At 46.7% G+C, this 144179-nt stretch overlaps 1 long non-coding RNA gene across 1 annotated transcript; it reads right to left on the bottom strand.

The window, feature by feature from the left end:
- Positions 1-66105: 66105 nt before the first annotated feature.
- Positions 66106-127697, bottom strand: LOC113915614. The gene is made up of 3 exons (XR_003517790.2): positions 127536-127697; positions 79288-79472; positions 66106-66706 (listed from the first exon to the last, which is right to left on the bottom strand). It is a non-coding gene; the product is annotated as an uncharacterized LOC113915614 (long non-coding RNA).
- Positions 127698-144179: the final 16482 nt, after the last annotated feature.

Genomic DNA, 144179 nt, shown 5'->3' with positions numbered 1-144179 from the left:
AGGGTTTTTTTTGGGGGGGTTGCTTTTGTTTTCGTTTTGGGGGCGTTTTTTGCCCTCCTTGATCTGCATTGCAGTCATCAGATGGAGGGGACTATTCTAGTTCCTCCTGGGTTAGTTCAACAAATACTGAGTCCCTGCTTTACACATGCCCACCTTGGACCTGCTTCTAGAGAGAAACATGACCATGCCTATCTCCTCTATAAAGTCCTTCTGTGGCTTCACGTTCCCCACAAGATAAGGTCCACATTCCTTCACCCAATATTTAGGGCCCTCCATTATCTGTCCCAGCAAGACTTCCTGGCTCCTCTGTGGCACATCTGCACAGTGAGTCTGTGCTCCAGCCTCTGAACCATATTCCCACCTGACCATCTACTACCTCCTTGCCTTTGCACACCTGCTCCCTGGGCCTGGGACAACTTGCTCCCTCCCTTGCCTAGATCAGTGGCTCTCAAACTTGAGCATACCTCAAAAGACTGGTTAAAACACAGATTGCTGGGCCCCAGACCCAGAGTTTGGGATTCAGGGGTGGGCTCCAAGAACTTGCGTTTCTCACAATATCCCAGACAGTGGTGTTGCTATGAGACAGGGGACCACACTTTAATAACTACAGCTCTAGATAATTCTGGCCTGTCTTTCAAGCTCAATGCAGGTTTCCCTTTTTCCAGGAAGCCCACCTGCACTGGCCCCTCCCATGCTGTGTTAGGTGCCTCCTCCAGCCCGCCACATCCCCTTACTATTTCCTCTGTCCTAGTACCTAAAGGGTCACGTAGAAATCACCTATCGATTTGGCTATATCGTCTTCCAATGTTAAGCTCCTTGAGACTCCAGCTCAACCATGTCTTTTTCATCTCCATGTTCCTAATGCCGACTATACAGTACAGGCTCACTGATGGTTTTCTAATGAATACAAACCCTCCCGTAAGCAGAGGGCAGATGGAACCAAATTTCAAGGAAACACACGATGTAAGAAGGAGAAATATTATCGCCATGGCTCCCTCCTCTCTCACCTGGAGCACTGCCTCAACCTCCTCCCTCTGAACACCTCCCTTCCCTCCCCCAACACCGACTCTGCCACACCCTTGCTGTAACATTTCAGGAGCCCACATGGTCGTCAGGGCAAAGGCCGGATTCCCCATCTGTACTTTGAAAGTCTCCAGAGCAGGGCCCCAACATTATCTTCCATCCTCATTCTCTTACACACTAGGTTCTGAATATCCCAAACTGCTTTATCCTTCCATGCTATTTCCTCCACAGAGAATGTCCTTCACCCTTGTCTTCCTGGAAAACTTTTATATGTATTTCAAGGCCCAGATCAAATATCACCATCTCCATGAAGCCCTCCTTGATTACTCCAGGCTTAAAGACTTCTTCTCGTAGCTTGTTGTACTTCCCTTATTATAACACTCAGACAAGTAAACAACACTCCCTATTACCCAGGAAACTTTCCCTACTAGCCTGTGTGTTCCTGAAAGACTGTAGTTTACATCTATTTTTCTGGCCTCTTGTATACAGGAGGTGCTCAATAACTGTTTTATCAATCTGGCTTCCACCATGAGAAATATAAAGCATACTCGAGTTTTATAGGTTCCAACCTCCTTCAGAATTTCTTTAGAATATCTACCTCAAAGAGACCATTTCACTTGTATTTAAAACTCGGGCAGGTCTCCTTACAACCTGGGGAAAAAACACAGATGTGTGTGTGTAGCCTCTGTCCAATGCACAAGTCTAGTGAGATCGCCTTTCCAGTGGGACTAAAATGCATTTACATAAACAATCAGAAGAGGAAAATCTTGTAAAATCTACTTAACAAATGAGATGGCCTCAGTGTCCTCCCACAGACTTGGGTGAAGAACAGAAATTCAAGAAGCCTTGGCAGCTCCCACTTTGTGCACAAATGCACATTCTATAAAGAGAGAGGACAGAGAAGGAGACAGACATGACAACACAGAGAAGCAGGAAGAGACAGAAGGACAATCAGAGAGATACTAAAAAATAAAGAGAAAGCAAATCCAGTGAGATCTAAGGGAAGACAAAAACAGAGAAAGAGATGGAGAGGAAGAAACAAAAAGAGGAAGGAAGGAAGGAAGGAAGGAAGGAAGGAAGGAAGGAAGGGAAGGAGGGAGGGAGGGAGGGAAAGCAGAAAAGCAAGAGAAGAGACATTGACCCCCCAGAAAAAGATAAACCTGAGTACACACAGGACAAACAGGGAAACAAAGGCACAGATTAAAGACACAAAGACCAGCCATGTCCCTGAGCTGCTCTGCTGGGACAACTGATCCCCAGTAGGTACAATCAATGTTTTGTATGAATGTGGAATGCAGAATGAGAGGAAGAGACCCACAGATGGTTGGAGAGAGGATAGCACTGAGCTCCAACTTGATGCCTGCTGTTTTCTCATCACATACTCTGTAAGCAATGGAAAAATTATAAGTCGGCCAAGAGGACATATGAGCGTGAGACCTCCAGTTTCAGCAATGGTCTCCAAAACTTTAAGGGCTCATCAGGGACGTGATGTCTTCTAGACCACTAAGGGTATGCCAACCCTGGGAAGAGTCTGGATGGATCATAAAAATCTAGTCTGAGAAAATAGTTTATTCCACCCTGATTGACTCTGTGGAACAGGAGAAAGCACACTGCACAGGGAGTCTGGGCACCTGGCTTCTGGTCTAGGCCTTGTAGCTCCCCCAGAGCATCGGTGTGAACAGGCACTTGTCAATGTACATTTGGTACCTGGCTTCATTCACTCTGCATCTCTTCCATCACTCAGCTTTTGAGATTTATCCATTTTGCTGCTTGTATCAGTAATTTGTTTCTTTTTATAGCTTACTGGTATTCCAACACATGGATATACCACAATTTGCTTATCCATTCACCTGCTGATGAACATCTGGATTGTTTCTAGTCGGAGAGTATTGTAAATAACAATGCTGTGAACATTTTGTTTGTATGTATGTATGTGTTCATTCCTCTCGGGTAAATGTCTAAGAGTAGAATAGCTGGATTGCATGGTTAGTGTATGATTAACTTTTAGGAAACTGCCAAACTGTACCAGTTTACATTCCCACAAGCAGTCTATGAGACTTCCAATTACACCTTATTTCCCTAATTCCTAATATGGTCAGTCTTTTTCACTGTAGCCTTTCCAGTGAGTGAATAATGGAATCATATTATAATCTTAATTTCTAATTTCCTACTGATTAATGATGTTGAACATATTTCCATATGGTTATTGGCCATTCATTTATTTTCATTTGTGCAGTGTCTGTTCAAATCTTTTGCCTGATTTTTGTTGGATTATTTGTCTTATTATTGATTGCACAAGTTCTCTATATATTCTTGATACTAGTCTCTATAAAATATAACTCTTATAAAGAGTTTCTTCTAGCCTGTGACTTCAGTTTTCATTTTCCTAATATTTTACTTTGAAGAACAGAAGTATTTACTTTTGATGAAGCAAAATGTATCAATTATCTTCTTTTATGATTTATGATTTTGTGTCCTAAGAAATTGGTCCTGTTCTCAAGATCACCTCGTTTTTTGTTTTTTGGTTTTTTTACAATTTCAGTTTTCACATTTAGATCTATGGTCAGTTGCTAGTGAGTTTTTGTATTTGGTGTGAGTTAAGAGTCATGGTTCTTATTTTTCCAAATGGATGTCCGGTTCTAGCACCATCTCTTGTATACACTATTTTTCTCCATTGGATTATCTTGGCACCCTGGTCAAAAAGCAATCAACCTTGTACCTCTAGGTCTCTTTCTGGTCTCTACTATGTGTCATTAATCCATATGTCTATCTTTACACCAATACCACCGGTCTGGATTATTGTAGTTTTACAATGAATCGTGTTACAAGGTTATGTAACTCCTTCTGTTTGTTCTTTTTCAAAACTGTTTTGGCTATTTTATGTACTTTGCATTTCCTAAATTTTAGAATCATCTTGTCAATTTCTACAAAAAGCCTAATAGAATTTTTTCTGGAATTTTGTTGCATCTATAGGTCAATTTAGAAGAAAATCAACACCTTAAAAATATTGAATTTCTGATTCTTGAGGATGGTATATAACACTATTAATTTAGATCTTAATTTCTCTCACCAATTTTTTATAGTTTTCACATATCTTAATAAACTTACCCTATTCCATGTTTTTTATACTATTTTAAATTACATTGTGTTCTGGAATTTCATTTTCTAATTGCTTTTTACTCTATATGGAAGTATAACTGATTTGGGTATATTGAACTTGTATCAAACGACCTTGCTAAATTCATTTAGTTCTGGTAGCTTTTTGGTAGTTTTCTTGGAGTTTTCTACATATATGATTATGTCATCTGCAAGTAAAGACAGTTTTCCTTCTTCCTTTCCCACATAAATAGCTTTTTCCACCTTCCTTTATTGACTGTCCAGGACCTCTACTATAATACTGAATAGAATTGATGAGAATGGACATTGTTGACTGTGGGGGGAGGGGGGAAGTATTCATTCTCAACATCAAGCATGAGGTCAGTTGTAGGTTTTATTTAAATGACCTCTTTCAGGCTAGGAAAGTTCCCTTATATTCCTAGTTTTCAGAGGAATTGTATCATGAATTGGTGTTCAATATTGTCAAATGCTTTCTCTGTGTCTACTGAGATGATCGTTTTGTTTTCTCCTTTATTTCATTAATGTCATGTATTCCAATAACTGAATTTCAGATGTTAAACTAAACTTGTCTTCCTGGAATAAATACAGGATATTGCCTGACATGATTTGTCAATTTTTTTGCATCTATATTTTAGAGAAAAACTAATCTTCAATTTTCCTTTCTTGTAATAACTACGTCTGGTTTTAGTATCAGGATAATGTTACGCTCATAAAATGGGTTGGAAAGTATTCCCTCTTCCTCTAAAAAGAATTTATGTAAATTTTGTATTATTTCCTTCTTAAATGTTTGTAGAATTCACCAGTGAAGCCATCTGGGCATTAAGATGTTTTGTTCGGTGGGGACAATTATTTTTAACTTTTTATTTTGAGATAATTTTAGACTTACTGAGCGATCACAAAAAACAGTTCAGAAAGTTCCCAGAGATCCTTCACCCAGCATCCCCTAAGGTTAATATCTCACATAACCATGTACAATTATCAAAAACTTTTTAAAAATAATACTGGTATAAAAGTATTAGTTCACATTTAGCTGCCATGCCTCCTTAGTCTCTTCTAATCTGTGACAGATCCTCAGCCCCTCCTTGCCTTTCATTAATCATGATGTTATGATTTTGATGTTTGTCTACCCCGAGAATGCCTGTGTTGAAACCCTAACTCCCAGTGGGATGAATTATGAAGTGGGGCTTCTGGCAGGTAATTAGGTCGTGAAGGTGGGGTCCTCGTGATGGGATTAGTGTCCTTATAGAAAGACACCAGAGAGCTTGCTTCCTCTCTCTCCGCCATGCAAGGATACATAGAAAAGACAGCCTTCGGCAAACCAGGAAGCAGGTTTTCACCAGACATCAGATCTGTGGGGCAATGATCTTGGACTCCCCAGCCTCCAGTTGAATGTTTGTTGTTTCAGCCACCTGGTCTATGGTAGTTTGTTATAGCAGTCTGAGCTGGTTAAGACAGATGACCTTGAGACCTTAAAAAGTACTAGCCAGTTATTTTATAGGAATGCCCTCAGCTTGGGTTTGTGTAAGTTGTTTCATGATTAAATTGAAACTAGGCACTATTGGGAAGAATACCTTGAAGTGAGGTGCCCTTCTTGTGAGGTACATCATTTCAGGGAGTACATGATGTCAATATGCCTTATAGGAGATGTTAACCTTTATTTCTTGGCTAAGGTGGGGTCATCCATGCTTCTCTACCCTAAAGTTTCTATTGTTTCCTTTAAATTAATGTTTATTTAGAGAGAGATACTTTGAGACTCTACCCCCTTAAACTTCTTAAGTTTAATAAAATTAATTTAAAGCCGTTCATGTAGCCCACAAGAATTACTACTCTATAAAATGTCTTTTTTTTTTTCCTTTTTCTGTTTTTAAGATTTTCTCTTTATCTCTGGATCACTGGATTTTAGCGAACTGATTTTAACGTCTTAGTGGAGTGTGTGTGTCCTGCTTGGAGTTCATTGAGTTTCTTGAATCTGTGAGCTTATATTTTTTATCCTATCTGGAACAATTTTCAGGCATTATCTCTTCAAATATCCTTTGTGTTCTTTCCGTATCCCTTTTCTGGGACTTGAATTACACTAGTAATAATAGCCTGTTTGTTTTATCTCGGGGGTCACTGAGGTTCTGTGCTCCCCTTTAAATATTTTTTTCTCTCTTTTGTTTGGATAGTAGTATAGACTGAATTTGTTCCTTCAAAATTCATATGGTGAAGCCTAACCCCCAATGTGACTGTATTTGGAGTTGGGGCCTTCAGGGAGGTAAGGAAGGTTAAATGAGGTCATAAGGTGGAGCCCTAGTCCAATGAGATTGGTGTTCTTTAAGAAGAGGAAGAGACATCAGAGATCTCTGTGGGAACACAGAGAAGAAGGCATGTGAGGACACAATGAGGAGGCAGTCAGCTATAAGCCAGGAGAGGAGATCTCACCTGAAACCAAGCCTGAAGGGACCTTGTACTTTAGCCTCCAGAACTGTGACAAAATAAACTTCCATCATTAAAGCTGCCCAGTCTGTGGTATTTTGTTATGGCAACCCAAGTAAACCAATGCAAACAGTTTACTACTTCAAGAATGTTCTCTTCTATAATGTCTACTCTGTATTAATCCCATTAGATGTGATATTTTTTATGTAAAATTATATTTTTTATCTATAAAAGTTCTATTTCAGTGTTTTTTTCCATATCTTTCACTTTAGTATTTATTGTATCCATGTTTCCCTTTAAAGATTTGAACAGATTTATAGCTATTATAGTGTTCTCATCTGCCAGTTCCATTATCTGTCATTTCTGGGTATGTTTCTATTGGCTTTCTCTCTTTTTTTTTCAACTCAATTTCCCGTTTCTTAACATGTCTAATTGGATCCTGGGCATTGTTGTGTGCTGGGTTTTGTTGTCTTCCTCTAAAGAGTGTTAGACTTTGTCCTGGCAAGCACCTAAGTTACTTGTGAATCTTTCAAGAATGCTTTCAAGCTTAATAGAGTCACCTTTAATTTAGGGCTAGTTAAGAACTTCTAATAAGGGATGACCCTTCTGGTATTTACTGAATGCCTTGGGTTTTCAGTGAGATCTGTCTACCCTGGTTACAGATACCTGAGTGCTATGAGCTTGGGAAATAGTCCTACTTAGCATTTCTCTAGTCCTCCTTTTCTTGGCTTCATAGAGTATCCCCCTCTGCATGTGCAGCTTCATATTCAGCAGCAGACTCAAGACGAACTCTATGCAGATATCTGAAGCTTTTCTCTGTGTAGTTTCCTCCTCTTTGGTGCTCTGCTCTGCAAATTACAGCAAAGTCCAACTCCCTGAACTCTGATCTCTGACCCCTCTATTCAGTGAGACTGCCATGGTCTGCCTGGCATGTTCATCCCTCTTCCACAGCCCAAAAAAGTGCCTTCAGGCAGAAAGCAAAATGATCATTGGTCTCATCTCATTTGTTCCCCTTCTCCAACATCTTTTCCATATATTTTGTCCATATTTATGCCATGCCCCCAAAAGAAAGCACGAGTAGCTATGTTAATTTCAGACAGAGCAGACTTCAAGGAAAGTTAACACAGATAAAGATGGGCATTATATAACGACAGAGGAGCCAATTCTCCAAAAAGACATAATAATCTAACTGCTAATCTTACAGAAATGGAGACAAGAAAGATTAATTTAATGGAATAATGACATAAAAAATTATGAATTATGTATGACTTAGTTTTCTCACTCATCCAAGCATTGGCTCACTAAGAGAACACGCAGATGTATTCAATAATAATTAAAATCAGTCATCTTTTATACTGTGTCAACTTTCATTCATTTAAAAACTACATTTTAAGTGTAGTTTTCAGACTACATTTAAAAACTACGTTTTAACATTTTTTTAAATGGCATCAAAACATGTTAATAGGTGATTGGGTTGACTGATAAGTTTTAAATATTCAGACATTTGGCATACAGGTTCCATTTCAGCTCCAGCTCCAGGCCCTGAAAGTGTTAGGGATGGGCCTACACTTGCCATTAGACATTCTTCTGCCTCCAGGCTGAACAGCCCCACAAAGTCTCAGCCCTGCCAGGTTTCGCTGTCTCTACCTGCAGCCGACACGCCCTGCCCTGCCTCTGCAGGAGCCAGCTCCCCTCATGGTCCCAGAGGAATCCAAGTTCCTTTATCCCTTGCTAGTGGTACTGGGATTCAGTTTCACCCCCTTGATCCCGCCATGGATATTAGCTGCTCCAGAACCGGCTCACCTCTAGGGACTGCCCGCGTCATTGTTGCAACTACCATTATTGTCACCAGTGAAGCTGGAGGTTCATGCTGCTGCAGATGCGTGCCCTGTCTCTGCATGACAAGGGCTACTGACTATTCTCTAAGCCCCTGTATTAGTTCCCTGCAGCTGCTGTAACAAATTACCACAAACTGGATGGCTTTAAAACAAAGAAATGGATTTCCTACAGTTCTGGAGGCCAGAAATCTGCAATGATTGTCACTGGACCAAGATCAAGGTGTAGGAAGGACCATGTTCCCTCCACAGGCTCTAGGGGAAAATGTGTTCCTTGCCTCTCCCAGCTTCTCACAGCTGTCAGTATTCCTTGGCGTGGGGCTGTATCATGTCAATCTCTGCCTCCTGCACATGTGGCCTCCTCCTTTTTCATGTGTCCTCAGATCTCCCTCTGCCTGCCTCTTAAAAGAATACGTGTTATTGAATTTAGGGCCCACGCCGATAACCAAGGACAATCTCCCCATCTCAACAGCCTTAACTTAATCACCGCAGCAAAAATTCTTTCCAAATAAGATAACATCCTCAGGTTCCAGGAATTAGGACCTGCTATCTTTGGGGGCCAGGCTATTCTTCAGCCTACTGTACCCTCCATCCTTGTTCCCACCACCAGTTCAAAGTCTGGATCCAAAACCTTCCTGACCCAGTTCAAAACTTCACTCATGTTCTGTCCCAGAATTAACAATTCCCAGAAAGACTGACGATGAAATCAATTATTCTCTTCAAAAGAAAAATCTACCCTGCCCACCAGACTATGGCCTTGTCTTCAGTTCCAAAAACAAAATAACAAAATAACCTAATTTTGTATAACCAAACCTTGGGACATAAATGAGTCTTATCCATGTTTATCCTGTTATAATTCTACATTATAAAAACCATTTGGGGAACACCTGGGTGGCTTAGTCGGTTAAGCATCTGCCTTCGGCTCAGGTCATGATCCCAGGGTCCTGGGATCGAGCCCTGCTTCAGGCTCCTGGCTCAGCGGGAAGCCTGCTTCTCCCTCTCCTGCGTGCTGCTCCCCGTTTGTGCGCTCTCTCTGTCAAATAAATAAACAAAATATTAAAAAATAAAAGCCATTTGGATTTTTAAAAAATTTTCTTTCTCCTGTGATGCCCTCACGTGCCACTAGATACCAGTACTTTGCAGACTGGGCATGAGGCTGACGCTACTGTCACTCTTCCACACTCCTCACCCTGCCTACTCATGGGGCCTGATACATTTGGCACTGAAGAGATGCTTGTTAACAAAATGTATCACCCAAATGGAAGAGTCTCAGGGCACGGAAGATGGAAATCCCCTCTTTAAAGCCATATTCTACCATATTTGATGGCTGTAATATGACACTTAAGAGCAACAGGGTAGAGGGAATAGAATGGAGCTCGGCTGTAATCCCAGCTGTCTCAGTGACTAATGGGGTAGCCAGAGAGGCATCACTTTGCCTCCCAGGACTGCTCTTGCATACTGGGCAAGTTGGGATACAAACACAGATCACTTAGTGTTCTTAGGGGATTGACAGTCACCAGGTAGATGAAGGGACTATGTGCAAAACAAACACTAGCCATTTTCCCCACTGATAACTTTACAGAATGGATATTATTATCACCTTAAGATTGGTGATATTATTTTAATATAAATCATCTAATTTTTTATTTTTTTTATTTTTTTAAAGATTTTATTTATTTAAGAGAGAGAGAACGGGGGAGGAGCAGAGGGAGAAGGAGAGAGAGAGAGAACTTCAAGCAGACTCCACACTGAGCACAGAGCCCAACTCAGGGCTCGATCCCATGACACTTAGATCATGACCTGAGCCAAAATCAAGAGTTGGATGTTTAACCAACTGAGCCACCCAGGCACCCCATTTTATTTTATTTTTTAAAATAAAAGAGGCTAGTGACATGCTGTGCCAAATCACACGCTGCTAGTAAAATCACATTTCAGTATCTGGCAGGTAGAAACAGGCACACTTTTCCCATTCATTAGAGGAAGTTTCTGCTATTTCTAATCGTCTGTATATAACCTAAATGCTAAGCATATTAGAACTCTCTGTCACATGGAAAAACACAGGCTGTGAATGAGGGCCTAAAAAGGACACACATTTTTTAAATTTGTTTTCCATTCACAGATCTTTTTTGGCCTACATCCCAATTGCCACATATTCACTCCAAAAATATGTACGTGATGATATAATAATAGCAGTAAAAATAACAATAGTAATTATTACTATGTTAACAATAGCTATCATTTATTGAATAGTTACTCTGAACCAGGCACTATGATCTACAGACCCCAGGCAGCAGGGGAAGAAGATACAGTTTAACTGAATTTTTTTGAAGATAGTGACTACATTGTAGGCTATTGGATAAGGACCCCAAACAACTCAGAAAATAAAGTGTAACAACTCTAGAAAATAAAGGTTCTAGGTGCTCTCTCTCTGTCGCTAAGTACACAGGAGAGATTTTTCACGATGGAGCTGTGGTCTGGGGGCAAAGGTTTATAAGCAACAACTCGCTCCCCTAAAAGAAAAGGAAAGAAATTCTCTAGGGAGAATTTAAAATACCAAGTTCCCTGCTTTCAGTCTAGTAGAAGAGATGCCTCATGTTTGCTCTCTTTTCCCTTACTTGGTAAATGAAGCACTATTGTAATTAACACATTGTAAGGAAATGCTCAATAGCTAAATGAGGTTTGAAATACTAGAAAACTAAATTACATTTTATATAGACAGCAAAGCCTTACTTTGATTTCTTCCAGTCTGATTTGGTTATTAATTTGCTTACAGCCTCTGTTGTATATTTTTTACAAAGAAAATCCTCACCCTGGCTCTTACATACTATTTAGAATAATTCCCAGTTATTCATTGAGAAGTTTAGGCAGATGATTGTTTTTTAATAATCTCCAGCATTTGGAGAACTTCTTAATGTTTACGAAGCACATTCCTGCTCAGGCTCTAAGCTGAGCCTCATTATCAACTTCCTATTACAGATGAGGATAATGAAATTTCGGGGGGTCATGGGACTTGCCCAAAGTCACATAGTTAGTAAGAATTGGAGCTAGGACTCCTCCAACCCTTCATCCTCCCAAAGTCTCCTATGACCAAAAAAAAAAAAAAGAAAAGAAAAGAAAAGAAAATTATCTTGCTAAGACCTGCTGGATTCAACGGGAATTTTTCCATGACAATAGCCTAAGGAGGTACCAGAATAATGAGCATTATGAAACAGGAACATCACCAAAGGAAAGAGAAGAGGCACAGAAAAATTCTGGGATTTGAAGCCTTCCACGTGGGTTCGAGTCCCAGCTCTGCCATTAGTAACAGTATCACACTGCTTGGATGTGTGTGATTTTCATCTGTTTCAGCCTTTCTGCCTCATTCAGGTGTCAGCATCACAAGGATTCCCGTTATTCTCGTTCTCCAATAGAGTCCTCTGCACTCAGCCCAGCGCCTGGCAAATAGTAGATGTTCACAAATATCTCTTGAATATGTTTCTTGATCAAAGCAAGCTACTGCTCCCCTCTGAGCTCTGCTTACTCATTTGCAAAATGGCCTAAGCCTGTCTAAGGGCTAGTAAGCCTGAAGGTAAGAAAGAATTATTAACTTCCCTGTAAAGGGCTGTTCCCCCGCCTGCCTTTCTCAGTGGCTCGCTGTCACACAGGTCCACCCCTGGGATGGAGTTTTCTGGAAGACAGAGTGTAATACACATGGGAGTGGATGTTTGGGTGGTGCTGCTCTAGCTGGGCTACAGAGACACAGTATGACACAGAGATGAAAAATGGCATTGCTCTTAAGACCTAAAACCAACATCTCTCATTTTTAATGTTCTGCCAACGAAAATCTCAGCCTCCTGAAAGGACTGAGTGTTCCATTCATATTGCCCCACTTAGCATTTGTGTTTTTTAAAGGAATAAACATTTCTGTTTGCTGAGCAAAAGCAAAATGAGATTCAGTAAATACACAATTTATTTGATCAACATAGTTCACGCAAAGCTCCAAGCAGATTGCTCAAGATAGATTTGTTATGGACAAAAAACAACATTCAGAGGCTCCCTAGCCAGACTCCCCTCTATCTGTCCAGGGTGAAGAAGCAGCAGATTGGAATGGAAGAACCCAGACCGTAGTGTCAGACCTAACGTCAGTCCAGGTTCAACTATATGCAGGCACATAACCTCAGAAAATATCCCCTCTGTCTTACTCAGGTTCCTCAGAGAAACTGAACCAATAGAGTCTACGTGGAGAAAGTACAAGAGATCTATTTGAAGGCATTGGCCCCTATGACTGTGGAGGCTGGCAAGTCTGAAGTCTATAGGGCAGGCCAGCAGACTGGAAATTCAGCTAAGAGTTGATGTTGCAGCTGAGTCTAAAGGCATTCTGGAGGTAGGATTTCTTCTTCCTTAGGGGACCTCAATCTTTTCTCATCTAGCCTTCAACTGATTGCATAAGGCCTACCATATCATGAAGAGCAACCTGCTTTACTCAAAGTTGACTGATATGTTAATCACATCTTAAAATACCTTTATTACATCTAGACTGATGGTAGACCGAACAAGCGGGCATGCAGCCTAGCCGGTGGACACCTCAAATTACCCCTCCCACTCTTCAAGCCTGTTCCCTCATCCACAGACGACATCCATGCAAAGGGCTTAGAAAAGTGCCTGACTTATAGCACGTACTGGACAAATGCCATGCTAAGGAACCATCCAGTTCTATAAACTTCAACTGGCCCCTACCATGTGCCAGGCACTGTTGCAGTCCCTGGAGATGCAGATGTGAACAGGACCTTGCTCTCGAGGAGGTTACCGTCTAGGGAGGGAAACAGAAGTGGCAGCTACCTGCTACGGATGACATGGACATACAAAGGAGATGGATCCAACACAGCCGGGAGATTCAGGGAAGGCCTCCTAGAGAAGGCGATGCCTGAACTGAGTCTGTAAGGGGGAAAAAGACTTAGCCACATCCAGAAAAGTGGAAAAGGCATTCCAGGCGGCAATAAGAACATAGCCAAAGGCTTAGAAATCTGAAATAGCACGGCATAGGCAAGGAGCTGAGCTGCAAGGGTGAGCTTGAGTGGGGGGAGGGAGACGAAGCTGGAAAGGGACGTGAGGCCAGGTCGTGGAGAGCCTTGGTGCCAAGTCAAGGTGTGTTCACGGTCCTAGGGCTGCCACAACAAATTTACACAAACTCGGTGGCTGAAGAAAGCAGAGAGGTATTCTCTCACAGCTCCGGAGCCTAGAAGTCTGGAATCAAGGTGTCAACAGGGTTGGTCCCTTCAGGAGGCTCTGAGGGAGAATGGGTTCCATCATCCTCTCCTGGGAAGAAGTCACCCCTCCCTCTGCCTCCACCTTCACTTGGTGTCCTCTCTATATGTGTGTCTGTGTCCGAACTCCCCACTTCTAAGGACACCAGTCATGGGGCAAGGGACCACCCAACTCCAGGATGACCTCATTTTAACATGATTATATCTGCAAGACCCTCCTTCCAAACAAGGTCACGTTCACAGGTACTAGGGGTTAGGACTTGAACATACCTTTTGGGGGCACACAATTCAACCCATGATACAAGGTAATGAGAGAGATGGTACGAGTTTTAGTTAGGAAGGTTCTCCAGGCTCTGATGGGAAGAAGAGATTGAGACCAGAGATCTCTTCCTGTGGTTCTCTTGCTGTGGTCATCAGGAAGCTCGGGGTCAAAAGTGCAATAGACGCACTGATACATCTTTTTTATTGTTGTTGGTGGGGGAGGGGCATTACAGTTTGCATTTCATTTATAAACAGTATTTCTAAGTGCTTCTCATTTTTTTATCCTTCTCTATCAATCAGAGTTCCTAACAGGAAACAGATGGAACACTCAAATTAGGGTAATTCAAGGAGGCATTATTTACAATGGGATGCTTACAGAGGTATGGGCTACAGATAGGGGAAGCACCCGGTGACTAGAGGCTATTCCCAGCGGAGTTTATCACCCCCGGGTCCCAGCGGATGGAGCAGTCACCTGTCTAAAAAAGAGAGAGAGCGAGTTTTGTCAAGGTCACCTTGGGAAGAGATGATCTCTGTGAAAGGACCCAGCCTGGCTAGAGTGACCTCATCACGAAATCCTCCTCTTCTGACTTCCTGACGGTAACCCCCATGGCCAAACCCAACAGGGATCTAGACGCAGGCCACACAGGTCCGTGCCCCAGGGCAGAGAGCAGGATGGAGAAGGGTGTGGAGTGGGTCTGAGGGTTCAAGCAGGAGAAAACTTGATTTTCCCTTCATCTTGATTCATTTATTTTTCATACTCTGGGTTATGGGTGATACTTGGGTTAGCTGCCTCAAACTCTTGCTTTTCAGGATAAAAGGGCAGTCACCGTTGAAAGAGAACATGCAGCAGAGGCAGCATCTCCTGTCCCCTCCACCAAGGGGCTCTCCATCCCCAGCGGTCTGCACACGGCGTGCGGCAGCCAGGTGACCCTGTGCGGCCACCGAAGGCTGACCCAGCCCAGAACCAGGGGCCTTTGCGTACACTCTTCTGACCGCTCATCGAGTTACATAAACTCCCAGCAGGCTCTCCATCTCCAGGGCTTTCCGAGGACATACTTGAGGCAAGAGTCATCCCGGCATGGAGTGCCTGGGACAGATGTTGCAGCCTGCCACGAGAAAGAGACCCAGATGGAGGACTGAAGGGGGTGGAGGGAGCCCGGGGAGGGGACACAGGCTCTTCGGCTCACATGGAGAACACATCAGATCATTACGTGCCCCTGCTGAGAAGCTCGGCTTTCCCCCCGAGCCCCAGCGTACTTCATGAAGGAGTATGTGGATGCAGGCACAGATGTCAGAACTGGAGGGGTCCCTTGAGACTACCTCGTGCAAGCCCCTTGTAATACAGATGCACAGACTCCGGGCCAGAGAGAGCAGGGTAGCCGTGCGTCGGCTAAGGGTTCGTTGAGTGCCTTCTTCCAGCCAGTGCACCCCGTGTGATGGTCACTCGCTCATCCTGCATCACAGAGATGTGGACAGTCATAGAAGGAGGTAGAAAAGGCTTCTGGACCTGGAAGCCTGGATTGTAATGTACCCACGATACCATTGTTTCTGAAGGAAAAGGTGGTGTCCGTGCACAGGGTTTGAGTAGGGTGTGCAGCAGAGAAAATGGGTAACTGAGGCTGTTTAGGAAAAGGTCAGCAGGCAAGGCCTCAGCACCCTTGCAGGCTTTCGCCGTGTTTTTATTGAATGAAATAGAAAGAAAAGCCTGTTTTCCTCAACCTCAGGGAAAATTGGATTGTCTCTTCAAATCAGTCCTTTGACAACCAATCGACTCTGGCAATCGAACGAGACTGAACTCAGCATTGGGCCGGCCCCAGGCTTTGACCATATTGCTTTATGATGCAGGCTCACTTTAGAGGGGCTGTCCCATGAGGTATCTCATGCTGTCCAGGAGGGAAGTGTATTCACCAGTGGACTTCTAGCATGGAAGGACAGCGCCTGGGTGTCAAACACACCTACTTCAAGCTCTGGCTTCACCAGTGAAAACTGACTTACAGCAAGCCTCTATCTGTTATCAGTTGTCTCATCTGTGTAATGGGAGTGATTAGAATCCCGTAAGTCTATGTGGCTGGTAACACTTGATATTATGATTAAAAATCTTTAAATGCCTTCCATATAGTAAGTACTCAATAATTGCTATTATTAGTATTGTTATAGACAGTAAGTACTCAGTCATTGTGAGTGTTAATAATAAAAATAGCCACCTACACCGCTCATCGGTTCACAATAGTAAAGTTATGAAGAGTTTCACTGGATAACATTATTCTAAGTCAACTTTCTTTTAAGTTTCTTCTCTGGGGCGCCTGGGTGGCTCAGTCGTTAAGCGTCTGCCTTCGGCTCAGGTCATGATCCCAGGGTCCTGGGATCGAGCCCCGCATCAGGCTCCCTGCTCCGTGGGAAGCCTGCTTCTCCCTCTCCCACTCCCCCTGCTTGTGTTCCCTCTCTTGCTGTCTCTCTGTCAAATAAATAAATTAAATCTTTTAAAAAAAGTTTCTTTTCTAATTCTCAAGTGAAAAAAAGGAGAAAATACGGGAAAGAACCAAAAGAATAAAATTTTTATTTTTTATTTTTTGAGACTTTTATTTTTTATTTAAATTCAATTAGCCAAGGTATAGTACATCACTAGTTTTTGATATAATGTTCAATGATTCATTAGTTGAGTATAACACCCAGTGCTCATCATACCACGTTTAAGAATAAAATTTTTAAATCCACAATCCTACAATCCACATATAACTACCCTGTGAACACATTGGTGTATTTCTCTCAATGTTGTTGTTGTTGTTGTTTTCCGTATGGGTGTGTGTGGAGAGAGAGAAAGAGAAGTTGTATATAAACGAAATCATACTTTACATAGATAACCATTTTCCACAGAAAATGGTTCTATAATATTCCATCTGTGTACACACCCTAACTTACACAACTATTCTCTTATTGTTAGGCTTTGGAAATTTCCCCACTATTTTTGCTCTTATAATTCATGCTATAATGAAATTATTTGAGTAGAAATCTGTTCTGTACCTCTCCTAATTTCTTTTGGAGAAGATTCTCTTGCCAGAATTTTTGGATCAAAGGATATAAACTCCTTTCTGTCCCTAATATGTTTTGTCAAGTTCATTTCCAGTAGGGTTCCACTAAATCACCCGGCCTTCAGCAGAATATAAACAAATACCTACATTTATTTTTTTTTCCATTTCATAGGTGAAAACAGCATTTTTCTGATTTCATTGTTTTGATTACTAGTAAGCTTGATGGCTTTTGTTGGATCTTTTTCTAAGAACTATATGTTCACACCCTTGACCCCATTTTCTGCTATATTTGTTAATTTTCTTATCACCATGAATGAGCTTTTTATATAATAAAGATATTTTTTTGAATGTCACTGCAGTGGCAAATAAATTTCAGAGTTTATTGTTTGCCTTTTAATTTTTAATATTTTGACACACAAGTTTTAAATTTTATGTGGCTTGAAAATTTAATATAACATAATTAAATCTGCTCTTATATATACAACCAATTCCAACTCCACACTGTTAAACCTCACAACATTCAAGAAAACTCAGTAAAGATACCTTCTATATACTTAAACTAGTAGTACCAAGCATATTATACTATCCTGTATATTGATGATTTGCTGAAACTGGACTGCTGGGTACACAGAGGTCTGTTAGACTATTTTCACTTTCTGTTCATGTCACATGTTTTAAAATTCCCCATAATAGAAATCTAGGACATTTATTTTGTAGTCTTGACTCCTCAGGCACACAAGCCTTATCTGATTTATGTTCTATTGCCTTTCAAGCTTCATGGATATAAATTCCTAATTTGTGATCTTGGACCCATTTCAAAATTTCTGTAAGCCTTAACTAAGTTCTCTACTAAAAAACAAAACAAAGAAATAAAACTATACCAAACTTGGAGGATTGTTGAAAGGGAGAAATGAAATCATGCATATCTAGCATATAATATGATGCCTGGCACACAGTAGGTGCTCAATAAAGGTTTTATTATTATTACTACTACTATTGCTGCTGCTGCTATTATTCCAATTCCTGTAGGTCAGACTTTCTTTCGGCAAGAATCAGAAGTTGATCCTGGCCGATTAGGTAGCAGAGCAGTTTATTTCAAAGATACTGGGAAGATAGGACAAGTTCCTGGAAAGCTCCAGATCAACGCCTGGAAGCCTGGCATCAGGAGAAACCTGCTGGGGCAGCTGCAGCCCCGCTGAGCACAAGTGGCAACTGCCCCCCTTCAGTCACCTGAACAGTGTCTTTTCTGCACCAGAGCTGGGTGCCCCGCCATCGCACCTGCCAGCCCCATGTTTCTGAGCGGGCTCTGCTTCCTCACACTGCTCCTTTAAGTGGGTCTGACCTGTGAACCGTTGAGGAGCCAGACCCATAAGGCTGAAAGTCTCCAAACTGGAGTTCAAAGAGTGCTGAAAACCGGGCAGAAAACATAACAACGTCCTGTATGGTCAGTCTCCTCCTTAACTGCCAAAAATGATGACAACAACAGAGATCTAAGAAAGAGCTCTCCACTCATGGGAGCGTGCTTGCCCTCTGCATGAAGAGGCCAACCCAAAAATTTCAGTGCTCTGCTGGGCAAGCAGTCCAGGGTCTCTGGGTGATGCTAACTCCTCCTCTGGTTCTATTCTAAGTCTCTTAATGTGCCAGAGCCCTGGGACAACACCATAAAGACTGCCACCACCACCACACACAAATCACACAAGGGAACGAGGGAAGAAAGGGGGAATTTGTTATAAGACAATATGCGAGCACATCATGAAACTGTAGTTAGAGAGACTTAAGTATTATGTTCGTTCTGCTCTCAGCCAGCATCTCAGCTGCTCAGAAACCTTGACTTCATGGAATGACCCAAACCAAACACCCAATCTTCACTCCTGAGGGATCTGAGCCATCAGTGATCTGACCAGTAGGCAGACTTCATATTCTTTTTTTTTTTTTAATTCCTGAACATTAAAAAAAGGAAAAAAAAAAAAGTAGAAGACCCCACAGAGGAACTTCTTAATTCTAGATATACCCCTCCCTGTCCAATTTTGTTAGCAAAAGCCTATTTCCCCCTTGGTCATCAGGATTAATCACCCAAGAAAGCAGCATGACCTCTTTTTTGGCCTATCCATCAAGGGCATGGAGAAGCCTGAGAATAACCAGGTGGCAGTTCAGCTTCCTGCCAGACGAGCAGAACCCAGAGTCGCAGGGATGAAAAATAAAATTCCCTTAGTGGGGTCACTAAGCATATGGCTGCCTTGGGAAGTCCCATCTGGGGAGATGACTACCTTTACAATTCGAACATCACAGAGCCCGATTCCAAGCTGCCGAGCATGAAATTTGGAGTTCTGGGGTGGCTGGAGACTTTCCCTTTCAATCCTGGTTACTTTGCACCCCTGAGTCCCCTGGGGTGCATGTTGCTATTAGAAAACACTCCCGACAGTCCTGCTTGATGGGAGGAATATGGAAGAAACAAATGTGTTGGACCGCAGAGCCCTTACCTACTCACCTCGGGCAGAAAAGTGTTCCAGGTGGAACACAGGTCAGGGAATCCAGACTGGAGAGCAGAATCCCACCTCACCTCGTGACCATATAGCATTGTCCTGAGAATTGGGTTAAGTAACAGATGCAAAGTGTGTGTCATGTAGTAGATACTCAGTGACCATGGAAATGTGTTCCCTCCGCACCTCCCAACCACACTGGGCGGTGAATAGGCAGTATGCTCCTGTCACCATTTTACAGATTAAAAAGGACAGATTACCTGTTAACGAGGACACAGCTAGGAAGTGGGAGTGGCAATGGCAGGAAATGACCTTGGCCTTTTGGCTTCAATTCCCATTAACCAGACTCACCACTTCTCCAGCCACAGAGCCTCAGTCTGCTCTTACTCACCCCATAAGCCACCGTTTCCCAAATACTGAGTCACAGCTCCGCCTCCTCTCAGGCGGCAGGAGAATCACAACACGCTCCATCACAGGATTGGCAGACCCCACCTTTTTCTGGGGGCCCCTGCTGGGAATGCACGAGGCCAGGGCTGCCAGGAACTGAGAGAGTAGGTAAGGCGTCTGCTCCCATGGAGTGACCCGACCTGCATGAGACGGCGGGATCTGTGACGCTGCCAAGGATCACATCAGAAAGATAATATTTGAAGAGTGAAAGGTTCTCCGAAGAATGTTAAAATCCTTCAAGTGAGTAAGAGCCTAAAGTTCTTGAGGCATGACTCATGCTGGATGAGCCAGAACGTAAGCTATAGATAGTGGATAAAATAGGTCACGAGATAGCAGAGTGTTAGAGCTGGAAGGGATTTGGGCACTGATCTATCCCTTTAGCAAAGAAGAAATTGTGGTTCAAGGTAGGAGCCTGACTTTTCTGAGATCACATAGTTAAGGGGCCACACTGGGACCCGAACCCAGGCTTTGTCACTCATGCATTCATGCATGCGTTCATTCATTCAATATTTATTGGGTACATCCTATGCACTGAGTGGGGGAAGATTACTGAGAATACAGCAGCAAAAAAAAAACAAGCAGGTTTTCTATCTTCCCGAAGCTGACACTCTAGAGGGAAGGAGAGACAATTAAGCATACAATTGTGTACAATGATGAGCAGTGCTGGGATGAGGGGGGTAGAGAGCTGTGGAGGCACAGTAGAGGGTGGTCTCATCCCATCTGTGGGCTCGAGAAAGGCCCCCTGGATTAAGTGATGGTCCAGCTGAGCCCTGCAGACTAAGGAGGCGTTAAGTGAAAGGGGATTGGCTGGAAGGAAAGAGAATGCTCGGCGGCGGGGTGAGGGGGGTCTCTACATACCAGGTCCAGTACTAGACCCTTCTTGAAGGAAATACAAGTGATACAGATGCTCTCACACTCAACAAGAGTATGGAAGGACCCCTCCATCTGCCAAGAGGAGGTGACATCCAGTCTGGATCTTAAAGGAGGAATAGGACTTCAAGTCCAAGGCCAAGGAGATCATGTGGGAAAAGGCATAGAACAAGAAGAGCCTACAACAGTCAATTCCTGGCATAGGTCAATTAATGTTTGTCAGATGCTAAACCCTAGGACTAATTTCAATCAGTGGAGCTCAGAGAAGAACAGGGGAGTTTCCTGGTTTCCAGCAGCTGTTAGTGACAGCACCCCAGCTGCGGATTTTAGCAGTCATGCTTCAGCCCACCCCAGCGCCACTGCCCACACCCCCTGCTCTATTCCGTTCCGTGGCCTGCACAGCCACAATGGCCAAGGGGCTCGTGTCTAGGAACTCATGGTGCCCACCCAAACCTGAACACCCTAAGTGGGTGAGGAAATAGAAGTCCCAGTCTCTCAGCTAATTAATTTTACTCCAATAATAGCAGCAACGGAGCAGACACACGGACGCCTACTAGAAGGACGAGAAGTCCTCATGTCCCGTCCAGGTGCACAGATTGAACAGATTAAAGAAAGCAGTGCTCAGGATAACAACCTTCCCAGTGCACATCAGGGTGGAGTGTGCCGAACGAGGACGCCTTGCTTCTCCTTTATCACGGCTCCGCTGGCTTCCCCAAGGACTGAAACGAAGAGGACTGAACTGGTTCCAAAGTCTGTGGTCCTAGCAGGCAGCTCCAGACAAGGGAATGGACAGACGGACTGCGGTCTGAGACACGAGGGGTTGTCCGGGCAGTTGGCATAAGAGGTACCCTCCCTCATCCTAGCACTGCTCAGTCTGTAGAACTCAGAGTCTGCCCAGAGCCCTGTGTGGGAATTACACTTTGCCTCTGAATAGGACTGATCCGTTCATTTGCAGAGTCACTCACCTAGGGTGCCTCAAGCCCTATGTTGACACTGGGGACAAGGCAAGTGACAAGGCAAGTATTGGTCACAGTCCCCATTCTCAAGTTTTTCTCAGCTCCCTCCTTCCCTTGAAGCAGAGTTTGGCGGCTTCCTGCCACATGACCCACCAACCCCGTCCTTCCCCTTGCTCACCTCGGCTGAGGACTTGCCATGTACCAGGCATGGTGTCCTGTGCTGAGAGCCTTCCACTGTTTATCTTAGTTCATCTTTCCCCCCAGCTGTGAGGTAGAAGTTACTGTCAGCCCATTTTACAGGTAGGTAAACTGAGGCACACCTTTTTATTCACCGGGTAAATACTAATAGGAAACCTATCCAAGCAGCAGGATAGTCTTCTGAGGAAATGAGGAAAGGGAATGAAGGAACATTTATTGAGCATCGACATGTCAGGAGCCGTATGTTTTCCCAAAGTGACTTCATGTAATACCCTCCCAAAAAAGCTGGGAAGTGAATTTTGATTTCTCAGTTTTTACAGGTGGGCCAGGGTTTCCACAATGAACTAAACAAATAAGCGCCCTCCCCGTGGAACTGACACCTCTTGTCACAGAGAAAAACAATCCATCCATCAGGCAATTCTTTAACTAGACCAGAGTGAGCACAGAGAAGGAGAAGTATGCAGGAGATGGGGACAGAGAGTGCCAAGGGGGTAGTCAGGGAAGGCTTCTCCGAGGAGGTGACACTTGAGTTCAGACCTGAATGAAGTGAGATGGCAAGTCGTTTAGTGTCTAGATGGAGAACTGTCCTCGCCAGGACACTTGCTGTTACATTTCCAGCTCCCACACCCGGGGCCTTCATAACCCAGCCCCCTCGGGAATCTATTCTAGAGCAGGATTGGCACTTGAGTTATTCTCAGGCCCAATCTCCCTGCCTCGGGCTGCTTAAGACAGATTGTTTTCTAGGGGAAATTTTAGACAATCCGCAGTGTGTGCCGTGGTCAGTCTGGGGATGTGTGGAGGTAGGCTGCAGTATTTGATGGCAGGAGCTCCAAATATCTTTGGCACCTGACTTACTAGGGTCCCTGAGAGCCAAGTGGTTATCCAGCCACCTGCAGAACCCGCTCCAGGACCAGGAAACTATCTCCCCCAGCCGTTTCACTGAGGTCCTCAAACAGAATGAGATACATTCTACAAAGCCCATGAAGTCCCTTCTCATCTTACCAGCCTGCAGCGTGGGGTGGATACTCCTAGAGGTCAGGGTCCACATCTTACCAGCCTGCAGCGTGGGGTGGATACTCCTAGAGGTCAGGGTCCACATCTTATTTATTTCTGCATGCCCCCATGCCCAGCTCTGGCCCTGGCATCTAGCAGGTGTCTAATTCAATCTGTTGAATAGAATTGAAAATGCACCCTGATATGAACCAAAATTTGCCTCTCTGAAACCTGTCCTTTTTAGTATGTTGAGGACCATATAACAAAATTCTTCTTCCACACATCAGCTCTTCAGGGAAAAAGAACAGGGGTAGGATGGAAATGAAATATTTGTTGAGCACTTAACTAAGCATCAGGCCTACATGCTTTCCAAGTGTGGCTTCATTGAATCCTCCCGACAACTCTGTGAAGTGGTTGTTGTTTTCCTTTTCACGGATGCAGAAATAAATGTCGGAAGCCCCTAGTCATAGTTCTGGCCCCACCATTTACGAGCTGTGTGCCTTTGTGGACGCTTCTAATCTCTCTTTTCAGTTCATCCTTCTGCCTGCCTCCCAGGGGTTTGAAGACAGCAACTGTATCCCTCTGAGTCTTTCCTTTCTCATCCCCAGGCTAAACATCACCAGTCACTGTCAGCATCCCTGCTGGTGCTGTGGCCAAGAGCACAGACTCTGGAACGAGAATGACCAGGATTTGTCCCCAACTATGACACCTTGTGCCCAGGGGATGTAGCCTCCCCGAATGTTGATTTCCATCTGTGTGACGCAGGACTCCTCACAGAACTGGCCCAGAGTTGCTGCAGATGAAATAGGATAATAAACGCCAGCCACATTTCAGCTGAACTCGTGCTGGTTTTGCCAGGGTCCTGACTCACATTCTAAGATAGTCGGAACCGGACATGATCTTTGTTTTCCGGGGAACATCCTCATCTGCCCTGCCAGCCCAGATCCTGTCTCTTGCAGGGCGGGGGCATGGGTGGGGGGCGGGCAGTAAGGACCTGGAGCGTGTGAACAGGACCAAAGTCATACCACTTCCAGAAACCCATGCAAGCTGTGCAGCTGGAAAACTTAAGAACCGATGATAAATAAACTGTTTACTCGGAGTGGAGGAAGGACGGTCATCATCTGATCTAAGCACGGCGGGGGGGAGTTTCATTACATTGACTGTTTCAGAGAGACCATCAGGAGCACCTTCTCCATCCTGGGAGGATGAGTGGCTACAAGCCCCAGCAACAGATCACCATCTGGCATACTTTCTTAAAGTCTCAGCGGCACGGTTTTTTCACATAAAATATTTCTAAAATCGGATTTCAACATCCAGTCTGCCCACACGGGAAGAGAGGGAACCCTATGTGAAAGGTTTTCGTGGGCCACGCCTGCAAGTGGCATGTGAAATTTCCACCTGGTCTAGTGGCTATGCCTCCTAGCAAGAAAGGCCGAGAAATCCAGGATAGCTTGTGTCCATGAGTAAAAGGAAGCAGATTTGTCAAAGAAGGAGTAACGGGCACCAAAACATCTTGCTCTGTACCCAGGGAGATAACATGTTGATCATGCAGAACAATTGAGCACCCACTCCCTTTACTTCAGCCTCTCCCTGCGAACGGGCTTCTGGCTACGCCTCCCCATTACCAAAATCCTATTTAAGTGTTTTTCCTAAGCAATAAAGAAATCTCCCTTTAAAAAAAATATCCATTCTACTGTCAACCCTAAAACTCATAAATATTTGCTATTATTTTGTGTATGTTTTGTCCCCTTACATAGAAAAAAAAATATTTAAAGAAATCACCCATAATCCTGTATCAATTTTAATGTGTTTCTTTCTTCTATATTTCCAAATGCTCAAATCTTGTACTGCCTTGAAGGTCCTCTTTAAATGATCTACCTTCCTTGAACCTGAGACTCAGAAAGGTTAAGTAACTTGACTGAGTTCACACAGCTAGGGAATAGTAGAGTCAGATTTCTAACCATGATCTAACCCCAGGGCCCAGGCCTTTGCCAATGCATGATCTTGCCCCTCAAAATTCCTTGTAATTGTCCCTGGCCTTCTATTCACCCCTGTCTGCTGGATGGTAATTATCTGTGTCTAAAGTATACAGTGACCTGTCCATGATATACCTGATCTCTGTTATTAGAGCGTCAGCTCCCACAAAGCAGGAGCTATTTTTGATTCCGCTTTGCAACTACAAGGCCTGGCCCAGAGTAGCTGTTTAATTGTCTACCACGCAAAGAAGCAAATGTTTATCAGATAGTCATATCGGAAGCTACCTAAAAGGTGTCTGTCCAATTCACAGCCCCCGTTCCTATTTCACACAGTTACCAAAGTACAGACTTTGGAGCCTACCAAATGCAAATTCAGTTTTGCCTCCACTGCCGTGTGACTTTGGACAAGTTACTGAACTTCTTTTGAAACCCAAGTGAGGGAATCCCAAGTGAGTGAATGCACCACACATTCGATGTACAGTATTGCTTAGATTATTGTTAATATTATTACCATTATTATTGTTATTTACTGTGCAACTCTTCTAATTTACTATAGAGAGAAAAGAACAAAACATGTCAGGCCTGGCAACAAAAAGGAGGTGGGCTTTTGAGTGGCTTCTTGTGACCCTCAGAGAGCAGATTGGAGTAAGTACTCTTTGGGGGGAATTCTTGACCCTTCTAAAATCCCATTAAACCTAAACACACATCTGTTAGCACACACCAAGCATGCAGTGTCTGCTTTCACCCAGCGTTGAGTAGTACAAGGAGGAATATTATACCCAGTAACTCATATGGAACTATTTATCCCCAATCACTTTGTGCTTTTCCTTAAACTTTTCCATAGTCTTTGGTTTCAAAGGCCATTTTAGAACGACTAAATTTCCTTGCAAAGTAGATCTCCCCCGCCATTCCCGTTCCCCACCCCCACCCCCAAATAAGAGAGATTGTTTTAGGAAAATTTCTTTGGGGCATAGAGGCCTTGAGTTTCCTAACTTGCTTTCTCCTGTTCTCCTTTTTCCTTTTAAATAACAATGGCCCAGGAAAATAAGATTCATTAAATTAAGAATGATGGGGAGGCAACAGGACTGAGTTGAAAGGAGTTTGTGGCTTACTGCTTAGCAGGGAAATCACAAGGCTCTTTCAGGGGAATCTTACAAGACCAGAGGAACTAAGAGATCCTATACTTCTGCTTCCTCATTTGGAGGTGGGAAAACTGAGGCCCGGGAAAGGAGAATCACTTCTCCCAAGTGACATAGCAAGTCAGTCAGAGAACTGAGACTTGAACTCAGGTTTCCTAAATCCAGCCAAGTCAGGCGCCAACGCCTCCAGAAAGCAGAGCCTGAGGCAGGGATTACAGCGTTGATGTTTTACTTGGAAGGTGCAAGCCCAGGCAGTGAGAGTGAAGAGAAGAGGAAGTGAGGCCAGGAAAGGTGGGAGGCCCTTGGGGGGCGGGGGGGCGGCGAATGCCGTGAGAAGCACCCCAGTGCTTGCACCTGTTGCAGAGACAGGCTGGTTTACTCAGCATTCAGGACTTCTCATGAGCTGCAAGCTGAAACTGCATCTCCAGGTTGGGGATCTAGAAACTGCCTCATCTCTGACCAATCAGATGGTGAGTTGGCAGATAAAGAACCCAGTTTCCTCACCCCTAGTTAGGATAACTGTAGGGATACACACTGCACTGACTCCCGAATTGGGTGACCAGTGCATCTGGATTCTCTGGGGACAGACCCCTTGATCCCAGGTAAGCTGGGTCAACTGGTCCCCCTACCCCAGAGGACCCCAGTGTGACTGAGCTCCAGCTGTTCACCATAACTTGTTACTGGTTTCCTTCCCTGGCATGTCTCACTTTCCTACGGGCATTGCATAGGACCATCACTCATTCAGCTACTTGCCTTCCAGGCTCTGTCTCGGGGTCTGCTTCTGGGGAATGCAAGTGCCTGGCACAGAGTGTGCTCTCGATAAATGTGGTGAGTAATCATATTAAAATGACATAACAAAGCCTTCTCCCTCTTCCTTCCAGTTGCTTTGCAGACTTGAACAAAGTCGATATGAAACCCTCAGCCTGCTCCCCAGGCACCCCGTTAAGTCAGCAGTCTAAACTGGTTTTGCCCACTCCAGGCAGCCAAACGGTGACTGCGCTAGTCAGCCAGGGTCCACCTGGCCCAGATGCATGTATATATCAATGTCTGCACAGCTGCTCCAACTGGAGACTTTTGTGACCCAAAAGAATTAGTCAAAAATGACTAGAACGACAGAGAACAGAATAGTATACATGAGTTGTCATCCAGTTAATTTAAGTCCTGTTTGTATGATCTGCAATCCACCTACCTTCAGCCTAAAGATGGGGGGGGGGGGTGTTGCTGTTCAAAATGCTGGCTCCGGGGTCCCATCGCAGACTCCCCTTACTGAGTGCTTCCCACCCCAACCCCTGCATGCATAACACACTCTCTCCAAGAAATTCTCAGGCACATGAAACTTTGAGAGCCATTGCTCTAAACAACCAACAGAGACTTGGCTTCTCTGTGAGGAACCAGTAAGAGTTTCCCTCCACTCTCAGTGTGGTCCAGGTGGATTTCTCCCCTCCTCTGCCCAGCTTCTGCACTTCCCCTTCAGAGAGGCTCCTCCTGCTTTTGTCCCACTGGTTGGGACTGACATGGTCACTTTTGAGGGGGCCTGTGTTCTCAGTCTCTCCATCAGAACTTGTTCTAAAGTACAAGGCACCATCCAGCATGGTGCCCACAGTCAACGCCTCCGGCTAATGATGGATGTGCCCAGCTAGCACTTGGCCAGTCTTCCCTGATCTGGGCCTCTGTGCCTACCTGGCCTCAGGTGCACAGGGGGTCAGGACACGGCGCACTGTGCCTGAGCTGCCATCATCAAAGATTGTTTTGTTCCACTCCCTTTGGTGGTCAAAGAATTTCATCTCTGGGACCCCAGATGGAAGTGGATTTTCCCCATTGGGTAGAACCCAGTCTGGGTACTTGGTTATGGCAGCACTCGCAAACTAGAAAGCAAACGAGAAAGAAATGCATCCGCCTTGATTGCTCCCATAACCCAGCACCTGGAACAGTTCCTGCCACATAGTACGTCCCTCATACATAACTATTTTACCAACACTCTGAAAACGCAAACTACAGTACTCCTAGATCCCCCCAAATGGACCTGCTCTTTCATACATCTGAGGCTTCGCATATGCTGCTCCTCAGCCTAAAACTCCCCTTCCCCATCCAGCCAAAGAAATCCTACTTTTCCTTCAAAACTCAGTTCTGACTCATATTCTCCAAGGACACCCCTGACCCCGCTGGGCCGAATGGATCATCACCACCTTCTCTGTGCTATCCTGAACTTTGTACCCATGCTTCTACATCATTGTAACTGCAGGGCTAGGAGACTGCCTTCAGAAACCAGATTCAACTCTGATCGCTGCCATCTAGCACTGGGCCTGGAGCAGAAGGGTTGATTCATCTTGAAACCACCACTCTGAATCTGGATGATCTAGCTGCAAAGCAGACCTTCCCCCCACCCCCGTCCACAAGGGACTTACTGCCTCATGGGGGACAGATCCATAAACACACATACCTGGCACATACTAGTGTTGAAATAACTTTCTAGGCCCAAGAAGGAGCTGCTCCTGCCAAGGGTGCCATGCCAGCAAACCAAAACTTAGATGCCTTTCCTATCCCTGTAAATGTTCAGCTGGACCAAAAACAGAAACATAGTGTATCCACTCAGCCAGCTCCAAACACCAAGCCAGCTCTGGTCTCTGTACTTACCTCCTTGTTCCTTCTCACCCCAAACCAGGTGGACTATGTGGACCCAGCCAATCAGTATTTCCCACTTTTCTCTTCTTTGTTCTTCTTTACCCTCTGAGAGCTTTCTACCTTCTGCCCCATTTTGCAGTTCTCCAGATGGAGCTGGTCGGCTTCATGAAGCGTTAAATCGAATTTGTATCACCTAAATTGTCATCTTTAATCATTTAGCACTAGCTACTCAACAAATATTTATTAGATTTAAATTAATTTGCCAAATGGTCACCACCACCAAATCCGCATGTTATTTTGCCTGCTTAGAATATTCACCTCTGTCCTCACCTTCCCAACAAACCGCCCCCATTTTTTAAAAGCAAAACTTAAATCTCACTCTTCCACAGTTCCCTACCTGGCTATTCCAGAGCTTCCTAAGCTCCTCGAGTGACTGCAAAATATGACTCACTGTAAGAAGCAAGAACTCAGCCCAGACATGAGGCTGGCCGGGCACACCTCCTTCATCCTGGAAACATTTCTTGACTCTGAAGCCAGCAAGAGCCAGGTCTGTCCCTCCCCTGCACTGACTCCACCTGGGAGGACCTCTCCCCCACCAGGGCTGGACGCAAAGCCAGCTTGTCTATTCCCAGCCTGCATTTTTGCCTTAAGGAACAAAATCTGCATGTAAAGAAAACACTGACAGGAACCATCTGCCCTCCCCAAAAGCTTGAAAGAAGCTGCATGTGGACTCCCTAATCCTTCCTCTCTCCCCTCCCCAGGAATGAATTTCATTTGGAGGAAAAATTAGGGGGACTGTGAGGGAGAGGTAGGCCAGACACATCTGGACAGCTTTTCTTTGTAAATTCAGAAGACTGCAGGGAATCACTTTCTCCCCTTGACAAAGGAAATGGCCCATGGTCAGGAATTGATGACTTGCAAATCTCATGCAGGAGAAGAGGTTATTGTGCCTCAGAGGTCTTTGGGGCTTAGGAAAAAAAAAAAAAAAAAAAAAAGAGCAAATAATTTAAACGGGCAGCTGTTTATGGGACCAGAAACCCCAGCACCAGCACCAGTCAGCAGAGATTGAAATTCTGGATGCTTGGCATTCAACACCGGGCTGTGTCCTGATGATGCATTCCCCAATCCATTCATTCAGTTATTTAGCAAAAATATCTTTCGATGTGCTTAAGATTCTTTGCTGGGCAGTGTGCTTGGTGCTAGGGAAATAGCCATGGGCTTAGATTCATCTTCATCTCTAACAACCTCACGGGAAACAGTCACATAAACAATAATATACAGACCAACAGTCACAAGCAATCATCTGGAAACAAGGATGAATTGGGTGTTAAGTATTATAAATGAGGTATTTGAAAAAAAAAAACTCTTCACTTGACTAGTACCTTGACTTTGGGGGAGGGGGTGGTAGGAGACAAAGCTTTGGAGAACAGGGCACAAAGCTGGATCCTGAATATTATCTGTTCTGCCTATAAGAAAAAAAAAAAAAAAAAACCTCTAAGAGAGTAGGAAAGCTGAGCAGTGTGAAAGTCAGTGGCACATTTGGGGAAAGGGGGCAGATGTGTGACCCAAGCTCAGGAAATGATGGGAAGCATTAGGGGAGAAAGCTGTAGAGGAAAGCAAGGGCCAATTCTTGGAAGACCGGCCGCGCAAGAGTATCATCCTTCAGCACTGTGCGACCTTTTCCATGAAAGTTTTCCAAACGATAGGCAGGCATATAGATGGATGGGCTTATAGGGAAGCCAAGGGAAGAACCAAAGTCCAAAGCAGCCTCTTATAAACATAAAATTTATTTGAAATTTCATCTTTTCTGCCTTAAAAAAAAATCGCGTGCATTTTACATTCTCCTTAATAATATAATTTTGGCTTTACTATTTTTTAAAAAAAAAAGTTATTTTTCCCAACTCTTTAAGTGGAATGAACACCCAGCAAATGGCCTTACATCTTTGAACGTACAGCCACGGGTAGCCCTCCTGGGAGTATAGAAACGCCAGTCTGAGTAGCAGAGCTTGTTGGAGGTGGAGACCCAATCAACGTTTTAATCAGAAGAAGACAAAGGAACAACACGATGAAGGCTTCACTCACACCTCCACCCTCCTCAATCCCAGAGAGCCTCCTTCCCCACAGAGCAAGAAAATGCAGGTAAAGGACACAGTTCCTCTTATGCAAGTGGGCACAAATCCAGAGCTAACACAATGAGGTCACCCATCCACAGCACAACCCACAGTTCCGTTCTTCCGCCGGGACCACAACTAACCAGGGGTCTTCTCCAGTGAGGTGACCCAACGCTTCATATTCAGTGCATCTCAGTCCTTCGTGGTCCTGTTTCTGAAGGGCCTGACAGTGTTTTGTAAACCTTTCCACCAGAACACAGTAATATGACAAGACCAGGGGAATCGGCCTCATAGTCCTCACTGTCCTCACCGCGTAGCCAGAACACTTTCTCCTCGATGGTGGAAATCAAGCACACAAGCCAAACTTTCTTCCTTCGTTTACCTCGTGGTTGCAGGTGTCCAGAGTGGCCGGGGAGCCCCCGTAGCTAACTTTACTCTGGCAAATGAAAAAATTAGGTGGGGATGAGCTAGGAAGCACCTGATTGTACTTTTCAAGTCTTTGATGGTTGTAATAGCGTCTCAGGCTCTCCTCGGAAGTGTAGTATTGCTTCTGATTTTTTTGTTTCTGTTTTTGTGTAAGTGGTGAATATTAATGACTTCTGTGTGATCCTTTCTCCCCATAGTAGGCCTTCTGTGGGTCAGGAAGCCATGCGCAATTTCCGTCAGTTACCAAAGTTATCCATCCCAGCTAGGCATCCAGACCAGAGTAATAATGACAAGGAGTTTTAGTGCCCCATTGTCCTTCTATGAAGGGTACTCGAGTGAGACCTCTATTACCTGACCTACAGAAGTCCTTCCCCCAAGTTCCCACCCACCTTGGTTTAAATGGTGAAACATGGTGCAGTTCAGAATTCCTAGCTCTAGCTTAGAGCAAGTACCAAAGAGAATTCCAAGAGTTTCGCCACTTCTCTTTCCTTGGGGTACAACTGCTAGGTCTAAAAATGGCAGCAGGTTCCTTTGGGGTAGACTGAGAAGATATTCACAGGGACGTTATAGTGTGTATGAAGCAAGGCCTGTTTTCAAGGGGTCCAGGCCTTCTCTCCACCCGAGACTTCAGGGGCTGAGCCAGGGGTAAGATTGGAGAGGAATGATGGGCAATGTCCTGGCTCAAGGCAATCATTGCTTCACCCTTGGCTATGTTACAATCTGTCTGGGGGACCGAAATTATACGTGGAAATGTTTAATGTCTAATTACATCATGATACATCATGATATGAATATAGGGTGCCGTGACAACGTGAAGTAGGGGACTCTGCCCTAGACCAGTTAAGAAAGCTTCCAAGGAAATGACATTGAAGCTAAAAATGTGAAGGATAAACAGCCATACTCTCAGGGTGGGAAAAGCATGACATTACAGTCCCAATTTTGTTCCAATTTTATTTTAAAAGCTAGATGCATATATATATATATATATATATACATATATATATATATATATATACACACACATAATTGGAGTATCCCCCTACTTGGTTTGGGACACATCATTTATATTCCAGGAACTGACCAGGGTACAATGTGATTGTTTCTATGCAATATGTACATATAGGTACATGGAAAAATGTCTGGAAGTGTATATAATAAAGTGTTAATGCTGCAAGGTGGAGTTATAAGTGAGTTTTTTCCCCTTAGAAATAGTTCTCTCTAGGAGAGAGACACACACATACACAAAAGCAGTTACTATTTTTGCAATAAGAAAAAAAGTGACCCATTAGTTTGTGTGAAGAGAGAGAAGCCTGTGCATTTGACCTCTTGACTCTCACCTCCAGCAGGGTCTAGCCGGACAACAGTCTCTGCATTCCACCTGTCGCCATGGACTTCCAGAACTGACACCTAAAGGCCGAGGAGCAGAGAGTGGTGCCAATCTGGCCCAGGGCTGCATCAGTCAGGACCCAGTACTGAGCCAAGGCTGGGGCTCTGACACCAGGCAGACTCTCGGCGTTCTTTCTGGCACATCTGGCTCCGGCTGCTGCCTGGGCAGCATGCATCCTTGGGCCAAGTATCCCTGGGAGGGCCTGGCCATCAGAGCCCCCAGATGCAACTCCAGCCTTCACCTGCTGTTAGTCAAAACTGCACTGGCCTCAAACAGAACAAATGCTTGAGCCAATGGCCTCACCACCTCTGCTCTGAGGGCCATCAAGACATCTTGAATTCTTTCCCTAATGTTTTGGGTTTGTCAAAACTCTCAGTCATGCTTGGCTGATTAATTCTAAATGCATGAGGCTTAAAAAGAAGCGGGGGGAAGCAAATGGGATCCTTATGTTTTTGATTCATTCACACCTAATTCAGCCAGATGTGAGGGAAGGGCAGGGGGAGGGGTACCAGATGCTCTGCACTTGATCATGGAGCATCCCATCCAGACAAGAGGTGACAGGGACTGGGTGTCAATAGGGAGCCAGAAAACCAGGATTCTTGTCCCGTCTTTACTAAGTGCCTTCTCTGTGCCGAGCCCTCTGCTGGGCACTAGAGACACAAAGATGAGCCGAACAGGTTTCTGCCTCCAAAGGATTCAAAGTGCAATATCAGAGATAAATAGATAAGCAATTAGCTCCCCTAAAGAGTGTCAGGGATGTACAGGGTATACTGGGGCATCAAGAAAAAAGAAGTCATTTCTGCCCAGAGTATAAAGAAAGGCTCCACAGATAGTAATAATGCTCATGCTCCCCATGTATTGAGTTCTTGTCGTGCATGTTAGTTTCACGGGGCCACCTTAGCAAATTGCCACAAATCGAGTAGCTCAGTGCAACAGAAATGTGTTCCCTCACAGTTCAGGGTGCCAGAAATCAAGGTGTGGGTTCTGTCTGCAAGCTCTGAGCAAGAATCTGTTCCATGCCCCTTTCCTTGCTTCTGGTGGCACCCAGCAATCCATGACGTTCCTGTCCTGGGAGCTGTATCCCTCCAATCTCTGCCTCCACCTTCACATGGCCCCCTCATCTGTCTCTGTGTGTCTCTCCTTCCCGTAAGGGTACCAGTCATTGGGTTTAGGACACGCCCTACATGTCAAGTTCCTATTCCCAAATCCATGTAAACTCACAGTACTAGGAGGTTAGGACTTAAACCTAATTTTTGGAGGTTTAAGTCCTAAATTAACATAGCACCCCGTTTCAGCCCCTTCCGTACATGATACGTGATACGACGTAATTCTTAAAACAGCCCGAGGAGGTAGGTACTCTCACTAGCCCTATTTTATAGATGAGGAAGCTGAGACTGAAAAAGGCACACAGCTCACCACAGGTCACAGAGCCAGTAAGGTGAAAAGCTTGCTTTGAGCAAGCCTCCTGCCCCTTTGGTGCCCTTCTCCCTGCCCTCACCTCCCCGCTCCCCCTTTCCCTAGCCTACCCTTCTGAGAGCACGGCTTACCACTTCTCAAAGCCCTGTTCTCAGCCAGCAGGTTACTCCCGGGAGCTGACTCTTGAATGGTGGGTAGCTGGTTACCGGGCATAGGACAAAGTACCAGGGAGTTACTCATTTCAAGGAGAAGTTGCTGCTGGGACAAAGGCATGGAGGAGGGAGCCCTTGTCTTAAGTCGGTCACTGATTCACCGTGAGATTTAGGGCAAGCCGCCCTTCCTCTCTGAGACGCTCTTCCTGCCTCCTGTCCTTTGCACACCACTGCTGCAGCCATGTTACTCACCTTGAAAGATTCGGCTGCATCCCAGGCTCTAGAAGCTATCCCGTCCCTCACCTCGGGGACACCCCACACTAAATCAGCCTGCCTCCTAATTCCATGCCAGCTGTGTGCCCCTGCGTGGCTGATTCTTCCTCATAATAATGAAAAGTAAGATGTCATGAGAAGCTTCTATACACCAGGACTATGCTAGGGGCTCGCCACGCATTGTCTTATTTAATGCTCACAAGGAATCTTAAATGCGTATTGTTAAGTGAGAGAAGCCAGTCTGAAAAGGCTTCATACTATGTGATCCCAGCTATAAGACAGTCTGGAAAACGCAAAAGTGTAGAGACAATAAAGAGATCAGTGATTGCCAGGGGTTGCAGGGAGGGAAGGATGAACTGGAGAAGCACAGGGGATTTTTAGGTCAGTGAAGTTATTCTGTCCGATATTATAATGGTGGGCACATGACGTTTGTCAAAACTTACAAAAGCCATAGAAGTATATAACACAAGGTGTGAACTCGGAGGTCAGCCATGGACTTTAGTTACTATTCATGCACCATTATTGGTTTATCAATTGTAACAAATGTACCACACCGGTCAAGCTGTTAATAATACAGAAAAGTGTGTGCGTGGTAAGGGGGTAAACAGGGGAGTGCTGTCTGTCTTCCTGCTCAAGTTCTCTGTAACCTAAAACTGCCATAACAAAGCCTATAATTAATGAATTAGGTAGGAAAGCAATATCTTCGCTCCTACCCACTTGTCCACAGCCGGCCTGGGAGTGTAGTGAGAACGTCTGCTAAGCAATGGAGGGCCTGGAAATCCATCAGGAAAAGACTGTAGGTGGCTGGCTGTTCCCCGTTACTCCTCCCCATGGATCCTAAGGTGTATCCTCGCCAGTTTCGTCTGTTTCCAGGAACTAGTAGATGAGTATTTGTCTGTTCCTCATCTCAGGCACTGGCCCTGTGCTGGAAGCCAGGCACGCACATCTACATAAGCCACAGTCTGTATCCCCAGTGTGCTCACATCACTGCGAGGACCTCAGATGCACAGCGACCTCAGGCTTCCAAACGTGGGGCCAGATGCATGTGGGGTAATAAAGAAGTAAACAGCCTGAGCTCAAAGTCAAAGAGACCCCTCCTCCAGGCACACAAGTCAGGGGAGAGGATTTGAAAAAGAAGGGGGACTCTTGGCTGGGGACAAGTGCCAGATGTGAGCAGGGTTGCGGTTTCTGTAGCCTGGGTGTTGCCTGCAGGGCCCCTTAGAGAGCCAAGGCTGTGAGGCTCTGCTCCGACCCCCCCTTTCAAACTCCCCCCCCAATTCTCCTGGAGCCAAGACAATGGACTGCAGGCACTCAGAGCCTCCTGCCCCTTTGGTGCCCTTCTCCCTGCCCTCACCTCCCCGCTCCCCCTTTCCCTAGCCTACCCTTCTGAGAGCACGGCTTACCACTTCTCACTTGGAGGAAGCAGGGGCAACATCGAGGGGCGACATGGCTCTTGGTTCTCATTCTAATTGGATCACATGCCAGGCCCCCCTAGATAGAACCCCTCTCGCCCCCAATACGCAGCCCTGTGGGCTCCTGCATTGCCCCAGCCCCATGGTTCATACTCACGCCTCTCCAGCTTCTTCCCCTCCCTGGCCACTGGGCGCTCTCGCGCTTGGCTGATGGACTGACCATGGAAGAAGTAGAAAAGCCTGCCTACCCACCCCCCGGCCCCCACAGTGGTCAGTGTCTCCCTGCTGCTTCAGACACTGTGCATGACTCTAGAGGCTATGTCCAGGTGCTGGCTCACCTGTCGCTCTGGCCTCCTTCCTTCTACTCCCACCCCCAGGAATGCCCACGTGTTCTTGCCACACCAACCAACTGGGCCCTGTTCCGTAGATGGGTCTCACCCTCACGTCCCTCTGGGCCTTCCCTCTCGCCCTTTCCTCTGCAGGGCATGCCTTTCTTCACCTTTGGGCCCCTACTTATCCGTGAAGGCTCAGCTTCAATGTTATCTCTTCTACAAATCCCCACTCCACCCCCGTGCTCCCAAAGCGGCTCACCCTCGATTCTGGGTTTCTGAACATCTTCCTTCTCACGTAAAGCACTTTGCCTCTCATCTGTTTCCATTCCTATCTCCCCCAAATAGACTCATTACTTCATTTCTATTTCCCCAGCATAGAGCAGAGTAACTGGCACATAGTAGGTGCTCAGTACGGTTCCTGGCATGGATGCGCGGGCAGGAGGAAGTTAAATGTGATTGCTGTCCCAGAGTATGGACTCTGTCAGAGCAGATGGAAGCCATTTGGGAAATGCAGCCCTTCCTCCCCAGCTCCAACCCTCTCCTGCCTGGGCGCCACCTCCCCAGTGTCTTGTCTGAGGCTAAAAGCCTCCACATGGGCCATAATGCCCGCCTTCAAGCAGGTGTGGTGGTTTCTTTCCTAGAAACCAAGGCACGTTCTCTGAGCTCTTCTGATGTTCCCTACAGCTGATCGGATTTCCAGCATTGACCACCTTTGGGCTCATGCAGCCATTTAGCTTATGAGTTCCTGGAGACTGCCTTCTCTCCAACAGAGATGGAAAATGGAACGTTCATTCATCAGCAGCCAACATCAGGGAGCCCTGGGCCTGGCTGGGACACAGAGAGGAATCAGGCCCGAGCTCTACCCTCAAGGAGCTCGAGCCTGGTTGGCAGACCAGTGAGTACCTGTGCATAACGCAATGTGGTTCAGGGTGAAAAAGAAGAATTCCAAGAGCAGGAAGCAGAGAAGGGTGGGTGCATGTGTGAGGACAAAAGAGAGCACGTGGACTCCGGCTCAGAGTGTTTCAGGAAGGCTTCCTGGCAGAGGCAATACCTAAACTGAGTTTTAAGCATGTACAAACACAGAACCTTAGGCAATTTCAGATCCAGACCCCCAGGGTGTCTGGAGCATCCCCAGGACAGTGTCAGGAAAGGGGATGAGATGCTGTCATCTAGAGCCCCCCAGAACCTGCCATTGCCCTAGGCAGGAGAGGCCCATGGCTGGAAATTCTCCAACAATTGCCTGGGCGTCTGCTGTCCCAGCCGGTACAGCCGAGGGCCCACAGCTCAGGACTCAAAGACCTCTCGTTCCTGGTCACATTTCCCACTCTCAGAGCTTTTTCCAAAGGCCAGACCACAGAGGCCTTGCCAGATAGACCACGTGTCTTAGAATCAACATAGGCAGGGTGGCCAATCCAATGGGTTTCAATCCATTTCTGACCTTGGGCAAGCCACTTAACCAGTCTCCTGATCCATTAAAAGAAGGCAATACTCATATCTTCTTATGGTTGTTGAGGGCATGACACGAGATCAAGGATGGAAACCCCACCTTTCGAGCCTCTTTTGCTCCCTTGATCACACCATGCTCCTTTCTGCCTTCTGTATGTCTTCCCTTAGCTGAAGGTCCTACCCCAACTTGCCTGGATAGCTCCTACTCGTCTCCCAGGCCTTCCCCTGAAGTCACTCTTCAGAAGAGCTTTCCTAACACCTCAGAACCAAATTCCTTGCATCATAAAGGTTTATGGAAGCTGGAATTTCTCCTATATCATATTCAATGAACTTGAACATGGAATAGGGGACAACATCTTTGCCAGCCAACTGTCAGGACTTATCTCTCTTGTTCAAGGCCTTATCCCCAGCTCCCCCACACTGTCTGACACACGACAGTTGCTCTGTATGCATCTATTGCATGGATACATAAATAAGCAAATAAAGAAATGGGAAATCAATGTTTGATGGGTATTACTAATGCTATATTTTCAGTCCACCACTTACCAGCTATGTGACTCAGTTGCCTCATGTGTAAAATGGGAAAAATGAATACCCAAAATGACCCTGCAAAATAGCTATTAACCTAATGTCGATAAAATCCTTGTCTCGGAGTAGTGTTACAAGCAAGACAACAGGCCCAAAATGAAGTCACTTATGCTAAGCGCCACGTCACCAAACTGAGACTTAATTACAGTTTTGGCTCTCCCAGAAATGGAATCTGAAGCCAGTCAATCAGGAATCACCCGATCAGCAACTAATTAGGTAATCCTCCTGATAGATCCCAGCTGGCCCCTAAAGGAAAGCATCCCTTAACGACCAGTCTGCTTTTTGCCTTGTGTAACTTCCCTGTTCCTCTTCCTTTCTGCCTACAAAAGTCTTCCCTTTTGTAAAGCTCCTCAGAGCCTCTTTCCACCTGCTAGATCGGATGCTGCCTGATTCAAATCGATTTTTGCTTAAATAAACTCTTAAAATGTTTAAAATGCCTAAGCTTATCTTTTAACAGGAAGAAATCAACACATGATAGTGACCATTCTTGTCTTAAAGGCAAAGAAGAACGAGGGAGGGCCTCTGTTTCAGAACCCAAAAGAGATCCTTTCCCCACGTTTCCAAAGATCAGGAAAATATTGTGTGATCCTCACCCCGACATCACCTAGGGCCCTCCAGGAGATGCTTGAAGGGAAAGACATGGCCACGGGCTGGCCCAGGCCTGTCGCCCTGAGAACTGAGGCTGCCTCACCTTGGGGGCTGCCGGGGATCCGCTCACTCCTGCTTCCAACCAGAGCAGAGAGGCAGCGAGGGGATCACTGCCAATAGCCTTGTGCAGACTCATCATTTCGAATCCTCGCTCTTAACATATGTTTTCGATTTCACAAAAAACATGGCTTTCTGGTTTCCATTACCTTTGTTCCGTTTCAGAATAGAATTTTTTTTATAGCCTGGGGAAGGGAGGGAGAAGCAAGCAAGCCAGCGAGAGTGTGAGCGTGTATGCTTTTTATGCTTCCATCAGAAGAAAGAGGGATGAGAAAGCCAAGAAACCCATGCCGGCAGGCTTACCTCAATGCCTTCCAGTCCATCACTGCTTCCCCGAGCATCTACGGAGCACCTACTCCGTGCATGCAGAGTGTCAGGGTAAGAGGACCCACACGTGGTCCCCGCGGTCAAATAATTGCAATCGAATGAAGCCGATAAACTGACTCACGGCATTATAATACAAGACAGATTTTTCTTCTGGAAGGGAAGAGGAGAAAGTAGGGAGGGGATAAAGGAAGGGGGAAAAAAGAAAAAAAAATGAGAAAGAATGGAGTGGGGAGAAGGGAAGAAAGAATGAAGGAAAGGAAGGAAGCAAACGTATTCACGACTTCCTATGTGCCAGGCACTGCGCTAAGTACCTTACGTCTTGTATTTCATGTAATCCTCAAACAGCCCTTTAAGGAAATCCCATTTATCATTTTACAGGTGAGAAAACAGAGACTTAGATGACACCCATGACCTCACAGCTGGTAGAGCGATCTGGAGCTGGTGAAGCCAGGTTGGCTGTGCTGTGCAAACAGGACCCTCCTTCCTGCCCGCGCGAGGGGCCCGGAGCCCGGTTAGTCCCCCGGCTCCTTGCAGGCTGCCCACAGCCATAGGAGGCTAACACCAATGGACCTTCGGCATCATGAATCCAACCCACTCAAGGAGAAACTGAGATCCAGAAGCAGGTGGAGACTTAGCTGGGGTCCCGTGGACAGTTTGTAAGAGACCTGGGCTCCAGAGCCCACAGGGAGGTCAACAATGCCAATTGCCATGGCGTTTAATTGTTTCCAGCCCACGGAAGCCTGTGGTCCACTCTCCTTGCCCTGTCCCATTCTGGCTGAGGCATTCCCAGGTCAGCTGAGCAGAAAGGTTTGTTTTGGCAGAAAGCTGGGTGCTGTCCAGCTCGATAATCACCCGTGTTAACACACCATTATATGTGTCGTTAACAGACTTGGCAACTGGGACTTCACTTTTTTTTCTTTACATTCTCTTTTTATTTTCAAAAAAATAGAAAAATAAAATGCAAGCCCCATGTGTGAATCAGAAAGACCAGCCACACAGGTGCAGGCTGACTCTGCATGGAAAAGGAGGCTTTTACCAAAAGCACATCATTTCTGCCCAGAAAGTATCTCCTGACTTTGTTCTCGAGAGAAGCCCTATCTGTCGTCACAGGTGGGGTTCGCTGCTCATGACCAGAGCTGACACCCAGCCTCTCCCTCCCGTGGCTCCCCAGCAAGCCCCTCATGCCAGCGTAGCTCATGGAATGGAAAAAAGCTATGGGATCAAGCAGACTTCGATTAAAGACTGGCTTCATCACTTTGCGGCTTGTGAGACCTTAATCAGGAGATTTAACCTCTCTGAACCTCAGTCTTCTCATCTGGAAAATGGGAGTAACCGTGCGTTATCCTATATCAGCGTTTGCTCCATTTTTGCCATGCTCAGCAGCTCACGTATTTTAAAAAAAGAAAAAGAAAGATGTTAAAATAATATTGCACTTGTATTATTTAGCAGACCTGTTCTAAATACGCAGAATAGAAAGATAAATCAGACATGGGCTTTGCCTTCCAAAAGCTTACAGGCTCACAGGGGAGTTAGATATAAAGAAATTTAATGCATTCGGGCACCTGGCTGGCTCAGTCAGTAAGGCATATAACTCTTGATCCCGGAGTTGTGAGTTTAAGCCCCCACAGTGGCTGTAGAGATGTAAGAGAGAGAGAGAGAGATAAGAAAGAAAGAAAGAAAGAAAGAAAGAAAGAAAGAAAGAAAGAAAGAAAGAAAGAAAGAAAGAAAGAAAGAAAGAAAGAAAGAAAGAAAGAAAGAAAGAAAGAAAGAAAGAAAGAAAGAGAGAAAGAGAGAGAGAGAAAGAGAGAGAGAAAGAGAGAAAGAAAGAAAAAGAAAGAAAGAAAGAAAGAAAGAAAGAAAGAAAGAAAGAAAGAAAGAAAGAAAGAAAGAAAGAAAGAAAGAAAGAGAAAGGAAGGAAGGGAAGGAGGGAGAGAGGGAAGGGAGGGAGGGAGGGAGGGAGGGAGGGAGGGAAGGGAGGAAGGAAAAAGGAAAGAAATGTAATGCAATCGGTATCCCATGAATACCCAGTGAGCAGTTCTCTCCAATTACAGTGTTCACACACTGGCACGAGCCCCGTGTCCTCTTGCCTTGGCCACTGCAGTGACCTCCTAGCTGGTCTCCCATGTCCTTCCTTGCCCCTCCACAGCTTATTCTCAGCAAAGCTGCCAGCATGAGTCTTTCAAAACATCAGTCGATCATGTCACTTTCCTGTTCAAAACCTGACGGCTCTCCTACACTTGGCAGGGGTGGGGAGGATCTAAAGCTCTTACACTGGCCTAGCAGGTCCTCTGACCTGGGACCTCCCCGTCTCGCTCCATCCTCACTGGTTCTGCTCCAGCCACACCAGTCTGGCTGCCATTCCTTGAGCACCCCTAGAAAGCTCCCACTTCTGACTCTCCATACACTCCCCTGGAACAGGGTTTTCCTGGCTGTCTGCATAGCCCCTTCCTCCCGTCATTCAGGCCTCCACTCAAATGTCGCCTCATCAGAGAGGCACTGTATCCAAAATAGCAGCCCCACGGCTCCCTTTGTCCTTAGTTTGCTTTATTTTTCTCCACAGACTTTTCACTTCCTAAATTACATTATGTACCTGTTTGTTTCCAGGCTTTCTCTCGAGAATACATATTCCCAAAGGGCAGCGATCTTGGCACAGTGCCCTGCACATACTATGCGCTCAATAAACATTTATTGGGTAGATAAATGGAGGCATGAAATTACCAAACGATGTGCCAGGTTCTGTGCTGAGCCCTGGTGAGACCAAACGGACGGAGTCCTACTCGCGCACTCTGCGCGGGCAGGTAGACAAGGGGAGATCAGTAGGAGCCCTGAGCAGATAGGTGACCCAGCTATGGGAGGGTCAGAGCCAACGAATCCTGTCAGAAGGAAATGTGTCTCAACCCCGTCTCTAAAAATGAGTTAGAGGAGCCAGATGAAAATGGGGGAAGTTGGGAGTGAGGGGGGCATTCCAGAGGGAACCGTGTGAGAAAGGGAACAGAGGAAAGAATCATCTTCATATGTTTTGAGACCCACAGACACTCTGGTTTTATAGAACACGCATGAGCGTGCGTGTGTGCTTATGCGCACAAGCCCATGTTGGGGGTACGTGCAGAATAACAAGAGATGAAGCTAGGACACAGAAAGAAACAGTTCATGAAGGGACTTCTGTGGCATTTGAGGACATGGGATCTTCCATGCTAGGGAAAACCATTAGAGAAATGACATGATCAAATTTGTAGAAAGATCCTTCTGACCAACGGGCAGAGAACAGATTTGAGGGAAGTCAGGATGAGAAGCATGGAGATGAGTTAGCTAAAAATACAATAAGAACAATAAAAATCAGAACAGAAAAAAATTGTTCTCCTTCCTATAACTACAACCACTTTTTAAAGAGGGCCAATCCCATTAAATGGAAGAGGAAAACGAAGATTTTTTATTTATTTATTTATTTATTTATTTATTTATTTATTTATTTATTTATTTGAGAGAGAGCACACAGTGGGGTGGGGGGGTGGGGCAAAGGGGGAGGGAGAAGCAGACTCCTCGCTGAGCAGGGAGCCCAATGTGGGGCTCTATCCCAGGATCCCGAAATAACAACCTGCGCCAAAGGCATCCTCCCAACCAACTGAGCCACCCAGGTGCCCCAAAGAGGAGGGTTTTTATCTGCTAAGAATTTCTACGACTTTGGTCAAATAGCTTGGAGGATAAGAGTGATGGAGACCTGAATTTTCTGCACAAGAGAAAGAATTTCGATGTTCCCAGAGAATCTCAATGGGTAAAAATAAGAATAAAGGAAAGAGGAACCAGCAAAACAATGTGATGCTAGCTGCTGAGCAGGTAGCTACTGAATTTTTGATGAGAAAAACCCAGTAGCAAAGGAGTTTCTAAAAAACAGGAGTACATAATTTACAGTTCCAAGTTGCTTGCAAACTAATGGGGCTTCCACTTCAGGATACATTGGAATCGCTGGGATGAACTTGCCCTCCCACCGTCAAAACAAAATAAACATAAAACTGGACAACATACAGAAGGCACCAGTCTTCAGGCATTGATTAGACAACAGGCAGCACAAACCTGGGACCCCCGCCCCGGAAGAAAGGGAGCTCACAAGGTAAGCCCCACCTTTGCCCTGCCTCTCTGGGAGTAATCCCCCCGCCCCAGCTGAGCAGAGCAGGACAGTTCTGGGGAGCTGGGAAGATAGAAATCAGAGTTTAGAGAAGCTGAGATGACCTTGTTGGGAGGGTGCACCAGAGAGGAGCAAACTGCACAGACCGGGTCCCCAGAAGCTTGAGTAGGGGTGCCCGGTAGAGTCCTTGGCTGAGAGCTCGATGGCACAGGACAGCCTTGCAGGGGAGCAGCTACCCCAGGCTGGCAAGCAGAACAGAGATACTTGACAGCAACTTTGATCTTGGATTTCCAGCCTCCAGATCGGTAAGAAAAATTCATTTCTGTTGTGGAAGCCACCCAGTCTGTGGTATTTTGTTCCAGCAGCAGGAGCAGATGAACACACTGTATAAAGAATAAAGGTGGTATGGCTACATTGATAAAAAGTCATTTGCTGTTCCTGCTGCGTGATGCCACTGAGTGACTGCGGAGCCTTTTGTGAAGTCTACATTCACAGAAGCTCCAGAAGCTCCATGCAAGCAGGCTTCTCTGTGCAAGCAGGCTTCTTTATACGGACATCAAGAAAGGGCTTGAAATATGTTTTCACATAGATCATCCATTGTGAATTGACATTTCTCAGGGCAACTCAGGAAAAAAAAATTTTTGAATAGTCATGTATTAAGGAAGTAGCACGAATATTACCATTTTATCTATAACTAATGCCCATTTCAATTTTATTTTCATCAGGTTTTCTGAGTTTCAACATCAGTCCTGGAATCCTATTTCCAAAATTACAAAAAACAACAACAACAAAAACAAAAACAAAAAAACCCCACCACACTTGTAGAATAGATTTGGTTTAAAATTTAGCACTTTGTTATACAACAAAATGAGAAATAAAGGTATGTGTTAATTCTTCAAAAAAAAGGGGAGGGGTTGAGTCTCGTGCCTGGGTCTAGACGTTGCGGAGAAGGCATAGGCTAACACAGAAACCCAAAATGGATATGGCCCTGAGAACCTCCACCCCCTCGAAAATCTGCAGAACCTTAAGGGTACTAGGTGTCCACAGGCCATGAAATAATGGTTTGAGCTCCTGTCCGAGGATGTTTGAGACTCCTGATGTTATCTGGGTTTAATAATTTGTAAAAGCGTCATGGTAATATTGATGATGATGGTGATGATGACAAGGATGATGATGATGACGGTAGAAATTAAAAAGCCCTGGTCTCTTATTTCCAAATCCAGGACAATTTTTCCACTAATACACAGTTGTGTGACATAACAGTGATTCTTTGAAACCGTTAAGAAGCAATCTCATCGCTTGTCTGCTCAAAACCCTCAAGTGGAAAGACGGACATGTAGAGGTGATGGAGGAGGCAGCGCCGGGGTGAGGGGTGGGAGCCAGGACAAGGTTTCAGTCAGAGCTTCTTGAGAAAGGTCACAACAAGAACATTTTTGTGAAATAAAAATCTTTACCGTGAGGGCGCCTGTGGGGCTCAGTCGGTTGAGCGTCTGCCTTCGGTTCAGGTCATGATCCCCGCGTCCTGGGATTGAGTCCCCCATCAGGCTCCCTGCTCAGCAGGGAGCCTGCTTCTCCCTCACCCTCTGCCGCTCCCCCTGCTTGTGCTCTCTCTGTCAAATAAATAAAAATATTTTTAAAAATCCTTACTGTGTTAAAACAAAAACCAAAAACCACTTCACTAACATGCTCCCATCTCAGAGCAAAAGCATCCCTTGAACCGGCCAACAGGTGCCACGCAGCCAAGATGGCTGTTGTACCTCGGCCCACCCCGCTGTGCACACACACGGGCTCCTGGCTGGGCCCTGAAGCCCTCAGCACATTCCTGCCTCCGGACCTTTGTACATGCTCTTCTCCCCAGACGGAGACGCTCGCCCCCACCCCCACTGCCTCTCTCACATCTGTGCTTAAAGTCCCCCTCTCGGGAGGTCTCACCTGACCACTACTGAAAATCACACACAGGCCGATCTGCTTCCAGGCCTTATTTTTCTCCCTAGCACTCAACATCTTCTGATGCACTATACACATTATTTTTTGATCTTGTTGATTTCCTGGCTCCACTGCTAGGAGATAAGTGTGGGGCATCAGATTTTGTCGATTCTGTTCACTGCTATATCCTGATGCCTAAAAGAGTCCTAGCACATAGTTGGTGTTTGATGTATATTTGTAGAAGAAAGAAAGAGAGAGAGAGAAAGGAAGGAAGGAAGGAAGGGAGGGAGGGAGGGAGGGAGGAAGGGAGGGGAGGGAGGGAGGGAGGAAGGAAGGGAGGGAGGGAGGGAGGGAAGGGGAGAGAAATGAGGGAGGGAGACATAAAGCATTTTTCACTGTTCTTAGCACAGAGTAAACCTTCAATAAATGGTGATTTTTTATTACTAGATGTGAGAAATAAAGCTTAGAAAGAAAAAAATGACTTGATCAAGGGCATCAGAAACTTTGGGGTTCTTTTTGTTTTGTTTTTTTAGAGAGGAGGGGAGAGAGCACACACGTGCGAGCAGGCGGGGGGAGGGGCACAGGGAGAAGGAGAGAGAATCTGAAGCAGACTCCACGAGCACCAACCGAGCCCGACGCAGGGCTTAATCTCACGACCCTGTACCAAAATCAAGAGTCAGACATTTAACCAACTGAGTCACCCAGGCATCCCCAGATTTTTTTTAAGATTTTATTGAGTTATTTGACAGAGAGACACAGCCAGAGAGGGAACACAAGCAGGGGGAGTGGGAGAGGGAGAAGCAGGCTTCCCGCTGAGCAGGGGGCCCAATGCGGGGCTGGATCCCAGGGCCCTGGGACCATGACCTGAGCCCGAAGGCAGACACTTAACGACTGAGCCGCCCAGGAAGTTTTTGATGGGACCACTGCTAGGTCCCAAATCCCCTAACTTGTAACATATAGTTAAAATAATTCCTTTTCCTATTATGTGCCTGGCACTTTTCATATTAACTCTGCATATTAGTTATAGGAAGCGAGGGTGTTGGTTTCATTTTTAATCCCAAGAACACTGATGCTCAGAGAGGTCAAGTGACTGCCCAAAGTCACACAGCAGGTAAGTGGTCGAATCAGGATTTAGACCCCAGCCTGTGATTTCAAGTCCAGTGGTCTTTTCCTAATAAAGCCAGAGAGGGGTGTGGCAAAAAGTGCCAACAGCTTGGAATGAAATCCATCACACACAGGCCCAAATGCAAACCTCCCCCATTTAGCCTCGGGTGGGTTTTCATCTCTGCCTTGACCTTCAGAGAAGCCTGCTGACACTTTGGCGTCTGCCTTTGAAAGTCAGCTGCCTGTTTTTCAGACTCATAAATTGCCTGTAAAAAGTGTTTCATTATTCTATCCAGGCGACATCAAATACCTGGGCCATATTTCATGAAAGTTCCCCCTTCAGGAACAGGCCACAGGGCAGGTAGCATTTCTGTCTCCAGGAAACCCCTGAAATCCACCTTCTGGATTATTCCACGGGAGACAAATTAGAAGTGAAAGCGGCTGCCTGCACTCTTTCATGTTCATGGGGGAGTCGGGTGGGTGTGGGCTGCCAGGCACCAAAGAATTCTTTATTCTTTCGTCACAGGGGAAATTGAGGGGAGAAAGTAAGCACAGCACCTTCCTCCCACACATCAGTCACAGGGCACTGAGTGGGAGGGGGCCCCCGAAGGTGTCATTCCCAAGGCAGAGAGCTACCGAAGGGCTGGGCCTCGCACACCGAGGGCCAGGCCTAGGCAGAACTACAAATATGAAAATGCTAAGTGTGTCTGGTCGTGATCTGAAAGTCAGGGGACCTCCATTCAAACCCCAGCTTGGCCGTTACATGGTGAGTGTTGTTAAACAAGTCACCACCCTTCTCGACGCAGCGCCCAGGTGCTCTGTGAATCTTTGCTCCATTGTTCTGTGATGTCTGTATGGATCAACACGGCCATGACGGTGAAACTAGCAATGTATTTACTAGGCCAGTGAAAACTGAATGGATATAACAACCAGCTGATAAGCTTGAGCAGCCAAAAGCTTGTCAAGTCTCTCTGTTGCTCTTCTGTTATGACACCAGGTCTTTCCTGATCCCTACTCCGAGTTGAGCACATACCATTCTCCCCTGTGCTTATATGTTCTTGTTCCCATCCCCGAGGAGGTGTGAAAGCCACCAGAGCCAGCAGGGATGGAGAAAGATCTGGGTGCTGCCCTCTCGTAGCTGGCAACAGTGCGGAGGGCCCTCTCTCTGCCAGGCCCTTGGGTGTTCTTTCAGGAACTCCCCAGGACACCCGTACGAGGACTGTTACTCCTACTCCAACGTAAGCGACCTGGGGCTCAGTGCAAGGAAAGGACTTGCTTGAGGTCATTGGCTCTGAAGTTAGGATGTGGGGATTCACATTCTGTTCCATGTCGTTGCGGTCTGTGCTTGTTTCACACTTCACAAGGCCTCCCGGAATCCTGGGTGGGAAGCCATAGGGCCCAAATGAGGGTCATTACTTCCAGCTGAGGAGCTCTGGGAGCGCTTCCTGGAGGAGGGGGCACTTTTTGAATTGGGCCATAAGCCAGTCAGGGTTGGCCATTGATCCCATCACACACACACACACACACACACACTCACACTAACACACTTCTGCACGGACCCAGGGTGGCCTCAGCCACGGGCCAGGCTGAAAGAATGTGTGTACATACTCAAAAAAGAAAGCTGTTGATTTAGTGCTGGCACCCCTCCAGCCGTGGAAGTGGGGGTCCCAACGCAGTTATTATTTCTTTTTCCACCGGCAGAAAACATCTGTCCTGTGAAAATTATATTCGCTAAGAGACCACAGCATACCTGCCAGGAGCCCCACACCCTCCCCCTTCAAGACCTCCTGTCAGCACACCTACAGCTTGTGCCCTGATGGGATCCACCGTGGGTCAGCCCCCCCGCCCTGGAAGCTCTGGGCACCCTGAGCTGGACAGAGGGCGTCCTCTGACACAGCTGTCCCCAGGAACCACTGGAATGGAACTTGGGACTCTCGAGAACAGAACTTTGATCCACCTAAACAGCCCCCAGATCTCACTTAACCGGCACTTGTAAGTCACCTAAACAGAATTCATTTACCGGAATTCAAAACATGGTGGGAGGAAAGAAAAGTGAAGAGGAGAAAATTTTCAAAGACCCTAATATGTCCTAGCACCGGGCAAGTTTCTCCCTCCCCCAGCAGACTACGACCCTCTTCCTACACTTCTACTGTTTTGGGCGGGGAGGGGGGTGGGGGGGAGCTACAGGGGCGATCAGAGTGGCAGGATGTTGTCCTGCAAACAGCTTGGGTTTGGGGATAACGGGTCCAAGGTCACACAGGTACGCAGGTTACGTGGACACGGGATGCAGCCGTGGAGCCGCAAGGTCTGTGTCCCTTACACCTTACCTACTATTTCCCCTGGTGAGTAGCCCCAGTTGACTCAGTGAAGGCCAGGAGGTTTATGACCATGGTGGAATGGTAAGTGGCAACCAGATTGGAAAACGTCTTGACAGCCCAGATAAGGAGACTGAGCTCAGTTCCGGAGGTACGCGGGAGCCACTGAGAGAGAGGGATTGCTTATCAGGTTTGCGCTTTGGAGATCCAGATACGATCCGTAACAAAAGATATACACATGGAATCGATAGCCCATAAAATTGTTCTGACACCAGATACCTTGCAGGCGCTAGCTCACAAACAGGACCCTGGAGACCAACCCAATGAGCAGACACTGCCAACCACCTTTGTCGGGGCTGTGCCCACAGCTGCCGCCAGTGGAGGCTGAAAGGACAGAGCAGCCGGAATTCGGGAGCTGCAGTGTGCCCCTGTCTCTTTTGCAGGGTCCCTTGGAGCCCTGGAACAGAATTCTCCAAGACAAAGGGGGAAAGGCACCTGGACCCGGGAACGATTGCTGCATGACCAGAAGACGCTTGCTTCCCCCTGGGACCTGCTGCCGTCCCAGGTGGGCCAGGCAGTCGGGACATGAGTCGAATTTGCTCATTTGCTCGTGATGTGAGTAAGCCGGCGCCGAGCCCCGCTCCGCGCCAGGCTGTGCATGAACTACTACTACGCTGCGCACCTGTCTTGCTGTTGCTTTCACGGCCGGTTTCTCGCGGCGGGACCGTGTCTGGTGCAGTTTCACGGCCACAGTGCGTCAGGCCAGACCTCTGCTCTTGGCCTCTGGGTGGGAGTCGAGCTCCCCCATGCACTAGCCATGCGGCTGTAAGCAAGTCACTCGGCGAGGCAATCCCTCACTTGCCTTATCTAGACAGCAGAATCATAATCCCTCCTTGCAGGGTGGCTGTGAGCAACCGAGTTAATCCCTCAAGCACCTGGGGTAGTGCAAGCTCCGGCACCTGGCCAGAAGCTGACGTCAGAGCCGCACGTCAACAGAGCCACTGGGGGAGCCTGGCGCCAAGGCCGCGCAGTCATGGGGGAGGGAAAGAGCCAAGGTCAAGGACGGTCTTACAGGGGAACCAGCATTTGATGCAGCCAGATGCAAAGGCTGCAGAAAGGAACCCAGGGAGAGCAGTGGGACAGTGCAGGGAGGTGAGTGCAGGTGGGTGGGAAAGGTAGGCGGGTTCCCAGACTGTGGGCAGCACCACCGACAGGACTGAGAATTTAAACTTCCTCAGGGCAGTGGGGACCCATCGAAGGGTAGGCTTGGTCATAAGAGCTGGCGCTGGCCTGATCAGACTTAGGGGGGACTCTGGCGACAGCAGAGAAGGCACTGAAGCTCCATCACTGCTGCAGAGACCAGCTCCCTTCAGCTCTGACATTCCAGGATTGGGGGATTCCTCCAATGCCCCCTCTGTGGCTGCAGGTGGGTGGTAGGCACACATCAGGGATCGATCCACTTCCTAGGACTGCGCTGTTCCCGCCCACCCCTCTCCTAAGGTGGGAGTCACAGAGCCGGCGCCAGGCCGGGCCAGGGGCAGGGAGGTGTGAGGCCACCCTCTAAATGCAAGGGGAGGAGCGCCTGGGTGGTTCAGTCAGTTAAGTGTCTGCCTTCGGCTCAAGTCATGATCCCAGGGTCCTGGCATCGAGCCCCACGTCAGGCTCCCTGCTCAGTGAGTGGTTTTTACATTTTTACAGGGTGATAAAGAAAACGAAGGAAAATATGCAACAGTGACAGTGTGTGTCTCACAAAGCCTAAAATATTTACCATCCAGCCTTGCGCAGACAAATTTGGTGACCCCTGATTGAAAGAGACGCTAGAGGGGCATCCTTGGCAGTGGTCAGGGAAGGCTCCTCTGTGGTGGTGCCTTTGAATGGAGGCCTAATGATGGAAAAGATACAGCAGGTGAAGAGACCCAGGCAGAGGAAATAGCAAGTGATTGCAAAGGCCCTGGGGTAGAAACAAGCTTAGCAGTTTCAAGAAACAAATAGAAAGCCAAGGTCGCAGGAGATGAGAGGGAAAGCGGTACTGGGTAAGCTCAGCAAACAGCGGACCAGTCATTAGGGCTCTCTGGGCCCACACTAGGAGTGTCCTTCCCACTAGACCCCGTTTGTTGTGTGGCAAAACCAAACGAGAATCTACCAGGTATCAGGACGGGTGGGGTCCACTCCAGTGTTCCAAGTACAGTAGAAAAATCCAGGTACAGGGACACTTGAGTCAGACCCATGGTAGCAGCAGCTCCCAGGCGCTGTGGTCATTTACCTCAGGATTATACGTCATGGTCACCGGGTACCGGGAAGATGATCCAGCATGGACAGGGTTGCAAGAGCGTGGCAGGGACTTCTGGCCAAACAAACCGGGACTCAAAGAAGGCCTTGAGCTCCAACAGGAAATGGAGGGATAACTGTGAAGAAGCAGGGATGCATGACAAGGTGCTGAGGGTGAGGTAAAAGCAGCAACTTGTCAAGCATGTAGCTACCCAGACCGCACCACTGCACACCAAATGTTGGGACCATGGCCCCCTGACTTACACTGCCCCCCCCCATCTCTTTCCTCCCACCCTGGTCAGGCAAAGTTCAGGAAATAGGCGGGGCTGGCCCAGAGAGAAGGGAGCAGCAGTGACTCCTTCTGGAAGCAGCTGCTGAGGTTGATGCAGGCAGGGCTGCGGGCAGGGCTGCAGGCAGGGCTGCGGGAAGGAGGGCATCCACATAGTACCAGCCGCGTGCGTGCATGCGTGCTGTCGCCATCCATGCAAGCGCACTCCTGGGGGCTTCACCACACTCACACGTAGATTCTCCTGACCATGGGGAGTGAGAGGAGGGAATCACCAGGGTGGATCGGCTGTAACAGTTTGTACTTTGGCGACCGCTTAGTGTAAAATGGCCGTGCTCCTAAGCATGTCCCCGGGCAACATGTGTTCTGTAATTTGATTTTTTAAAAACAACTTTTATTGTTTTTTTTCTTATAAGAACAACATATGTTCCTTTCAGGAACATCAGAAAATACAGAGATACCAGAAAAGAAGAAAATAAAAAGCATTCATCCATCTACCCAGAGACAGCCGTTGTTCATAGTTTGATGTCTGTTTTTCGAGGCTTTTCCTTGTGCACATATAATTTATTAAACAAAGGTCATCCAAATATCCTCCAGGCCTCGCCAGGCGGTGGACTCCACTGAGGAACGATGAGTGGTGACACTGCTGGCTGATGGCTTCTGCCTGCCTGTCCCCAGGTCCCTCGGCCCTGTTCCAAGGTCCTTCCCTGCAATACCACTGGACGTCTTTAGGGGTGTTCCACATATGCACCCGAACCAGGTCAAGCCTTTGCGCGTGCCTCTGTCACTGCTCACCTCCCAGTGACCTGTTGCTGCCCTGTGGCTCCCCTCGGGCCACTGCCCCACGCTGCCCCACGCCGCCCCCTCCAGTTGGCCTCCTAGCTAAAGTGCTGCCCATTGCCTTTGAGCTCCCCTGCCTTGGACCACCCTAACTCCCTCGGGGCAATTCTGCTTTGTCTCTCCTAAGCCAACCACTCCCCTTCCCTGGGCCACGTGGACGCCTCCTTGTAGGAGAAATGCCTTCCTCATCTCTACTCTTTCAGTGGGGTGCCCCTGGGTTTAAAGACACAGTCCTTTCCATCCCTGCAGTGAAGGAATCTTCCAGGGGCCGGGTCAGGCACAAGTAAGAGACCTATCCTACATCTGGAACCATTACTCTGCTCTGCATCTGAGAATGACCCTAAGGTGCCTTCCCCCAATAACAGGGCACCTCCCAGGGACTTTGTCACCTTCTCTGTAACCTTTCATTCCTCGCCCCGCCCCTGACTTCCTTCTCCAGACGAGCCATGTGCATCACCTTACCTGAAGGAGAGGGGGGATGGAGTCACCCACATTCATTCACCTGTCACCAGACTTCCTCAACACTATGTTGCAAGTTAAAAGGGATATAACATATGGATAATCTGATAAATTTTTTTCACCTGTCAATATATTGGGGCCATCTTTGTCAATAAGTGTGTTTCTCCATCATGTTGAATGATTGCATAGTATTCCATTGTATATGTTTAGCTTAATTTATGTAAACAAATCCCTATTATAGATATCTAGGTTATGACCAACATTTTCTATTACAAATAAAATCAAGAAATCTTACTCTTAACTAAAAAACGTTCATGAGCAGAAATTCCTTATCAACCCTAGAATTTTAGAGGAAATTCTCCTAGACATCTATTAAAATCAGTCGGGATGAAGCATCTACTTACCGTGACATGCATCACAGTGTGTTCTGCGCTGTACTGTCTTGACAGGAGGCGGCAAGATTAAGTTATTGCCATCGATGTCCTGAAAGAGCTCACAGTCTATTGATAGACAGGCATGGACAGAAATGACCCGGATGTAAGGCAGAGCCTGTGCTCATTGTAATAACATGGCCAAAGGGAGTGTGCTTGGGGAGCATCACGGTGGGGCAGTCATTCCACCTTGGCTTCAAGAAGGAGGCAGTGTTTCAGGAGGGCCTGAAGGATGGCCGAGCTTTTATTCGGGAGGGAGGAGAAAGACAGACAAGTAAGCTAGGAGAATGGTCAGAGCCAAAGTGTGGGAATGGGGATGTGCAGGGTTTGGGGGGAACATGGAGGAAAGAGTTTGATTATGTAGAACAGGGAACCGTGAAAGAGAGAGTAGTAGAAACAAGTCTAGAAAAATATCCTGGGACCAGGTCATGAAACAATGCAAGCGCACAGATGATATCAAGGTCAGGAGAGGCAGAATGGAAGATTAAAGAGGAAAACCCAGTTTTGATGGTACAGTCCTTAAATAATTATTCCTGAAAGTGATTTTTTTCCCACTATCTCATTATCCTTATGCCAAATATTATCATCACATGAGCATAGAAAATTACAGTAAATCATGTTGATTTTGGTCTACAGTAAGTACTAAAAAAAAAAGAGAGAGAGAAATCTATACTTTTAATCTACTCAATATTTCAGTGAATATATTTCCTCATAGATAAAAAAAAAGTCATGAATATTCCATATCTATGTTTAGAGTAGGAGTGCTCCTGGCATTCCAGGTACCTCAACCTTCCACTGTTACCCTCATACCTCAGGGCCTTTGCACCTGCTATTCCCAATGCATGGAATTGTTTCTCCTCTAGCACTTGGACTGCCTTACCCCCACATGTCTTTCAGATTTCATTTCAAACATCACTTTCTGTAACCCTCCAACCCTCTATAACTTTCTGTTTCCTTCTCCTATGTTCTTGGGGTAGTCAGTTCTTTTTAGCATATATCATAATTAAAATTAAATAATTTAATGGTGCACTCATGCACATGGGTTTAAACTCAAGTGGTCAAGGCCCACATTCCCCACTTGAATGCAAGCTCCAGGAGGGCAGGAATTGTGTCCAAAGTGACCTTGCACATAGAAGAGAATCATTAGGTATTTCTCAAGCAAGTGAATATCACTCACAGTCCAATCATTGTTCCAAAATGTTTTTGATAATTCCAAGAAGAAAAAGAAAATGTATTTCTCAGAACCACTGTCAGGAAATATTTTATAACAGTCATCTCTTTTATGTGTATTTGCTATTTCAGAGCCCGCCTACTTCTAGAAAGTATTGAGAGGAAATTTACAGAAAAGACAATAGACCTAAGACATGAAAACTCAAGGGGGCCCACATCTGGCTGACAATGAGATTTCAGTCCACAATCTCATTATCTTCTTCTCAAAAGTCATGTGACGAATTTCTGTGGGGTGGGGATTTTCACCCCCAATTAGGTGAAGAAACTGAGGGGCAGAGAAGTGAATGAACTTGCCCAAAGCACAAAACCAAGAAGTGGGCTTTCCCGGAGCAAGACTAGACGGTCACTGCTCTCTGCCGCCTCCTGTTGGTGTGAAGAGGAAAGAGCAAGCCTCTCTGTCCGCGGAAGAAACCAGCTCTTCATTCCTGCAGTGAGCCAGGCCCCTCCCAGCCCCCTTACCCTTCATCATCCCCGACCCGACCTCCTGCCTGGCCAGATTCTCGGGGCGCCGAATTGCTCCAGTTTGCAGACCAATAACCAGAATCCGAGAACTGGAGTGACGGCCTTCCGAGTGAGCTGTGGTTTCAGACCAGCAGGACGGTCGGCCTGGTCTCCTTTCAGCCCAGTGCCCTGAGGTTTTGGTGCAGCCCTGGGAAATAACCAGGGGCAGGTAGAGCTCTGAATCCCCCAGCTGTGTGTCTTCACACCGGCGCTTCACTCCTCTGGCCTCAGTTCCCTTCTAGATCAAGTGTTGTATCCTTCTAGTCAAATAGAATGCGGATATGCGTGACCTCCCTGGGGCTTGACGAAACTGAAACACGGCTCAGAGTCAGGCGCGCAGAAAATGTCCACTTGCCTCGCTTCCCTTTCCGTTTTTGCCAGCAGCTTCGGCAAAGACTGAAATCTCAGTTGTTCTCCTGCCCCCTCGCCTGAGCCTGAGCCTCGGGGCTGATTTCTCAGCAGTGAAGTCACGTAGCGCTGAGCCAGGAGGATGAGGACCCACCTCCCTCTCAGTGGAGCCCTGTCCTCTACGGGTGTCTGGGGCGGGGCAGCTCGGGCTCTTCTGCCCCATCCTGACCAGGCCCGGACACAGGTGCGTGCTGGGAGCTAACAAAGCCAGCCCAGCCAACCGCGGCTCTAAATCCAGGGTGTTTATCAAGTCTTTGTGTGCCTCTAAACCCGAATAACCCCAACTCCCACAGGACTGCAGAAAACAAGCTGCAATTGTTATTTACTCATCAAAACCGCATTCTTCAGAGGAATGAGGAGCCAAGACACAGATGTCACTCAGTAAATCACCCAGCAGCAACTGGGGGATGGTGGCAGTGGGTGAAAAAAATCTGATCAAATAATGGGATGAAGGAGAGAGTGGGGCTTGAAACAAAGACAACAGCCTGAGCAGGGCTAGAACCCGGAAGATCCCTTCTCCCGGTGCCATTTGCAAGTGTGCTTCTTTGGGGTGGACAGGCAGGGTCATTCACCTGCAGGTGTTATGGGGAGGACGCCAGGGCTTCATTAACTCCAGGTCCAGTAGGTAATGAAAGCATGCTATCTGTTCAGAGCTATGTGATGAATTGTTCCTTCGGTGAAGACAGAGAAAAATGGGGCTGGCATCCAACTAATAGATGGGGCCAACATGACACTGACAGGAGGAGACTGGGGTTCAAACAGCTCACTCCAGACACCTCGTGGCCCTAAGGCCGCAAGGCGACTCAGAGCTGGTCTTCCCTGAGTGGCGACAGGATGCTGAGTCCTGCTGGCCCTGCCCACGCTTGGCTCAGGGTCTGGGGGGGTTAAGATTCCAGGAGGCTCTTGCTGGACGTCAGAGAAGAAGGCCACTTTGAGAGGACGTCTGGTGACAAGATCAACCCCTTCACTTAAAGAAAAATGTAAACCCCGGCCAAAAATGGAGAAAAGGGTTGGCCAGTCTTGCCTTTCATCTGATGGGTATAACTCATGCTGGAATGTTCAATGCAGCCTCTTGAATTTCAAGGCAGGATCCTTTAGCTCTCGTGAGCTATTTACTCACGAGAATAGAATTTAAGAGCCGCAAGGGCCTTACCTAATCCTGTGATGGAGAATGCGTGCCTGTCTAACACCAATCTGCCTCCCATGCATGTAGCTGGTGTTAGTGCTTAGCTGCGGGGTTTATTCTGCCCGAATGGCTTTCCCAAACCCCTTCTGCCCAGAAACACTCCTGGGTTTTCTTTTCAAAGAAAGAATGCACCTCCCGGTCCTGCGAGGTTTAGGTAGGACTGTTAATCCCGGTGCCTCGCTCCCTAGCCACAAGACTGAGGGCATGTGACCAAGGGCCAGCCAATCAAAATACCTCCTCTCCTAGCCACACCCATTGTTCTGGATCTGGACAAATCATCTGAACCTAGCCAACAGAAACCGGCCCAGGACGTGTCTAACAGAGTTAAATAGAAAGATTGTCTGTTTTGCTGGGACTTGCTCCTCGGGTCTTATTAGGCCTGAAGGGAGTTCTTCCTGCAGGCACCCCTGTTAATGAGCCAATATATTCTCTTTTTATGTATAGTAGCTCCATTTAGATTTCTGTCGCTTGCTGTCCTAATCTATCACAGATCACTCACAAAGCTCTTTATTGTTGAGCCTCGACATGGTCTCATACTTCTCAACGTGATGCTTCATGTAGTTGACAGGTCTGTGTGATGAAACCAATTGGCCTTCCCAGGTTCTACTCAGATGCTTTCATTTGGCAAATGAGACAGAAGGCCAGAGGAGAAAAAGGATTTGCTCAAGGTCATGCCCAGCTAATAATAGAATGTGGTTCGTGCCCCAGTTGCCCTTGGATTTTCCTTGGTCAACCTGTTTTCTTCTAAAAAGGCCTGTAGCCAAAAGTTGAATGAGAGCTCATGAAAAGTTCTGCATCTGCGGTGGCGACTTAGAACCTCCTTATCCCATACCCCCTTGCCTCTCAGCTATACCCCTACACAGCCTGGAAACTGCCCAGGATTTCAGCGTGAGCTTTCATGCGCCCTCTCAGAATACAGTTTTGAAGGGGACTGTGGAGAAATCTTCCAATGTTGGCATTAAAGGAATAAAGAGAGGTCCCTTTTATTTCTCTTTCCTCTGTCAACAAGACCAGGTCTGTGGAAGGTCCTTTCCTAACATTCACCCATTCATCTGGTTCCCTCACACAGTCTCAGAGCTGAATCTTTGATTCCAGAGGAGCTCTGGCCAGAAAAAAAAAATTTCCCCTCCTTTAATTTAAGCACTATACTTCTCTTAATGCAATCTAAGATATCATTAGCTTTTGGAGCAATCACATGATTGGCTGTAAAGAATCAAAAAGGGGGGAGGGGGGAAAAACCGAAAGAAGAATTTTAAGCCTGAAAAGGAGACTATTCAGGGAAAGCACACCATTTTCATGTTTTTAAAGGATTGTCATGGGTCAGGAAAATTAGATTTCTCTTAAGAGTCCAAAGGGAATAATAGGAGTGAATGGGTACCACCTACAAGGAACTAGATTTATAGATCCAGGAACTGAGGCCCCCCGAGAGAGTAAGTGACTCAGCCTGCATGCACACAGCACATTATTTACCAAACAAGAGTGTCAACTAAGACCTCCTGCAAAGTCAAACAGCCTGAGACAATTGAGTGAGACAAATCCTGGTTTAAATCCAGTTTTTGCCACTTCCTTCCTTAGGCAGGAAGCCTCTTAACTTCTCTAAACCTTTTTAAATATAAATAAGAGTTCAAATGGTTGAGGTTCCAAGAATCAATGACATCATGTGGCTAATGTGTCTACCATGGGGCTCAGCTCAGAGCAGCACTCAACAAATCCAACTCTTCTGACCTTTACCCTTTCCACCACACCGCCTCACTTTGTTTCCTACAATTTGGACAGCACAGGGTCCCTTTTAAACCAGTATCCAGAGTGGGAATTTCTTGCTTTAATTAAAGGACAGTTCCATTGAGCTCACCTGTTTCCTGGTCCCACGCAAAAATCACATTATGACTGGTCAGCGGGAGGGTAGGTGCTGGGAAAGGGTCTGGCAGAACCGAGGGATGTGGAAGGTGTTTCTGCTACCCTCCCCCCTACCCCGGTGCCCTGCTGGTTCCCTCCCTGAACACCTCACCCTTCACCTTCCCCCACAAAAGCAACTGTCTGCTCCCTCCTCTTGCCAAAGCTGGTGCTCCCTTTCACCTCAGCCATGCCGAACTGAGTTCCAGGATCCACTTTGCCAAGCCCACCTTCCAAACCTTTGCCTGTGCTGTTCTCTCAGCCTGGAATTATTTCTCTTTTTCTCCTCCATTCTTCGGAATGTAGATAGTTTACACATCATCTTCTGCAGAAAGCCTTTCCTCCGGTCTCCAGGTTTGTTAGTGTTACGTTTGTTTGTTTAAAATAAATTGAATTGGGGTGCCTGGCTGGCTCAATTGGTAGAGTGTGTGACTCTTGATCTCAGGGTTGTGAGTTTGAGTCCCACGTCGGGTGTAGAGATTACTTAACAATAAACCTGGGGCACCTGGGTGGCTCAGTCGGTTAAGCATCTGCCTTCAGCTCAGGTCATGATCCCGGGGTCCTGGGATAGAGCCCCGTGTCAGGCTCCCTGCCCAGTGAGGAGTCTCCTTCTCCTTCTCCCTCTCCCTCTGCTCCATCCCTTGCTTGTGCTCTCTTTCTCTCAAATAAAATAAATAAAATATTTTTTTTAAAAATAATAAAATAAAATCTTTACAAATAATAAAATAAAATAAAGAACTGCCACGCATGAAGGACTCAGTAAACCTGCATTTCATCATCATCATTGCTGGCATGGTTAGCACTAGCTGGAATGTAGTGTACTTTGGGGCACAGCTAGAGAAAAATCTAGAGGACAGGAATGGTAACTGAAGGAGTGAGCACAGCATGGCTCTCTCACTTTTTTTTTCAAAGGACACTAACAGGGAAGGAAGACTGACCAGCCAGAAGGTCTCGCAAAATGGCTTCCATTCCCTTGTGAATGTGCCAATAGTGGGGAGAGACCTAGGCTAACCAAACCCATGAGACTGATGTACAAACCCTAACACCCTTGAACTTCCTGACGGTGGAAATGGAACTGCTGAGCAGCTAAAAAGCCCTGTTTTCTCCCTTTGGCCCAACTCCAAAGGATGCTTGATGAGCAGAGGGTCAGAACCACAGGGAACAGCAGCTGTATAATTCAAATGTCTTCTGCCATTAGTCTTCCCTCTAGAGAAATTGTCCCCTCGAAGACTAAACAGGCCATGCCCTTGAGCAGTTGGTTTCCTACAGTCTTAGTCTGTATTAAAAAATTAAAATTTTAATTAATTAAAATTAATTTTTTAATTAATTAAAAAATACCACAGACTGGGTGGCTTCAACAACAGGAATTTATTTCTCACAGTTCTGGAAACCAGGAAGTCCAAGATCCAGGTGCTTGGCTGATTCAGTTCCCTGATGAGGGCTCTCTTCGTGGCTTGAAGGTGGCCATCTTCTTGTGGCCTCACATGGCAGAGAGAGAGAGACAGAGGTGGCTCTCTGGTGTCTCTTCTTACAAGGCCACTAATCCCATCATGGGGCACCACCCTCATGACCTTATCTAACCCTATTACCTCCCAAAGACCCCACCTCCTAATACCGTCACACTGGGGTTTGGGGCTTTGGCTGTGAAACTGGGGAAACACTCCAATCCCTAGAACCTACTCTTCACCAAGAAACCATCTTGTTCTATCTTCTTGGAGACTGGCCCAAAGGAGAGAACCCAAGGTCCTGCTCAGAGCAGCGAGGAGCAGAAGCTCATCTGGGTCCCGCTCCAGGACTCACCCATTCTGTGACCTTCAGTGGGCTGTGTATCCTTTCCAATCCTCAGTTCTGTTTCCTTTCCTGTCAAATGGCAGCAGTGATACCTACTCCCTAGGGCTGTTTCAAATAGTAAATGAGACATGGTATGAAAGGTGCTTAACTCTCTTCCCAGCAGGGAACAGGTGCTCGGAAGACGGGTGCTGTTGCCTGACCGCATCAGCACCAGCGTTCGGTTGTATAGAGTTGGCTGCCTCTCCTGCACGGAGTTTGAGTGTGTCCTGCCTCGGAGCCTAATTATTATCTATGTTCTTTGACTCACCGACCCTCTTGCAGCTCATCTGTCCCTTTATAACTGTGTTGACGGTCTTTGGGTCTTAGAGTGACTACTTTTCAAAGGTGGCTTTTGCCTAGTTGGGTCCACCATGTTCTGATTGGCAGCCAAACCCTCAGAAGACAACCCTCCTTTTCTTATTTTCCAAGTCTTCGTGGACACCTCTCTAGCAAAATCTGTGGGCCACCCTGCGATCCTTGGGGGAGGAAAAGCCACCATTTCTGCCTCTAATAACAGAGAAACGGTTTCCTAATGGTTTAGATAGAGCTGGGCTGAGGCTATGAGTTCAGTTTGGAGGCTGTGAGATGAGCCCTCCAAGGGCAGCTCATTGGTACGTATGCTGTCCTCAGCGAGGCCAGGCTGTTCTCATGGGCTGAGCAGCTTAGTGTCCCGTGGATGCAGGTCACCACGTGGTGATAATGGCAGCAATAACAGCAGCTGCACAGGGGACTAGTGTGCTTTTGTTCCAATTCTCTATGTTCTGTAGAAGAGTTCAGGAAATACCTCTGGTGAACAATGACATGACGGATGTGGATGGCCAACACTCAGCCTTCCATGTGACTGATGACAAACAGGCCAAAGAGGGCATTGCACGGTGAGAAAGCCACAAATCCAGTTAGGGCCAATCTGGAGAGCCTTTTGCTCCGGTCCCGACGCCAGCCACAGAAATACATTGATAGCATTGCTGAAGCTGCTTTCCACGTTTCTTAAATTTGCGTCCCCTTGCCAGTCCATATCACCTATAGCATGTCATGAGATAGTGTTTTTTTTATAAATCTGCTAAATATCTTTAAAAAGCCCTGTTGCAGAACCATAACTAGGCATCACTCACAATCTATTCATTTAATTCTGTTTTATCTGGTATAATACTATCTCCTTCAAAATTTTAAATGGCATTATTTTGCACCATATCTAAGATTTCACACGGGCCAAAAATATTTCAATTGTTATACTTCTTTCAGGCTGAGAAACAAAACAAATTAACGGAATGTGGTTGGGGTGGTAAAGGTGATAATCTGTTAAATAGAAGCCCTCCGAATAGACGTTATTTTGGTCCCCCTGCTTGGTCTTTCTTCACTTTTAATAGCCCACAAAGCTCAGAACATGAAAGGGGTCCACATCTCTCCTTTGCTTCTGAAGCCCCTTGTTACATAAAGGCTTTACATGCAAGGGTTTCCACAGCCTAGCTCTTCCCACTCACGTGGCTTTGTGATTTGAGCATTGTCTGAGTTCAGGCTCCTATACCAAAATACCGTAGTCTGAGTGGCTTAAACAACAAACACTTCTTTCTCCCTGCTCTGCAGGCTAAGTCTGAGATCAAAGTGCTGGCAGGGTTTGGTTCTCACAAAGGTGTTCTTCCTGGCTTGCCGATGACGTCTGTTTGCTGTGTCCTCAACAAGGTGGAGAGCAAGAGAGAACCCTGATGTCTCTTCCTGTAAGGACACTATTCCCATCTCAGGGCCCCACCCTTATGACTTCGTCGAAATCTAATTACCTCCCAAGGCCCCCTCCTCCAATACGCTGGGGGTTAGGGCTGCAGTATACGAATTGGGGCGGGGGGACAAAACTCAGTCCATAACAACCCTTAAGTTCCACTTCCCTTATCCACAAAGCAGTGATCTTCAGAGTCCCTGTTTCCACAGGGTGGTGGAGAGGACCATGGTGTTATGGGGTCAGGAGAGGAGGGAATGAGAGCTCCATAAATGTGGGTTTGTGGTGTGGAAATGGTGGTGGCAAAGGTGGGGTGGGGGTTGAAATAGTCTGTGGCACTGTTCTTCAAACTCCCAAGGGCTGTAAAAATATTAGTTATCAATATGATCCTCAAATACCCGTCTCCCTTTGCTCTGTAGTTAGATACAAATGCTAAATAATATTAGCTCTTTCAGTAGTAAGTGAGAATACTGCAAAGAGAAAAATTCAAGTGTTTAGCCTCAATTAAGCATTTCCCCCCAGAGCATTGTGTCCCTAAAGCCCTTCCCCCTGTGCCCTTCCCACTGCCAACTTGGCTTCCTGGGATGGCGCATGATTGGGAATAATCATTACCAAATGACTGAAGAAATAGAACCACAAATGGATGATGGGAACAATGGGAAGGGAGCCTGCCTACTTTATTTAGAAGGTTGTTCCCAAGCAATGGGAGACCAGACATTCTGGACCACAGGTGGACATTCCGGCCTAGTGCTGTGGTTCTCTTTTGAGGTCAAAGTGAGTGATTTCTCAATCTCATCCCATCAATGCTGTGGTCAGAAAAAAAATCTCTCCCAGAGACCTGTGAATTTTTCATGGAAATCATTCCTTCCAGACTATTGCAACTTCATGTCTTATTGTGTGTTTGGGAATATTTCCATGGGAAGGGAGGTGGTTAGATCGGGCAGTGTTGGAAAGCCATCATCATAACCCCAAACCCCTAATTCTTAACCATTAAAAATGCTGCTGAGCCTTTCCTTGGTTTTGAACCAGCTGGTGATATGGATCTGGCATGTTTCTGGTCAGCTTGATGTCAAAAGCTCTTGCAGGAAGTCTTGTTTTTTATTTCGCCACCAATGTTCTTTCAAGCCAGATACATGAGATATGACTGGTGAGGCTTTTTCCAGGCCTGGGATTTCTCCAGAGCTTATCCAATCATTCAGCGAACCTTCTTGAAAACCTGCCATGTTCCAGGTCTCAGGCCGGCCCTGAGATTCAGAGATAATTAAACACAACCGTGCACATTTCTCCGGAAGCCAGGGAAACCGCATCTTGTTTATAGCCTCTGTCTTATTCCGTCTTCAAAGATGAACACCTGGCCAGCAGCATCTATGCGATAATTCATCATTCCCTTCTTTTGTGCACAAACGTCCATCCCGAGATGATCCTCCAGGATGGATCTACCGGGATGCAGTCCAATATCCAGATGCGTGAGGACATTGAGAAGGGTCACCAGACCTTTGGAACCAAACTTCCTTTAAGTTGATTCAACTACAGAAACCTTTCTTAGACCCTGTGCAAGTTTAATATCACTTTCCTGAGGCTTGTCCATTCTCCGGTGGCTCTAATCAGTTCTTCCAAGCCACCTGCTGCAGCTGACCCAGTTTTGCTACCCGAGCACCAGAGAGTCATTTCCTGTTTCACGTAGTGGGTTTTTAATAAGACAATCCGGAGCAGCTGTTTTCTCAAACCACAGAAGGTGGAACAAAAGCAAGAGCACTGGCCTGGAATGACGAGATGGGTCCTCATCCACCCAGCCTCTGACTTGCTGCATGCTGATGGGGAAGGTTCTTAGGTCTGCGCCCATTGCTGCTGCCTCCTTCCTAGCTCGCTCCTCCCCTCCACCCCACCCTACCCCTTTCCCGAGTTCTCGGCCAAGTCTTCCAAAGGCTCTAATTCGCACTGAAATGCTGCTGTATGCCCAGGTGAGCCATTACTGGACACCAGGAGCGCTGGGAGGGGCTTGAGCAAACACCTGGTTTACACCTTCTTGCTCAAACAGCACATCCCTTCCCTAAACACTAGCTCTCGGGCACTCTGCTGGGGGCTGGAAAGACAAAGATTAAATATGGCTATGGCACAAATATCACAGGGAGCTCAGGGAGTTCAGAGGAGACCCTAACTCATCCCGACGGAACAAGGAAAGCTTCTTAAGAGAGAGCATTGCCTTAGTGGGCTCTGGGAGGAAGAGCATGCATCAGCCAGAAGGAAAGTGGGAGAAAGCTGTCCCGGGCATAGGAAGCCATGAGCAATTGCACTGAGGTGTGAAGTAGGATGATGGAACTAGGAACCTACCAGAAGAGTGAGGGGTTACGAGAAGAAAGCTGAAGCTGGGACGGGCAGATGAGGATGGGAAAGGGGCGAGGGGGCAAGAACCCAAAGTCTTTGCTGACCAAGAACAGGAGCACTCCTCAGCTCACAGCCTTTCAATGGCTTCCTCCGCACTTAAATTAGTATCCGGTTTCCAGTGACTAAGGCGTACACTGGACTGACTCTCCAAAAGGGCCAACCCATTGCATTTGGTTTTTTTAATCAGGTTTTTCAGAGATGCTTTAGAGAAGTGCAACTTTTTCTGATTGTGAGTGGAGGAAGCTGTATTTTCTGGACTTTCAAACCATAGGGAAATGAAATACTAACTCATTATTATTAATCATTATTATTTCAGGTCTACAAAAAGTATCAAAAACAGTGTAATAAACATGTGCATGCCCCTCACTTGTATTAAAAATGAGAGCATTGCAGGTGCAGTTGTCACCCTCCCTAATCTCTTTCCCTTCCCTGCATCCCAGAGGAAACCATTATCCTGAAGCTTGTGTGTATCACTCCCTTCCGTATTTCTACACTTCCATCACACACGTACTTGCAAAACAGGAATATTGGCTTTCTTACACCGGTTACACCGGTTCTTCTACAACCTGCTTCTTGCACTCAACATCATTTCCGAGATTTATCCTTATGGATGCCCGTAATTCAACTTCATTCATTTTAATGCTGTGTAGTATTCTGTTGTATGAATACAGAAACACACCACAATTTATTTTATCCATTCTCCTGAGGATGGACACTTAGGTTATTTCCAATGACTTGCTATTACAGATAAGGCTGCCGTGACCATTCTTGCATGCATCTGTCTATGCACGAGTCTGTCTATGCATGCACGCAGGAGTTTGCAAGAGTTTCTCTGGGAAATGTACTACGAGTACATTCTCTTCTCATAGGGCAGCCACATCTTCAGCTTTACTAGCTATTTTGCCAAATTTTTTTCCAAGGTGATTTTACCAAGGGAAACCCCTACCACCAGTGTGTGAGAATTACTGGGACTCTGACTTTTAAATTTTTACCAATTATTATCTGGGTGAGTGTGAAATGGTATCTCATTGTCATTTTAATTTGCGTTTCTTTGATTACAAATGAGGTTGGGCATGTTTTCATTTTTATTGGCTATTTTGCGAATTGCCTGTTTTTCTTTGGGGTCAACTGTCTTTTAGTAATTTATAGGAGTTCTATATATCTCGTGGATAAAAAAACCCTTTTGCATTACACACATTAAAAAGAGCATCAGAAAATTTTGTCAAAGACTGGAAATTGGCAGAAGGGTGTTCTTTCAGTTGAATTTGAGCATTATCTAGCGGTCCAAGAATTACCAGATTCTATACACCTTTGATAGTTTTGATTGACTTAGCTACTTAACAACTTTTATCTGAGGGATAAAACTTGACTTCTAGAAAACTAATAATAATGCTAATGTTCTCTGTCCCTGGCAATGCAAATAATCCCTAGTCCTAGTGATCAAAATGGATTTTGTCTGAAAAGGAATATAAATTTCTGGAAGCCAAATTCTCATTTAATCTCTCATTAACTTCATCATTAATCAGTAAGTTAAAATAACATCTTTCATATATATTCCTGTTATATTTGTATGAAAGTGGTGATTCCACCATGTTGAAAATTATATTTTAGCAAGAGATATTTTCAAAGAATTAAAAAATAATCAAGGAAAGCTGACATGTCCAGGCAGAGCCTGTGGTTGGCCAGACAGTACAACCATGTCAGAAAATGGAAGGCCTGGGGCCATCCTGGAGAGAGTAGCTGATTCTGAGGCCAAGAAAGCTGAGTCTGAATGGAAGTAGCTGGAGAGGAGCTGAGGTGGCAACAGGAGGCCGCATGGCTGGTTTGTGGGCCAGCGCCGCCATTTTCCTATTTGTGTGATTTGGGCAAATCACCTCCTCATTGGCAAAATAGGAATATTAATGTTTACCTGAAGGCTTACCACGAGAATTAAATTAAATAGTACATGTGAACCACTTAATGTGTGACATCAGAATAGGATAACAATAACCATGACAGTCACAGCCGACATTTAGTGAGTGCTTATTTACTAGACTAGGCGAAAAACCACAAGCAAGGAAACCGAGGTGGGGAGACTCCAAAGCCCAGGCTCACAACCAGGGAGCTCACTCGTACCTGTCATTACTGTCCCAGTGGAGCAAGCAGTGGACTGGGCATCCAGACCCAAGGTCAAGGGAAGACTGTTTCCAGCAGCTGCGGGGCCCTGCTCCCAGCCACAGCCATCCATCCTCGCACTCCTGTGATAGACTTGCTGCATCAGCCACGTCCTATACTAAATTGTTGGTGCCAGAGAAATGAGGAAGTTGATGGGTTCAATTTCTGAACTTTGAAGATACAGATTAAATATCTACTTGTTTCATACCTTATTAGTTTCCCATGGGCCACCATGACAAAGCACCACAAACTGGGTGGCTGGAAACAACAGTAACGTATTGCCTCACAGTTCTGCAGGTTAGAAGTCCACCCTCAGATGCCTACAACCCCACTCTCCCTCCAAAACCTGTAGAATCCTTCCATGCCTCTTCCCAGCTTCTGGTGGTGGTTAGCACTCCACGGCCTTCCTAGACTTGCAGTCATGGCACTCCAATCTCTGCCTCTCCTCTCCTCTGGTGTTCTCTTCACATGGTCTTCCTATAAAGACATTAGTCACATTATATGAAGGGCCCACCCTACTCCAGTAGGGCCTCATCCTAACTAATTACATCTGCAATGACCCTATTTCTAAATAAGATCCCATTCTGAGGTACTCAGGGTTAGGACTTCAAGCCATCCTCCTGAAGGGCACACTTCAACCCACAGCGATACCCCTAGATGGGAACTCTAAGGAAGGCAGGCCTGTGGGGCCCAAGACCAATCTGGCATGATCTTCCATGACGTTGGAGCTCCAGAGAAAACAGAAGTCCAGAGCCCAAGAGTGGGCAGCCACACTTCCCAGTGAAGACTGTTCTTTAATGCAGCCTTGTGAATTAAGTCCATTTACGGTGGGATGTCTTTGATAAAATGGGAGGGAAAGAGGCCATCCCATCCCGAAAGATTAGGTAAACAAAGCATCAAGAGTGTTATGCTAGATTAATGCTCACTTTTCAGAGAATACAGCCTAATTCTAGAAGGCATGATAGGCAATCATTCATCTCTAAAAAAAAGTTCTCTAAGATACAGGAAGGGAAGAGAGCCAGCATTTTTATTTAGCACCTCGTCTGTGCCAGGCCATATGCGGAATAATTTACAAACATCATTTCTTTCAATCCTCAGGATGATTCTTTGATTATTAACCCCATTTGACAGATAAGGAAGCACACTAAGAACAGGTAACTGATTTTTTTCTCAAGTGCCACAGCTAAAAATGTGGTGGTACCAGGATTTCAACCCAGATGTGTCTGACAATCCAGTTTATAATCTTTCTACTAGGTTGTGTCTTTATTATTTTATATCAGATAATGTATGTGAACACTTGAAGCAGTATGTCTAGCAGAGAGTAACCAATATGGATTTATATCCTTTCTTCCTCCAGAGAAGTTTTCTGGAATGAGTGAGTGAGTGAAAGCACGAATGAGTGAATGACGATGGGTGAACATACAGCACCCTCAGATTCTCCTGTCCTCATGTGAACTCTCCCCACTGTGAGCTCCAGGCCTTTGTTCTTCTCTATCAAGTGGAACTTATCCCCCTCTCCCCCTCTAGCCTTCACCCCCTGGCTTGTCCCTCAGAGAAGGGATGAGGTCTAACCATCTTCCTATCCCTACCCCTGGCCTCCTGCACTGGCCTGATACACAGCAATGCTCAGGATCTGCCTGCAGGGTCTGTGCTGTCCAGGGATGGACAATCCTTTCCCAGGGCCTAGTTTTCCTGAACCAGGAAGATCAGCATTTGGGTGCCTTGCCAACTTCCTTATGTTCGTGTCCAAGAGAGGATTTCCCAAAGACAGCTGGAATGAAGGCCCGCATGCTCTTGGTGGGAGGTTCCTTCAACCTCACTGAAAGCCCTCCTAAGGCCAAAGAGAATACCAAACCTTGATTGAGGGTCCTTGAGACAAACAGAACCTCTACTCCCTGTCCTTCCAAGAAGGAACTATAATGATGATAGGGCACACTTACCATGCACAAATGATTTGTCTTGCTTTGTGTGGGTGCTTCATGGCCATTAGCACCTTTGATTCTGGTGTGAGGCCGATCTGCATTGTGATTTTTATTCCCCATGTCACCAATCAGGAAACGGGAGCTCCAAGAGGTTGAGGGACGTCCCCAGGGTCATCTAGCTATCTCCGTATCCCAAGGTCTGGTTTTCATTTTTATTTTTACTTTGATAAAAAAGAGGAAATATAGAGGGCGGAGCAAGAGGGCGGAAGAGTATGAGACCTGGATTTCGTCTGGTCTCAGGAATTCAGCTGAATAGGGATCAAACCATTCTGAACACCTACGAACTCAACAGGAGATCGAAGAAAAGAATAGCAACAGCTCTCTGAACAGAAAAGCGACCATTTACTGGAAAGTAGGCCGAGCGGAGAAGTGAATCCGAGGCGATATTCGGGAGGATAGACGGCGGGGGAGGAGGCCTCCGTCGGCCGCTTCTGGCAAGTGGTAGAGCCGCAGAGCACAAAATCAGAACTTTTAGAAGTCGGCTCCGCGGAGGGACGTCGCTCCAGTGGCTAAGCGGGGGGGTGGAACCCTCGCGGGACAGTGTGGTCTCAGGACCCTCGGGGTCACAGAAAGACCGGGGGTGCCTGAGTGCGGCAGAGCTCCCAGGTATCGGAGCGGGGAAGCCGGCTGCAGAGACGGAGCCGAGGCGCGGGCTCTCAGCTCGGGGTTGCCATAAACTGTGATCCGCGGCCCAGTTGGGCCACTGCTCCTCCAGCAGGGACCCAACAAGCTGCAGGGCTGGGAAGACTCCCCTTCCTCCCCAGGGATCTGCTGGGTTTGGAGACTCCACAGGGGGTCGGGTGCCAGAGATAGAAACACTCGGTCACAGGCCGGGTGAGCACGGAGAGACCAGGGAGACGGGAGTGACTGACTGCTTTTCTCTGGGGGTGCACTGAGGAGCGGGGCCCCAAGTTCTCAGCTCCTCCGGGCAAAGATTGGGAGGCCACCATTTTCACCCTGGTCCTACAAAGCTGTACGGAGAGCTTGCAGGGAACAAAAGCTCCTGAGAGCAAACCCGAGCAGATTGCTCAGCCCGGACCAACAAGGGCGGGGCAATTCCTCCTCCAGGAAAGACATTTGGGAACCACGGCAACAGGCCCCTCCTCCAGAAGATCAGCATGAACAGCCAGCAAGCCAAGACCAAGTTTACCGATCAAGGAGAACAGGAGAACTCCAGCGCTAGGGGAATACTGCACATAGAATTCATGGCTTTTTTACAATGATTCATTAGTTTTTCAAAGTTAATTTTTTTAACTGGTTTTTTTTTTTAATTTTTCTTTTTCCCTTTTTCAACCAACATCTTATCAATCCCTTTTTTAAAAAAACATTTTTTATTTTTTATTTTTAGAGTCATATTTTAACCCTTCATAGTAGTTACCCTTATTTTTGGCATATATATATATAAGTTGTTCTCTCTTTAAAATTTTGAGATACAGTTTCTTCTAACAGATCAAAATATACCCTAAATCACTAGTGGATGGCTTTGTTCTAGTCTCCTGCCTGATCACATTCTCTCCCTTTTTTTTTCTTTTTTTTAAATCTTCTTCTTTCTTTTTTCAAATAACTTATCAATTCCTTTTATAAAATCTTTTATAATTTTCATCTTTACAGTCATCTTCCATCCGTTCATTGTATCAACCCTTATTTTGTACATATGTAAGTCTTTCTTCCTTTAAAATTTTAGGAGGCACTTTCTTCTAACAGACCAAAATATGCCCAAAATCTAGTGTGTGGCACTGATCTATGTACTAGCCTGATCATATTTGATCATATTCTGTTTTTTTGTATTGTTCTGTTTTTGTTTGTTTTTATCTTTTTCTTTTTCTTTTTTTTTTCTCTTTCTTTTTTCTTTCTTTCACTTTCTTTTCCCCTGGTTTCAGGTCTTTTCTGATTTGTATACAGTATATTTGCTGGGGACGTTGTTAACCTGTTACCATTTTGTTCTCTCACTCATCTACTCTCCTCTGGACAAAATGACAAGACGAAAAAAATCACCTCAGCAAAAAGAACAAGAGGTAGTACCATCTGCCAGGGACCTACTCAATACGGACATCAGTACGATGTCAGACCTAGAGTTCAGAATCATGACTTTAAAGATACTAGCTGGGCTTGGAAAAAGCGTGGAAGTTATTAGAGAAACCCTTTCTGGAGAAATAAAAGAACTAAAATCTAACCAAGTTGAAATCAAAAAGGCTATTAATGAGGTGCAATCAAAAATGGGGGCACTAACTGCGAGGATAAATGAGGCAGAAGAGAGAATCAGCGATATAGAAGACCAAATGATGGAAAATAAAGAGGCTGAGAAAAAGAGAGACAAACAACTACAGGATCACGAGGGCAGAATTCGAGAGATAAGCGATACAATAAGACGAAACAACATTAGAATAATTGGGATCCCAGAAGAAGAAGAAAGAGAGAGAGGGGCAGAAGGTATATTGGAGCAAATTATAGCAGAGAACTTCCCTACTGTGGGGAAGGAAACAGCCATCAAAATCCAGGAGGCACAGAGAACCCCTCTCAAAATCAATAAAAATAAGTCAACACCCCAACATCTAATACTAAAACTTATGAGTCTCAGAGACAAAGAGAAAATCCTGAAAGCAGCTCGGGAGAAGAGATATGTAACCTATACAGGTAGAAACATTGCAGGTCAGAAAGGACTGGCATGATATCTTCAGAGCACTAAATGAGAAAAATATGCAGCAAGAATACTATATCCAGCTAGGCTCTCATTGAAAACTGAAGGAGAGATAAAAATCTTCCAGAACAAACAAAAACTAAAGGAATTTGCAAACACGAAACCAGCCGTACAAGAAATATTGAAAGGGGTCCTCTAAGCAAAGAGAGAGCCTAAAAGCAGCATAGATCAGAAAGGAACACAGACAATATACAGTAACAGTCACCTTACAGGCAATACAATGGCACTAAATTCATATCTTTCAATAGTTACTCTGAATGTAAATGGGCTAAATGCCCCAATCAAAAGACACAGGCTATCAGATTGGATTAAAAAACAAGACCCATCTATATGCTGTCTGCAAGAGACTCATTTTAGACCCAAAGACACCCCCACATTGAAAATGAGGGGGTGGAAAACCATTTACCATGCTAATGGACACCAAAAGAAAGCTGAGGTGGCAATCCTTATATCAGACAAATTAGATTTTAAAACAAAGACCGTAATAAGAGATGAAGAAGGACACTATATCCTACTTGAAGGGTCTATCCAACAAGAAGATCTAACAATTGTAAATATCTATGCCCCGAACATGGGAGCAGCCAATTATATAAGCCAATTAATAACAAAATCAAAGAAACACATTGACAACAATACAATAATAGTGGGGGACTTTAACACCCCCCTTACTGAAATGGACAGGTCATCTAAGCAAAAGATCAACAAGGAAATAAAGACTTTAAATGAAACACTGGACCAAATGGACTTCACAGACATATTCAGAACATTCCATCCCAAGGCAACGGAATACACATTCTTCTCTAGTGCCCATGGAACATTCTCCAGAACTGATCACATCCTAGCTCACAAATCAGGTCTCAACCAGTACCAAAAGATTGGGATTATTCCCTGCATATTTTCAGACCACAATGCTTTGAAACTAGAACTCAATCACAAGAGGAAAGTCGGAAAGAACTCAAATACATGGAGGCTAAAGAGCATCCTACTAAAGAATGAATGGGCCAACCAGGAAATTAAAGAAGATTTAAAAAAATTCATGGACACCTATGAAAATGAAAACATAACTGCTCAAAATCTTTGGGATACAGCAAAGGCAGTCCTGAGAGGAAAGTATATAGCAATACAAGCCTTTCTCAAGAAACAAGAAAGGTCTCAAATACACAACCTAACCCTACACCTAAAGGAGCTAGAGAAAAAAACAGCAAATAAAGCCTAAACCCAGCAGGAGAAGAGAAATAATAAAGATCAGAGCAGAAATCAATGAAATAGAAACCAAAAGAACAGTAGAACAGATCAATGAAACTAGGAGCTGGTTCTTTGAAAGAATTAACAAGATTGATAAACCCCTGGCCAGACTTATCAAAAAGAAAAGAGAAATGACCCAAATCAACAAAATCATGAATGAAAGAGGAGAGATCACAACCAACACCAAAGACATACAAACAATTATAAGAACATATTAGGAGCAACTCTATGCCAGCAAATTAGATAACCTGAAAGAAATGGGTGCATTCCTAAACATGTATCAACTAAACAAATTGAACCAGGAAGAAATAGAAAACCTGAACAGACCTATACCCACTAAGGAAATTGAAGCAGTCCTCAAAAATCTCCCAACAAACAAAAGCCCAGGGCCAGATGGCTTCTCAGGGGAATTCTATCAGACATTTCAAGAAGAATTAATACCTATTCTCCTGAAACTGTTCCAAAAAATAGAAATGGAAGGAAAACTTCCAAACTCATTTTATGAGGCCACCATTACCTTGATCCCAAAACCAGACAAAAAGACCCCATCAAAAAGGAGAATTACAGACCAATATCCCTGATGAGCATGGATGCAAAAATTCTCACCAAAATACTAGCCAATAGGATCCAACAGTACATTAAAAGGATTATTCACCATGACCAAGTGGGATTTATCCCTGGGCTGCAAGGTTGGTTCAACATCCGCAAATCAATCAACGTGATACAATACATTAACAAAAGAAAGAACAAGAATCATATGATCCTCTCAATAGATGCAGAAAAAGCATTTGACAAAGTAGAGCATCCTTTCTTGATCAAAACTCTTCAGAGTATAGGGATAGAGGGTACATACCTCAATATCATAAAAGCCATCTATGAAAAACCTATAGCGAATATCATTCTCAATGGGGAAAAGCTGAGAGCTTTTCCCCTAAGGTCAGGAACGCGGCAGGGATGTCCACTATCACCACTGCTATTCAACATAGTATTAGAAGTCCTAGTCACAACAATCAGACAACAAAAAGAAATCAAAGGCATCCAAATCAGCAAAGAGGAAGTCAAACTCTCACTCTTTGCAGATGATATGATACTGTATGTGGAAAACCCAAAAGACTCCACCCCAAAACTGCTAGAACTCATACAGGAATTCAGTAAAGTAGCAGGATATAAAATCAACGCACAGAAATCAGTGGCATTCCTATACACCAACAACAAGACAGAAGAGATACAAATCAAGGAGTCGATCCCATTTACAATTGCACCTAAAACCATAAGATACCTAGGAATAAATTTAACCAAAGAGGCAAAGGATCTGTACTCAGAAAACTATAAAATGCTCATGAAAGAAACTGAAGAAGACACAATGAAATGGAAAAACGTCCCATGCTCATGGATTGGAAGAACAAACATTGTGAAGATGTCAATGCTACCTAGAGCAATCTACACATTCAATGCAATCCCCATCAAAATACCAACGACTTTTTTCAAAGAAATGGAACAAATAATCCTAAAATTTGTATGGAACCAGAAGAGACCCCGAATAGCCAGAGGAATATTGAAAAAGAAAAGCAAAGCTGGCAGCATCACAATTCCGGACTTGCAGCTCTATTACAAAGCTGTCATCATCAAGACAGTATGGTACTGGCACAAAAACAGACACATAGATCAATGGAACAGAACCGAGAGCCCAGAAATGGACCCTCAACTCTATGGTCAACTCATCTTTGACAAAGCAGGAAAGAATGGCCAATGGAAAAAAGACAGTCTCTTCAACAAATGGTGTTGGGAAAATTGGACAGCCACATGCAGAAGAATGAAACTGGACCGTTTCCTTACACCACACACAAAAATAGACTCCAAATAGTTGAAAGACCTAAACGTGAGACAGGAGTCCATCAAAATCCTAAAGGAGAACACAGGCAGCAACCTCTTCGACCTCAGCCGCAGCAACTTCTTCCTAGAAACATCGCCAAAGGCAAGGGAAGCAAGGGCAAAAATGAACTCTTGGGATTTCATCAAGATAAAAAGCTTTTGCACAGCAAAAGAAACAGTCCACAAAACCAAGAGACAACCGACAGAATGGGAGAAAATATTTGCCAATGACATATCAGATAATGGGCTAGTATCCAAAATCTATAAAGAACTTATCAAACTCAACACCCAAAGAACAAATAATCCAATCAAGAAATGGGCAGAAGACATGAACAGACATTTTTCCAAAGAAGACATCCAAATGGCCAACAGACCCATGAAAAAGTGTTCAACATCGCTCGGCATCAGGGAAATCCAAATCAAAACCTCCATGAGATACCACCTCACACCAGTCAGAATGGCTAAAATTAACAAGTCAGGAAATGACAGATGTTGGCCGGGATGCGGAGAAAGGGGAACCCTCCTACAGTGTTGGTGGGAATGCAAGCTGGTGCAACCACTCTGGAAAACAGTATGGAGGTTCCTCAAACAGAGCTACCATACGATCCAGCAATTGCACTACTGGATGTTTACCACAAAGATACAAATGTAGGGATCCGAAGGGGTATGTGCACCCCAATGTTTATAGCAGCAATGTCCACAATAGCCAAACTGTGCAAAGAGCCAAGATGTCCATCGACAGATGAATGGATAAAGAAGATGTGGTATATATACACAATGGAATATTATGCAGCCATCAAACGGAATGAGATCTTGCCATTTGCAACGACGTGGATAGAACTGGAGGCTGTTATGCTGAGTGAAATAAGTCAATCAGAGAAAGACAGGTATCATATGACCTCACTGATGTGAGGAATTCTTAATCTCAGGAAACAAACTGAGGGTTGCTGGAGTGGTGGGGGCTGGGAGGGATGGGGTGGCTGGGTGATAGACATTGGGGAGGGTATGTGCTATGGTGAGCGCTGTGAATTGTGCAAGACTGTTGAATCACAGATCTGTACTTCTGAAACAAATAATGCAATATATGTTAAGAAAAAAAGAAGAAAATAGCAGGAGGGGAAGAATGAAGGGGAGTAAGTCGGAGGGGGAGACGAACCATGAGAGACGAGGGACTCTGAAAAACAAACTGAGGATTCTAGAGGGGAGGGGTTGGGGGGATGGGTTAGCCTGGTGATGGGATTTAAAGAGGGCACGTTCTGCGTGGAGCACTGGGTGTTATGCACAAACAATGAATCATGGAACACTACATCAAGAACTAATGATGTAATGTATGGTGATTAACATAACCATAAAAAATTTTTTAAAAAGAGGAAATATATTCACATGGTACCAAATTCAACAGGTACGAAGATATGTACAGAATAGGTATGTTTCTCTTGCTCTTGTCTTTCTGCATCTTGTTCTGTTATCATTTGTTTCAAGCTTTCAAAAGTTCTTTTCCCCTAACAGAGGCAAATGGGTTATGCTTCCCCATCTGTAGCACACTGTGGACAGTGTTCTGTCCCTTTTGATTTCCACTTACCAATAGCACTAAGCAGTCCTTCCAGGTCAGTATATAAATATCTGCCTTGTTCTTTGTAATGGCTGGACAATTGTTCATCATTTGAAAATACCAATATTTATCTCAAAGGACATATATGGACCCCAACCTCTTAAGCACTGAACTGTACAGGAAAGAAGTAGGAAGCTGAAATGCCACATCCTCACACTCAGGGCCACTGAGCATTTCAGATCAACTGACCCCTTATCATATCTGTACACACAGGCTTTCAGTCTGAACACTAACCGAAAATGTGTGAAAGCACCATGTATTTGCACACAGTAAGTGGCCGGTCACTATACTAATGTCGGCACATGTCCGACTCAATGGTCCAAGGTGGTTAGAATACTAGAGAGTAGCAGAAGTCAGGGAAGGAATCTGCCCTAGCCCCCAAGAGCCATGGAGTGATGGAAAGAGCAGACAGATCTGTGTGCCAAACGCAGCTCTGCAACTCACTGTTTGTAGTGGGGATGGGACACTCCACTCTCTGAGTTTGGGATGGACAAACGGTCACCTGGCTAGTGCCTACATTTCCCACGCTCTCTTGCAGCCAGGGGTGGCTATGTTCTCACCAATAAGGTGCTACTGGAAATTGCTTACCTTCCACTGCCTCTCTTTCCCCCTTCCTGTGGACCGGAGCACATGTGCGGAGGTGAAAGAGCTTCAACCGAGGGAACAAGGCGACACTCCATCAGCAAAATTAGAAGGCCCTCTGGTGCCTGGGTACCTCCTGAGCAGAGCTGCTTGCCGCCCTGCTCCACCTGCGCACCTCTAGAGCACACTGCTGTGTGAGAAGGCAGTCCACTTCCATCTGGTTTGAGCGACGGCATTTAACTCTTAGTGACTAGTACACGGTGTGACCTTGACCAAATCACCAGACATCCTTGAGCCTCAGTTTCTATATTCCCAAATCCCTCATAAAAATTCAAGAGAAGGCAAACAGAACACCTAGCATGGTATTTGGCACATGACATGAGCTTGAAAAATGGCTCTCTGGGCCTGTTTCCCCATCTGTAAAATGTATGTGTTCACCATTCCTTTGTGAAACCAGATGACATGGAAGACCATGTCATTTGTACAACCAGTAGCTGCCAGGGGCTGAAGTATAGTGTGCTTTGCTCTGACAATGAGAAGAGGTTTAACCTTCCTGTGTCCAGGTGAGTTTGGGCAAGTCTCCTGTTTTGGACTCAGTGTGGGAGCTCATCTGGATTAGAAGCAAAGGAGACCTCTGTCTCTGAGGCCACAGGGGAGGAAGCCAGGTGAAGGCCTCCGACCACATAGCACCTGCTGACTGGGGCATGAAGGAATCAGAGGCACGTGGGTCCCATCACCTTTTCTGCATGCATGGATTTTAAAAATAAATGTGTGCCAGAGAGGGGAGAGCAATTAAAGAGAAGTGAGTTCCCAAGATCACCTTCCATGTGTTCCACTCAAACGAAAGAGTCTGAAGGCCACTTCGTTAAGCTTTTGTTAATTAGAGAGCCCTGCATTAATCAGATACCTAATAGGTGTCAGGTCCGCTACTCAGTGCCTTGCGTATGCTCCTTCTACTGACTCAGCAGCCCCAGCCAGGACGGGGCTTGCAAATGTGAAGACCAGAGAATTGAAGTACCTTGTCCAAGGTCATATAGCCAATCAGTGGCTGAGCAGGACTTGAATACAGATCTGCCTGATTTGAAAAGGCATGTTCTTTGATGCCACAATTCTAATACTGAATACCTATTATGCTCCCAGCTAAGGCTAAGTTCCATGGAATAGCAAGATAAATCAGGGACAGACTTCCTGTTTGCTGGGTAATTTCAAGATCTTTTTTCTCATGGAAAGTTAAAGGACGGGAACGGTGTCAGGCCTCGAGTCAGAAAGCCTGGGCTGTTCTGCCCCTAACTACCCCATGTTTTCTTGCACTTTTTTACACCTCTCTGGGCTTCAGTTTCCTTACCTATAAAATAGGAACAGTACCAATTTCCCACAGTCACTAAGAAGATTAAAAGAAGGAGGTAACAGGTGAAAAGACGCTATGCAAATCTCTAGCATGGGACAAAAGTCAACATGGCTTTAGGATGCTCTGGAAGCCTTGCCTGTGTTGTATAAATATTCCATTAATATCCATGGGGACAGTGAGCCAAGCACATTTGCTTCCCTGGCACAAGGGGTGCTCAGCTGGCGTCTCCTGATGATGTTCCCTGCATGTGAAATCCCAGAAGTTCACATGCCTGAGTGCTAGACCATCTGACCTTCCAAGGCCAGATGGCAGATGTCAACAGCTTCGAGGCCCTCTGTAGGCACGCAGCTGGCTACAACAATTTACATGTGGATGGCAATTCAGAGTTTATAGAATATTTTCACAGCTGCAAATTCTTTGGAGCACCTTGGCACCCAGCAAGGTAGGCAAGATAAATATGAAGTAACTCAGGTGCCGAGGAACCAGGAGATACCACAACTTGCCCAGGGACTTCCAGGTATTAATGCGGAGAGTCCGTGCTAGATAAGTTATATCTCAGGCCCGTAGCTGGATCTAAAGTTCTTCCCGCTTCCCAGTTATTCACCACCTGCTACAGAGGAAACTATGCTTCTTTGAGGCCCAGGTTACAAAAGCATAACACAGGGTGCCTGGGTGGTTCAGTCGGTTAAGCATCCAACTCTTGGTTTCTGCTCAGGTCATGATCTCAGGGCCTTGAGGTAGCCCCAAGTCAGACTCCACACTTAGCAGGAAGTCTGCTTCTCTCCCTCTCCCTCTGCCCCTCCCCCTGCTCACACGCACAGGTGGGTGCATGCTCTCTCCCTCTCTCAATAAATCAATCAATCACTCAATCAGTCTTAAAAAAAAAAAAAAAGCACAGTGCATAAAACCTACTCCTTCATTCAATAAGCATTCACTGAGAATCTACTGCCACCCAGTCCTGTGCTGGGCCCTGTGGAGACCAGTGGGCCAAATGCAAAGCCTGCTCTTCAGGGACTCAATGTGCTGAATCACAGAACCATGGAGCAAGGCTCTACTGTGCCGGGCACTTCACCTAAGCAATCTCTCATTCTTACAATAGCAACACTGCAAAGTGTATGTTTGCCCCAAATTTTATGATGGGCAATGGAGGCTCAGAGACACTGACGAATTCATTCAAAGTCACTCAGCCAGGGGCACCTGGGTGGCTCTATCAGTTGAGCATCCAACTCTTGGTTTCAGCTCAGGTCATGATCTCGGGGTCGTGGGATTAACCCCCCTCCCCCAGCTCAGTGCAGAGTCTGCTTGAAATTCTCTCCCTCTCCTTCTGCCCCTCCCCCGGTTTGCTCACTCTAAATAAATAAATAAATAAATAAATAAATAAATAAATAAATAAAATCTTAAAAAAACAAGTCACTTAGCCAATAAGTGGCAGGAGTAGGATTAGATTCTAAGTTTGTTGGCTGCCAAAGCTCAGGTCTTCCCCAAGAACACACAGGACTCCTTGAAAGGTCTTCAATATAGAATGTCCAGGGTAGAATGGTAAGTGCCACACACCCACTAGGCTTAGTTACATGGCATCAACTCAGCTAATTTATTTCTCCTTTTGACTTCTAGGTTGGATACTTTATGCAGCCCTAAAGCATCAGGGAAAAACAATCATCTAGTTAAACCTCCTCATGGTACAGATGAGGAAGCTGAGGATCAGAAAGCACATCTTACCCAAGGTCACAGAGCTGGGATTTGAGCATATGGATGTCCACATTAAAGCCCCAGTTCCTTCCACTTCACCGTGTTGTGGCTGCCCAGCCAAAGACTTGGCATTTACTTTCACATCCTTTTTTATCTGGAGAACACCCCTGCTTGAGGCAGAGACTAACCGTAGTTCATCTTTGCACATCCTGTGCCTGGAATGCAGAGAGACGGTCTTCAGTGAGTATGTGATCCTTGAATAACAAATGCAACAACTGTAATTATCCACGTTATACAGATCAAGAAACTGAGATGCAAAGAGATTAGAGTACCTGTCCAAGGTTACATGGCTCACACGTGGCCAAGCCAAGATTCACACCTGGTCTTTCTGGCTCTGGGGGCCACACATGACTGCTGGCAGGAGGACGTCTGTAAGGCACCAGCCCCACAGCAACTTGAAAAGCAGGCACAGCATAAGGACCCTTAGCTGCATCCTATTCATGTTGGAAAGAGCTTTGGGGGTGGGGATCCTGCAAGAGGACCAGGCATGTGGACCCCACTGGAAGCCATGATAAGTGTGCAGGGGGGAGAGAGACCCATCCTGGGAGGCCCCGTTGCAGAGGGGCCTCAGACTCCGATGGCCAAACCAGCCACACATGTTTGGAAATCAGTGAAGAGCCTTGCTGGGGGCCAGGAGAAAGATCCATTCTGGGGGTTCTGCCAGGCCTGGAGATGAGGTCAGGACAGGGGAAGGACAGATGTGTCCAAGGACCTGCCAGAGGCCACGCTGGCCCCAGTGAACCAATTCTCTAACCAGAGCCATCTCTATTCCAAGCTCAGAGCGTTCCGGTTCCCAGATTAGACCATGGAAAAGTGGTTCCATGTGGACTCTTCGGCGTGGTCGCTTCCTCAGCACCCCCTCCCAGCCCCCACCTCCAGCCCCGAATCACAGGGAGGCCATTTCGTGTCAACACGAGGATGTTGCTCTTTATTTTCTTCTCTCTTGAACACATAAAAATAACTCTGCCAGACCCAGATATCCACGTGAGCTCTCAAGAAACTGGGCTTAAACATGTTTGCACGTCGGGACCAAAGCAATCCCACATGTGGCTGCTGAAATGGGGTGTCCTCTACGTGGCAAGCGGCTGCCTTCTTCAATCTCAGGGACGGTAATGGAAGGAAGAAGTGAGCACATCTGCACTCCTTCCTATGCTCTTCAAGAGGCTCTTCGCGTTTAATTTTTCATCTTCATTTCGCAGATGAAAAACCTAAGGCTCAGAGAGATGGGAAGAGTTCAAAGGCATTCATTCACTCTGCAAATGCATATCATGTCCACCAACGTGCTCAGTGTGGGTTTTTGTAGGGAAAACCTTTCTTTTCTGCTTTATAAAAGGATTCATTAATGGATTCTCTGGTGTGTTCCATGCAGAGTTTCCCAAAGCGCACGAGGTAAGAGACTAATTCTATGAGGGCTTAGTAGGCATTTGGGAAATTCAACGCACAAATTAGCCTGGAAATCACTGATTAGACAACACTTACTTAGGAAATCACTGATTAAAGAAATGGAACAATGCAGGATTTTCTTAAGTACAGGGGTTTTCAAAGTGTTTAATTGGTTAAAGTGTATTGGAGTCTCCCAGCAGAGTATAAAGTATGCAGTGTTTTCCCAAAATTATGAGCTAGAGTTCTAAGAAAAACTGTTTTAGAAACACTTCCCCCATATGTTTGGTTGAATCATATGGAATTGCCAACATACGGCTGTTTTTTATCTACAAGACAGCATTTCCATATGGTTCAATCTAACATATACAATAGGGCTTTTTTTTTTTTCAAGTGTTTTGTGACTCCTTTATCCGATTTCATAATGTGATATGGCTAATAGACCCTGAACTCCTTGAAGGGTACTTGATGGGTAGCCTTTTATGTGCTTACTGTTAGGGCTGGAAACAGTCCTGGGGTAGGATAGCAACAGACGGCTACTCTCTACCAAAATATGTGCCTGTCCTTCCATACTATGGAGTTGTCATGTGAAGCAGCTGCCTAACTGGAGACTGACTATGTTGTCAGTGCCTGGACATCCGGGGGGTGGGGGGGCAGTGTCTGCTATGGAGCATGAGCACAAGCGATTCATGTCACTGCCAACCAAAGGCAGGTAAGAGTCAGGTGGTCAGGTGTGTCTTCTCCATCCTCTCCTTGCCTATTCTTCTGGCTGAATACACTCCATGTGTATTCAGGACTCCGTGGTCCCAGAGGTTGGAAGGTGAACAAGATGGAAGGGAACTCAGCCGTGATTCACCACCTGGTGGAAAGCCACCCACCAATGAAGCACACCTACATTAAACTCTTAGGTGAGGGAGAAAGAAACTAGTTACCTTAAGCCACTGAAGTTTGGGAGGTTCTATTGTTGCCATCACAGAAGAATATATCATCCTAACCCATACAGTGAAGTTGGGAGCAGGTGGTGAGAGTGGCCGTCCAGGGCCCTGAAGGTGGTGATAGTGTAGAGCCAATGAGGACCAACCTCAACAAGGCCCACACAACACAAGAGTCCGCAGTCAGGATGGCCAGACCGGGCTCATGTGTGCAGAAGTACTCTTGGTCAATGTGGGCTGCTATAACAAGATGCCATAAATGGAGTCACTTATAAACAACAGAAATGTATCTCTCACAGTTCCAGAGGCTGGAAGTCCAAGATCAAGGCATTGACAGATTTGGTGTCTGGTGAGAGCCCATTCCTTGGTTCATAGGTGGCTCTTCACTGAGTTCTCACATGGTAGATGGGAGAAGATATCTCTCTGGGGTCTCTTTTATAAGGGCACAAATCCCATTTATGAAGACCCTGCCTTCATGACCTAATCCCCTCCCAAAGGCCCCACCTCCACATACCATCACACTGGGGATTAGGTTTCAGCATCTGAATGGGGTGGCAGGGGGACATAAACATTCAGTGCCTAGCAAAAGCCAATGCAATCTGTAGGAAGTATAATCTGAATGAAGAGCTGGGCTGATTATAGGGCTATTATTCAAAACACGAATCATTGGTTGAGACCTGGGCACCTTCCTCCCACGCATACCCCCATGTCCAGTCAGTCCCCAGAGTCCTGTGAAGTCCATGTTTTCTGTCTTATGAACCTATTGCCCCCTTTCCACTTTGCCCTAAATCCACGGCCTCCTTCGGATTTGTCTAATGCCACCTGCATGGCCATGCACATGGACCTTATACTTTTGATCTTCCTTTTCTTCACCAATAAAATAGATCAGTACCACAATGCCTTGTATGTAGGATGCGCTCCTTCTTAATCAGCTTTCTTGCTTCCCCATGAATGGAGCAAAGGGCACTAAACGTGGAGGTGGGAAGCCTGACTTCTAGGCCGACCACTAGCACAGCACTTGGCATTGAGTAGGCACTCAAGACATGCATGCCTGTCAGATGGGCCAGTGCTAGAGCCCTGACTCCCTGTCACACATGATTCGGCTCCAATTGCTACATCTGGCTTCCTTCCCAGGCATGAGAAGGTGGTTGTTACTGGAGAGTGTTCTACATTTTGCTATCTCTGCCATGTAGAGTGAGAGGCAAGCTCTAGAAAGGCAGAAGAGACTCTCCCCCACCCCCACAAGATCTCCCCAAAAGAAACATCTTTGCCCATCAGAGAAGCAGATGGGGTAGTCATGGGCCTGCAGCCGTGGGGCCTACCAGCTAATGGGCCTCTAGGAATCAGGCAGGCAAGATCTTACAGTCCCTTCTACTAATCTTTGAAAATAAGACAAAAGGGAAAACATCTACCTCCCCAAAGCACACATCTGCTTTGCAGTTTCTGAGGATGAGCCCACAGAGAAAGAGGAAAGAGATCTCCCTCTACAAGGGTTCCCAGGAGAAGCCAACAATGTGTGATGCATTTTCCCATGAAGGAAGGGCCAAGTTCCCAGAGATGTCTCCCGATCACCCCTCCCTCAAAGATAATATTAAGATCCTCTTAACACACCTGCTTTTCCTTCTTTGGGCCTGGGACAAGTCCTGTCTCGGAGGTGGTTCTTCTCATCGCTGATCTAATGTTATAAAATAACATTGTATCCATTTCAGCCTCAGGGCTCTTGGGGTGCATCACAGTGGCCCCTTTATTCTACCTACACTCTTATGCGAAAATAAACTATAGGACAAGGACAGGGCAAGAAGTGGTGCTCCTACTCATACGAAACCTCGCAGGGCAGGTGGTTGTTGCATATAGCAGGAAGCACCCTAATTTACCATGCATTTTCAGGCCTTAGAATTATGACATCTCGAAGTTCAAAGTAACCATATTTAGATCTTGAACTCCTACCATGTAACTCAACAACTTCCTAAGTTTGTTACAATAATTAAAAAACTAAAATGTCTCATATTACCAACTGGAGACCACCCTAAAAGATAGTTATCTACTAACAATTTATCATGTATGATAAAAACCATCATTTGACTACCCAAAAGACATTTCCCTCCCACTTTTTAAAAAAGATTTTATTTATTTATTTTGGGGGGAGGGTGGGGCAGAGGAAGAGGGAGAATCCCAAGCAGACGCCATGCTGAGCCCAGCACAGGGCTCGATCCCATGACCCCAAGACCATGACCTGAGCTGAAACCAAGAGCTGGATGCTCAACTGATGGAGCCACCCAGGCGCCCCCCCTTCCCATCTTTCTCATGGTGACATCTATACACACACACACACACACACACACATACACACACAGAGGTTCCTGTTTTCTCAGCCTTCCTTGCAACTAGGAGGGGCCATGTGACTTAGTACAACAAAATGAAATATATGGAGAAATTTGCTGGAGGGCTTCTGGGGGAAGATGTTCTCTCCTCATAGAGCAATGCTATTCCGGCCTCTCTGGGTACCCTTGGCACCCTGTCTTTGAAAATAGCCATTTGAGGACTAACAGTGAGGTGGCCCTATTTAAATCATGAGGCAACAAGCCTCAAGACAAAAGCCAGTGTTCTAAGAAAGATAAACAGAAGGGTACAAAGAGGCTAGTTTTGGTTTTTGGGTTTTTGGGTGGGTGTTTTGTCTTGTTTTGTTTTGTTTGTTTGTTTTGTGGTTTTGTTTGTTTGTTTGCCACTGAACCACCCCAGAACCACCTACTTCTCAAGCCACTGTTAGTCAGGTGTTCTATTACTTGCACTCAAAGTATCTTAACTAATGCCTCGTGCATTATCAACCCACAATATAATAATGTCTTGGGACACTGAGAGGACCACAAGGGGAGTAGATGATTCAGGCCTTAAAAGTAGAAAATAAACCTTTACAAAAACTGGACAATAGATAAGTGAATGTTTAATATTATCAATACAGCCCCTTGTGAATGCCTGTTATAAAACAGGAATAATAATATCTGATGTGGGATTGTTCTAAGGATTAAACAAGTTAACAGAGATAGAGTGAAGTGAAAATTACCAGGCACACAGCAAGCACTATCTAAGAATAGCTATCATGGTAATCAGTAAAAAATGTAACTTTCTTTAATAAAGAGTTTGAGTCTAGGTACTGGACTTGGAATCAGAAAACCTGGCTTCCGGAGGGACATTCTCCTCTCTGATCACATATCGATGTTTGTGGCTATTTTAGGACATGAACTCTCAGTACAATAGAGTCCCCATGTCAAAGGGTGTTGAAAGCTGATAAATCATATGAATTTTGAGTTATCACATGTTGCCAATTCAGTAATGAAATAAATGTATCACTGGGAGTCTAAAAAGGCTGTAAAAATACGCTTGTAAATAAAATAGAACATTTGGTTGTGCAACGAAGGAAGAGCCTGGAAGTTTTTAAGTAATTTCATATGAAATTGATTTTCCTTTCTGAAAACAATAGCTGGACAATAACAGCATGAGTAGAACCATAAAGTAGAAGATGGATGGGGAACCGGAGTGCCTGAGTGGGTCCCACCATTGCCTGCTCACATGCCTCTAGCAAAGTCCTTTCCCATCCCTGAGCCTCAGTTTCCTCACTTGTAAAATGGGAGAAAGAACCTGGAGCTAGTGTAAGACACAACAGCCCCTATCCTGGCTCCACTCCTCAGCCATGACACCGGAAACAAGCGACTTACTTTCTCTGAGACCCATCTCTAAAATGGGAATGAAAAGCAGAGCAACTTCACAGGAAAGCTGTGAGGGTCAAATGTCAGAACATGTGAAAATATTCCTGGCACAGGGTAAACACTTAATAAATGTTGGTCAGAGCATGATACATTGTCGATCTCAGTCCCAACATTCTAGAGTTCTGTATAAAGTATAGCCCGAAGATGCAAAAGAACAAAAAAGAGGATGTATTCTTTGTCCCACAAAACTATGCCCCAGATGGGATGGCGTAGGCCCTCCCAGGAGGCCAGAGTCCCCTTGTGAAACATCAAAAGGCCCTTGGCCAACCTTCGGCACAAAGGACATTCATTAGATCCAGGAGACAAAGAGGGTCCAGAAGGGTCCCTGGGTTCTGGTATCAGGAATGTTGGGCAGTAAACATGGGAAGGTCAGAGCTCTGAGAAACACCTTCTACATGACATCTTCAGTGCCTGAGTATCCATTACCAGAATTCCCACTGTTATGAGGTCAGGTAGGGAAGCAAAGATTGGACATGAACACATTCACTTGGGGTGCCTGGGTGGCTCAGTTGATTAAGCGTCTGACTCTTGGCTTTAGCTCAGGTCATGATCTCAGGATCGTGGGATCAAGCCTTGCATCAAGCTCCATGCTCAGTGCAAAGTCTGCTTAAGATTCTCTCTCTCCACCACCCTATGACCCAGCAATTGCACTACTGGGTATTTAACCCAAAGACACAGATGTAGTGAAAAGAAGGGCCATATGCACCCCAATGTTCATAGCAGCAATGTCCACAACAGCCAAACTGTGGAAAGAGCCGAGATGCCCTTCAATAGATGAATGGATAGAGAAGATGTGGTCCATATGTACAATGGAATATTACTCAGCCATCAGAAAGGATGAATACCCAACTTCTGCATCAACATGGATGGGACTGGAGGAGATTATGCTAAGTGAAATAAGTCAAACAGAGAAAGTCAATTATCATATGGTTTCACTTATTTGTGGAACATAAGGAATAACAAGGAGGACATTAAGAGAAGGAAGGGAAAAATGAAGGGGGGGGAATCAGAGGGGGAGACGAACCATGAGTGACTATGGACTCTGAGAAACAAACTGAGGGGAAGGGGGATGGGTTAGGCCAGTGGTGGGTATTAAGGAGGGCATGTATTCCCTGGAGCACTGGGTGTTATACACAAACAATGAATCATGAAACACTACATCAAAAACTAATGATGTACTGTATGACTAACATAACATAATAAAATTAAATTAAATTAAAAATTAAAAAAAATAAATGTGACTTTATATATTTTTAATTTCAAAAAAAAAGATTCTCTCTCTCCCTCTCTCTCCCTAAAAAAGAAAAAAGAAGAAGAAATCTTTAAAAAAGAAAAGAAAGAAAAACATTCACTAAGGTACTCACCACCTATAAAAATACTCTCATTCATAGAGCACCACACACACTCACACAGTTTGACGCTAACGATTATGACCCACAATGAAATGGCTGGGATGGGCAGAATGATTCTCCTTTATGGTCAAATGGGCCACATCTAATAAGCAAGGAATATGCGATGCAAATGGCCTTCAAACTAATACTGAAATTTACAAAAGATGTCAGACAGCATGACGTCAGTGAAAGTAATGTGAAGGAGCTCTGTGAATCTCAAGCAGAGTCAATGATAAAAAATAATCTGTCCATTAGACCAGTCAGCCATCAAAGACAAGAAAAGAATGATGATACGACAGTGTCTTGAAGGACAGTGTTTCCAACATAAGTGAAGCTCAAGGAAAAAAAATTATAAGCCTTTTATTATATTTACACAAATTACCCTTTTGATCATGTTGCAGAGGTCAAAAGTAAACAGCATATTTTGTGCTAGCATACAATGTATCAGGAAAGCTGTACCAAAAAAACCAACATTTGATTCATTCTTGATTCACTGTAAGCCACTCCCATGTAAACCACAATGCAATCTAAATTTTGTTAAATGTAAAACAAAATAGACATAATTTTTGTTCACTTTTCAAAATAACATCCAACCAAATTTTTGCCCTTTTTTACTATTCACTATGAAACCACAATCCTTATTTTTTAAGTTTACTCACTTTAAGTGATTAATTTCAAAATGGTCAGATAAACAATAACCAGCTCTACACTGAACCCAGCCCTTGCTGGGCTCCAGGCTCTAAGGATCTGGGGATGAGTACATCAGACAAAGGAAACAGCTTGTACCAAGACCTGGAGGCAGGAAAGGCTTCGATGCACTGGAAGAGGGGAGGAAATGAGTAAAAGGAAGAGTGGGACAATACGAGTGACAGGGGTCACCAGGGGCCAGCTCAGGCAGGGCCTGTCACCCATATTAGGGAGCTAGAATAAAAACTTGAAGAGTACTGGGAAATGACAAAAAGAGTATCAGGAACATGCTCTGCCTGGAGGGGTTGGTGGATCACAGTGCCCCTCCGGGAGACCGGGCAGCAGGAGCAGCAGGTCTGGAAGGAGATGGCTCATTGTGGGAGGGACAGTTTAGCTGCCTGGAACCTGGCACGTGGACATGCCCAGAAGGCATTAGAGAGAGCGGTCCAAAAGTGGTCAGAGAGGTATGACCTTCAAGTATGACCTGAAGGAAAGGACTTGGGAATTATTAGTTTGGAGGATACAGCTGAAACCATGCTTACCAGACGATCACAACCCCACAAAGAGAACCTGTAAATGAGAAGAGAAACCCACAGGTGGAAAGTCCTAGAGGAGCTGAGAAAGGCTGCAGCCTACCCAGATGACTCAGCCCGCAGATTGTTACCAGATCTCCAAGCAAAGAAGGGAGGAGACGGTCAATGGAAATGAGAAGTCCAAGGGGACACTGTTATGGCAATGGAATATCATGTCTGTGCCCTCTCCGTGTCGGAAGGTTAATATTATTCATCAGCTTGGCTTGTTACCCGTTGCCAATTCGGTTAGACTTGATCTTTAAGGAAAAACCTGAATTGGTCAAAATAGCCTTTTCTCCTTGTAAACAAAGGAAAGTTCTCTGATTGTGCAACTGGGTACAGGGCCAGCCAATGATAAATAATCTCACGTGGAACCACACACCCCCCCCCCAATTCAGCACTAAAAATGTGAGTTGGCAGAGTTGAGTAAGAAGAAAAATAAAATAGGCATCAGGAGGCCCAGGACCTAATTAATGCTCAGCCATTGACAGGTGCTGAGACCGAAGAACAATCATTTCTCTCAAAACCTCAGGTTTGTCATCTGTAAAATTAGAAAAAAATGGGTTCGATTATGTCTTAAGTCTCTGAACCGTGTTAAGATCGTGCAATTCTGTAAGTAGGCAGGCTGGTAGGCAACTAAGTCTCAATGAACTTCTATAATGTTCCAGACCCATCTGTCCCTTGTCTCATATTAAATGAGACACAGAACATCCCTAGGAAACAAGCATTCTTTGTGTCGGTTTACAGATGGGAAGGCTTGAGGCCGAAAAGGGCTAGTGTTATAGCGGAAAGAATTCGGGCTTTGGTGTCAGATAAACCTGGGTTTTAACAGATTTTCATACTTGCCATGCCAGTAATCAACATACTGCCTCTCAGCCCCGGACTCCCCCTTCACTGCCTGGCTTCCCGATGGTGGCGCTGGGCCCTGTGAACATTTCTCCTCGGCCCGCTGGCCGAATGTTAGGCTTCGTCAGTAGAAGGCGCTAGAGGGACACCCAGGAAGAAGAAGGGTGTTGTCTTCCAGGTTCCGTCTGCTTGTTGTCTTCTTGCTCCTGTGGTGAAGGAGCAAGGAGCTCCTTGCTCCTCCAAAGTGAAGGAGCGTGGAAGGAACACCCAGTCCCAATAGTGCTCACACCTCAGCGAGTTTCCCTGGCACCCCAAAAGGCAGCTCCTCAGCAAAAAGCAGCTCCCAGGGGTTGTAGGCACCCCCCAGAAGATAGATCCCAGGACAGTGTTGTCCGCACCCCAGGCTCTGGTTTCATTTGAGGTGCCGCAGCAAACCGCTCCACCGTCCAGCGGACTGCAGCCACGCCCTCTCCAGAGACGTCTGAATCCCAGCCCTGGGGGCCGGGGTCCTGTCCCAAATCTGTTCCTTCCTTGCATACTGAAACATAACCTCCTTTTTTCACCTACTCACAACACTTCTGACACCAAGCGTGTGGGGCTTTTCCCACACCAACCAATTCTCCAACCAGACTGCCTGTGACTTCAGATGCCAGTCATAAGTCCCAAGTTGTCACCCATACTTCGGACTAACTGGCTATAAATTGGGGACTCCCACAATCCCTTCTGCAGATTTGATCATGTGCTATTAGGGCCCACAGAGCTCAGGGAACCCTTACTTATCTTTTCCGATTTATTATAAAAGATATCATGAAGGATACAGATGAACAGCCAGATGAACAGGTATAGGGTGAGATCCGGAAGGGTCCCGAGCACAAGAGCCCGCCCGCCCCAACGAGATGCAGCCAATAAGTGGACCTTGCAGTGTTGCTAGTGCCCGCCCACCCCTACCAGACGCAGCCAATGAGTGGGCGTCACAGCTGCTAAAGCCTGCCCACCCCAACCAGATGCAGCCAATAAGTGGACCTTACAGGGTTGCTAGTGCCCGCCCACCCCTACCAGATGCAGCCAATGAGTGGGTGTCACAGCGTGCTAGTGCCCGCCCACCCTTGCCATATGCGGCCAATGAGTGGGCGTCACAGCTGCTAGAGCCTGCCCACCCCTACCAGAGACAGCCAATGAGTGGACGTTACAGGGTGCTGGTGTCTGCCCACCGCAGATGCAAGACGCCTCCAGTGGGTGACTTGGCTCAGGAACCACAACATCAGCCTGGCCAAAACTTTCTTAGAAGTGAGGTACAGTCTGAAACCTTGTCCACCCTTCCTTCATCCTCTTGTTTTCCCAGGTGACAGCCTGAGTCCGGTCTGCAGGCTCATGGTGCCGACTCTACTGCTGCTCTCTCCCCTGTAGCCTTCACAAGTCTTTCCCCAATAAATCTCTTGAACTTGGCATCTGCTTTTCAAAAGTTCTGAACTAACATTTCCTCCTAGCTGGAGATGTGTTCACAGATGATGAGCAAGTAAAGACTCCTGTTCTTCGCTTCCTGCTGCAAAGGAGCAACCTGGGAGGACCAGCATTTGTATACTGGAGTCTCAGTTACCCCGTTCTATTCTCTCAGACCGCACCTCGATCTCTCTGCTTCTGTCATGCTAACCACACCCCATGCCTAATCTGACACACACACGCACACACATGCCACCATCTCCCGCCCAGCCTCCAGCCCAACTCCACTTCCTGCCACTGAAATCCTCCTCCCTTAACTCCTGCAACAGGCTGGGCATGGCCCCTGAGACTTAACCCTGGAATCTCTCCCACAAGTGAGCTGCTCGAGGACAGCTCCCCCAAGCCTGTATCCCCCATTTGGGGCAGGACCAGACATCCATAACACAGGATCCACTGAGCTTCCTTCTCTGGCAGTGCCAGAATGGGCCCAACAAGGCACCACCTGAGGGACCTTCATAGAAATCCCTACCCTAAACAATGACAGAGACCAGGGTGGGAGAAATCCACAGATCTGAACAAACACCAAATCCGGGAGTGGCAGAGGTATGTCCCAACTGAGGCAGGGAATGGGGAGCTCAAGATCTGGAATGAGCAGGCTGGGCTCAAATGCAAGAGTATAGGTTTCTGAAAGATTGTTCCAGGCAAACACAGGACCACTGTACAGTCTGGTGAGTATCACAGAGATGAGGCCAGCCTGACATAGAGGGCAGCTGGATTGGTAATCAGTCACTGCACCCCACGGTTCAAGCCTCCGCCCTCAGGTTGCTCTGGAGGGCATTTTACTGCCCAGTGCCCCTCAGGTGAAGCCCTAGATGGACCTTCCTCTGCCATATTGGACTAATTTGCTCCCCTGGGCTGCCACATCAATTTCCTGTCTGCCTCTGTTCCTTGCTACAAGCATCTCCCTGACTCCTCCCAGACGCTGCAGAAGGCTGGACACTGACGCACAACTCCAGCCACTAGTGGGTAGGGACTGCGCTGCTCCTCCCAGACCATTTAACACCCCCACCCCCAACACAGCAGATGGGGAACTGGGACCACATCTATGCACTGAACCATTGCCTCACTGGTCACCTCAATCCTTTCCACTCACATAGCCACTCAATCCTCACCAGCTGTGGCTTTCTCTCTTTTTCCAGTCCAAGCCACTGAGACTCCTGTAGGGCTCAAGGTCAAGTCTATGTGATCAGAGGTGAATGACTTGCGCCGTTTGGACCTCAGATCTGCCTCTTACATGGATGAAGCAGGTCCTCTCTAAATCATCCCTCAGGACCTTCCCAGTTTGGGAATCCCAGAGCCACTTGGCTCCATAATCCTATAGCCACTTGGCTCCATAATCCTATAGCCACTTGGCTCTATAATCCCAAACCACTCGGATCCCAGTATTTCTCGTGCAAACACTGCATCTGTTTTCCCTTCCTTGTTCTCACAGTGGGAAAGGGGCCATGAGGTCAAGCCATCACCCATGTCCTGGTGCCCATAGCTACCCAATCTATCTGTAAAGAGACTTCCTGTGCTGATATAAAGAGGACTTCCTCCTTCCCCCACTGCTCTGTTCTCCATTCCAGTGGCCGGGACACTCCCCACCAGATCCACAGGAGATGAAAGACATCCTGCACAGGCATCCCTACTCAGATGCAGCACGAACTGACAGCAACACATGGACTGTCCAGCTGCTTGTTCTCTCGCAGACACACACTCTCTCACACACACTCACACTCACTGCCTCACACCCAGTCACTTCCTGTCTTCAGACACGCACAAGCCCTGACACAGCCCTCAGTCCTCTTGCTCACTTCCTTCTCTCTCTCTCTCTCTCTCTCTCTCTCACACACACACACACACACACACACACACACACAGCAGGGACCACTCCTCGCACAGGAAAGAAACACTGAACCCAGGCTTTGACCCTGACTTCCCCTCTCTGGGCACTGCCCAGAGTCCCTCTTATGCTCCCCCAGAGCCCCCCACCATGCCCACACACACACACATACACACACACACACAGCCCCCTGGGGTCTTCCTCTCATACCCAGACCCCAAGTGCGCTTCAGCCCAATGAGTGAAGACAACAATGTTTTCTAAGCACTGAATGGTGTTCTCAGGTGACACAACCCGGGAAGAATGACCGCCAGGCCTTGGGCTTGAGCAGAGCCTGCGAGAGGCTGAGGGAGAAGGAGGGCGTGGGAGAAGCTGAGCCAGCAGAGGCAGCCCTCTCTTCCTCCCACTCAGTGGAGACCCTAGGGACAGTTATCAGTGGACCGTTTCTGTACCCCTCACAAAATCTATTTATCCCCTACACTAAGGGAGCATTTACTTAGCCACCTTTGTCATCCTAATATAGTAACCAACAGCACTGAGTCCTTACTCTGAGTTAGGGGCTGTGAGATGCCTAGGAATAAGTGAGTGAATATTCACTTTGATCTCACAAACTAAATATCATTACCATCACTTTTTTTCTGAAGAAAAAATGGAGGATTAATTAAGATTAATTAATTTAATTAGGGATTACTTTTTTTCATTAACTAGGAATTTAAAGTAACTTGCCCACGGTCACCCAATAGGTCAGGAAGGAGCTGGTATACAAGCTGTGTGACCCCCAAGCCCATGAGATTAACCCCCAGGCTCCACCACCTCCCCCCTCCCTCACTTTGGGACTTGACCAGAGCCAAGTGTGAACCTTAGCCCCACCGTTGGCCGTGGGATGCCACGCAGGCTCCTTCATCTCTCCTGGCTTCCATTCCCACACCGGTGCCATGAGGGCGACAGATCTGTTTTACAGAGCTCTAAGGAATACAGAGGGTTTATCTAAAGTGCTTAGCACAAAAATCCCAGCCCAGAGTAGGTCTTCAATAGTGTCTCCTCTCTGCCTTCCTGCAACATTATGATAGGCTCTTCAAAGACCAAAATGAGCCCACGAGGTAACAGCCCAAGCCTAGGATGCCCGATTTGGCGAAGTCCAGGAGTGAGGCGTATTCAGGTGTAGTTTTTAGGAGAAATAATAAATAATGCGCTCCTTCCTACCCTAGGGTTCAGTCATATGGAACTCATTTCTCCCAGGGGGTTACAGACTGAAGCCATGAGCCGGTCCAAGCTGACCTGAGATCTCTCGATGGATGACAGAGACAGAAGGGGGCATTGGAATGAGCAATAACACCTCCCATTTGTCCCGCACTTCACAGTTTACAGAAGCTTGCCCACCCATTCTCTGTCTGAGGCTCACAACCACCCTCAGAGGCAGGTCCAGGGTGATTTCATGTCCAAGTGACAGATGAAAGAATGAGGCCCAGGAAGGAGAATGTCATGCCCGTGGTGAGACCCAGGCCAGCTGGGTGGCCAGATTTTGGAGGCACCAGAAAACCTGGGTGGCTCCTCCAGAGGATGGACAGGACAAAGAGGAGCAGGGGCCCTCCTGTCAATGATAGCAGTCCCCAGCACGCATTTGCCAGCAGGACTGGGACAAGACTGGAATGAGAAAGAGCACATAGGTTACGGAATTTACAGAGGCCAGCAAGCACACGGTGAGTGCCTCCCTAAATTTTGCCCCCAAGGCTCCTCCCCCAAGTCCTGGCCCCGTTTACCAGTCTCTGTTCTAAATACTATATGTTTAGGGGCGCCTGGGTGGCTCAGTCATTAAGCGTCTGCCTTCGACTCAGGTCATGATCCCGGGGTCCTGGGATCGAGCCCCGCGTCGGGCTCCCTGCTCCGCGGAGAGCCTGCTTCTCCCTCTCCCCAACCGTCTGATCGTGTTCCCTCTCTCGCTGTCTCTGTCTCTCTCTCTCTCTCTGTCAAATAAATGAAAATCTTTAAAAATAAATAAATAAATAAACACTATATGTTTCAACTTATTTCATCCTCACAACAAGTCATAAAGTAGGCACCAATCATTACCTCCTACAGACAGCCCTTTATAGACATGGGAAAAAGAGGGTGAAGCAGATGCTCAGGGTCTCATAGGAAGAGTCCATACTCACGCATGTAACTACGCTGCCTACTCTTCCCTGCTGCCTCTGACCATGGCCATGGTCTCACCAGCGGGGCCCTTCCCAGAAAGGTCAATGAGTAAGACCAGGAAAGAAAGGGACTGACGTTGAATATGACCCTGAAATACCTACAGTTGATTCTCATTATTCGAGATAGTTATGTCCTATAAAGTCACCGTGAGCACTGAATTAGCAAATACTGAACCATTGCTCCAAGGGAAACACAGGGTTAGGTTCCTGGGAGCCTGTGGTCACAGCGTTCTTAGGCAACCCATTGATGCATAACTTTGTTTTATCGTCTTATATGTATTTCTGTTTAAAGATGTCTTACTTAATACATACTGTTGATTTATTAACATTGAACCCAGGGCCAACAGCACCATAACTCGTGCAGAACTCATGAATGAAGGCTATCTGACAGGTGTATCTTGTCCACAAGGTACACAGGATTGCTAGACGGCACTCAGCACCGCAGTTGGGGCGCCCGTGTGCCCCATGGGTGTCTGTGTGCTGCCCCATGCCACACAACAGTTTTTTCATCCTAAAGAGTGAAATCATGAACATAACCCACAAAAATGTGAAGAATGTGGCCCTCAGTTGATCATATAAAGGACACTTGTTTATAGCATGGGCTGAAACAAGAAGGCAGAGTGCCACCTTGTTTGGCCTTGGCTGGGAACATGTGTGTGGGGTGACTCATCACTCTGTAATGTCCACAGATGACAGCAGAAGCCCTGTGAGTATTGATTTGGGGCTTACACATAAATTTTAGTGAGTAGGCAAATTTACAAATACGGAATCCTTGAACAGTGAGGATCGACTCTACACAGGCCATTATTAGCCCTGCTCTATAAGAGAAGGACAGAGTCTCAGAGAGGTCCAGTGACCTGCTCACAGCCATGCAGCACTCACATGGCAAGATCTGGACCTAAGAGAACCCACCAGGGTTGTTTCTCCCCAAGACGCCCTCCTTCAAAGAGGAGCATGTTTGGATGTTCCCCACCATTCTGAGCCTTCCTCTCTCACAAACCCCGAGAGGACTTGGTGTAATGTCACAGGTGTTGGAGGAAACAGAAGACCCGGGTGTGAAAACCAGCTCCACCACTCCACTGCCCCATCTGTAGGGTAGTGACGACAACTCCTACCTCCCAGGACGGTTGTCAAGATGAGCAGATGAACCTGCAAGTGATCGTCTCATTTCCCCCTGAAAACAGGCCTTTCCCAGTAGGGCCAATGCTCCCGTTCCAGGCTATCCAGCCGAGTGGGCAGGGAGGGTCCCGCCTCCCCTCACCCACCCGGAGCTGGCCACACTTCCATAGCAGGCCAGGCACGGCAAGAGGGGCAGGGGCACACTCCACTTCAGGAATGGATGCACGCTTGCGAGTAGATGGCAATCCCCCTGCCCAGAGCCTTGTGTTTCCCCAGAGCCGAAACATGGCCCACGGCTTAGTTTTAGAAACACAAGTGATTTTCTCTCCCCTTCCTTTCCGGGGTCCCAAAGATGGCTCCTAAAGGAGCCCACCCGGCAAGCTGAGCATGTGGCACTTCGGAAAGGTACCATACCTTAAAGTGAGAGAGCGCTGCATCCAAATGTTGTTGCCACCAATGATTGCCTGCCCCTCACCCCGCTCTCCAAACTTGTTTTTTTTTTTATTGCAAAATGCAGCGATTTGTAGTGCCTGCTCATAGAATGTAAGAATCAAATGAGTTCAGTACCTCAGCATTTCACTACTCCAAACGTGTCCTTGGACCAGCGGCATGGGCATCACCCCTTAGAAATACAGTACCTCAGGCCCCCCCGACCCAGACCAGCAGAATCAGAACCTGCTTGTTAACAGGATCCCCAGGTGTGCATGAGAGCGTGTGCAGTACTGGTCTGCGGCCCTGCCCGGCTCCCAGGAGGTGCTCAATAAATAGTCGCTATTATTGTTTTGAGTGTATGGGTCCAGTCCTCAGATCGTTCACGTATAACTCATATGAGCCCATGGATAACTAACATAAGGCTGGGGCATTTTGGAAAGACAAGAATACGTTGTGGAGTAGAGAGGAGAGAGTGCCACAGGTTGGGGCACTCAGACGAAGCATTAGGCCTGGGCTTCCTTTCTACCTTTTTTTAAAAGATTTTATTTATTCATTTGAGAGAGAGAGAACATGAGCCAGGGGGAGGAGGCAGAGAGAACCCAACTCCCTGATGAGCAGGGAGCCCCACGTGGGGCTTGATTGCAGGACCCTGAGATCATGACCTGAGCAGAAGGCAGACGCTCAACCTACTGAGCCACCCAGGCGCCCCTCCATTCTCTAGTAAATGTTTGCCTTTATTCTATGCTGACTGTGGTCTAGGCTCTGTCTTGAGTCCTGGGAGAAGTGGCTACATAAAGATGGGGTCCTTCCCTCAAGTCATTTACGGTGCAACCAGAGACGCATAATCACAATACACGTGATGGTATGAGATGGATGCCAACAGAGCACAGAACGGGTGTGGAGGAAGGATGACTGTGGAGCTCAGAGGAAAAGATGAACACAGACCTTCCCAAGGCAGAGGAAAGCACTTTGAACATTTTGCTATTTATCATCTCTCTCTCTCTCTGTATGGGTTTTCACATGGTTGGGTCATATTATACATGTATCTGTCTATTGCCTTTTCAGTTAATATGAGCACCTAAGAATTGTCCTACGTGTAACTGGTACGGTAAACAGAGAGGACTTAAAGGGGTAGTGCCTTATTTTTGTCTCCTCTAAGCCCTAAAATGTACTCACTGGGGAAAATTCCTCTCCGGCCTCTGAATGAAATCTACAAGAGTTCTCATGAATCTTCTGCCCACACCTATATGTGATTTTTTTAATGCCCTAAAGTCTTTTTAAATAACAGATTTAGTCTCAATTCAATCATTAAAAGTCCCAGGGAATAATCAAAGCTCCAGGCTTGATTCAAAGGGTCAGTTACTCCCCGGTCCCCATGGCCACAGGCCTGCTGTGAGCAAGAAGCCGGCTTGAGCGGTAGAAGAAAGACAGGGTCTGGCTTCTGCCCTCCTCCACGTCATGTTCCACATCTCCTTACTCTTCTGGGTGACTGTGCTTCCTGGCCCCCACCCGGCGGAGAGAGGAAAGGAAGGCAAGGTAAGAAAGGCAGGGAAGTTCTTCATGGACTGATAACTGTCATAGGATTGCTTTATCACACGGTCTCCGCCCAGCAGCGTTTAGAACTCACTCTTGGAACAGCTTCACAGCTTCCCCGGGACCCCACCCTGCAGTTCCCTTGACAGTAACAGTGCGTCCTCCTCCAGCTTGTCACTTGCAGCTTCTACAGCACCCAGGAATCCAGAAATTCCCCTCTTGCCTTTTTCCACCGATTCTGTTTCCCACTCCGGGCGGTCACCCACCAGCTGCTTCAGCATGGTCCACGGGAAAAGCTCTTGGATCATTGGCCCTGGCAAACTCTAGGAACATAGGTATCTTTTCTCTGAAGCGTGAAGTCAGTAAATTGCAGACACCAAAGTAAATTTTAGGACAGGACACACTACTGGTCTTCATGTTCACAATTTTAATAATTTAGTAACTAGGTGTCTCTCTCAATACTCATTCTCCTTTTCTTCCACAGTTACAGTACCCAAATTTTTAGCTTGGACACATTGCTGGGATTAAATTCTTACTGCTGAGATATAAACAAAGTGTGGTGTGAGGAAGTCCAAGAAGACTCCTTAAAGTAAGAGTGCACGCATGTCTTTGCTACTTCTCTCTTGTTGCTTGGAATGTGGATGTGATGGCTGGTGCTGTAGCACTGATCTTGAACTGGGAAGATGGGGCCTCACTCGAATGGTGGTGAAGCAGAAAGCTGGACAGCAACTGTGCCCATTGGACCATCAAACCAATTTTTGGACTGCCGTCTCCCGGTCTTCATTTATTGAAAGAATCAGGTTCAATCTGGCTTACGTCACTATTTTAGGTGTTTCTTGATAGAACCTAGTCCCAACCAACTGTGTCATAATCCATCCTAAGGCTAACCCACAGTTCATTTGATCATGATTCCAATGTTGTTCTTTAAAACTGTTTCCAATTTTCACCGTTAGGAATAATACCATAATGAACTTTTGTCCATATTCCTGGTTATTTTCTAAGGTAGAAAATAAAGCTCTAGCTACAGACATAGGTCCACACCTATAGTTTTCCTAAAGTTTTCCCAGTTATACTCCTTTACCCTCTCTGAAGCAGCAGGGAGTAGGTCACATGATTCACATATTTAATATGCATGTGGACTTTAGAATATACCGCCCTGTATATGCCCCATAACAATGATCTCAAAATTCAATAGTTTTCAACAGCGAGCATCTATTCTCACAATTACAAACTCTGGTTCAGCTGATTGAGGCTGGCCAGGGCTGGGAAGCTCTGTTTCAGCCTACCAGGCAGCTGAGTTTCGCCAGACCGTGGTTGGGTCAGGTCAGCTCTGTGTGTATTTTTTCTAGAACCCAGGCTGAAAGGACAGTGGCTACCCAGGAGAGCTCATAAAGTGAGATAAATAATCCAGGGCATGAGAATGCTACTATTCAGGGAAGCTGCAACAAGAATGCCACCTTGCAAAGACAGAATGACAGAATGATAGAAAGCAAGTGATCAAGTTCTTCTCTAGACATTTGCAAAGAACAGTGTGTGAATGAGTTCATTAAACAAGATTTGGATTCAATGAGCAACACTGACTGAGCACCTACTCCAGCTAAGTCCATGCTAGGTGTTCTCAGAAATATATCAATCCTTGCCACAAACAAATCTATCCACACACATTAAAGTGATAGTGGCTCAATGTTAAAATAGACCAGAGACGAGAAGAAATGCTTTGGAATTCTCCACCTGCCCCTAGTCAATGCTAAAGATCTCCTAGTCATCACACGGTCTGAGTGGCCAAAACTGGGTAGGCAAAGGTTAGGGTAAACGGACCTCACATCTGACATTCTGGATTCAATCCAGGGTCTACTATTTTCTACCTGCAACCATAGCAAGGTATTGAACCTATCTGTGGCTCAGTTTCCCCATCTGCAAAATGGAACAATGAGAATACAAACATTTTGTAGGGTTATTGTGAAGGCTTCATGAAATAATACACCTAAAATGTCTTAAAATAGCACCAGGCACAGAGAAAGTGTTTGGTAAATGTTAGTGTTGCTTCCAGGGGGCAACATTTAACTCCTGTCAAAACTCAGATTGACCAAGAACATGTGACTCCTTTGTTTTGTCTATCACTTTTTTTCCTTCAGATTAACAGACTTTTTTCTTTGTATCTTTTCCAATGTTTATTAATTTCAAAGAAAAAAGTATGGAATGGTTGTTTTAGTTTACATTTGGGCAGATAATTAGTGAAGTTAACTTTTTTGTCTCATATTTTTATCAGATTATTTTTAGAAGCCTTTCAATGATGGCTAATCTTTGTCCTCTCAGAGTGGATTTGATTTTTGGAAATACCCAAAAGCCATTCAAAAGAATGACCTGATTACTCCCATGTCTAATCAGGTTTGAACCTTAGTATAACACAATAATTTAAATGGTCCCTTCAAAGAATGTTTACTCCCTAAGGGGAAATAAAGGTTTAGTCTCTCAGGCATAGTAGTCTTTTGGCTTGTCTCCAAGATGACATCTGGGTGTAAGTGGGGAGAGGTGGGGCTTAAATGATGTCATGGAAGGTGAAAGTCATATTCATCTGGATGCTCCGACTCTTCTGACCTGGGCTGGGTGGGCATCCCGGATCTACCTGCTGGAACTCACAGCCGAAGTTTGTGTTTGTAGTACAGTAACTTATGGCCCAGGCTTTCCTCAGCTGGGGCTCTGCCTGGCTGGCTCCACCTCAGACCACCTCTCCCTGGCAATTTAGGCTCCTCTGTTGGCCTTAGACTCCCTCCCATTTGCTAGGCCTCCAATTTGGCCTGACCCAGGTGATCCACCGAGCAGCCTGTGCTTTGGGGCACCTTGAACCTGCCCAATCATGATGGCTCCCATTTGCAGGGCTCCCCAGCCAAAGGCCCACCATGTTCGGGCTCCATGTGTGCCTCAGTGGAAACAAGGATGTCTCAGGAAAGCTAAACCTTGAGGCCTCCCTCTGCCTGGCCACACCACACTGCCATGTGGATGTGGTCATGCCCCAAGACGACATTCCTTTCAGCAGAGTCTCAAGTTGCAAGGGCAAGAGCCCCTCTGCCCTTGGTGACAGTCCCACTTGTCCAATGTGCCTTCCACTCTCTGGGCCAAAGCTGGGAGAACACAATCTAAATCGGCCTCTCACCTCCTCATGCCACCTTTCTCCTTCTATGTCTTTCTCATTAGCTCACGGGGCCCCAAAAGGCCAGATTTCCAACACAGACATCATGCCTTCCACCTCTCACTCCCGCCTCTTATAGAGGCCTTAATGGACCACAGGAGTATTTTTGGTACACACTTGGAGGGACTCCATAAGCTGGGTCAATCAGGCTGCGCTGTTGAAAGCTAAAGGAGAGATTAAAGGAATTTAGAAATCCTCTTTCAAGGTAACACCTGGCTTGCAAAGTCAGTCTCTTGCTGAATAATTCTGTTTTACATGTCAGAGGAGGAAAATTAACTTGTTCCTTCTTTTGCCCTTCCTTCTGTTATAAATCATGATCTTCCCCTAGGACGATGGGTGCTTCAAGCCAGAGCAAAGGCCAAGAAAGGAAGGAAGCAAAATAGAAAAGCACATCAATAGTCCTCAAAACATTACCTCCATCCAGCCATTATGATTAACAATAATTATAAGTATCCTTTCCTTTCTTTCTCTGATTTGGCTTAGATCTTCTCAACTCTCCATTATGCCTAAGAATTGGTGTGACCATGTGGGCTCTGTTGGAATTCTGATTCAAACAAAGCAACTGTAAAAAGGTAATTTTTAGGAAATAAAACAAACCCTGGTATTTGGTGATATAAATCAATTGTTGTTCATTTTGTTGGGTATGATCATGTCATTATGGTTAGGTCAAAAAATCTTTACTTTGTAAGCACAGACTTAAATCTCTGGGGCCTAATGACATGATGTCTCTGATTAAAATGCTGCAGCACAGGTGCATGCAGTCCATGGAGCACGTGACTTCTGATCTAAAATGAATGAATGAATGAGCAAATAAATAAAATACTATAGCAAAAGTAAAGGTGGGAGGTTAGGTGATGGATGGATCAAATACAGCAAAACGCTGATGGCTACTGAAGCCAAGTGATGAGTACAGGGAGAACTTTTCCCACTCATAATTTATTTCTGTGTGTGATAGACTTTTCAAAATAAAAGGTTTTCAAATAAATGGGGGAATTATAAAACACAAATTATATTACACTTATTAATATACTATATATTAATTCTATATTATACTATTATATTCAATATTTATATTTATTAGTAGATTATGTATTTATTAGTAATTAATACATTACATTATATTATATTACAAAATGGGGAATTTATAAAACACAAATCATGTGTGCTGTACTTAAAGGTCAGTTCAAGGGCAACATTGTTTACATGCAATTTTCATTTCACGGGATCAATCCTGCGGTGATGCCCATCTCACCACCCCATTAGCAGCCCTGGGTTTTATCAATTGATACTGATTCATCAGTTGAATGATGTGAAAAAAGGAAACAGGGTCTAGTTGTTTTAATTTACATTTGGGAGGTTTGAATAAGGACAAAATCGTTTCAACTATTTGTTACCCAGCAAAGTTTTAAGAAGCTCTTTCTAAATGGCTAGTCTTTGTCCTCTAAGAATAGATCTGATTTTTAGAAGCCACCAAATGCTGCTCGTAGCCACCTGGTGAATAAGCTGGTGATGAACACGGAGAATGGTCAAACCTCATTTTTAACCCCCAAATCTTAAAAAGAACAAGGCCCGGTTCTCTCATAGGTCCTACAAATAGCCTCTGAAGACCTTGCTCAATCAGAAGATGCACCAGGTATCTCCCAGTAACAATGTCAGCTCATTAAAATAAGTGACCAACTTCTCAAATTCGGCAGATAAAGCACTCCTTTGGACGATACGAACAATGTTGATGATGACAGCTATAATGTGTTTTGCACCAATTGCACAGACACAGTGCCTCTCAAAATTTTCCAGAAAAGTGCCCCTAAATGCACAGAATGAATACAAGAACGCAGCTGGTTGTAAAATCACAGCCCGAGGCCAAAAGTGCTAAAATTCAATTAAGTCCCCCGGTTTTTTATCTAAAGGAATGTGATTTTTACACACTGTCCCAGGTAATAGTAGCAGACATTTATAGAGCACTTAAAAGAGACGCTGTTTTAAGCTTTTTACATGTATTAATTCTTCGATTTTTATGATGTTCCTAGGAAGCTGGAGCTACTGTTACCTCCATTCTGTAGGTGACAAAACTGATGTACAAAGAAGTTAAGTGACTTGCCTGAGGTTGCATAGCCAAGCCTCAGAGCCAGACGCTCTGGGACCAGAGATCATGCCCTTAACCTTCCACCATGAAATGTGTTCACGCTCTCTTTCAATTAAAAAACAATTATATCTTCTAATTTACTGTGCACCCCGCATTGGGAACATCATAGCCACCCTGTGCCTCCTCCAGGCCCTGACATGTTTGACTGTGTAATGGTAGTTACGACCACCCAGTTGGAAAAGCACAAACACGTACTCTTATCTCCAGTCCTTGCAATGACAGAACAAACTAAGTATGATTATCCTGTTTTAGAGCTTTGCCAAAATCAGAGGTGACCCCTGTCTCGGGAGCAGGGGTGAGGGGTCAGGCAAAGGTTTATTCCATTGTCCCCTTTGGTCTTTACCAAGGACAAACCTACAACAACAATGCTTCTCAGATCTCTGACTCAAATGTCACACACATGCACGTGCACATGCACACATACACAAAACTTAGGTCCCATCGGACCTAAGAGCAAGCCTGAGCCACATGCCATGGGGACCAGCACAACTTCCACAGGTGATAATTAATAAATGGACACCAGATGCGTGAATGAGCCATGAGCCCCAAGGAAGAAAATCTGCCTTAGATTTGCTCTGGAGTCTCTGATCATGGCTTTTAATATTGAAAGACTACTTTAGACCTTCTGAAGTCGATTAGGAGATCCACAGAAAGCATTTTCCCAGTAAGCAATGAAGAGGCAACAGGACATAGTGGTGATGTACCCCCTTCCGAATCAGTCAGACTCGATTTGATTCCCAGCTCCTCCAGTCTTCAAGTCCATGGCTGTGGGCAAATGGCGTAGCTTCCTTCACCAAGCCCCCTTTCCCTCATCTGCCCAACTGTCAAAGTGATGGACACCACACCAGGTTGTCACAGGACTGAGATACCACTCATGTGAAGGTACCCGCACCGTGCCTGGTAAGTCAGAAGAACTCAGTAGATATTAGCTAAATAGAATTAATTTGGAGTGCATAATAGTATGTATATTGTGTACACACGTATGCACACACTGCAGATGCACAAACTATTCCAGGAAACAGTCCTCCTGAGGGAGAGGGACCGGAGAAGTTTCTGGGGTCAGATGGAAATGGGTCTTCACACTCTTTCTACTGTTTGAATGTTCATAATATGCATATATTCCTTTCCCAAATAGAAATATTTTTTATTTTTTTAAAGATTTTATTTATTTTTTTTGAGAGAGAGAGAAAGAGCACCAGCAGTGGGGAGCAGCAGAGGGAGAGGGAGAAGCAGACTCCCCGCTGAGCAGGGAGCCCGATGCAGGGCTCGATCCCAGGACCCTGAGATCATGACCTGAGCCGAAGGCAGATGCTTAACCAACTGAGCCACCCAGGGGCCCTAGAAATATTCTCTGGGACCCAAAGCAGGCATGCCTGGAAGCCAGATCTCACAAAGAGCTTTGTAAAAAACAAACCATTAGCCGCTGGACCCTTCTGTTCGGAAGACTAGGACCTAGACCTTGGATTTGGATGAGGAAATGGGAATAGCAGTGTGGTTTGGTCAGTTTCTCCCTCCCACACCCTTTCTCTCCTGGCTCATCTCTGACTCCAGAGATCTGTGAACACGTCCTTCTCAGCAGCTGCCGTTTCCCCCACACACACAGCTGGGGTAGCAGTGGCAAGCGCCTCCCCTGGCCTGTGCACACTGGAAGGCTCCACTGGGCTCAGCTAGATCCGTGTACAGCAATAAGTGTCGGATGATAGCAGTCATTTCGAAGTCCCAGACACTGGGCTGGGTAATTGACAAACAACGTGTCATTTAACACCCATCTGCAAATCACTTAACACTATTCCCAACCACAGATACAAAACAGGCACAGAGAGATTTGGGGATGACCCTGAGGCCATGAGATCAGAAGGTGAAGTTGACATTCAAGCCCGGTTGCCAACCAACAGCACCCCTCAAAGCCCTGCGTACATCCCAGCTCACCTCTCCCATCAATCCCGAGGTCTCTATCAGAGAATGTCTCCTCTGCCCCATTAAGTTTTCAGGAACAGGAATGGGAGGTGGGGGGGGAGGAGCAGGAAACCTCAGGCCAGTCCGGGAGCCTGGGCTTCTAGCTCTCTGATGTTCTAATTGTTGTAGGAAATTATCCCTGCAGCTGTGGGAAGTGTGCCGGGGAGGGGGACACCTTCTTGAATTGGTATCTTAAGAAATTCAAAATAGGGGCGCCTGGGTGGCTCAGTTGGTTGGGCGACTGCCTTCGGCTCAGGTCATGGTCCTGGAGTCCCGGGATCGAGTCCCGCATCGGGCTCCCTGCTCGGCGGGGAGTCTGCTTCTCCCTCTGACCCTCCCCCCCTCATGTGCTCTCGCTCTCTCAAATAAATAAAATCTTTAAAAAAAAAAAAAAAAAAAAAAAAAGAAATTCAAAATAGCCCCTCTCCCTAGGGATGGAGGAAGCCTTTGGGTTTCAAGACTCCAAGGGTCCCAGAGGAGACATTTGACGCTGAGTGAGTTTTGATGTGCAAGGTTTATTTTCGTCAAGGAGAGGAAAAGGAAGAGGGAAGTGTGAGGGTGTCATATAAAACCTAATAGCGTTGCACTTCTTTGTGGGGGAAGAATATTTTGGACCCTTGCCACCCACTACAGTACCAGGCAGGCATCTTCCCCAGAAGCTTTTGCCGGCTAAGAACGTGAAAGCAAAAATCTCTGCTCTCCCACCTAGGATTTCAGGGTAGAGAGAGAGGCACTCAGGATGCCAGCATTCAGGCTCGCAGGAAGACTCAGACAGTTCACCGGCTCCTCAAACGTTGATCACACACGTGCTGGGCCAGGAAAGCAGAGCAGTTCAGAGAAGAGGCTTGGAACTCGGACAAAGCTGGAGTATTACCACACAGCTCTGTAGCCAACTAGTTGTGCGGCTTGTTAAACTTTCTATATCTGAATTTTGCCATCTGCGACAATGGCAAGTCCTACCTCATATCGGTGGGTGGGGGTCAAACAAATGTGAAAGTCACTCAGCCCGGGGCCTGGCGTAGGCGAGCAGCTGCTTAGGTGGGAAGAGCCACCGTAGCATTGAAACGCAGCATGCACAGAGGGAGCACGTCACGGAGACATGCCGGCCGCGGAGCCGGCGTTTGAGCCGGACGGAGGCCCTCGCCTGGGGGTGGCAAGGGGTGTACAAACACCTGAGACAGAAGACAACTGTTACTCTTTCTAGCTCCCACCTTGTGGCTGGGGGGGCGGGGAGGAATCCCGGAGCCCAAGCCTGACCAGGGCCTGGAGCTGAGCAGTAGAAGGATGCAGCCAAGTTTCTCAGCGCACTCTCTCACCCAGGCACACGGGGTTGTGTCCTCCACTCCACTCCCAGCTCCAGCCTTGGGGAGGAACCCAACCTCTCGGAGCCTCGGTTTCCTCCTCTTCAAATTGTGAAGGGTAATGCTATCTCGTGAGGGGGTGCCTGGGCGGCTCAGTCAGTTGAGCGTCCAACTCGGCTTCAGCTCAGGTCACGATCTCAGCGTTGTGAGATCGAGCCCCTGGTCGGGCTCTGCACTCAGTGCGGGAGTCAGCTTAAGAGTCTCTCTCTTCCTCTGCCCTTTGTCCCGCCCCCTGTTCGCACGTGTGCACTCTCATTCTCTCTCTCCAATAAATAAATAAATCTTTTTATAAAAAAATAAATAATGTATACAAACCACCCAGGGCAGTGCGTGGTGCACAGACGTGCTGGACGGCAGGTAGATTAGCTGCCCCACACCCTCTCGGCAAGCTCTGACCTCCCAGCCACAGAGGAAGCCCTCCAGCAGCACCCTCACCTCTGTGTGTGTGTGCACGTGAACATGCGCACGCGCGCGCACACACACACATACACACACACACAGAGCAGAAACAATCGTGGTTCTGCAAGGCAATGGGAGAAATCATGGTTCACAAAAGAATGTTTGCCTAAAACCAGAAGAGCTTTGCCTTCCATCTCGCTGTGAGCAGCTTTGCTACATAGTATCTTCACATTGTCCTCTCTTGCCCCAACCCATCGCATCCCATTGCCATCCCAGCCCCAAAAAGGAAACTCTTCCTCACAGCCCTGGAACTGTCCAGTTTGGATAGCCCTGTGAAAAGTTTCCACTTTGGCCAGTGAAAGCATTTCTTAGGCAAGGTTCCTTTCTAATCTGTGGGAGAGGCTGGGTTCCACAGCCCTTGTGCTCGGTGGGAGCCCGACTAGGGAAGGGAGTCAGGAAGACGGTTCAAGGTGTCAGATAAAAGGGGGCGTCAGGAGGTCAATCAGCCAGGAATCATTGGCAGCCAGAGGACAGGCCTTCCCACGCTCACCTAACATCAACAGGGGGGCGGCTTCCTTTCCCTTCCCTGTGGTTCTGGGGCCATTGAGAGCAGGCCGTGCACGTTCCCATCTCCCCTCTTGCCAGGAGTTTGGTCCCTGTCTTACAGATGGAGCTACTAAGTTTAGAGAAGGGAAACCACTTGCCCCCAACTGTGTAAATGTTGAGAAATGCTGCCATAGGCTCAAATCTCCTGATTCCTAATTTAGGGCTCTTGTACCAGGAGGTTCTCTTCTACAACAAAATAGGAACAAGAATAAGAACGGTGACAATGTCACAGGGCTGGCACCAATGGAGAGCTCAGTAAAATGTAAGGGCTGCTAACTGTCATATGTACTCCCACAACAACCCAGAGAGGGGAGTAGCTGTTTCTTCATTTGTGAATGAGGAACCTGAGGCTCAGGGGTCAGTGACCTGGCCCACGACCTGTTTTTGTAAATAAAGTTTTATTAGAACACAGCCATGCTCATTCTGCATGTTGCGCACAGCTGGTTTTGCACTATAACAGCAGAGGTGAGGGGTTACAACAGGGAATACAGAACCCAAAATGCCTCAGATATTTACTATCTGGTTCTTCAAAAAAAAAAGCGTCAGCCCCTGGTCTAAGTGATTTGGGAAAGCTCCCACGGTTCGAAAAAGCAAAACCATGACTCCAGCCCAGACCTAACTCCAGAGCCTGCACTTTTAATTACCTTGCCTTCCCACACCCCATTATTCAATTATTCAGGAAACTTCTCTTCATTATTGCTATGGGCTGAACTGCGTCCCCCTCCCTAAGATTCGTGTGTTGAAATCCTAACCCCTAACCTGCAGAATGCGACCGTATTTGGAGATGGGCTCCTTATGGGGATAATTACATCACAACAAGGTCATTAGGGTGCGCCCTAATTAATATGACTGGTGTCCTTCTCAGAAGAGGAAATTTGGAGCCAGACACATACAAAGGGAAGACACGTGAGGACACAGCTAGAAGAGGACCACCTAGGAGCCAAGGTGAGAGGCCTCGGAAGGAACCAACATCCTGACCTCAGCCTTCCAGCCTCTAGGACTGGGGGAAGGACAAATTCCTCTTGAGTAAGCCAACCCGTCTGTGGCACTGGGTGACAGCAGCCCCAGCAAGTACATACCATTGGCCACTCAAAGCCAGACACTGTCCGGGGACCGGCACGTAGTCCTCCATCAACATTAGTTATTGACACCATTATCCAAGCACTCTGCTTATTTTGAGGCATTTCATCCTCACAGAATGCCTGTTCACTGAGTACTCTTTGATCCCCATTCTACAGGGGAAGCATGTGAAGCCCGGACCGCGGGCGGGGGGCGCCTTAGCCAAGATCACGCAGCTAACAGGAGAGGAATAACACAGCCCAGGCTGCAGTGGGGTTGGGTATATTGGGCAGTAAATGAATGTCTAGGAGACCCCTAGTAACAGCCACTGCATTCTTGGCTGGTTCAATGAAGCCTTGCCATGCAGCAGACCAGCTCATGGATGGACCCCACCGCCACCAACACCCAGTCACGCCCTCCCCACCCTGGGTTTTGGTGACATGAGGCCTATGCGACTCTGAATTCCTTGCTCCTCTGGGAAGGTTCTGGGTGCCTCTAAGTGTCACAATCACCCATTGCCGTGCCTCTTGGCTTCTAAAGGGAAAAAAAAAATTAAAAATTAAATTTAAAAATCTGTTTCCTGATTCTGTCTCCTTCCGCAACCCCGTCAGGCCCTGAGGCTGCTAGAAAGTCTAGTGAGGTCCTCTGTGATAATCACCTCGTTCAGTGCCGGGTGCAAAGCGGACTCTGAATGGCACCACTTCTATGCCCTTGTTCCTGATTTCCCACAGGGCTCTTAGTAACACTGAGGAGATGAGCCAGAAGAAGGTTCTCGTGCACTCAGAGGATGAGTCAGGGGCATGCAGCATTTAGTCATTCAACAAATAATTATTAAGCACTTTCTGTGCTGGAGAGGAGGCAGTGAACAACGTTGACCGGGCTCCTGCCCTCAGGGGGCTTTCAATCTAATGCAAGAGAGAAAGAGATTCAATAAGTGACCGCTGATGTGTCAGTCATTTCAATAAGTGACTGATGAATATTACCAACAGGAGGCTTGGAGAGCAAGCGCCTTGATAAGAGAGGTCTTCCGTGTGTGTGTGTGTGTGTGTGTGTGTGTGTGTGTGGCAGGGAGGGGGGATAGGAAAGACATTTCTTTTCTTTCTTTTTTTTTAAGTTTATTTATTTGTAATCTCTACACCCAATGTGAGGCTTGAACTCACGACCCCGAGATCAAGAGTCATGTGCTCTTCTGACTGAGCCAGCCAGGCGCCCCAGAGGAGAAACATTTCTAAGGAAATGTCATTTAAAGGAGAGTAGGAGTAGGAATGAGCCAAAGGAGAGGGGTATCTGAGATGTGCACTGTGCTTCTATCTCAACCAATATATAGCGGTGTGACCTCAGATACTTCCTTCCCAATCTGGGCCTCTGCTTTTCCACTCGTACAATACAGGGGTAGCTTGGGTCCTATTAAACTTCCTTTAAGTTATAAAAGCCTATGGCAGCTTTGGCATCGACTTCAGGCAAGAGAGAAATTGCTCCCACTTCTCTTTCATAACCTAGAGAAATACACACTATATGCTCTCCAAAAATTAAATTGGGAGTGTCTCTGTCCTTGGTGAGACTCTGAGCTCCCCAAGGTCAGGGATGGAGTCCACCCAATATGCATGCCTCCCGTACCCAGGACAGAGCCTAGCACACAGTGGGGACCAAAAGTCCTTTTGGTCTGTGTCTCTTAGAGACTTTGAGGTCCCCACGTAAAGTGAGAGGCATTAGTAAAGACCATTTGGGGATACTAATGAAATGATTATTGTTCAGATGCCCATGCCCACGTTGTCAGATGTGGTAATGAGCGCAGCCCCATGGGACATGGATTACCGCCCCCCCCCCCCCGCCCCGGGCCCCAGGCCCAGATAAGGAATGGAATTAACATTTATGGAGAAGCAATTATGCACTCGGTGCTACGCTAACACACTTATAATTATCATCTCATGTTCTGTTTACTCTTCACCCCAACCAGCCAAGTAGAGATTATGTATGCATGGGCCCATTGTAATAGGAGAGGCACAGGGTTCTAGGGAGGGTTAGAGCAGAGGATCAAAGCCCAGCTGTGTGGGCTGAAATGGCCCCCCTGAGGAGGCTTGCAGGGGGAGCCATGGGGGAGAGCCTTCAGGCAGAGACCCGATATGCAAACAGAGAGACATCCAGCACAGCTGCAGCAGAAGAGAAGTGGATGTGAGAAGCGGGACGGGGGGCGGGTGTGTGGAAGGAACAGAATCACAGGGCCCTCGTAGGTCAAGGGGAGGATTCTGGACTTTATTCCAAGGAGAAAAGAAAACCTTTGCTGGGTTTCATCCAGGGGAATAATAACTGGATTTGCATTTATTAAAACAGAGTCCAGTTGTAGTATGGGGTGGAGATTGGAAAAGTGAAGGCACCAATTCTAGAAGTTTATGAAGAAATCCAATAGATGATGGTGGCTTGGATCAGGGACAATGGGGATGGGGGAGGAGAGGTGTTCAAAGGATTTCAAAGAGCTCAGCAGTCCTCTTTGGTGAAAGGTTCATCATCTATAATTTCTCCAGAGGAAATTCAGGACATCAGGATGAATCTGTGTCACTTTTGATGCAAAGATGTGCTTGACTAAGGGGAGCCTGGGCAGGTGGCCAGGCCTTGCCCGTGAGCTGTGATGCTGGAGGCTTTGGAGCTGGGAGGGAAGGGAAGTGGCCCATTTATGGGCAGAGCGGCATCCAGCAGAGGCATGAGCAAACAATAAGATATATACAGAACTGTAAAGAATCCTTAGCAAAATCCTTCATTTCACAGCTAAGGCACAGTCTCCCTTATCCAACAGGCCTGGCTGGGTGCATCCCAACTTTGCCCCTGACAAGCTGGGGAAGCCACTTGACCATGGTGAGCCCAGATCTTTCTATCTGTAAAGTGGGTATAGTAAGACCTCTCTCTCACACGTCTTGCAAAGGGCTTGGGAACGTTAAGTAAATTACCAGTAATTTACCAGTAATCACCAAGCACGGCCATTTCCTGAGGCACTGGAGATAAAGAGATGTGAACAGCCCTAGAAGATACTCAGAAATTAGGAAGAAGAGGAATTGGTGATTGATTGGATATGGGGGTTACGACAAAGAACAGAGGCCAAGATGGCACCCAGATTTCTGCACCAGGGCATAAGTGCTGTTAGGATGCAGGAACCCTCCCACAGGTACCCCAGGCTGCCAGCCCCACATGTAGGAAGCTGAGAAATACTCCACTCCTCCCTCTTCCTTCCCTCATTGCCCAGAAATTCTCTAGAAGACCGGTAACTGTAAAAATGGAAACAAGGAAACGAACATCCATCAAGCATTCGCTCCATGTCGACTAAGGACTTTCCGCTCCAGTCACTGAAGCTTCACAAGAGCCTGTGAGGAGGCAAATACTATCTCATTTCACCAGTGAGGAAACTGAGGCTCGGCATGGAGAAACAGCTCACCCCAGGCCTTCCGGTGAGTAAGGAGCGGATCTCAGCCACCAACCTCAGCCTGCCTCCCGCCCACCTGAGCAGCCAGGCTTGCAGACGCCCTTGCTGGGGCCCCGCTGCTCCACGCCCCCCACACACAGGCGGTCTGAGCCAGCCCCGTCAGGTGACTGATTTAGTGGGGAGCCTCATCAGGAACAGCCGGCGCCTGAGTGAATTTGTGACCCCACCACCAGGTGTTCTTGCTGCCTGTTGACAGCACCTGGATTACGTGCGGCAGGAAGAGGAACAGGCCCCAGGCTTTCGACACCGACTTGGGACACCAACCTTCTTTGGTTCTCAGGGACTTCTTACTTTCAGGAGTCTGTGGTTCCCAACAGCTGTGCTCCTCAAAGGGTGGTCCCTAGATGAGCAGGCTCGGCAGGCAGAGGCGCTCCTTAGAGATGCTGAACCTAGGGCCCCACTGGGGCTTCTGAATCAGAATCTGCATTTGAACAAATACGACAGGTGACTGGCAGAGACGCTGACCCAGTGGAAAGAGCGTTGGCCCACGAGTCCGGAGCCGAACCCCTGAGAGGCTCCGTGACCCCAGGCAAGTCCCTTGAGCCTCGGTTTCCTCATTTGTAAACTGAGGGTGTTTAGACCAGATGGTCTCTGAGGGGCTATCACAGGTGGAGGGAACAGAGGGGCCTGGGAAGCCGGACTCAAAGCTCCACAGCTATGTGAACTAAGTAATCCACTCCACTGAGGCCCTACTATGTGCCGGACATTCTAGGCCCTGTTGATGACAGTGATGAACAAGTTCCAGCTCTAGTGAAGCTTCTATTAATTAATTCTCTAGTTAATGAAATGGTATTAAAAGCCCCCCCCTCTACTCACTAAAAGCAATGCAATTTAACCTCACCAATATTGACTTTTCCGGCCTGTAAGGTGGTAAGAGCTGTAACATGCCCTGTGTCTACACCTCTAAACACTTACAAGGATTCCCCGGAAGGCAGTGTAGTATGAGTTCCTACCCTGATTTCTCTTGACTTTGGGGCAGTTACTTGACCTTTATGCCTGCGCTCTGTTCCGTGGTGGCCGCGGCGATGTGCTCCCAGGCGCAGCTTCAAGGAATGAGGAGCTTCATGCCCCAGGGGCTGGGACCACCATCCTCAAGACAACCCACAGCCAGCAGCCCTCTCTGGGGACAGTCCAGTGGAAGAAAACTGCCTCAGCCCAGTTCTGGCTCACAACAGATGTCTGACCAACATCGGGGTACAAAGCCCAATCCCCTCACCCCGATGTGGACCACCCGCACTCCCGAGCACCCCGAGGGGTCAGCTGGGTCTTGGTAAGACCCTGTCCCAGCTCAGCTATCCGCTAAGGCCCTCCTGCTCCCCCGCTCCTTCCACAGCTGCTGGCCCCAAGAGCACTCCCTCCTAAGCAGCCTACACACACCTCTCCATCTCGGAGCCGGCTTCCTGAGGACCCCACCTGCTAGTCTCCCACCCGTAAACCCGCCTGGTGGGCTTTTGTGCACATTAAATGAGTTAACATAGATGTAAAATACTTAGATTACTGGCAGCGTGCTCCCCGTGTGTTTGCTACTATTGTCCTATCATTGTTGTCATTATTTCAGGTATAGGAAAGAACTGTCATTGGCCCCATCCCCAAGGGAACAGCATGTGCGAGAACACTGAAACAGGGAGGAGTGGGGAGGAAGGGAGGCCAGGAACAGGGGGGAGGATAGAAGAGGCCCGAGGAACACCGTGTGGGAAAGGGGCCAGACCACGCAGGCTCTTGTTGGACATGGTAAGGAGTTTGGCCTTTAGCCTAAAAGTCATGGAGGCTGACCAAAGGGTCTTTGGCAGGAATGACATGGTTCACCCCTCAAAGCTGCCCAGCCCAGGGTCTGACCTTGCCGGTGTTCGCGCCTGCCTTTAGACAACCCCCCAGGCACCTGTCTCTTTTCTCAGAGGTAGCACAGAACACCCCCCCGCAAACCTTCTACTCAGGAAAGACCTCCGTCTGAACACATACCTCAAGCTCCCCAAAGCTCTTTTGCAAAACAATGGTTTCTACTCTCCCCCCATCCTGCCTTTCCAAGACCTATTTTTAAGCTCCTCCACCCCATTCCAACCGGTTCCTTCCCCTGGACATCCAGCTTGTCTTTATCCTCTGGAAGTGGACCTGACTAGACTGCCCTCCCTGCTTCTGGTACGGACAGACCAGTGCAAGGCAGAGCGACTAGCCTGCACCCAGCCCCTCCCCCTCTGGTGACAGTCCCGAGGCTGTGTTCCCTTCCTGTGAACGCTGAGTGGATGACTGAGTGAATGGTAAGTGGTTCCGAGCAACAAGACCGGAGTGTGCACGTGATGACAAGGGGTCCATGGAGAACGCTGCTTAAGAGGTGAACTCTGTTATGGTGGAGTCTTCCTGAGGAGGTTTCCAGAAGAGCACTGCAATGGAGAGAAGACAGCCTGCACAAAGGAGAGAGTCCTGGACGGGAAGTCAAGAAGCCAGGTCCCAGCTGCAGCTGCACTGTGCAGTCCTGCAGAAACCACTTTCCCTCTCTGGGCTCCAAGTCCTCATTGCTACATCATCTCCAGGGTTCCATTTGCCCATTCATTCAGGAAAGAGCCCCTCCACAAGAATACCCATCCCACGTGCACAACGAATGTTTGAGGAGCAAAGAAAGGGGATCAGAGTGGCCCACAATGATTTTTGGAACAGGTGTGGCATGAGGATGGTGAATAGAGGGCATTTAAAGTCTTTTTCCTTGGAGCCTGACACCGTTATTAAGATTCAAGTGGGCGGGGGCACCTGGGTGGCTCCGCCGTTAAGCGTCTGCCTTCGGCTCAGGTCGTGGTCCCAGGGTCCTGGGATCGAGCCCCGCATCGGGCTCCCTGCTCTGTGGGAAGCCTGCTTCTCCCTCTCCCACTCCCCCTGCCCGTGCTCCCTCTCTCGCTGTGTCTTTGTCAAATAAATAAATAAAATCTTTAAAAAAAAAAGAAAAGATTCAAGCGGGCTACCTTTGAGAATGCTATAAATACACAAATCCTTCGTCCTAGCAATTCCACTCTTAAAATTTTTCCTACAGTCAAACCAGACGTTTCATGAGGTTATTCATTACAATAGTGTTTGTAGTAGTAAAAGATTTGAAACAACCCAAAGGACAGTCGATGAGGCTCACCTGTGGCACGACAGTAGCCCATCCAACTCCAAAGGACAATCAGTGGGGAATTGAGTACATAAATGGATGCCACCCTACAATGAAATATTGTGACACTATAACAGAAAATGAAGAAGTTTCCTATGAGCTGTTATTGAAAAATCTCAAGATACACTGCCAAATGAAAAACTAAAGAGCAGAACATGGTAAACTGTGCTCTTTAAGTTAGAAAAAAAAGCACATGGGAATTGTACTATATGTTTGTACACTCCATACCTGTACGAACACAACACATCTCCAGGTGGAAAAACAAGACACGAGCAATAGTGGTGGCTGGCTAGGCGTGCTGGTGGGCAGTATGAATTAGCAGGTGGGAGAATGGGGTGAGGGGAAATTTTTATCCTATGTCATTCTATACTTTCCTTTTTCCATTCCTTTAAAAGTTTATTCCCGATGGGGGCACCTGGGTGGCTCAGTCAGTTAAGCGTCTGCCTTCAGCTCGGGTCATGACCTCAGGGTCCTGGGAACGAGCCCCATGTCCAGCTCGGGGACCCTGCTTCTCCCTCTCCCTCTGTGCACTCTCACTCTTTCTCAAATAAATAATAATAAATAATAAATAATAATAAATAAATAATCTTTTTTTAATAAGTTTCTTTCTGATGAATTTAAAAAAATAATGTATGTGCCCAGATCGATATAGTAAAGACATTATGACATGGGGCAGAGCTTAATGTTCCTGTTGCTTCTGGATTTTGCAGCATGTAAGAGAGCAGCTTAGTAAGACCCAGCCTCCTGCTTTGTGGAGCTTAATTCCACAGTTTTTGATGTGTAAGCCTATTATCTGGTCAAAAAATAAAGGAGGAAGAGGAGGAAAAAAAAAAACAAGCTATCTTCAATGTTTTTATCTCATCCAGCCTCTCATGGGGACCAATTCCAACCCCTTCTTCCATGTGTGTAGATCGACCCTCATTCCAAGTAAACTCACTTCTTTTGTGAGATCGCCAGTATATGGATGTACAAAAAGACTGGCATCTCTTTTTACAGATAAGGAAACGAAAGCTTAGCAAGAATAAGTGACTTGCTCATGAACACATAGGCAGTAAATCAGCTTAAATGTTTTCAGCTAAAAGTAACAGATGACTTGATTTAAAACAGCTTAGGCAATGAAGGGCTTATTAACCAGAAATGAAGGGAGGCTCCATGTTTAATTAATTCAGGGGCAGGAAGATACTGTCGAAGGCTCAGGAGCCGGCTAGCCTTGTGCTTTGCATCCTCAGCAAGTTGCTGTCTTCTCTCCTCATGGCCACGAGATAGTTGCAACCAGGGTCACTTAAGGACACATTATCCAAAAACAGAGGACATGCTTCTCTTATCAGCAATGAAATCCTTTCCCAGAAGCCCCAAACAAGTTTGCTTTCAGGTCCTGTCTCTCAGGTGACTGATTCATATGTCCATGCCCGAACCTCTCACTAACAAAGAGTTTGAGGCCACCAAGGATGGCTTAACTCAATCATGATTCATCCTCCTGGGGCTGAGGACACAGCCATCTCCCCTAAGCATGTGATACTCCAAAATTGAGTGTCATTGGCAAGTGTGGAGTAGCTATTCTGTACCCACCCAACAATGTCTGTCCAGGTGGTAAATGATGTGTCATCTCATACAAGCAGGATGTGACCTTGTTAAGAACATTAAAAAAAAAAACCTCATTATTCAGTAAAGCTTTGCTGAGTACCTACTACGTGCAAGGCAATCTATACAAGGTACCAGGGATTCTGGAGTGAAAGGCACAGTCCTTTAAGGCCCCTCCTACTGTAGTGAGGAATGCAGACAAGCAAAGACACAGATCCAACCCAGCACGGCCAGGACCCAAGGAAGGGAGGCTCAGGGGGCCACAGGGGATGGAAGAGGATCCTGGTCCAGAAGGTTAGGGGTAGATCTTCAAAAGAAGGGAGTCTTGAGCTGTGAACCAGAAGAACCAGAGATAACCAGGTAACAGCCAGTGAGGATGGTCCAGCAGAGTGAATAGCCTGGGCAAAGCCTGGCGATGATGGGGAAGAACAGGACACATGCGAGGGACCACGTGGTGGGCGCGGGTGAAGCAGGAAGTGCTAATGGATGCACAGGGCTGGGAAGAAGGCAAGAAGCAATCCTGTGGAGCGTTGTACAGCAAACCTTTATCCAGGTGGGAAAGTCAGACAATCTTTAGTAGGGGTCTGACTTCACCAGCTTTGCATTTTAGAAGAGGAAATGGGAAGAAGAAAAAAAGAAGAAGAAGAGAAGCAGCAATGAGTGGAGAAAAACTGATTAATTACAAACCATGACTGGGTGCCAGGCTCCATCCTAGGCTCAGGGGGAAGGGGGGGGGCCCAGCGTGAACTGCGCAGAAACGGCCCCGCCCTCGCCATCCCCTTGGGAAAAAAGATGTTGTCCACTTGCTCTAAACCTGTAACCACTGGGAACCGCAGGTGTCAGGGGAGGCTCCAAGGCTGAGATCCAAAGGATGAGTAGGAGTGAGCTAATGAGGGATGGAGAGGTGTTCCGGGCATGGGAGCAGTGTATGCCAAGTCCCTGCGGTGCAGAACTCGTGGCATCACTGAGGCACGGAGGCCCCCGGAGTAGTGAGATCTCGAAAAGCAAGAGCACGATGATGACAAGGAGAGCTGGGAGGCATCTCTGGACCAACACCCTTGGCCGTGCCAAGGGGCTTACGTTTTATTGAGAGAAAGAAATAGAAGAAACACAAAGAGGAAGCAGGGAGAGAGAGCTGGAAGGCAAATTTCCTGAGTCAAGCCATTTGAGATCATATTGGCAGTTGAAAACCCCAGGCTGGGATTTCAGAGCATTCAATGGCCTTGGGCCGTCCTACCCAGCCCAGGATGGTAGGACAGCCTGCTGGCAGTCCCGCACCTCCCCAGACAGCTCCAGCTCGGGGCCCTCCCCAAGCCAGGTCTCGCGCCTCTAGGCAGAGACCTTCAGAAGTGAGTGATTTGCCCCGAGGACCAGCAGCAGAGGGCTTGTCCCTCCCCCTGGCAAATTCCAGATCTACTGCAGGTGGAGGCCATCAAAAAGAGATTAGCACGCAGCCCTGAGACACCTGCAGGGAGGAGCCATGCCGACCCTCTTACTGGGAACTCCTCCAGCTGATGCTAAGGGAAGAAACCTGATCTCTCTCTTGGCAGGAGCCAGAGGGGCCTTGGAAACACATTTCCCCTTGGGGGGCGGTGCTTTGCAAAATCTGTGATGGACTTGAGACTTGCAGATTCTAGAATTTTTTAGCTAAAATGTGTCTTCAGAGACTTTAACTTTAGAGAAAACCAGAGCCAACGAGGGAAAGCGACTTGCCCAAGGTCACAAAGCAAGTCACAGAAGAGCCCATACTGGTATAGAAGTCTGGAGACTCCATGTTCAGAGCTCTTGCCAGTAACAACGACAATAATAGTAGCTGACAAGTATTGAGCACTTAACTATAGACTAGACTGTCCTAAGTGCTCTGAATGTTTTCACCCATTTAATCAGCACCACTACCCCATCAGACTGGTAATGGCCTGATTCCCATTTTCCAGATGAAGAAACTGAGGCACAGAGAGTTTAAGTAACTCTCCCCAGCTTGCCTAGCTGGCACAGTTAGAATTCGAACTCATGCAGCCTGCGCCTTTGAAGACCACTCAGAACTGCAGATGGAAGCCCCACCTCTGGGTGCCAATCCCACCTCCTCCAAAAATCACAATCTAGTCACTAATGTGGGCCCCATTTTTTAAAATGCGGTCTGTCTTGAGTTCATCTCTCTTCTCCCACCCGCAGCCCTCCCTCAGTCTGGAAGAGCCAGTAGTCTACACTGACAAGAGACCCCGGGCAGCATGCTAGCAGTTTTTTCTCTGTGCTAAATAAATGCTCGCATCTCCAAAACCCTCAGGGCAGAAATATGCCAATATGTCAGCTGAGCCCCACTCCCCTTCCACCGCTCACCAGCTTTCTGTCCTCGATGCCTAACTTGTATGGATCATATCACTGGGCGTCCTTGCTCTCTGGTCAATGGGGACAATGCGAAGGATGATCAGGAGATTAGAGGAAGCGAAACTACAGGCTGGCGAATTTATTCCCCCACCCCGTTCCCTCTCTTTCTGGTCCCCCCTGGCTGGATCCCTCACCTGCAGGTCCAGACGCTACCGGGGTGGCGGGGTGGGGGGGGGAGGGGCTTTCACACACCCTTCTCTTCCTTGGCTCCCTCAGGGCTGGGGATGGCAAAGAAGCCTCTGTGTTCTTTGTTCCAGGGTCCCACACCATCCCACCTTGCAACTTCCCTACGCCCTGCCATGGCACGCCATGGATGGCTCCTGTCTTAACTTCATGATGGATCCCAACTTGAGTGTGCCATCCATTTCCTGAATGATGCACGGGCTGTTTCTTGATCTTCTGGATAGTGTGCTCTGCCATAGCCCAGGGGAGCAGAGACTGACACATAGCAGCTGGTTACTCACTGGTGGCGCCCATCCTAAAAAGCCAACCAGGATCATCGTGCTAACCAGCTAACTTCAGGATGCACCTGCTACCTTTGGGATCATCATTAGAGATGATTCTAAAGTCCAAAGCCTGACCTCCAGACCCGTGAGCCTTAGCCACTGACAGTTTCCACAAACATGTCCTGAGTGAGTTCCCAGGTACCCAAGTTGGGTGGGGCACTTGGGTCCCTAATCCTGACAGCAACCCTACCAGCTCTGTGGCATCACCCCATCTTACAGACCAGAAACGAGGGTCCAGAGAGATGGAGATCAAAGCTCTGGTTGGTAAGACTCTTTCCCTGCAACCTGCCCTGGATCAGTGGGCCGCAGCAGGATTATCCAAAACGTGGCCCAACCGAAGTCTGGGGAATGGGGGTGTTCTGCGAACGGGCAGACTGCCAGTTTAGGGCTCTGTGCCACCTCACTCTGCTGCTGAAGGGGCCGGCAGGGGTTAGGGTTTCAGGGCCCAGGCATTTGAGGGGTGCCGCCGAGCAGGTACTGGGAACACCTGGCAGTTTCATCCGCCTGACATCCATGTCTCCTCCTAGTCCTCACTACATCCTTCCTTCCTTCCCTTCCTGCCCTCCACCTTCAGCCACTCCCCGTCCAAGGGGGCCAGATAGGGCGGCCAGAAGCTCCACCCTGCCTCTCGGGGCTCTGCCAGCAGAACCCTTGGAGGGAACCGTCCTTTCCTGCTGATTGGTTCAGGATGGGCCCTGGAGTCAGTACAAATTGAGAGTCAACGTGAGGGCTTCTCTTAAAACTAGGACAAGAAGCTGCTCCCAAAGCTAGGACGAGCCGCGCCAGCCAAAGCTGCTGGTGGCCGTCCTCCCCTCACATGGGAGGCCCCCGCCTAAGAATGCAGCAAATAACCAGGAAGCACAGAGCCTGAGAGAGAAAAAGAAGGATGATCCTGACTGGAGCATCAGAGCACCTAGGCTCAGTCAGGCTTTAATTTGGTACAACCCCTGGACTTCTCGGTGAAGGGAGCCTACCCCGTTCCTTTTGTGCTTAAGCCAGTTCCAGTTTCTGACACAGGCAACTAAGTGTCTTGGCTAATGTAGAAGGTCTTAAGCTCCATCAAGGGTTTGAGGTACAGATCAGGGAAACCGAGGCAAAAGCCCAGATACATGGGATCCAACTGGGAAAGGACAGCAATCCCCAGCATTCCTCACAGTGAGGCACATGGTCTCCGAAATGCTGCTGCCTGGGTTTGAATCCTGGCTTGCTACTGCTTGGCTGTGGCAGGGGGGCGGGGGGGGGCTCATGCCTCAGTTTCCTCATCTGTAAGATACAGATATTCAAAACAGCAGCTTCCTCCTAGAGGTCTCAGGAGGATTGAATAGACCATCACATGTGAAGCACTTATACTAACGCCTGGCAGATCACAAGCTCTCAGTAAACGTTAGGTCTTGCCATCTCCTAAGGCTCGCAGGCGCCCCCAGGCTCATGCCAGGCTGTAAGACCCCTTCCACACCCACTAAGGAGAGACAGCTGAGGCCAGGCAGCTGGACCTGCCCCCCCCCCCCCCAGTCAGGATGCCTCAGGGACTCGGGCGAAGCCTGTAGGAGAGACTTTAGCACAGACCAGCTCCGCCGGGCTGAGGACAATGCGGGCCTCCAGGCGGGCAAGCTCAGGGCATCCTTGGGCTGCCCAGGGCACGCCCAGACCTGGTTGCCATTGCAGGGCGTGCTGGGAGGCCCCTCCTTTGCCCCTCTGTGCCCACCACGTGACTGTGGTGATGACCTTTCTTTCCCTAATGGCTCGTGGCCCAGGAGAGGCAGGTACCAGGCCAGGGCCCAGCCCGCACCCTGCCTTCGCGAGCTCACCGCCAGGCTGCCAGGCCATTTATGGTTGGGCTGCTACAGCCAAAGATAGAATGGGATGCCTTTGGTTAGAAAGGAAATTGTGGGTTTTGTTTTTATTGAATTAAGCAGGCCCCCCGACCAAGACAAAGAAAAATGCAGAGGGAGCAAACTGCCTGGAGCCAAAGTCAAGAGGCCCAGGGTCCAGCCCAGACCTGTCACTGGCTCACTGTGGGGCCTTGGCTGGTCCCTTCTCCTCTCTGGACCCAGGTCCCCTCCACTGTAGACTCCAGGATGGGAAGCAGACCGAGCAGGAGAGGAAAGACAAGTGGGTTTAGCAGCCTTGGTGGTCTCCTTCGCATTCAACAGGGCAGAAATTACCAGTCACTTTGCAGTTTGAAAAAAAAATGAACTTTCTTCAGTCCTGACACGGGTGCCGTGCTTCCTCCTGCTAGATTTTCACCGACTCCTGTGTCTCTCATTCACCCACAGCCCGTGCCGTCTCCTCCCCTCCTCTTTGGGTCCTCGGAGTGTAGGTTTTCAGAACTCACAGTGATTAGGAACAAACGACCAACGTCTGTATTAGCCCTTTGCCATCTAAAACTAACGTCACAGTGATAGCTTTGTTTAGGCCGAGATGAATGGAAGCCTATCATGATGTAGTCCAAACAGAAGGCTTACCCCTCTCTGCTGGAGTTGCTGCTTGCATCGTCTTCCTTGTGGAGTCTCTAGGCAGGTGAGGACTGCTTCCACCCTGCTCACCCCTGTACCCACCAATGCTAAAATGTCCTGCCTGTTGCGTGGTAGACTCTCAGTAAACACGTGTTGAACAAAGCAGCCAGGCCTGTCACTGGCTGAATATGGGGCTTGAGGAAGAAGGGGGAGTCTGGGGTGGCTGGAGGACCCTCTCTTATATGACGCCACTGCCCACCTGCTCACTTCTGGAAAAGCAGACTTAGAGATAGGAAGGGAATCCCAGTGATTAAAGGACCTAATCAGGGGCCACCATGGCTTCTCCAAACTGGTGACGTCAAGAGCTGTGCCCAAGTAATGCTTTCGTGAAGGCTGCGAGAAACCCTTTGTGTGGTTTTTTACTGAATCTGATCATTCTGCAGCCTATAACACTGAATCAGATAGGTCTACAGTATTTTGTTTCCAGAAAATCATCTGTGACAACTTAGCGAGTTAGGGGAATATTTGGGCTCAGATCAATCTAGAAAGAAAGAATGGGAGGAAGGAAGGAAGGAAGGAAGGAAGGAAGGAAGGAAGGAAGGAAGGAAGGAAGGAAATAAGAAGGAAAGAGAGAGAGAAAAGAAAGAAAGAGAGAGAGAGAGAGAGAAGGAAAGAAACTTCTATAGAAGTTTCAAGAAGGAAAAAAAAAATGAGCCCCTTGAAGCAACTGAAGATATCTGACCCAGGTCAGACTCTGTAAACACAACCACATGAATGTTCAGACATGTTGGTCAATTAGCTTAATGGAACATTCACCATACTTTCCAAATGCTTTCTTCTTTTTGGGGGGGACTTGAATTAAACAGCCAGAAGAGGTCTGGTACAGAGGACGGCAGATGGGAAGGGATCACCTTAGAGAAGTCACTGGCACAGAAACAGAGAAATCTGGGCTGGCTGGGATACTCAGCATTCATTAAAATTCCCAGAGTGTGAACTCACGCCTGAGTCAGACCGTCAGTGGGGAGGAGAGTGGGGCCCACGATGTATCCTGCAGCCAGAGGCCTCACCACTGATTTCAATTCCAACACCGGGGCTGAGGCAGGGAAGGTAGAAAACCAAAGCTTGGATATGGAGACTTAAGAGAGCAGGGTCCCAATACAGAATGGGGCTCGCCTTGGTGGGTGGGGTCAGCCTAGCTCAGGCGGGTTCAGGAGGCATGTTTGGGCCTCAGCCAATAGCCAGAAGATGAAGACTGATGCCAAGGCTGAAGAAACCATCCAGGCCTCGCCTGGTTGTGTGCTAAGCAGGAAGGAAGGCTTGGTGTTTGGAGCCCGGGTATCCATCTCGGCCTGCTCCTCCCCTCGGTTACTCCTCCCCAGGTCCAACCTTGCTCATGAGTCCCAGACTCATCCTGCACTCTGCCCGCTTAAGTTCTCTAATTGGGTGTCTCAGAGGCCTTTCGAACTCAAGATTCCCCAAACCAGATTCATTTTTCTACCTACTTGCAACTCTTTTCCTCCCCAGAGTCCCCCTCGGCGAGCAACGGGCACAACCATCTACTCAGACACCAGAGCCGAAAGCCTGGGTATTGCCCTCAGCCCCTCCCTTCCTATGAGTCACCAAATCCAGCTGTGTCTCGTGAATGGATCCCAAACGCATCATCCCTCACCACCCCTACCTAGAGTACCCCAGACTCATGTGGGTGCTTCCCTGCAGAACCCGCCTAGGTCCAGCAAATCTACAGTAGTTCAGAGACTTGGGATGGCTTCAGTCCCTGTTGAATGGCAGACGCCCTTCCCCAGTCATGCTTCCTAAAGCCCCGCCAACCATGCCCGCTCTCACAGGACTCAAGATCTTAATTCATTGCCCTAAGGCTCCTTGTTTCTCCTTCAGCTAGGACTCCTGACTTGGCCTTGGCCAGGACCCCCCACCTTCTACTTACTCTGCCCCAGGCCCCTTAAGCACCTGCTTGCCTCTTACTTCTCATCATCAGCACCCCCCCCCACCCCCAGTCACATTCTGAGTTGCTCTGCAGAGCCTTCCCTGAATGAGCCTCCAAGCCTTGAGTTAGGAGCCCTCCCTGAGCTTGCCCAGCCCTCTGTATGTACCTATCACCACATTCATCCCCCTGGATTGGATTTTCCTAGTCATTTGTATAGCTGGCTCCTTGGGAAGGGCCACTTAAAATGCATTTTCGGTTATATCTAGAAAGGGAACCACAGCAAGTCACTTGAGAGAAAATCTCTTGAGTGCCTAAACCAATAGGTTAACACTCTAAAGTTTATTTCTCTCTTATGCCATTGCCCAGTGCCAGAGGGGTGGGGGAGGACCTGTTCTATGTGTTGCTCAGGAACCCAGACCCCCTTGCACACAGGCGCTCAGAGACCTCTCCATACAGCAGGTGGGCAAAGGAAGAGAACAAGAATCGCATTTCCCTGGCCAGAGCCCAGTCCCTGGGCCACACCTAGCCTCAAGGGAGTCTCGACATGGAGTTGTGCTCCACACTCAGAAAGAAGAAAAGAACATGAATATTGGTGAGCACTAGCATTTCCTGCCATACCTGGCAATGTTTACCAGGCAAGATTTTGTCCTTTTGATTGGTTACCAAGTTTAACCTTGGCAAGGAGAAACCTGATCAGTAGCAGCAAAAAAAAAATAAAGGGGAAAGGCCCCTTCAGACTCCCTTCTCCGCCGCTATGCCAAGCAGCTGGCAGCCCCCCACCACCCCAACATCAGCATCTGGTGTTGATGGGAGGTGGGCATCTCCTGCCTTAGAGAGTACGGTTTGACTCCTGGTTCTTTGTGATGACCTGAGAGACAGCAGAACCAGGCCTCCTCACATACCCACTGCTAACTATCCGGAGAGTCTCTCTGGGTTACTGGAGGGGAGGGTATAAGCTCTTTGAAAGAAGAGCAGGAAGGAGTTAGAAGACTGCATTCCAGGACACCACTGGGGAGAACCATATCTGCAGCCCAAGCTATAAGGTCAGACCCTTTACTTAGAACAGTTGGTCTTTTTTCCTAAACTCAGAGCTACGGAGGGGCAGAATTCTCTGCAGGGCCTGGAGCGGAATCTGGCAGGGAGTGACCACGAATCCAGGTCCTCCCAGAACCACACCCCTCCAGAACCTGCCCTGGGAAAACTGGGTCCAGTTCATTAGGACAACCAGACCCCAAGGACAGGTCAACGGAACACTCACGCCATACCTGGCTCTATTTTCCAGATGAGTCACCAGAGGACACAACTCCGGAGGTATTACTAAATTCAGTCCCTTTGGTTATTGCCTGCTAAGGGTGTGTTAAAACCAGAGTTACTGGCCAAAATACAAATTGGAACATGGGAGGGGATTACATAATCCTGCATGAAAGGAAGAGACGTTTAGTAACCCCCGGATCAGGTAGGTTTCATTCTTTAAGTCACTTAATCTCACAAGGACAGTATAAAGGTGATATTTTGGTGCCCATTTTGCAAATAAGATCACAGAAGCTCAGCAAGTGCAAGTAATTTTCCCAAGGTCACCCAGCCAGTGACCGGTTGCATTGAGATTTGAACTCAAATCTTTCTTCAAATCTGCTGTCTTCACTCGCACCACGATGCTGGCCTCCTCCCACCACCTGAAGCCCCTAGGAGGGAGCCCCAGCCGAGGGGTCAGCACCACTGAGAAAAGCGAAGGGCTTGGGTACTGCTGAAGGGAAAACCAATCTGTGACAAGAGGGGAAGGCAAGAGGAAAGAGCGTTAGCCGAGGTTCCAGGGTTTAGCACTCCCCACGTCTCTTTTTATCTAATCCTCACAACAGCCAACCTAAGAGGTATAATTATCTCCATTTCACAGAGAAGGAAAGTGGGCACCGAGGAGTGAAGTAATTGAGCCAGATTTGCAAACTATAATAATAGAGCTGAGATTGAAACGCGGTCTACCTAACAGGAGAGGGGCTGCAGATTCCACTGCCAAGGCCACGTCCCCTGCCACTCTTGGCCGGATTGTATAAAATCCAAGACACTGGCTGCTGACCCAGAAGGATCCAGAAAGACAAAATGCTGAGTGCGTCTGGCTAGAGCCCAGCCCTCATCAGCACCTCTGGATTCCAAGATGGCGTGTCCCTGTTAACATTCCTCAGAGCAATGGTATTTGGGGACTGGGGGCTTTGGGAAAAAAGCAGGACACATCATGGTCCCTCTTCTCGCCCCAGGCCCAGCCTCTGCAGAGGCCATGTAGAAACACTTGGCCTTCGCCTTGCTGCCTCGCACTCGTACTGCCTCAGCACCGATGTGAGGGTATATTGTACTTAAGGAGGATAAAGCTATAAAGACAAACAAGGAATAAAATTCAACAATACATAAAACCTCAAGTGACAAGAATTGCTATCATTAAAGAGACTGTCTGTCATCTAGGATGTTGGCTGACTAAAATCTTGTTTCTTTTGCTAATCCTGATTTAAATGTCACCTTCTTTAAGAAGCCATCCCTGGAAGGAATCCCTTTCTCCCTTGCCTGTAGTCTGTTGTTTAGATTTATCATCTTCATCCCCAAGATTTATCATACTTCTTCACTAAATTATAATCCTACTGAAAGCAAGGACCCTACCTTTTTTGCAGCAATAGAAGTAAACTAATAAAATAAAAAAATAAAATCTTTAAAAAAAAAAAAGGGTGGGAGGGCGCCTGGGTGGCTCTGTCAGTTAAGCGTCTGCCTTCAGCTCAGGTCATGATCCCAGGGTCCTGGGATCGAGCCCCGCATCGGGCTCCCTGCTCAGCGAGGGTCTGCTTCTCCCTCTCCCCCTGTGCTCTCTCTCTCTCAAGTATATAAATAAATAAATACAATCTTTAAAAACATGTAAACTAATAGCCATCATCGGCTGGGTGCTCATCATGGCCCATATGCTTTACATTTATTATCTCCTGGAATACTTGTGATGCTCTACATTTGTTTCACCCGTTTGGAAACTCATGTTCAGAAAGATCACCCACGGGGCCAGGATCCAAACCCAGATCCAAGACTGGATTCTTTCCAATGTATGACAATGCGCAAAGCATTTATTGAAAAAACATTTAATATTTGTGAATTCATGGGTTCCAACTCCACCACCCTGTGTGTCAACTGAAAGTGAAGATTATAGTGTATCTATTTTCTATTGCTGCATAATAAATCACCCCAAATCTTAGCAGCATGAAATGACAATCATTTTTACTTGCTCCTGATCCTGAGGATCAGAAATTCTGGCAGGGCTCCCTGGGGACCTCTCCTCTCTGCTCCACACAGCATCTTTTTTTTTTTTCCTTCCTCATGGCCTCCCTATATGGATACTCTGGGCTTCTTTACACAACAAGTATGTTTCCCTCCAAGTGAAAGCAAAAGTTTCCTTAAAGGGCTTCTTAAATTTCAGAATGTCAGTTCTGCTGCATTGTACGGGCCAAAGCAAGTTACGGTCCAACCTAGATTCTAGGGGGTAGAAAAATGGACCCCAGCCCTTGTTGGGAGGAGTAATGAGGTCACATTGCAAAAGGATGTGGACCTAGGAGACATTATCCAATGGGGGTCTTTTTCAGCAATCTACCAGACACAAATGACAGATTCTGATCAGAGCACAGAGCTCCGGGATTAACTGTCCACACTCTCAGAGGACTGGAGAAAATGCCGATCTGATCTGGAAGTCAGAGCACAGCTGCTTCAGACCCAGAACTCTTCATGGATTTTCTCATTCCCCAGCTTGGGTTTGCTATGATAATCATCACATGTACATTACAAAGTCATCCACAAACATTACCACTTGTACAGAATTGAATGGGCTCTACCTTAAGTGTTCTTGCCAACCAGGAGCTTTGTTGTGGCAGGAACAACATGATGAGGGCACAGCTGCTGTCCGTTTGGGACCCTGGAAACCATCACTGGCACCTCCAGGGCCCCACAGGACACAAGGCACGAGGCAGGCACCACTGGAACCAGAAGAAACTCAACTTGCCCCTGAGCTGCTCTCTCCAGATTCAGAGCATTTAAAGCGGACATTTCATTATCTGGAAATTTTACCATGTGGAAAATTCCTTGACGGGGCAGGAACTGGAAGAGAGAGAGGCTACCAAGGGAGATGACTCAAATCCACCAGTTAGGGCCAGGAGAGACACAGCCTGTCCTTACTCAGCCTGCAGATCAAGGGCAGGCGTTTACACTCAATACCCTCTTGAACACGTGTGACAAACAACCTTTTCAAGTCAGTTCACTACTCGCACGGTGAATTGTATGAGTTGCCAACCGACTCAGGTAGTATATACTACATCCCCAGTGAGGGTGGGGAGTGAATAAAGGGGCTCTTCTTAAAGATGTGAGCCGAGCAGAAGGAGACCAACAATGAGTCGTGCGGTGCCCTGGGGTCCAGAGCAGCCTGGCTCCCTGGAACTTAGCCATGGTCTCCTGGCTGGGAGAAAACCCTGTCATGTCCCCTCCTCCCACCCCAATCTCCTGCCGGTGCCAACCATTGCCTGAATCCAACCAGAAGCCAAAAGGCATGGAACCCATAGAGGCCGTCTTTGAGAGTCAACTTCCCAGGGCCCAGGGCGAGGGAGAGAAGAGAACAGGGCCGGGAGCACAAATGGCAGATGAGCCAGCATACAGCCCCTCTGCTCAGCAGCCCACCCCGCAGTGTTCCTAAAGATCGCTCCCTCTCCTGCCTGACTTGACTATCTTCAAAATCCAGTTTCACCCTATCCCACACTTGCAGGGAAGAAGGAGGCTAGTACCCTGAGATTGGTCCAGGAGACACCCTCTATGGCTCAGCGCTCTGACCTATAAATGTATAAGAACTTGGGTTTCCTGCAGTTGCTGTGTGAAAATTCAATGAGCTCGTGAATGCATTTGGTCCTTCTAAAGCATAAAGCCATCTACAGATATGCTCTACCCTATGCGATGGGTGGGGAGAAAGGCCACAGATACAAAGCCGCACCTCCAGTGAAGGACAGTCTCGGCCAGTTCCATCGGACACATCACAGCATGCACGTCACTCCTCAACTAAAGGTCCAGGCAAGCTCCCAGGTCCCTCACAGCCACCTCTGCTCTGACGTGTGCAGCCAGCGAGGAGTCCGGCCGGGCCCCCGGCGTCCGTGATGACAGCCTGGGAGGGCAGTGGGGATGTCAGTCCCTCTGCAGCATGATTGATGAGCTGGAGATACATGAACGTCATCCGAGTTTTTGTTTTAGGAACACTGTTCTCTCCAGAGAGGCCCTGCGGGAGCATTTAAATCCACAAGGTTTATTTAGGGGCATAGGAAGTAAGTTGGGGGATGCCAAAGAGCGCCGTCCCCAGGGAAGAGCCTCACAGAGGCTGCTGGTCAGGGAGATGCAAGAGTCAGCCGAGCCAAAGGCTGTGCCTCTGCCTCCTCACAGGACCCTTGCCAAATTCTTGGCAAAAATGGCTCCAGAATTTATGAGGCCAAAAGAGGCTCTTAAATAATTTTTATTTTATTTTTAAGAGAAATTGGAAGAGTGTAGCGGGAACGGTGATATCCTTTTTGGAGAGCTCGTGGAAGTAGGCACGGAGGCGGTTCCCATGTGCGTGCCCACTTGACTTACAAGTAAAATTTCCATTTTACTCGGGAAGGAGGAGCAGACTTCTGCTCTTCTTTCCCATCTAGTGGCTCCCTGCAGCCCCAAAGACGATGCCTAGAGCTCCTTAATCTGGCATAGCAGAACCTCCCCAACGGGCCCCAGCCTATTTCTACAAATGCACTTCCCCATTCTAGACCTTGTGGGCTGACGATCCTGACATCACGTGGTGGTCAGATGCACAGGCCTCACTCAGAGCCTTCCAATCTGGGCTCCATCCCTCCCTAAGCCATGGTGTTCAGCCTCCCTGACTCAGGTTTCACAACCTAAAAATAATAGTGTTTGCCACAAATTAAATGAGGTTATGCACATAAAACCCTTAACATATTGCCTGACCCCCCCCCGAAAAAAAAAAAAACCTCAATAAATAATAGCTGCTGATAGCAAACCAACCTCCTGGCTGTGCCATGTCCTTTGCTTCCAGAATCCTGCCTAGCCAGCCCTCCACTGATACAAGCCCACCCCAAGTGCAACATCTCCAACAACTCCAGCTGCTCTAAACATACAGGCCTCTGCCCCGGCCTTGACCTCCATTCCTCCATGAGGACTCCAGGGAACTAGTCACCCTGCCAAGGTCACCACCATGACATAAGAAATACTGCTAGGTTCAGCACCTAAAAAGCCAAGTTCAAATCCCAGCCTCTCCGACGATTTGCCACCTGACCTTCCCCCAGTCACTCAACCTCTCTGGACTCCATCCCTCTTCTCTAAAATAGGGAGAATGACCCCTTCCACTTGCTGTGGAAAGTCAACAGGATGATAAATGTGGATGGACTTCGTAATTCTGAATTGCCACAGTGTTAAAAAAAAAATTAACTTCTAAGGCAATACTAATATTAACCACAAAAACTTATTTTTTATGACCTAGTTCTGCATTTATGGTCTATAATGTTTCTGCTGGAAAACCCCAGTGTGCTGATTCAAATATCCAGGCCACTCCAGTTCACCATCCCTGACAAGCAGGATTTCCATGGACTCCCTGTTCTTCCCTCAGGCCCCTCTCTGAAAAGTGAAGAAATAATTTATTTTCAATGTATGTTGTTGTTCAGACAATGAGGGTTCTACTTCTCCTCTGAAAATGCTTCACAGATTACAAGCCACTCATACATCCCAGCACCTAAGGACCCTACAGTTGACCTGAAGAGCCAGCCAGAGTTCCCCACGTCAGCCTGGGTCTCCTCTCTCCCTCCAAACCCCAAGGGCCTAGGCCTTATGATTACGTGAAAACCAGAGAGCAACCCATCCTCACCTACGAAGGGCCAAATGCCCATGGGAAATGGGATGCTTTGGAATGCCCAGCCACGTGTAAAACAATCAAGCCAGAGTTCTGTAACCAAATAAATAAAAGGATTGCTTCTTTTGTTTTATTTCTTGCAAAGTGCAGATCTAGTCCTTTGTCCTTCCTCCCCAGCTTACAGCCCCAAAAAACACACTGAGAGCCCAATTTACCAACTCTGGTTGCCTGTCAAGTTCTCTACGTATTCTAAGCCATGTTTCTTTCATTTTAACCTTCTTGGCTGACATTTCTTAGGCAATGCCTAGTTGATAGTGCACAAACTGTGCAGTTTCTTCAAGATAGGGGAAGAGATTGAGGGGAAGCAGATCTATCTGTAAGCACAAAAAGATGAGTCAACTTGTTGAACGCTACACAGCATCACAGCTGGGATTAGAGCCTCTGGCCTCTAATAGTCTAGGCTACTCCAGTGATTGCCCCTTTAAACAATGGAAATCCTGCCGTGGGAGGAAAATAGTTAAGTCTGATTGGCAGACTTGGCAACTGGACTGTCAATGAGAAAAACCATTAGACCCAGTTCTGCCCCTAGATTATTGTGTAACCTGAGTAAGTCAGTTCCCTTCTATGAGGTTCATTTCTTTGTTGTTTAAATGAGAGGCTGGATTAGATGAAGGCTAGCAAGTCCATGCCTCACCCACTCACCAAAGCCCATGCAGACATTACTAATCAATCACAGCACCCTTCCCCAGTAGGTAGAACACAATCCCGTGTTCAGGCCATGGTCAGCAGGAGGCCAAAGCTGGCACGTGAGAAAGTAAAACCTGCTTGCCATCCCTGAGCTAGATAATTTTTTAAGAATTTTTACCAGTCTTGACATTGTGTGATCTATGAAAGGAAAAAAAACCCCAAAAAACACCAAATCGGAAATCAGGAAATGCGGGGCCAGGACACCACCCTGCCATGGGCTTTCAGTGCTACCGAGGAACTCATGCAAAATCTGGCTCTGTTTCCTCATCTGTACATTGAGAGTAACAATTTTATTCTTCTTATCTTCAAGGTCTTTGTGAAGGTGGAAATGGAGAGGACCAACATGTGAAAGAGCTCCCTGAACTGAAGTCCTCAATAAGAGTAGCACACTGACACTTCTTAAGCACCATGCTAGGTCCTCAGGTTTTTCTCCTGCCTCATTTTCCTGCCTTCACCACTGTGAAGCTGGATTTCTGGCACTTGCAACCAAAACAAATCTGCAAATTCCCCCAGAACAGATTTGCTTCATCCATGTCTTTGTCCCAGCCCAAAGTCTAGGATATTCAGTAAATATTTATTGATTTTATATGATTCTCTGGAAGAAATTGTTGGCTCCTGAGAGAGTAATTAAAGACATACTTGGGAAGGTGAAGTATAACTGTGGGACTGACCTGACAGTGGTTTCAAATCCTAAGGACGGTTCAGAGTGTGATGCATGGACTCTCACCTCATGGCCCCAAGGTGGCTGACTTTTCCTTATAACCCATTGGGTCTCGTGATCATCCCTGAGCACAAAGGAGGTTGGGAATATTAGTACCCAGGAAGAAGGCACAGAAGAAGGGTTGTTAGAAATGGCCATTAGGTAGACAAGCAATGGTATCTCCCATAAGGAGCATCTCAGGTATTCTTCACATGTTAGTTACAGATTGCTACTGTAACAAATTGCCACAAACTTAGTGGTTAACACCAGGAATTTATTATCTTACAGATCTGGAGGTCAGAAGTCCAAAATGGGTTTTAGTAGGCTAAAGTCAAGCTGTCAGCAGGGCTGAATTCTTTCTGGAAGCTCTAGGGGAAAACCCGTTTCCAGCTTCTCCAGGCTACCCTCCGCCGCCAGTGACTTGTGCCCCCTCCTCCATCTCCAGAGTCAGCAGCACAGTGTCTTCAAGTCCCCCTCTGCCTCCTGCTTCCATCCTCACCCCTCCCTCTCTGATCTAACCTTCTGGTCCCTCTTCTGGCTTTTAAGGACGCTTGTGAGCATACTGAGTCCACTAGGATAACCACCCCATCTCAAGACAACCACATAGGCAAATCCCCCTTTGCAATGTAAGGTAACATAGCCTCGGGTTCTGGGAATTAGGATTTAGGATGTGACGCCTTGCGGGGGGCGGGGGGGCGGGGGGGGGCATTATTCAGTTTGCCATACCTCACAGGATTCCTTGCAAACCTCTTCTTCCTGAACACAGACTAACTGCTCCTGAAGGAAGGCTGAAAACAAAATGAACGGCAGACTTCAGAAACTTTGTACATCTGCCTGCCTAAACATCGATGGTCAACCTCCAAGAGAGCCACAGAGAGGCTAGTTCAGGCCATCGTCGATCTTGGCAAGCTTTCTACCAAGCCCCTGAGAGGAGAGACACAAAACCAATTTGGAAACAAAAAGAAATGCCCTTCCTGGGTTGAAGGAAATATTATTTTTTAGACTATCCAACAGCACCCCCAAGTGCCAAGAGGCAGGAAGAAGGGCTTCCTTTGACAAATTCTTTGACAAAGAATTTTATTTAGCCCAACAGTTCTCAGCTTGGTTGCGCCTCAGAGTCACCAGGGCCCAGCCTCGGAGATCAGATGCAAGTGATATGAGGTTGGACCCAGATGTGAGAAACCTTTTAAACACCCCCAAGTGATTGTGTGTTCAGCTAGAACCACTGAGTTCAGTGTAGCAATGAATACCATCTGAAAGCCTGCTAGGCCTTAAAGGGTCAAAAATAAAAATAATAAAGCTCCTCCTCTCAAAGAGCTTCCAGTCTAGATAGACTGTGAGACCTGGGAGAGACAGGCCACAACCAATAGCTGTGTGATATAGGGCAAGTTACCTAACCTCTCTGTGCCAGACTCCACAGCTGTAAAATGATACTCATAGTCCCTGCCTTATAGGGTGTGAAGAGTGTTACGTGGCATAATTCACATAAAGCATTTAGGATGGTGTCCCATTCAAAATCAGCATAGAACGAGTGCTGGGCGTTCCTAGCCCATTCCAGGGATAGAAAATACATGACCCACATGCCACTCAGGGCAGATACCACTGACCGATCTGAATCTGGACAAGCTTCTGAATTCTTCTCAACCTGATTGAGATGGGGGGAGCGGAGGATCCAATCTGCCCTGCAAACTTCCTCTGCAGTTTTCATTTAAGGGAACTGAGACCCTTGAAGGCCAAGCTCGCTGGATGAGCCTACGCGGAACTGGGAGGTGGATCCAAATCTTCCGGGCCAGATGCTCTGCGCATGCGGCTTTTCAGGGCGCACCAGCTCGCCGGCTCTGCCTCAGTCGCGGCGTGCTAGGCTCACGGGCTCCCACCGGTAGGGGTTCCTACTACTCTGTCCTCTCCGCCACTGCTTCCTGGGTATTCTGCCGTGACAGCATGACCTCAGAGTTTCTTTGAGGGCCAGACACCCCAAGTGATGTTATAGGAACGCACACCCAGGGATTAAAACCACTCCCACTCCCAGAGCCCTGACACCTGCCTTTTGCTCATTGCTTGATCATATCTGATGCATCTCAGGCAGCTTCGCGTTGATCCTGCCAGGCAGGGATTTGTTTTTTTATTCCCATTATATAGACGAGGAAACTGAGGCTTCAAGAATTTTAGTATCTAGCTGGAGATAAAATTATTCAGAGGCAAGAGTATCCAAACCCAGGGCTGATACCATTGAGCTTGACCATACCTTTTGGCTTTACGTATCCATAACTTCATGAAACAGAACCATGAAACTCTGCCATCATCCCAAAGTTTCAAGGCTTCCCTCTGTCATGACATGTACTACATTACATTGAACCAATCCCGTCCAGGTAAGGGTCTGCCCCATAAGACTGAAGTCCTTCTGCCTCTATTCCTAGTACACACACATGTTATACATATACACCGTTTCCACCAGTACCATACTCACCCCCCAGTTTTATGCTTATAAGTCACTCCTCCTCCAGGCAGCATGCCTAGACTGGCAGGTATTCCTGCTATATGCACCAGTATCAACCTGTATTTCCCTGGTCTCAGCACTTGTCAAACTATGTGGAATACGTTCTCTGACTACAGGGCCATTAATCTAGTAGTCTCCATAACATGTGAAAATTAAGAAACACTAACAAACACTGCGTCTCACGTGTGGAATCTAAAATAGTCAAACTCATAGCAACAAAGAGTAAGATGGTAGTTACCAGAGGCTGAGGGCTGGGAAAAATGGGGTGAGGCAGGCCAAAGAGTACAAACTTTTAGTTATAAGATGAATAAGTTCTGGAAACCTCATGCACAGTGTGGTGACCCTAGCTAACCATACTAAATTGGATACTTGAAATCTGCCAAGAGAGTAGATCCCAAGTATTCTTACCATACACACAGACACACACACACACACACACACACACACACACACAAAATGGGGACTATGCGAGGTAATGGACGTGTTAATTAGCTTAAAGATAGTAATCATTTCACCAAATACATGTACCAAAACATCATGTTGCATACATTAAGTATATGCAATTTTCATCTGTCAATCATCCTTCAATAAATCTGGCAGGGAGGAAGACATACTAAATTATACTTAGTAATAGCAGCTACCATACCAAGTTTCGGTCCAGGCACTCACTATACTAAGCACTATATATATATATATATATATACACACACACTTATACATGATCTCACCTAATGATGACTCCAGGCCACTTAAGTGATTATTATCACTTTTCTTATTCTGTGGGAGGTAAGGTTGGGAACTGGCAGAGAATGCACCTCAGAAAGGTTTAAACTCCCCAAAGCCGTGCAGATATGTGGCAAAACCAGAACTTGAACTGCTCTGTGTCTGCAGGGCCCGAGCTGTGGGCCACCATGCTCGCCCAACCCCTTCCTCCTCTTCCTACTGAGATTTCAACTACTAGAAAAATTACTAGATTGTGAACAGTTTATTGAATTCTGCCACCAGAAGTTGCCAATAAAGAGCAAAGTGTTCCCCAAAAAGATCACATGTTGGAGATGGTGGGGGAGAAAGGAGTTTGAAGGACAGTTCCCAGTTCCCAACCTTGAGAATCTGCCATCAGAATCCGAGAAAAGAGATGGTTTTTTTCCTTGCTGCCTCCCAGAACCTAGAACAGTGCCTGGCACAGAGTAGGTGCTCAAAAAAACACTACTGAATGAGTGAGCAGGACTCCCATTAACCCACACGGCAGCACATGGGTGGCAGCAGAGAGCAAGGGTCCCCCCAAATCCCTGCTAAAAGTTCTCCAAATACAGCACAACAATTTGTTTAATATGAATTGAAATGGTCTCTTTAGGAGCCCATGTATCCTTTTCTTCCTTAGGTCTTCCCTAAAGAAATGGATAAAAATGGTTTAATACAAAATACACTAATCATCAATGCACAATATGTTTCCTCTTACATCACCCCTAACAATGATGATATAAAATATTCTAGTAATGAACGCACAATGTATCACATACATCGATGAAAAACGGCTCACAGATTGCTACCAATTCTCTTGTGAAGGGGCGTCTGTAGGATGGAAGAGGACAGAGGGACAGATGGGTGGCAGGAAATAGGCCAGGAGTGTGCTCAGAGGAAGGAACTGAAAAGCTCAGGAGATGGGGCCGGGTGGTGGTGAGTTAGACGAGGTTCAGGAACGGGGCTCGGGGCTCTGGGGAGGGGAGCAGGTGGGGCATTCTCAGCAACTCGGCTGGACACAGCTCACTTGCTCCCTTGTCCCCCGGCCTCAGCCACTCTGCTCTGCTGGCTCTGCCTCCCAGGAGCTCATCCGTGGTCCTTTTCACTTTTTCCTAAACGCTCAGCCTTTCCGCAAAGCAAATGATCCCCGCCCCCCCGCCGCCCCCACCACCCCTCCTCAGGGAGAGCTAATTCTAAACAAACTCTTAAAATAAGGAAGCACAGGATCTAGGGGGAGCTCCTTCTTTACTAAAGGCTGTTAGAGAAAAGGAGATGGCTGTCTTCTGGGAATGGTTAAGTGTGGCCTTTTCCTACTCTTGGCTGGATTGCCTCTTAAAGCCCTATCCCGTCCTGACAGTAGGGGGCGAGAACATGCCACTGGGGCCAGGAAGTGACTTCAGCCACCAACACAGCTGTGCCTGTGTCCACAAGAGGGCAGCGGTGTGTGTGGTCCAAACCAAAGGTCTCACCCGGCCATCAGCCTGAGATCAGCATTAGGGAAAGCAGTGTAAGATCCAGTCGGAGAGCAGAGGGTATATTCACACACACACACACACACACACACACACACACACACACACACACACACACACACGTGCACCCACGCACACACAAGGCACTAAGGCCCAGCGGAGCAGAACTCGCAGAAACAAATTGCAGAGCCAGACTTCTTCCCTACATCAGTGGGTCCCGCATAGAGTTCCCCATAATATAACACTGTTCTCCTCCAGACCCAGTGATCAGAATCTCTGCGTGGGGCTCAGGCATCAGTGATTTTTCAAGCACCCCACGGTGAAGAAGTCCTGATCACTGCTGCCTCTCACCACACAGGATATAAAAAGAAAGAAAAATCTGAGTCTCCTATACTTTCGCAGGTTTTGTGACACAAAACGGGAAAAGTCAAGAAAATATGAAATATAATGAGAAAGGGCATATGAAACAGTGTGTAAGTCAGCGTGCCAGCAGAAAACAGATGTCTCACTCAAATTGGGTAACTTGGAGAGAGTTAATAAAGGAATTACAGAAGTATAATCAGGGTGTAGAGAAGCCACAAGCAAGAGCGGAGCAGTCTACAGGACATTTACCACGGGCCAAAGCCAGAAGGGGGAGTGGTTAATGCATCCCACAAAGGAGGGAGTACAAGGTGACAGCCCAGGGAAAAATACCCCAGACCCACCTCCCTCTGTCCCCCTGAGCTCCTACCAGGCTTCCACTGGGCTGACCTCAACCAGAAGCCAAAGGCAGGGAAGCCATTGAGAGAGAGTCCCTCGAAGTCAGCTGCCGGGGACGAGGAGCAGGGTGGCAAGGGACGGAGGATCAGGAAGTAGAAGCAATCACACACCATTCCAACATGTGTCTGTCCGATAGAAACTGAATACACAATGCTGTATGGAGACCCTATTGGATGAAAAACAACTTCACTTTAAACCCCTATGGATAAGGAATAGACATCCTTTGCTAGGCTGGATGCAATCTAGGCAAAGTCACCTCTGGGAAAGCAGTAATAGAGTGTTAGTTGGACAGATGAAGAATTTCTAAACACCCTTGCCTTTTTTCTTTTAACATAGTGATGAACAACTTTTCTTAGAAATGGACAACAGGAAAAGGTTTTCATTAAGTTACAGTACAACAGGGTTGCAAACTTCCTGGTTAGAACCATAGAAACTCCCTTCTGAGGCTTAGAAAAATTAAGTAAGTTCCTTATATTTATTATACGATATCTGTCTTTTCAAAGAAGTCCTACAGATTATCTCATGGAACAGATGAGAAAGCTCAAATACAGAGAAGTGGAAGCATTCTCAAAAGGTCGGCAACAGAGCAGGGGAAGAGGGACAAGGCGACGCCCGCTGATGCCTGCCCCCACCCCTGACCCCAAACCTTCTGCCTCCCTGCACCAGGGTGTTTACCTGCCCCTGGAGGTGGGGTCAGGGGGTTATAGTTAAGAACTCAGCAAAATAGAGAACGTCTGGGTGGCTCAGTCAGTTAAGTGTCCAGCTCTTGATTTCGGCGCAGGTCATGATCTCAGGGTCTTGAGACCAAGCCTCATGTAGGGCTCTGCACTGAGCGTGGAACCTGCTTAAGATTCTCCCTCTCCCTCTGCCCCCGCTCTCCCTATGCCTCCCCCACCCCCTCTCACTTGCACACACACTCTCTCTCTCTTTCCAAAAAAAAAAAGTACTCAGCAAAACAGGGTCCCAGGTCTAACATGGTCTCAACCAGGTGAGTTTGGGCCAGTCACTTCCCTTCTTTGGGACTCAGTTTCCCCAATCCTTACATGAGAGAGTTGGACTGGACTTGTAGCTCTTACGCATTTTTAGCAGGAGGATTTTTTCAAACAAGATCTTACTTGGCAACCACCCATTTGACAGACTTAGCAGCTCTGTTCTTGCTAGGGCAGAACCCCTCTTACCCTGTCACTAAAACCCCTGAGGAAATCCTAGAGGACTTTTCAAATCCCTTCCACGCCTATGTTCTACAAAATATTAGTTCCAGGAGAGAGTAGTGTAAGCCTTTGGGGAAAGGAGAGAGACAAGGTCACACACTTGATCAGGGAGGTTCAACAAATTTCTTTACTGCAGGAATTTCCAGGGTCTCTAAGATACTAATGTGTTTTGTGCCTCTCCAAGCTGGCGATGTAATATAGAGTTGGGGAAATAGTGATCTAAACAAGTGTCTCTCAATCTTTTCTTAACACGATCCACAGTCAGACATGTGATTGATATCACAACCGTGTACACACAAACACGTGCGTGCACAGGGACAAGTTTCACAGAACAATGTTCATTTTTACTGCACTCGTCTATTTTATTTCCTTGTTCGGGTGTCTAAATTCTGTGTGAGAAGGTCCACGAACATCCATGTCCGTGTGTCCGTGGGTCGTGCTGCAAAATGGATTTCTCCCTGGAGGCGACAGTCAGAAATGCTTGAGGACTGCTGTCTTGGCAACCACCAGCTCGGTGACTCCAGCCCTGCAGGCTGCAGGCTGCTTGTGGGTCCCTGAGGCACAAATTAACGGATTCTTTTTAGGGCCTAAAACATGGGAGGCTCTGTGCCTCTCCTCACAGCTGATTTGGGCCAAAGAATGTGGGCAGGACGGAGGGAAGAAAGCGGGCACTGCCCTTGTCTGGGAGGTACAGTTCAGGAACAAAGAGGGAGTTTGTCTCAAGGGCTGCCAATCCCGCCTCATTCACAGGCGCTAAATTCATTCAGCCTCTCCCAGCCCACAGGCTTCCTCTCTCGCCCCTCAGGGCCTGCCAGCCACTTCTACAAGGGGGTAGTGTCGGATCTGGGCAGCTCTCCCTGCCCGATGTGACGGGCATTCAGGTCGCCTGTGAGAATCGGAAATGGAGTCACTCTTGTCTGCTGAAAAACAACATCCTCCCCGCAGAAGCCCATGTGCTCCCTGCTCCCACCCCCACCCTCGGGGGACCCAGGAAACAAACCTGTCCTGAGATGTGCGTCCGCCGTGGGAAAGGGTGCTGGCTGGCGGGCCTAGCTGCGCAGGCCCCAGAGAGTCGCCGTTCCTCGCTCGCTTTCGCCCAGGCTCCTTCCTTCTTGCTCTGAGAGGGCTGCCTTTCCGGAGCGAGCCACCACCCTAAGCAAAGGGATGGAGAGAGGAGGAAGGAAAGGGAAGAAATCCTACTTTGTGCCAAGCAGCACCCTGGGTACCTTACATCGTAATCTCGGGTATTCCCCGGTTTATACAGAGGAGATAATGGGGCTTAGAGAGGATGTCACTCAAGCCTGACGGATGTCTAGATTCAAGACCTAGTAAGCCCCGGGGAAGAGGGAGGTGGCAGGGAGAGCGGATCAAATGGGTCCGTGGAGGGCAGCCTCGGGCTTCGGTGAAACGACGAGCTGCTTACAGAATGAAGTCCCGAGGAGCCGACGCGTGGGCCGCGGAATACAGACACAATGGGAGCCACCCCTGAACGCCAGTGATGGGCACAGTGGTGTACAGAGCACCCATTTTGTAACCACACAGACTCAGGGGGTTTCTAGTCTATTTTTTAGAGCAGGGTTAGATTCACAGCAAAACTGAGCAGAATGTACAGAGTTCCCACACGCTCTTGCCACACTTACCCAAGCCTACCCCACCACCCTCATCAACATGGCCCACCCCACCTGAGTGGTACAATTGTTTCCATGCTGCACCTACACAGACACATGATTATCACCCAAAGTCAGTGGCTTACATTAGAGTTCACTTTTTGTGTTGTACATTCTTTGAGTTTTGGCAAAGGTATAATGGCATATACCCACCATTATGGTTTCATATAGAATAGTTTCACTGCACTAAAATTCCTACATACTCCTCCTATTCATCCCTCCCTTTCTCCCCCTCACACCTCTGACAACCACCAATCTTTTTACTTCCTCTGTAATTCTATTAATGAGACTGAATTCATTTAAACTCTTCAAAAGCAAATATCTGGCCCCAGATGTTTTTATTGGACAATCCTGCCAAATGCTTATGGAAGAATTAACACCAGCTCTACACAATCTCTTCCAGAAAATATAAGAGGAGGGTCTACCTCTCAGTTCATTTTATGAAGCTAATATTACCCTGATACCAAAACCAGACAAAGATGCTACCAAAAAAAGAAAACCACAGATCAATATCCCTTATGAATATAGATGTCCGATAGATATCAGCAAATAGAATTCAGTACATATAAAAAAGAATTATACACCATGACCAGGTAAGATTTATTCCAGGGATGCAAGAATGGCTCAATATTCAAAAAGCTGCTGCATTAGGATAACGAAGAAAAATCACACGACCATATCAATGAATGGGGGAAAATCTTTTGACAAAATTCAGTGCTCACTCATGATATAACTCTGAGAAAAAAATAAAAATAGAAGGAAACTTCTCAACTTGTCAAAGATCATCTACAAAAAACCGACAGCTAACATTATACAAAAGATCAGAACCAAGGCAAAGATGTATGTTCTTACCATTCTTACTCAACATCTTGCTGGAACTTTTAGCCAGTGCAATAATAAGGCAAGAAAAGGAAATAAAAGGCATATATATAGAAAAAGAAGAAGTAGAACTGTCCCTATTCTTAGATGACATAATTGCCTATGTAGAAAATCCCCAAAAGCCTCAGAAAAAAAAAAAAATGTTTAACTCCTAAAATAACTGAGTTCAGAAAGATCATAAGATACAAGATAATCATACTAAAATCAATTATATTTGTATAAGCTGACAAATTAAAAACAAAATACCACTTACAATTACTCAAAAAGTAAATACCTAGGTGTAAATTGAACAAAACATGTAGAAGACTTGTATGCTAAAAATTACAAAATAATGATGAAAGAAATCAAAGAAGATAAATGAGAGACATACAGAGTTCATGGATTGAAAGATTTGACATAATAAAGATGTCAGTCCCTCACGAATTAATCTATAAGTTGAATGTGATTCTTGCCTAAGTTCCTACAAGACTTTTTTGTAGATATAGAGAAGCTCATTCTAAAATGTATATGGAAACAAATGAACTAGAATAACTAAGACAATTTTGAAAAAGAAGAATAATATGGGAGGAATCAGACTCCCTGCTTTTGAGACCTATTCTGTAACTACAGTAATCTAGACTGTGGCCATTGGAGGGGGGATAAATACATAAATCAGTGGAACAGAAGAGAGAACCCAGAAATAGATCCACACAAACACCCAAATCCAAAAGTCACCCAATGGAAAGAAGAATAGCCTTTTCAACAAATGGTGCTGGGGTAATTAAATGTCCAAAGAAGCAGGGAAAAATGAACCTCAACCTGAGTCTCACAGCTTATACAAAAGTTACCTCAAAGGAATTACAGGCTGTGATGTAAAGCGTAAAGCTATAAATCTTGGTGAAAAAACATAGGAAAAAATGTTCAACATCCATAAAATGAAATGGAAAAAAAAATGTACTTTGTAGATATTAAAATGTTTTCCTCTGTGAAAGACCCTGTGAAGAGGAGAAAATGGTTGATATAGACAGGGAGAAAAATGTCTGTGAACCACACGCTGACAAAGGGCTGGATAAACATCCTCAAAATTCGTTAGTCAAAATAAAAAACAATTTAAGTTAGAAGGTAGCAAAAGGGTGTGTGGAGACATTTCACTGAAGAGGACACATAGATGGTAAATAAGCATAAGTATATGAGAAGATGTTTAACATTGTTAGCCATTCGGGGAATGCGAATTAAAACCACAGGGCTATATCCCTACAAATCTATTCCAAAGGCTAAATTAAGAGTGATAATACCAGATGCTGGTAAGGATTCTGAGAAACTGATCACTCACACATTGTTGGTCAGAATGTACATCCATTCTCGAAAACAGTACGGCAGTTTTTTAAAAAATTAACCAGGCAACTACAATACAAACCAGCAATAGCATTCCTAGGCATTTATTCCAGAAAAACAAAAACTTATGTCCATGTAAAACCTTGTCCATAAATGTTTACAGCAGCTCGTTTGTAATAGTTAAAAATGTAGAAACAACCCAGCTGTCCTTCCAAATTTTTTACAAATGCCAATAATACCACTTAATAACCATTCTTTTATTTTATTTTATTTGTCAGAGAGAGACAGACAGAGCACAAGCAGGGGGAATGGCAGTCAGAGGGAGAAGGGGGCTCCCCGCTGAGCAGGGAGTCCGATGCAGGATTCAATCCCAGGACCCTGGGATCCTGACCCGAACCCAAGGTGGACGCTTAACTGAGTGAGCCACCCAGGTGCCCCTTAATCACCATTCTTGTGACATGTCTTCTTTATACATATGGGAGCTTAGCAGACACTGCTGGATGCTTGCCCATAACCCATTCTCATCTTCAAAGTTTATTTTAATGACTGAGACAGACACGATCCCTGCTCTTTTCTTAAGATTTATTTATTTATTTATTTATTTATTTATTTATTTATTTATTTGAGAGGGAGGGGGGAGCACACTCGGGGGAGGGGTAGAGGAAGAGGGAGAAGCAGACTACCCGCTGAGCAGGGAGCCCACGATGAGGATGATGACCAATGACAACGCGGGGCTCGATCCCAGGACCCTGAGACTGTGACCTGAGCTGAAGGCACAGGTTTAACCGGCTGAGTCACCCAGGCGCCCCATACACCATCCCTGCTCTTACAGAGTTCAGGGTTTGGGGGAAACATTGACAAGTAAACAAGTATAAACAATTGATTGCTTCAGTAATGGGTTGTTGTTAGAAACCTCTCTGAGTTCACTGCTACCCCAACCCAAAAAGGTGCCAAACTCAGTAGCTGACTTCACCATTTTACACAGAGGAACTTAGGACTGTTTTATATTTTTATGTAAAACTCATCCCAAAACTTTCCAAAGGACTAGGTGACAGCCCCAGGAACCCTAATTAAATCTCTCTGATTTAATTAGAAACACTGAGGTTCTCTGATCAATGGAGCAAGGAACAATTTGCCTGACTTAATTATTTTGTAAAAAAGATAGTTTTTCACCCTCTTCTTGGACCTATGTATTAATGAGTCCTTAGAGTAAGTGAAGTTATGAAGAGCCCAACAACTAGAGTCAGATAATCCCAGCTTCCCCACTTCGTCACAGTTAACCTTTACTTAACTTTCTTAGGCCTCAGTTTCCCCTCTCATAAAAAGAGACTTCATGAAAGTACCCACCTGATTGATAAAGCAATTGTATAAGTTAAATAAAATAACGCATTCTAAAGCACACAGCACAAGGCCTAAAATATAGGAATTTCTCTATCCCATGATCATAGTCCTCTCTTATCCCCAGGGGATACATTCCAAGATCCCCCGTGGATGCCTGAAACCACAGATAGTTCTGAGCCATACATATATATATATATATGCTGTGTTTTTTCCTATACATACAAACCTATGATAAAGTTTGATTTATAAATTAGGCACAGTAAGAGACTAACAACAATAAC

The sequence above is a fragment of the Zalophus californianus genome, chromosome 4, assembly GCF_009762305.2.
Source record: "Zalophus californianus isolate mZalCal1 chromosome 4, mZalCal1.pri.v2, whole genome shotgun sequence".
Classification (NCBI taxonomy): Eukaryota; Metazoa; Chordata; class Mammalia; order Carnivora; family Otariidae; genus Zalophus; species Zalophus californianus.
This window is presented reverse-complemented; position numbering and strand designations above follow the sequence as displayed.